This window comes from Hordeum vulgare, chromosome 5H, assembly GCF_904849725.1.
Source record: "Hordeum vulgare subsp. vulgare chromosome 5H, MorexV3_pseudomolecules_assembly, whole genome shotgun sequence".
Taxonomy (NCBI): Eukaryota; Viridiplantae; Streptophyta; class Magnoliopsida; order Poales; family Poaceae; genus Hordeum; species Hordeum vulgare.
This window is the reverse complement of record NC_058522.1, coordinates 519,415,700-519,559,878: the sequence shown is the minus strand read 5'-3', so window position 1 is coordinate 519,559,878 and position 144,179 is coordinate 519,415,700. Positions and strand designations below refer to the sequence as shown.

Genomic DNA, 144,179 nt, shown 5'->3' with positions numbered 1-144,179 from the left:
TTGTAACACTGGCAAGAACCCTTTCTTGGACTGTTCCATTTTGAACCTCTTCAAAACTTTATCAAGGTATGTGCTTTGTGAAAGTCCTATCACGCGTTTTGATCTATCCCTATAGATCTTAATGCCTAGAATGTAAGCAGCTTCTCCTAGGTCCTTCATAGAGAAACTTTTATTCAAGTAACCTTTTATGCTCTCCAAAAGCTCTACGTTGTTTCCAATCAGTAATATGTCATCCACATACAATATTAGAAACGCCACAGAGCTCCCACTCACTTTCTTGTAAATACAAGATTCTCCAACCACTTGTATAAAACCAAATGCTTTGATCACCTCATCAAAGCGTTTGTTCCAACTCTGAGATGCTTGCACCAGTCCATAAATGGATCGCTGGAGCTTGCACACCTTGTCAGCATTTTTAGGATCGACAAAACCTTCGGGTTGCATCATATACAACTCTTCCTTAAGGAAACCGTTAAGGAACGCCGTTTTGACATCCATCTGCCAGATTTCATAATCGAAAAATGCAGCTATTGCTAACATGATTCTGACGGACTTAAGCATCGCTACGGGAGAGAAAGTCTCATCGTAGTCAATTCCTGGAACTTGTGAAAAACCCTTTGCCACAAGTCGAGCTTTATAAACGGTCACGTTACCGTCAGCGTCCGTCTTTTTCTTAAAGATCCATTTGTTCTGAATAGCCTTGCGGCCCTCAGGTAGTATCTCCAAAGTCCATACTTTGTTCTCATACATGGATCCTATCTCGGATTTCATGGCTTCTAGCCATTTGTTGGAATCTGGGCCCACCATTGCTTCTTCATAATTTGCAGGTTCATTGTTGTCTAACAACATGATTGTCAAGACGGGATTACCGTACCGCTCTGGAGGAGCGCGTGATCTCGTCGACCTGCGTGGTTCAACAGAAACTTGAACTGGAGTTTCATGATCATCATCATTAACTTCCTCCTCAACCGGCGTCGCAATCACAGGGGTTTCCCCTTGTCCTGCGCCACCATCCAGAGGGATGAGAGGTTCGACAACCTCGTCAAGTTCTATCTTCCTCCCACTCAATTCTCTCGAGAGAAACTCCTTCTCGAGAAAAGTTTCGTTCTTAGCAACAAACACTTTGCCCTCGGATTTGAGATAGAAGGTGTACCCAACTGTCTCTTTTGGGTAGCCTATGAAGACGCACTTTTCCGCTTTGGGTTCCAGCTTTTCAGGCTGAAGCTTTTTGACACAAGCATCACATCCCCAAACTTTAAGAAACGACAACTTTGGCCTTTTGCCATACCACAGTTCGTATGGTGTCGTCTCAACGGATTTCGATGGTGCCCTATTTAAAGTGAATGCAGCTGTTTCTAATGCATACCCCCAAAACGATAACGGCAAATCAGTAAGAGACATCATAGATCGCACCATTTCTAATAAAGTACGATTACGACGTTCGGACACACCATTACGCTGTGGTGTTCCAGGCGGTGTTAACTGCGAAACAATTCCACATTGTTTTAAGTGAGTACCAAACTCGAAACTCAGATATTCACCCCCCACGATCAGACCGTAGGAACTTGATCTTCTTGTTACGATGATTTTCTACTTCACTCTGAAATTGCTTGAACTTTTCAAATGTTTCAGACTTGTGCTTCATTAAGTAGACATAACCATATCTACTCAAATCGTCAGTGAAGGTGAGAAAATAACGATATCCGCCGCGTGCCTCCACGCTCATCGGACCACACACATCGGTATGTATGATTTCCAACAAGTCACTTGCACGCTCCATTGTTCCGGAGAACGGAGTTTTAGTCATCTTGCCCATGAGGCATGGTTCGCACGTGTCAAGTGAATCAAAGTCAAGTGACTCCAAAAGTCCATTAGCATGGAGTTTCTTCATGCGCTTTACACCAATATGACCCAAGCGGCAGTGCCACAAAAATATGGCGCTATCATTGTTTACTCTAACTCTTTTGGTCTCAATGTTATGTATATGCGTATCGCTATCGAGATTCAATATGAACAATCCTCTCACATTCGGTGCATGAACATAAAAGATGTTACTCATAGAAATAGAACAACCATTATTCTCAGACTTAAAAGAGTAACCGTCTCGCAATAAACAAGATCCAGATATAATGTTCATGCTCAACGCAGGCACTAAATAACAATGATTTAAGTTCATCACTAATCCCGATGGTAGTTGAAGTGACACAGTGCCGACGGCGATTGCATCAACCTTGGAATCGTTTCCTACGCGCATCGTCACTTCGTCTTTCGCCAGCCTCCGTCTATTCCGCAGTTCCTGTTTCGAGTTGCAAATGTGAGCAACAGAACCGGTATCGAATACCCAGGCACTACTACGAGAGCCGGTTAAGTACACATCAATAACATGTATATCAAATATACCTGATTTTTCTTTGCCCGCCTTCTTATCTGCCAGATACTTGGGGCAATTGCGCTTCCAGTGACCCATACCCTTGCAATAGAAGCACTCTGTTTCAGGATTAGGTCCAGCCTTGGGTTTCTTCGGCAGATTGGCAACAGGCTTGCCGCTCTTATTCGAATTGCCCTTCTTGCCTTTGCCGTTTCTCTTGAAACTAGTGGTCTTGCTCACCATCAACACTTGATGTTCTTTACGGAGTTCAGACTCTGCGACTTTCAGCATCGCAAACAACTCGCCGGGAGACTTGTTCATCCCTTGCATGTTGTAGTTCAACACGAAGCTTTTATAGCTTGGCGGCAGTGATTGGAGGATTCTGTCAGTGATAGCTTCTTGCGGGAGTTCAATCCCCAGTTCAGCTAGACGGTTTGAGTACCCAGACATTTTGAGCACATGTTCACTGACAGACGAGTTTTCCTCCATCTTGCAAGCATAGAATTTATCGGAGGTCTCATACCTCTCGATCCGGGCGTTCTTCTGAAAGATGAACTTCAACTCCTGGAACATCTCAAATGCTCCATGACGCTCAAAGCGACGTTGAAGACCCGGTTCTAAGCCATACAAGACTGCACATTGAACTATTGAGTAGTCCTCCTTACGCGCTAACCAAGCGTTCTTAACATCCTGATCAGCCGTAGCGGGTGGTTCATCTCCTAGCGCAGCATTAAGGACATAATCCTTCTTTCTAGCTTGTAAGATTAGCTTAAGATTACGAGCCCAGTCTACAAAGTTGCTTCCATCATCTTTCAACTTAGCTTTCTCTAGGAACGTATTAAAATTGAGGATGACACTTGCGTGAGCCATGATCTACAACACAAATATATTCAAAGTGGACTTAGACTATGTTCAAGATAATTAGAGTTCAACTTAATCAAATTACATGCTAAACTCCCACTCAAAAAGTACATCTCTCTAGTCATTTGAGTGGTTCATGATCCACCTACACTATCCCAAGTCCGATCATCACGTGAGTCGGGAGTAGTTTTAGTGGTAAGCATCCCTATGCTAATCATATCATCTATATGATTCATGATCGACCTTTCGGTCTCATGTGTTCCGAGGCCATGTCTGTACATGCTAGGCTCGTCAAGCTTAACCCGAGTGTTCCGCGTGCGCAACTGTTTTGCACCCGTTGTATGTGAACGTTGAGTCTATCACACCCGATCATCACGTGGTGTCTCGAAACGATGAACTGTAGCAACGGTGCACAGTCGGGGAGAACACAATTTCGTCTTGAAATTTTAGTGAGAGATCACCTCACAATGCTACCGTCGTTCTAAGCAAAATAAGGTGCATAAAAGGATTAACATCACATGCAATTCATAAGTGACATGATATGGCCATCGTCACGTGCTTCTTGATCTCCATCACCAAAGCACCGGCACGATCTTCTTGTCACCGGCGCCACACCATGATCTCCATCATCATGATCTCCATCAACGTGTCGCCATCGGGGTTGTCGTGCTACTTATGCTATCACTACTAAAGCTACATCCTAGCAAAATAGTAAACGCATCTGCAAGCACATATGTTAGTATAAAGACAACCCTATGGCTCCTGCCGGTTGCCGTACCATCGACGTGCAAGTCGATATTTCTATTACAACATGATGATCTCATACATCCAATATATCACATCACATCGTTGGCCACATCACATCACAATCATACCCTGCAAAAACAAGTTAGACGTCCTCTAATTTTGTTGTTGCATGTTTTACGTGGTGACCAAGGGTATCTAGTAGGATCGCATCTTACTTACGCAAACACCACAACGGAGATGTATGAGTTGCTATTTTAACCTCATCCAAGGACCTCCTCGGTCAAATCCGATTCAACTAAAGTTGGAGAAACCGTCACTTGCCAGTCATCTTTGAGCAAAGGGGGTTACTCGTAACGATGAAACCAGTCTCTCGTAAGCGTACGAGTAATGTCGGTCCAAGCCGCTTCAATCCAACAATACCGCGGAATCAAGAAAAGACTAAGGAGGGCAGCAAAACGCACATCACCGCCCACAAAACCTTTTGTGTTCTACTCGAGAAGACATCTACGCATGAACCTAGCTCATGATGCCACTGTTGGGGAACGTCGCATGGGAAACAAAAATTTTCCTACGCGCACGAAGACCTATCATGGTGATGTCCATCTACGAGAGGGGATGAGTGATCTACGTACCCTTGTAGATCGTACAGCAGAAGCGATTAGAGATCGCGGTTGATGTAGTGGAACGTCCTCACGTCCCTCGATCCGCCCCGCGAACAATCCCGCGATCAGTCCCACGATCTAGTACCGAACGGACGGCACCTCCGCGTTCAGCACACGTACAGCTCGACGATGATCTCGGCCTTCTTGATCCAGCAAGAGAGACGGAGAGGTAGAAGAGTTCTCCGGCAGCGTGACGGCGCTCCGGAGGTTGGTGATGATCTTGTCTCAGCAGGGCTCCGCCCGAGCTCCGCAGAAACACAATCTAGAGGAAAAACTATGGAGGTATGTGGTCGGGCAGCCGTGAGAAAGTCGTCTCAAATCTGCCCTAAAAGCCCCATATATATAGGAGGAGGGAGGGGGACCTTGCCTTGGGGTCCAAGGGATCCCCAAGGGGTCGGCCGAGCCAGGGGGGAGGACTCTCCCCCCCCCCAAACCGAGTCCTACTTGGTTTGGTGGGAGGGAGTCCTTCCCCTTTCCCACTTCTTCCTCCTTTTTTTTTCCTTCCTTTGATTTTTCTTCCTTGGCGCATAGGATTTGGTGGGCTGTCCCACCAGCCCACTAAGGGCTGGTGTGACCCCCACAAATACCTATGGGCTTCCCCGGAGTGGGTTGCCCCCCTCCGGTGAACTCCCGGAACCCATTCGTCATTCCCGGTACATTCCCGGCAACTCCAAAAACCTTCCGGTAATCAAATGAGGTCATCCTATATATCAATCTTCGTTTCCGGACCATTCCGGAAACCCTCGTGACGTCCGTGATCTCATCCGGGACTCCGAACAACATTCGGTAACCAACCATATAACTCAAATACGCATAAAACAACGTCGAACCTTAAGTGTGCAGACCCTGCGGGTTCGAGAACTATGTAGACATGACCCGAGAGACTCCTCGGTCAATATCCAACAGCGGGACCTGGATGCCCATATTGGATCCTACATATTCTACGAAGATCTTTATCGTTTGAACCTCAGTGCCAAGGATTCGTATAATCCCGTATGTTATTCCCTTTGTCCTTCGGTATGTTACTTGCCCGAGATTCGATCGTCAGTATCCGCATACCTATTTCAATCTCGTTTACCGGCAAGTCTCTTTACTCGTTCCGTAATACAAGATCCCGCAACTTACACTAAGTTACATTGCTTGCAAGGCTTATGTGTGATGTTGCATTACCGAGTGGGCCCCGACATACCTCTCCGTCACACGGAGTGACAAATCCCAGTCTTGATCCATACTAACTCAACTAACACCTTCGGAGATACCTGTAGAGCATCTTTATAGTCACCCAGTTACGTTGCGACGTTTGATACACACAAAGTATTCCTCCGGTGTCAGTGAGTTATATGATCTCATGGTCATAGGAATAAATACTTGACACGCAGAAAACAGTAGCAACAAAATAACACGATCAACATGCTACGTCTATTAGTTTGGGTCTAGTCCATCACGTGATTCTCCCAATGACGTGATCCAGTTATCAAGCAACAACACCTTGTTCATAATCAGAAGACACTGACTATCATCGATCAACTGGCTAGCCAACTAGAGGCATGCTAGGGACGGTGTTTTGTCTATGTATCCACACATGTAAATGAGTCTTCATTCAATACAATTATAGCATGGATAATAAACTATTATCTTGATACAGGAATTATAATAATAACTATACATTTATTATTGCCTCTAGGGCATAATTCCAACAGCTAACTCAACGGACACCTTCGGAGATACCTGTAGAGCACCTTTATAATAACCCAGTAACGTTGCGACGTTTGATACACACAAGGTATTCCTCCGGTGTCAGTGAGTTACATGATCTCATGGTCATAGGAATGAATACTTGACACGCAGAAAACAATAGCAACAAAATGACACGATCGCATGCTACGTTTATAATTTCGGTCTTGTCCATCACATCATTCTCCTAATGATGTGATCAAGTCATCATGTGACAACACTTGCATATGGTCAGAAAACCTTAACCATCCTTGATCAACTCGCTAGTCAACTAGAGGCTTACTAGGGACATTGTTTTGTCTATATATCCACACATGTATCTATGCTTTCATTCAATACAATTATAGCATGGATAATAAACGATTATCTTGAAACAAGAAATATAATAATAACTATTTTATCATTGCCTCTAGGGCATATTTCCAACATTCCACACATTGGGATCCCTGCAAGTTGAAGCATAAGAAGAGGACTTATTGTAAATCCACGTAGTGGGTCCTCTGGAATCCATGCAACCGACGAAAATCGGCAGTGATATACACGCTAGGACCTGAAAGTTAAAGAAGCATCACACTTGCTTGTAAAGTTCATGCATAATTCTTGTCACGAGTTCAAAATATGAAATAAAACCACGACAAGAATTATGGAAGGGACAGAGTATAGTTGTATTGTCCTCCCATCTATATCAACATCACATTTTTATATACAATATCACATTGTGCAAGTTATATGTGAACCAAGATCAAGATTCAAAAAGGTGTATGCTAGATTTGTAACAAGCCATTCACCTTTAATTATAATTTGGCAAATATATAGTTCATATGATTACCTTGCTTGAAGAAAAGTTTGCAAATTGAAGTCCTACTACTGCTATCCACTCTTTCTTCTCTTCACATAGACAAAATTCATTTCAGAAACATGAAATATCTTTAGTATCAAAAGCTTCCAAAACAAATTCTATAGAACTGTATTAATTTTATAGCGAACATATGCTACAACACAACACCGACAAATCTAAAGACTAATATTGGCATACAAGATGGGTTCAGCTCTCTAAAATTTTCAACGTGAACCTGTCAACAATTAAAATTATGATTGCTATGTTAAGGTGTATGCCCTATTTCTCATGCATTGTTTTACTCAGAATTTGTACTTATTCTTATTCACTGTCTTATTGAAGCAATATTTGTTAGGACATACCAATATTTCAATGAGCAGAGACGGTCGGTGTCAACACAACTCCGAGCGACGGGAGTCGTGAGGCGGGGGCGAGCGGCGGCGACGGCGACGGCTGCGCTAGACGGGGTGTGCGGAGCGAGTTCGTGAGCGTGGAGGCGGTTCCCGAGCGTGGATGTGGGGGTGGGTTTCGTTAGTGATGGAATTAGCGCGGTTGGTTCCGTTAGCGAGATAATCAAATTTCGCTAACGATGATTTTAAACTGTTGATGGTGTAATTATACGGCTGATGAGATAGTAAGTTGGATCTGCCCTTTCTTTTGTTTATAGGGGTAGTAGATTAAATTTTGTGGTTCCGTTTTGGCTACATAGCAGTTGGGAGGGAGGGGAGGAAGGGAGGAGGGAAGGAGATGCGCGTGGTACGTGGGTGGCGGGAGCGACCAAGCGGGCGGGCGCAGCTGGTCCCCCAGTCCAATGATGCTGCCCCCCGGGCGGTTACTAGAGTAGAAGTGAATTCTTCGCGCCGCTAAATTCACCACACACTCGAAAAACTGGTTGTTTGGTGACAGAAAGAAAACCCGCTGCTCCAAGTGTTTACGCTAAACGGGTAATCATCATCATCAAGTTACGAAAATAAGTACGATTAAACCGCACGCGCGCGGCATACGCGTGCGCTGTGCGCATGCAGGCGCCAGTACCAGGAGCGATCGACTGCCTTGTTCCGCTCGCTCCATGGCGAGGCCGTGCAACACCCTGCGCGCGTGACTGCATGCATGCCGCTGTACCGCTTGCTAGCTGGCATTTACCACGCTCTTTTTTTACTTCTTTTGAAACGGCATTTACCACACCCCACTCCACCACCGCTGCTTGTGCTTGCAACAGGGGAAGGGAAAGCCGGTCTACTTTTGCCGCCGCGGTCGCCCCACCCCCAAAAACTCCTTCGCGCCCGCCGCGCTGGCTCGCCGACAGCCGTGCCCCACCGACGACCCTCCCGCGGCGCAAGGCCCTCACCACCTCCGGGCCCCGCACGCCAGCCACCGTCGCCGTGCCCCCCTCGCTAGGTCAGCGCCGCGACGGCGCTGGGCGGCCGTTCCGTCCGCCACAGTGTCCTCCTGGCAATCGCTCTCTCTCTCTCTCTCTCCTCCGAGCGAATCTCTCTCCCCCCACCCTGCCACAAGTCACACGCACAGACGTCCTCCTCCTCTCTCTCTTTCTCTCTCTATCTCTATCTCTCTACGTAGCAAGGTCGCGCACGCACTCTCCCCATCTCCCTCCTCCCTGTATTTAACCGCGGCCACCGGAGACCGATCGGGACGGCCCAGTTCGTCGCCAGCCCGCCCCACTGATTTATTCTAATTATCCTTCCTCCCCCACCAAATCTCGCCGCATTCCGGACCCATATATCCCCTCCCCTCGCCGCCGATCCGCCACGCGCGCGCGCCTCCTCGACCAAGCATCACCATCCGTGGCGGCGCGGTCGACGGTGAGTCGCGTACGTTCGTCTCCGAGGTTTTTATTCGAAGCGCGCCGCACGCGTGCGTGCGTGCGTGGGTTCCTCCCGTGTTCGTCCGCGAATCCGCTGTTTCTTTCTCTCTGCTGCTAGATCCGTTCCGCCATCCTCGTGCGCAGAGTCGGTCTGTGGTTTTCAAAAGCGCCGAGGTGGTTTTTTTTCCCCTGTGGTCTCTTGCGTGTTTCGGTCGTCGGAGGCCTGTCGCCTGCGAGAGCATGGCGCAGCAGCGGCGGGGATCGGTTCGTACCGCGCTGGGCGATGCCATGGCAGGCCTAAAGCAGCTTTGATCTGCCTGCAAAAGCGTCTGGTTTGTTCTTGGTTTTCCTCCTTGCTTCCATCTCGGTTGGGTTTTTCCGCTGCTTTTCGACGCCCTCTCCCTTCTTTTCCGCTTTCATTCACAGCGGCGCCGCGGCAGCGGCAGCAGCAAGGTACTGCTCCGAGTACTACGATCTATCCGTCACATGCGCCGCTGCTGCTCGACGCAATGCCTTCATCGCTCGAGCGTTCGGTTCGCCGATCGTTTGCCCCGTCTTTCGAATTGTTGACCCCCTCGTGCTTTGGGACATCTACCCGATTTTTCAGCATGCGTTTTTGTTTGGTCGGTAATGGCCGCAAGGATTCAACTAGGGTTTTAGTTCCGCAGATTTTTTTCTCTCCCTTTCGTCTCGTTCCAACTCCCAATACCATGTGGTTCCTGTTAATTCTTCGACGATGGACAAGCTTTCGCAGTTTTATTCGCGTGCCCTGATTTGCTACTGCATTCGTCACGCGATTGATCCGACGGATGGTTGGTTAATTCGTGCGCTTTTGTTTGTTCTTGCGGCAGACAAGGCTCTGACGCGGAGAGGCAGATGGACGCAGAGGCGGTGAGGACCCCTCCCCCGGGCGCGGCTCAGACGCAGGACTCCCCCATGGTACGTGCGTGCGTGCCTGCCTACCTACGTACCTCAAGATCACCAGCTTTTCTTTTGCCAGTTCGGCTTGCTTTTGCACTTTTCTTCATCCGGCCGGGCCAATCTGTTGGATCTGTCTACTTTTTAGTCTACTCTGTGTGTGTGTGTGTGTGTGTGTGTGTGTGTGTGTGTGTGTGTGTGTTAACGTGCGACGGTGTATGTAGTGTCAGTTTGTTACATCAGCAGCGAAGTAGTGGATGGGATCACTAGTTGGCCAGTTCCGTGTTAATGCGTTCACGCATAATTAATTTACATAATTTATGTGCGTTTTGCCAAAGTAGAATCGGAGACAGAAGTGCATTTCGGTTGGAAAGATAGAAATCCTACTGGTGCATGTTACTAGATCCGGAGCCCCATGCTAATTAAAACGGAATGTGATCTGCAAATTAAATGAACAGAATTCTGTTGAAAAAAATTAATGCTGCAAACTGGAGTTGTAGGGTTAGTTGCTAAAGATGCTCCTGTTTGGTGTTATGGTGAAGTCTCATGCCATTATGATGGTTTCTGTTGATGATGCATGCACCAGTGCATTTTTGGGTGCAGCTGGTCCTTGAGCAGCTGACACCTGTGAAGTGCAGTGCTGAAAATCTGCTTTACAGTACACTGAGAAAACAAAGTCTGAAAGTAGCTTGCTCAGCCACCACTTTCAGCTACTTTTTGTTGATTTTGCTGAATCCATTAGTTATTGGTGCAATTAGAAATGAATTTTCCCAATTTGTCCCGAATAATAAAGTCAGGGATGATTGAATGGTTGATTCTGGTAATGTAGTTCGATTTCAGTTGTCTGGAGTCTGAAAATGTGTCGATGCTAAATATGAAGTATACGATTTTTCGACCGCGCTGAGAATTAGTAATGGAGAAATACACACAAACCCCAAATATGGACCAGAAGAGACTAGCCAATCCAGTAGACGATAGCCACTATCTGCAATTTGATACTGTAGATTATATCCAACAAGAACAGGAAACAAACTATTCTGAAGGTACAGTGTGGTATATATATATGTGGTGTTGAAATGTGTTTCTCTTTCACAAGACTGGGCACATGCACGGCACGTCCACCCCCCAAAGCATTTCCATTTCAGTCCCACTGTTCTCCTTGATTCTCTTTATTTACACAAATCATGCATCTGCCTCACCTCTTCTGGCTGTACAACCTTTCGCAGAGGCCACAGGTGCCCAGGTTCTACTACAAGAAGAGGACTACAGGCCACGTCAGAAATGGCAACAATGATAGCAGCCCCAAGATCCAACCGCCCAGCTCGCCAGTGAGCCTGTCAACCTCTGCCATCCCCACCTATCATGCTGGTGAGCAGTGCTGGTCTCGGACACGGAACGTTTGTGCAATCCTCCATTCCTGTTCATGCCAAGTTGTTGAAATTGGTTTTCACCTGGTGATTTGGTCCTGTCAGCAGGAGGGTTCTACGAGATCGACCACGACATGCTGCCCCCCAAATCTCCAATCCATCTCAAGTCCATACGCGTGGTTAAGGTTAAAATTTCGTCTTCTCTTCTGTCACTTTTCACCGTGCAACGCAGGTGGCTCTAGAGTGTGCCTCACTGTCACTGTTTCTTGGACTTCAAAGTGTTTGATCTGGCTTGTTTCTGATGTGATCTCCGGCTGTGTGTGCAGGTGAGCGAGTACACGAGCCACGACATCACTGTGAGCTTCCCGTCCCTCCAGGCGCTTCGGAGCTTCTTCTCCTCGTTGCGGGTGCCCAGCGCCGGGCCAGAACTTGACGAGCGCTTCGTCATGAGCAGCAACCACGCCGCGCGCATCCTGCGGCGCCGCGTGGCCGAGCAGGAGCTCGAGGGCGAGATGCACCAGGACAGCTTCTGGCTTGTCAACCCCTGCGTCTTTGACTTCAGCGCGTCGTCTGGCCCAGCAACGGCACCGGACGCGCTGTCATCGCCTGAAGCTCCACCGGCTCCGCCCAAGGTGCCGGCGATCAGCTCCTGCCTCCTCGCCACCCTGAAGTGCGATGGCGCCGGGTGGGGCGTGCGGCGCCGCGTCAGGTACATTGGCCGACATCGCGATGTTGCCAAGGAGGCCAGCATCGGCGGCTACGAAACAGAGGCCAGCGTTCGGGAGCTGCCGCGCCCGGAGCAGGAAGATGAGAGGAGGAGCTCAATCAGAGCCAAGAGGAAGCGGGACGAGGCAGAGGGAAGCAAGGACAAGCCCAGCAACCCGGCGAAGAAGAAGAAAAGCAAGACCTACAAGAGCCCCAAGAAGCAGAAGAAGCGCCACGTCGAGTCCAAAGACGGCGACCCTCGGCGCGGCAAGGACCGGTGGTCGGCCGAGCGGTACGCAGCGGCTGAGAAGAGCCTGCTCGAGATCATGCGCTCCAGCGGCGCCTCCCTGGGCGCCCCGGTGATGCGGCAGGCGCTGCGGGAGCAGGCCCGGAAGCGCATCGGCGACACCGGCCTCCTGGACCACCTGCTCAAGCACATGGCCGGGAGGGTGCCGGACGGCAGCACGGACCGGTTCCGTCGCCGGCACAACGCGGATGGCGCCATGGAGTACTGGCTGGAGCCAGCCGAGCTGGCGGAGGTGCGCCGGCAGGCCGGCGTGTCTGATCCGTACTGGGTGCCGCCACCCGGGTGGAAGCCCGGTGATGACGTGTCCACAGGCGCCGGTGATCTCCTGGTTAAGAGGCAGACGGAGGAGCTCGCTGAGGAGCTCAATGATGTTAAAAGGTACCCATTTTCTCTGACTGCCCATCCCAGTTTCCTCTTCATGCGTTCGCCTGCAATAGAGCAAATTATTTGATTTCCAACATTGTTCCCCTTCATTGGGATTTCAAGGAACATGGAGCAGCTGAGTTCTAACATGGTGGAACTGGGCAAGGAAGCGAAATCTGAGGCAGAAAGGGCTTACAGTTCATGGAAGGTAACCCCTCTGTTCTCCCTTCTTTTTAATATCCTATCGATTTCCCCTCTGTTCTTTTTTTCTCTACTTCTGAGGAAAGGTGGTTTCAAACAGACAAAGTTTTATTGCTGCATCAAACACACAAAGTTAACAACATGATTTACCCCCCATCCCCCAACCCCACAAAGAAGGAAGTTTGCAGTTTCTTCAGTTGATCAGATGTTTTTACGCAGTGCTAGCCTAGATTCTGTGTTTTCTGATGTTTCTTGTGGGTACATTTATAATAATGGCAACTTAGAACCTGTACATACATCCCCTCTTTACTTCTTTCTGAGTCTATGAAGGTGCATATATGTGAAGAGAATGCCTACATTGTGAGGGGGGAAATCATTCTTGAACATAACCCTTATGGAAGTGCACTTCTGATAATCTTTAATCTGGTCTCCCAACTAACAATGTGTTAAGCACATAGTTTTTAATTAAGAATTTGGTTTCATTGTTCTGGTTACTCTTTACTATATCTAAGCCACTCCTTTGCTTGTTTTGTTTCTCAGGAGAAGTACCAGAAGGTGGTTAAGGCAAATGAAAAGCTAGAGAAGCAGCTGTCATCTTTGAAGGTAATTAAGTGCCTTCAGAAATTCTAACAGTTGATCACAGACTAAGCAAACTGTGCATGTTAGTGTTAGATTTTTTTCAGAGAGTTTAGCATTAGGTTATCACCATTTTGATCCCTTTTCACTATATGGTTATATATATGCACTTCATTATATTCAATCACTTGTTAGCTGCAAGTAAATACATGACCATGCATTGTTGAATTACAGGACACCTACGAGAATGTGGTTCAGAAACATAGTAAGTTAAAGAAGGAGGTGCGGTCACTGAAGGTACACTCATGTTGCTAACTGAATCTTCATACAACTATTGCATTCTGATATCTATCTATCTGACTAGGCCAGGAAGGTTCTTAAGAATGCCCTTCTTCAGTCAACATGTTATCTGCTTATTCTGTTCTGCAGTACATTCTGACAGTGGTAACTGAGATCAGCTGGGTTCTTCTTTTTCAGGATAAGTATGATTTTGTAGTTGAAAAGAATGATAAGCTGGAGGAGCAGATGGCTTCTCTCTCCAGCTCCTTCTTGTCTTTGAAGGTAAGGTGGCAGAGCTCCCCTTGCATTGCACAGAATTACTGCACTCTGACTAAGCTATATGCGTTGTTGCTGAAATACTAGGTGTTTTCCATTTTGGCTCCACAGGAACAATTTCTGCTGGCAGAGAAACTGAAGAGCATTGGAATAGATGAGGTTGGTGTAGCCCAGAATGAGGGGAGGCGGGCACTAGATTATGGTGGTGGTGAGCAGAGCCAGAGCCAGAGCCAGAGCAGGCAGCGAGCAGATGTCCAAGCCGGCGAGAAGAGGACGGCGAGGAAGAGCAGCTTCCGCATCTGCAAGCCACAGGGCACGTTCCTGTGGCCAAGCAGCACCGGCACGGACATGAGCGGGAGCGGGGGAGGCAGCAGCGGCATCAGCATGGAGCACCAGCTCCCCCGCAGCAGCCTCACTATGGGCCGTGCCACAGCAGTTGAGGTGGTGATCGCGGAGGAGGAGGCGATGATGGGGATGGGCGACTACTTCTCCACGCCGCCATCGGCGTCGTCCACCACCAACGCCGGCAAGCTGCTGGCCCTGCCCAGCCCCAAGTCTCCCCTCCAGCCACAGCCCCTCTTCACCGCAGGGTTCACCGTCCCGGCCTTGCACCACCCCTTCGCCGGCCTCACCTTGCGCCACATGGTAAGTACTCTTCGGTGACCACTTCCCTCTTCATCTCCTGGCCAAACCAAAGGCAGCAGGCTGATTGATCAATGCATCGCATGTTTGTTTGGCGCAGGATTCGCCGTCGTCGCCCTGCGGTGCTAGTCTGATGCAGGGGGGGATAAGGATGGCCATGCCCAACCTGGAGGCCGGAGGGATGAGCACCGTGGGCACGGACCTGGCCCTCGCCACTCCCTCCTACTGCTGAAGCTCAACTCCTTCCCTTCCCCTCTCCTCCCCTGCATATGAATGAGATACCACGATCGGTACGGTGATATCATCATAGGATAAGATAAAAACTGCACAAACACACAGAGAGGATAAGATAAAAAAAAAAAGATTAATGAAAGTGAGAAACAAGTTACTAGTACTACATGGTCTCGGCGGTTCTCGGTTACGGTCAGTCACACCTTGGTTACGGTCCAGTAGCAGCAGTTTGCAATTTATTCGTCGGTTTCTAGTTGGTGTCGACTGTCGAGGGTGGATGTATTGCCGGAAACGTGACTTTGGTTGGTGGCTTACCAATGCCTGTGGACTCCAGTATGTCCGTCAGTTGCTTCGTCCGACTGCCCTTTTTGTGACACGTTTCAATTGGAACGTGTGTTTTGTGGGCTCCATATATATATAGACTTCATAATATTTTTCTGATTTACCTTTCATTTCGTGCTGCACAGGCACAGCTATATTCTGGAATCTGAGACCGTGCAACCCTGGTCGATCACACATTCACACCTGGTACCGTCTAACAAGGCCGTTTGAATTCTCTGTGAAAACTCGCTGTTTGACCGCCTCTCCCTCCTCCATGTAGATCTTAAAATGAAATTCCCCTCTAAATATTAGAGTCAACTGCACGGTAGGTCCTCGTACTATTATTTTAGTAATCTCACATAAGTCCTCAAATTATGAAAATAGCAATCCAGGATCTCAAACTGCAATTAATGTGTCATCCAAGTTCAAACTTATCCCATCATGTGTTACCGCTTTGGTTTTTAGCATCTTGCCCATTCCCACTATAAAGGAAAAAGTCTAATTTCAACCTTGAATTTGTATTAGTCGGACGGAATAAACCCTAAACTCGAAATCCCGGTCAATTGCACCCTGAACTATGCAATTTCGGTCTAAATCAAACCCTCGCACCATGTCAACCGGGATACATTTTTTGGGCCGGCCTGTTTTAAGATCACGAACATATTTAATATTTTTAAAACATATTCCAAAACGGACAACACATTTCCAAACAAATATTTTGACGACACACAATGAACTCTATATAATATAAGTGAAAATAAACAGTAACAAAAAAATCAAAAAAAGTATAAAATATAAATTGAAACAGAAAATAAAAATAAAAATAAGAACAAAAGGAAAAAAAGAACTAGAAAACAAAAATATAAAAACAAATAACAAACGAAAACCGAAGCAAAACAATGCGTAGCACGCGTTGCCGTGAAAAGGGAGCTTCATTGTTCGAAACTAATGTGTCGGGAATGTACACGGTCATTAATTGATGACTGTAAAATAATGTTAGAGCCAACGACCTAGCGCTGAGGTTCAAAATATATTTCAAAATTATAAAAATATACATGTGTGTAATTTTAAAATTGTTGCATTTGGAAAATGTTCATACATTTCAAAAAGTGTTGGGGACAATTAAAAAAATGTATATGATGTTTTAATATTTTTAACATGTATTCTAAAAAAATGTTAATCATATGTTAAAAACCATTTTAAGGTTCTTCCTACGTACTATAAAATAACCTGTGGACTTCACAATGTTTTTGAAAATCCCTGAATTTTAATTTTGAAAATCCATTTACTTGTTTTCAAAATCGTTGAACTTTTTTTACATCCGTGGTTATTTCTTCAAAATTCGTGAACTTTTTTTCTCACTTTTTTTAATTCCGTAAATACTGTGATGTCCGATAGCGAGATGGGCCTGACTGGTCTGGCCCAGTCTTTTCCGCGCGTGCGCAGCCCAATTCCGGTCAAGTCAGCAATCCCAGTTTGCCAAACGAATCCAGGGTTCTTTTTAGACCAGGATTACATAGTTCAGGGTGCAATCGACACGGATTTCGAGTTGGAGGTTTATTTCGTCGAACCTCTACAAATTCAGGGTTCAAAATGGACATTTTCCCACTATAAAACACATCTATTTATATCACTTTCGTGCTTGCACATCTTTCAGAGTTTGCTACCGTGCTCGTCAAACACTTTTGGTTCACTTTGGTCGTGACACGTGAACACCGACGTTGCGATTGTGGCCCCACATCTCTGACTCTTCTGTGGCGTACTGGGGGTGTCTAGACGAATGAACTTGTTACGAAAAAGATAGTTGCTTGATCAAAACCCTCGGGAGGTGCATCCACACATGCAACTGAAGCATGTCGACAAGTGGCAGCAACACCCAAATTACTAGATGTTGCGCACCTTCGCAAGCTCTGAGGCATTTGCTTGCCTAGCAGTTCTGAATGAGGAAGTGTTGACGTTGCCCCAACTCTTCTCCTCGTACACCTTGGCATCCAAGCCATGGAGCACCAGATTGTGTGCCATGTAACGCTCCCATGACAAGCCAAACATTACGTGTGAACACAATGTTAGAGTTCACCCACCATAGGAACTCCATTCGAAAGTGCATATAGCCCATAAGTGTGGTTTTAGTAACTAATAACAATCTCTTGGGGCTAATGTTTTCACTAAAGGAATATTTTATTTTATATTATACACACACACACACATACACAACCATTTCCCTAAAAATATATATACACAACCATTATATTTGAAGGAATATTCCATAGATGGTGCTTTAAGGATTTTAGATGGATTCAAGGATGAATGCCATAAAGACGAAGATATGCTCTAAGATGCGGTATCGAATGACAATTCCTATGGAGCATCAAGTGGATTGTGTTTTATATGAAGAAATGTTCCACAACGATACATGAAGTATATTGGGGTTTGGGAAGGATTCCATCAAAAGCCTCACTGGAAGTCCTCACAGATCCTTCTATAAATACCTCGTGTCAGAGACCTCTTCTAACCCTGTGTACACGGGGTTGCATGTTGGACTCTCTAGATACCTTGTGCGCATGTCGGGTCTCCCCCCCCCCCACACACACACACTGTGCTCACGGGTTCCACTGTCTAGTTAGGTTACTAGTTGGTATTTGGAGATAACTATTGAATCCATGAAGATTGATTTCATTGTATAAACCAAATATGTTCAAGATATAGTTTGTTTGAGGATCTCAAATGTTGGCATATATGTGCTTATAAGGATCAAGGACTTGGGAGAACAATTCAACTTATGGTTTCAAGTCAAGATATTGGTGAGCTCATGTGTTGGGATTTGGTTGATCAAGTCTCGCAACAAGTAGAGTGGAAAATTCATTGTGCATCTCGAGAGATTGTGATGGAGCATTTACAAGAACAATCTAGTGATTAACAATGTGATATCAGTAGTGTATCTTGATATGGTCATGGAAGAGTCTTTGGTGATCAAGCCTTGAAGCAATTAAGTGAGCTGAAGAGTTCATTGTGGCTTTCAAGAAATTAAGATGGAGCATGGAGTAAAGATGCTTGTTGACCAAAATGAAGCTCGAAGATTGTATCTAGAAGTTCAACACACACACACACACACGGAAGTATTATCTCGTGTGGGATCAAGTGATCTAGTGGTGTGCTAAGTAATTATGAAATACGCTTTTGTGAACTAACCCGTGATATGTGTTAATTATCTCTTTGTTGTGGGTTAGGTGTTTCACTTAGGTTTTGCATCAAATTAAATATTTCAAGTAGATTATGTGCTAATGGCATTAAGTGGTGATACTCTCGGGTTTGAGAAGTGCAAGTTAAAGATATGCATATCAAGGTTATAAGCTTTGGAGCTCGATGTCCAAATTGTGATAATGTACATGTGAAGATGTGCTTATGGAAATGTTTCCATCGTTGCAATAAGATAATTAGTTCTGGAATCTTCACCAAGTGAATGTGGTCAAGAAAAGGATTCCAACTCGAGGAAAACTTTGAAAAAATCATCGTGCTCAAGTGGAATGCGCAAGTCAAAGGTATAACTTAGCTAGTTTTTCCTAGTTCCCCTAATTGATGGAGTCAAATCCAGCAGATCTTGGGTAGGCGGTTCTGAGTTGGTAGCCTTGGAGCGATGATAAAAGGGGACACGTGGATTTAGTGAGGTCCTGGCTCTCTCGAAGAGATAATACCCTACATCACGTGATGACCTAAAAGTATAGGGGATCAACCGTAGTCCTTTCGATAAGTAAGAGTGTCGAACCCAATAAGGAGCTGAAGGAATTGATAGGTGGTTTACAACAAGGTATTCTCTATAAGTGTTGTAAGATAGTTTGATAGCAAGATAATTGATAACAAGTGACTAATAACAAAAGTAGCAAGGAGCAACAAGGTGGCCAATAATGTCTCATAAGTATAGGGGGTCACAACAGTATTTGAGGGTAATATTTCACCCAAATTTAATGATTCGACACAATCGGAGTCAAAGAATATTTATAAGTCTTAGTGGTTGAGCTGTCAATTCTTATTTTGCTAATTAGTTGAGTTGTCAGTTCAATCACACCTGAGAAGTAAAATCCTTGCAACAATTTATTAATAGCACAGTGATATGATAATATTGATAGGAGTGGTAACAATAGTAGCAGTAATAATAGTAATAGTAACATTAGTTTTGTAGCAAGTGTAACAGTAGCAGTAGTAGTAACTTGAACAAATATAATATTATGATAATGTAGGCATGGAGTAGTGATGGATATTTGGATGAAATTAATCATGTAACAATCATAACTCAGAGCGGCACAAAAATAGATCTAATTCGTCAATCATATGTATGCATGTATTCTTTATATAGTCATACATGCTTGCAATAAGAACTTGCATGGCATATTTTGTCCTACCTTCCCATGGCAACAGGGTCGTGATGGAAACTACAAGTAACTAAGGCGCTCCTTTTAAGAGAAACAAAACAAAACATTAACATATAGTGAATACATGAACTCCTCAAATTACGGCCATCCTCCGGAGAGTATCCTAGTTATTGTCACCTTGGGGTATATGGTTCAGAACAATAATAGATGCATATAATTTACTAAATAGGATCTAGAACTCAAGTATATTCACGAAAACATAATATGTTTAGATCTGTAACCATGACACTCGGGTCCTAGTGACAAGCGTTAAGTATAACAAAGTCATAGCAACATAAATCTTAGAATATAGTGGATACTAGGGATCAAGCTCTAACAAATTGACTCGATCACATGACGAATCTCATCCATATTCATCTACCTCCGGTATGACTACAATGAGATTACTCGGAGTGGTGAGCATCATGAGTTTGTTGGTGAAGAAGGGTTGTTGATGACGAGGATGATGATTTGTCCTATCTAGAGCCCCGAACGGACTTCAAATCAGGCTTCCCTACGAAGAACAAGAGGTGGCGGCAGCGCCTTATTGTAAAACACGATGAAACTTTCTCTCGCAGTTGGTGGCCCCCTCTGGCAGGTCTTTGCACGAGTATTTTTTATATTCAATAAAAATCCATGTGAAGTTTCGTCCAATTCGGGAAACTATATTTCTGCAAAAAAGCTACATCAAGGTAGTTATGCTGAAAACATCATTTGTCTCGGTTAATTCCATTAAAAACATGCAAATTAGAGTATAAAACAAAGCATAAGTGTTTGAAAAATAGATACGATGAAGACGTATGAACTCAACTCCCCAAGGTTAACTCATTGCTTGTCCTCAAGCAATTCAGTTAATAGATTGAAACTGATAAATATCTTTTTACAAACTCATTGTTCTTGTTGCCATATAGGTTTACCGAGGGGATCAAGTTTTCGACAAAGATATGAACTAATCACATATATAATAACACTTAGGATCCATATTTACTCATGATAATACCATAATCAACCAGTGAGCGATAATACGATATTACGAATACCAAGATTTTGTTAAAATAATCATGATACAATATGATAAAGTGACATCTCGCTAGCCTTTTATGAGACCGCAAAATATAAATGCAGAGCATCTATGAAGTTCAAGCAACGACTAACTATTGTAATTCACGATAGAAAACATTTAGTCATGCTCATTCCCAACATTAATTAGACTAAATGCATGTTATACTTAGAATGACAATAGCGCTTAAAGATTGGGACACGACGTTTTGGCTCCCGGACTCATATGAGCCCGGGCGTGAATAGTACGGCGGTTTGGAGTATAAAAAATGTTTAAAAAATTCAATTTTTTGTGGTGCAAGATGCTTCTATGTGTGAACTCTTTGCAAAATTTTATGAAGTTTGAACTTTCAAGGAGCTCAAGAAAAAAAGACAAAAAATCGGATGTGTGAGAAACTTTTGAAAATCGCACTACGAGTTGTGTGGTGCAGTGGCTGTCTTATTTATGCATAAACGAGGTCTTTGGTTCGAATTGTACCACTTGCATAATACTTTTTGGGGTATTTTACACGCGGTCATTTGTTGCGAGTTTTACACAAATAAACCGGCCCACTCGGGAGTGTCCTCAATGAAGCTGCATTTTTTGGGCTGTGTATCGTGAGTGAGAAAACAAAACAAACGAGACAAACAAACAATACAACATATCCTTTAGTTAGATTTCCACGAAAAGTGTCATTCGTATATAAGATGATGTCACTTGTCACGTTAGTCTGGCACATCTAGATGAAACATAGTCAAACTCTTTTTATGCTACTTTTTTTTTGAACGAGGAAGGCCAGATTGGCCCTTATATTGCATGAGATAATATGGTTACATCATTAGCTAGGGTATCAATGAGGAAGCCAGGGGGCTCCTCCATCCACTTTATAGTTCTAGTGGGTTCGGCAAATCTAGCTAAGGTATGAGCAACCGTGTTTGCTCCCCTAGGACAGAAAACAAAATGGATAGAACTAAAATTCTTGGCAAAGAAAAAGCACTCTTCGTAAACAGCAGCCGCCGGTCCGAGGGAATTGTCATCTTGTATCATGGTGTCTATCACCTCCGTGCAGTCGGACTCGACTACCAGTTTCTGCACTCCCACCTCACTAGCCAGGATAAGTCCATCTCTGAGTGCTCCTGCTTCGGCCGAGCTGGCGTCTTCGGCAAATGCAATCCCACTACATGAGGCGGCGATGAAAGTACCTCTGTCTTTCCGCAACACAGCCCCTGTGCTGCCCGTCTCCGAATCGCTAGAAAATCCCGCGTCGACATTAAGCTTGTAAAGACCCTCAGGTGGCCGTTGCCATCAGTGAAGAACTACCCCCTTCTTCTTCTCCCTAGCCCTGGCAAAGTTCTTCGCAAGAGCTGATATCGCATGCGCTGATCTGGGAGCCTCAAAAATTTCCTCGCCATGGGTGAATTTCCTCCTTTCCCACCATACATACCAGACGGTAGTTGCAATTAGTTCACCACGACCGACATCCAATAGGTGTGAGCTAATTTTGCTCTTAGATAAGAGCAGTTCCGAAAGGATGGCACTCCCATCTCGCTCCATTGTACATGTCTGTTGCACAAGGCTGTAAAGCCCCAAGATTCTCCAGATATCTTGCACTCTTGGACATTGGAAGAAGACGTGTTTAATGCTCTCACAATCTGTTGTACACAACGGGCATTGGGAGCTAGCCATGATAGGATGATTGGCCAATACACCATAGCAGGGTATTGCTCCCAACAGAGATTTCCATAGATGGATTTTAATCTTTGCAGGTGTTAGAGCATATATCTCCATATGTGGTTTTGGTAATTGATGACAATTCCTATGGACTAATGGTTGCCTTAAGTTATAGTTATAGGATTTGTCCATAGGCACTTCTTGAAGTCCATCTGTTGGGTTCAAGGAGTTTATATGATGACCAAGATGGTATTCAAGGTATTATCCAAAGAATGGTCATAGAGACACTAGGTTGATCAAGATCTCAGACAAAGAGTAAATCAAGATGATCAACACACAAAGCGTATAAGATGTACCGAGAGGGATCAAGTGATCCCATGGTATGGTAAGCATTGTCCATTACGTGTTTGTGTACTAACCCATGGTCTTTGTGAGACTCCTATGTGGGGGTTAGGTGTGCTTCCATGGGCTTGCGTCAAAAGGAAGATCTCACACAACTCATGAAGGATGACGTCAAGTGGTGATCGTCATCAAGATTGTGGTGTGCAAGTTCAAGTGGATCAGCACGAATATATCATTGAAACTATTGTTAATGATCATGTGTTGATAAGGGCAAGCTCATGTGCTAACAAGGACAAGATCAAGATAAGCATTACTGAGCACTACATGCTTGATTCTTGTGGATGTTCACATGGTGGACTAATGAAGATGAATACATAAGCTAGGCTTTCCACATTGTGTATGGGAGAGCTGCTTGAAGACTTCATCATGTCTTGCTTTCAACTTGAGCCAAGAAGGAACAACAACATCAAGCTCAAGTGAAAGGGCTAACTCAAAGGTATCAGTTCCTTTGACGTTAGTGGTGCGGAGTGATGATCAGCGAATAAAAGTATACACTCAAGTATGGATCATCGGTACCCCTTTTATAATTCTTGAGTCTTTAGGGATCCCGCACTATTAAGAGGGGATCACAGGTTTTGTGATGAACTTGCTCAAACTAGATATCCACTATTCTGCTCTTACCACATCTCCACTGCTCTGCTGTTATCAGAAAACAGGACCAGTGCCTCGGACATCCGGCCTCCTCCGGACGTCCGAGGCCCGGAGATCCGGCCTCCTCCGGACGTCCGACCAGCTTCGGAAATCCGGAACTATGCACCAGAGAAACATGAGTTCTATAACTCGGATTTCCGGCTCCCTCCGGACATCCGAGCCCCTGACGTCCGACCAGCTTCGGAAATCCGGAGCCCTGCACCAGAAGAACATAAGCTCTATAACTCGGATTTCCGGCTCCCTCCGGACGTCCGAGGCCCGGACGTCCGTCCCCTTTCGGAAATCCAGAACCTCCCACCAGAAGAAGTTGAGTCGAATAACTCGGATTTCCGGCCTTCTCCGGACGTCCGGTCGCTGTTCAATTCATAGTATTTTCAATGATATCTACACGCCTCGGACGACCGACCCCTGTCGGACGTCCGACCCCTCGCGGATGCCCGGACTTCCGGAAACTGTCGGACGTCCGGACCCTGTGTGACTTAAAGTGTCCCCAACGGTTGTTTTTCTCTCCCCACTATAAATACCCCCTCCCACTTCGTGAGAGGGCTGCCCAACACGGCCTTATCCTCATAAGAACACACTTCTACCTCACACACATTTTCTCACACCAAATTTTAGATCCCAAGAGCATTTGTGAGCCCCTTTGAGAGTTGTTCCAATCAAAAGATAGATCGTCTCCCTCTCCTCCTCTCAACCCAAGCTATTTGAGATTTGAGCAAGTTTTGAGCATTCCCCGTGATCTTGTTACTCTTGGAGGTTGGAGACTCCTAGGCGGTAGGAGTTCTTCGGAGAGGAATCAATCCGTGTGATTACCCCCCGGAAAAGTTTGTGAGGGTTTGGAAGCCACCTCAAAGGCTTACCACTAGTGGTTGAGAAACGCCTTCGTGGTGTTACCTCAAAGGGAGAATAGGGTGAGCCTTCGTGGTGTTGGTGTGCCTTCGTGGTAACATCCACCTCTCTAACGGTGACTAGCTTCCCTCCAAGGAAGTGAACATCGGGATACATCTTCGTCTCAGTGACCTTGGTTATCCTTAACCCTAACTCCTTACTTGTGGTTTACTTGTGTTACTTGAGCATACATACATTGCATATTGTTTGTGCTCATTATATTGTGTTGGCTATTTCTTGTACAAGATTAATCATTCAAGCATACCCTCTATATCCACACGTTCATACTTGCAGCCTTTGATATATCGTGTGATATAGTGTGATCTAGTATCTTGTGTTGTTCACCTACTTGTCGTGTGATATAGCTCAAGTAAGTTTGTGCAACTTACTTGTGCTTGTTAGTAACTGTATTGTGTCCATCTTGGTAGATCGTGTTGTTGATACACGTTGCAGTGTCTAGTGCATTTAGGATTTGTGCTTGACTAGTACCCTCTTAGTTTATTTCTGCATTAGTTTCAAGCCAAATCCTAAGAAGTTTTTAAATAGCCTATTCACCCCCCTCTAGGCGTCATCGAGGTCTTTTCAGCAGGGATCCGCAGTTTCCATATGGTTCTCCAAATTGGACTATTACCTGAGGATTGGTTTGTGTTTGTTCTCCTCAACTTTCGCCCATGTTGGAATTCTCATTCTTCATGGTAAGCCGATCTAACAGAAAAGATCACGTGCTTGTCTGGGTGCCAAGAAACAAAATCAGACATCATTCCCAAAGCCAGTGGGATATTCATAATGTGTTGTGCATCTACCGGCCAGAATAGATCGTTGATGAGCTCCTCATCCCACGCTCTGCTATCTGCATCTATGAGTTCAGATACTTTAGTAAGAACTATATTGTTCCTTGGCGTCATTAGCTTCTTACTCGGGCTGCTCGGTATCCACGGATCTTCCCAGATGTTAATGGAAGAGCCATCACCCACCCGCCATATTATACCTTTCTTGAAAGTTTGCATGCCGCTCCATAGGCTATGCCATGTGTATGAACTTCCTTTCTTCAGAGAACAGTTCAGGAGATCACCGTCAGGGAAATATTTGGCTCGAAGCACTCTTGCACATAGTGATTCCGGGTAGCTCAGGAGTCTCCATGATTGCTTGGCTAGGAGGGCTAGGTTAAAGCAGTGGATGTCCCTAAAACCCATGCCTCCCTTTTCTTTCGGTACACACATTTTCCACCATGCAAACCAGTGCATATGTTTCTTGTGATCATCGTCCCCCCACCAGTATTTAGACATTGCCGAGGTGATATTATTACAGATTTCCTTCGGTAGTTTGAACACTGACATCGCATAAGAAGGAATGGCTTGTATAACAGCTTTGAGCAAGATTTCTCTTCCCCCCACAGAGAGAAGCTTTTCCTTCCAGCCTCTTATTTTGCTCAAGACTCTTTCAACCAGATGTTGGAAGCAATCAGATCTGTCTACCCCCACAATTGGTGGTAGCCCAAGGTATTTTTCGGAGAGGGCTTCGGCCATGATATTCAGGGTGGTGCAAACCTCCGCTCTAACATGGACATGTGTGCATGGGATGAAAAAGATTGCACACTTAGCCTCGCTGATTTGTTGACCCGAGGCCAAACAATATTCGTCCAGGGATTGCCGAATGCTTGCTGCATTTCCTTGATCAGCACGCATCAAAATGAGGGAATCATCAGCAAACAAAAGGTGGGATACTGAAGGAGCATCACGGCACACCTTTATCCCAGTGATATTGCCTGCCGCCTCTTCGAACGCTAATGAACTTGATAAACACTCTGCACAAAGGAGGAACATATAGGGAGAAAGCGGATCACCTTGACGGAGGCCCCTTGTTGGTGTGAAGGGGTCCGAGAGCTCGTTGTTAATGCAGACTTGATACTGCACCGATGATATACATTCCATGATTAGGGCCACCCATTCAACTGAAAACCCTAGTCTGGTCATCATCTTCTCGAGAAAAAACCACTCTACCCGGTCGTAAGCCTTGTGCATATCAAGCTTAACCGCACATGTTCCATAACCGGAGTTCTTCCTCTTAATTGCATGATATGATTCGAAAGCCACGAGGAAGTTATCCGTGATTAGCCGTCCAAGAACAAAGGCGCTCTGGTTCGGAGAGATGATGTCAGACAGAACAAACTTCAGTCTCCCTGCCACAACTTTGGAGACCACTTTGTATAGGACATTGCAGAGGCTAATTGGCCCGAACTGCGTTACATGTTCTGGATTCTCCACCTTGGGTATAAGGACAATGGTAGTGTTATTCCATCCCACCGGGATTTTCTTACTGTGTATAGCTTCTAACACCTCATCCACCAAGTCCTCACCAATGATGTGCCAAAACCTCTTGTAAAACACAGCGTGGAGTCCATCAGGTCCCGGGGCCTTGAGATCACCAATACTGTATATGGCTTTCTTCACTTCTTCCCTGGTGTAGGGTTTGTTTAAATCGACATTCATCTTTGCTGTAACCCTTGGAATCACCTTATGGATAAGGCCGACATCATTCCCTTGTATTTCAGAGGTAAAAAGCTGTGAGAAGTAGGACGAGATATTCTCATGTATGTCATCAAGGTTGTCCACACAGTCGCCATTAGAATCTCGGATTTTAACAATTAAGTTCCGCTTCTTCCTGCCATTAGCTGCCCGATGAAAAAACCCAGTGTTCTGGTCCCCTTTTGTAAGCCAGTCGGCTCTACCTCTTTGCATCCAATAGAGTTCTTCCTTCTCAAGCATCTCCTCGATCTCGATGTGAAGCTTGTGTTGTTTGATTATCGCCTTGTCGGTTAGAGGTCCTGATAGCACAGAGTTGAGTTCGTCTTGTAGCTTCCGTAGCTTTGCCCTTGGTCTCTTCAGAGTTTCCTTGTCCCAACGATGGAGATCAGCGTGCACCCCAGCAACAATTTCTGCCAATGGACCCAAGCCTTCGTCCTTCCTTTTGTTCCATGTCGTTTGGACGATAGTCTCCACATTTTCCTCTGCCAACCATCGTGCTTCGAACTTGCGGGTACAGGAACCCTCCTTTGCTGCACCATCAAGCTATATTCCGTATTAATAAGGATAGGGCGATGATCCGATTTGTCGTACTCTTCGTTGGAGACACCATAATCAGGAACATATCCGCCCACTTCACGTTGCTCACTGCTCGATCCAGGCGCTCGCGAATAGTTCCACGATGCCAGGTGAATATGTCGCCCACAAAACCTAGATCATCTAGCCCGCAGTCCGTCAGTGCATCACTGAATCCATGGAGACACAGAAGCGGTCGTGGAGTACCTCCTTCCTTCTCGTTGTTGTGCAGAATTTCATTAAAATCACCCGCGACGAGCCAAGGGAGGCTTATCATTACATGTACTTGACGTAGATAATCCCAAGTAAGTTGCTTCCTTTCACCGCTGGGTTCGCCATATATCCCCATAAATCGCCAACCATCCGGGTTGTGCTCGTTGATCCGAATATCAATGAAGTTTGTATGCACTTTCGTCGACGTGACCCCCAAGTTATTATACCAGAGCATCACTAGCCCACTGCTTCGTCCATCACTCTCCGAAACAACCATTTGATCAAAGCCTAGTCTCCTCATCAACTTCCCTGCCTTAGCTTTATTAAGATGCGCTTCAGACAGGAAGAGCACATATGGTCTTGCTCGCCCGTGGATACCCACAAGCGCCCGCACTGCCGCAGGCTTTCGCAACCCACGGTAGTTCCAGCATAACAGTTTCATTGCGTCCGGTCGAGCTCCTTCTCGGAGCTCGTCGATATCTGATGACTAACATCCATGACAATATTACACCCCGTCTTTGATCTCTTTGAATCCTGCGATGACACATCGTCATCCTCATCCCCATCAGCACATTGATTCGGTCCAAGTTTCTCCATTGGTGTTGCTCCGACAGCCGCAACCTCCAAGAGAAGAGGTAGTTTTGAACTTGTTGTTCCTGTGGCCGGCTCGTCATACGTTAATCTCTTACGAGATTTCTCCCCTTCATGCTTGTTCCCATCGCCAGGTTTAAGAGTGCTACTTGCGTCATCCAGGAGTTCTTTCGCTGAGGCCTTCCCACTCTCACCTCTACCCTGGGGGTTAGGCTTTTGTCCCGCAGTAGAGTTCTGTCTAGGTCCATGAGGTTGAGCTCCCGACCGAGGAGCGAGAATCCAATCACCCCATGCCATAGATTCTTTGTCATGCTTCCCATTGCCATGCTCCAAGAACGTATGCCCCATATGTCCGCACACATAGCAGAACACCGACATCTTCTCGTATAGGAGTGAGTAATACACTTTCCTCTGATTTTTAGTTATAGAAACAAACCTCATCAGTGGTTCATTCACATCCAACTTGACCCGAACTCTGACGATCCTTCCATTACCCCATCTAGGGTTTAACATGACGTTCATTACCTCCCCAACTTTCCTGGTCAGGGATCGAACAACATGCTCCTTCCTATACATTAGAGGGAGATCAACAATCTGGATCCATACTGCCAACTTATCAAGAGCCACCTCATCGAACTTCGTGAAGCCATCACATGCTTCGATCAGGACCCCATGGTCCCGGAAGAGCCATGGACCTTCTTCAGTAATTCTCTTCCAGTCACCCAGACAATTGACGGTGATCGAGAAGAGGTTTTCGCCCAGCGCACTGAAAGTAGCCCCCTGTGCCAAGCTCCATGCCATGCGCATACTTTCGTAGAAGCCTCCCCGGGAGAAGGGTTTATCAGTATGAACTTTGGCGATTGCCATGAACTCCGCTTCCCCAATCTCATATGGGAATTCCTCATCAAAGTTGAGATCATCTTCCTCCCTATCTTGCAGATTTAGCTTCCCAATCAGATCGTCCACCCCCGTTGACTTGTCCGCCATGGTCGTGCTATTAGCTGATGATTTCGAGCCAGAGTTTGCCATAACCCGCGAAAGCAACCCTAGCGCGGGGATTCGTCTTGCCGATCCGGTGTTTATGTAGGCTCACCGCAATCCACACCTAGGAAGAGTTGTAATCGAACTCCAAAGATCAGGCAAACCCTAGACGTTGCCGCGTCCCAGCCACAAACTCTTTTTATGCTAGTACTTGTTCATCTACGGGTGCAACTCAGCTTGGGCTCCTCCTTTTCGTTGCTGCCAAGTTTCGTCGATTATAATAAACGTGATCGCCACCCCCCAAAATAAAATTAAAAAACGTGAGCGCCAAGTGAAAAGTCCAACCGGTATCTCCCTTTGCCCCTAAAGCTATCAGTATTTCCCGTCAAATTGCCACTGGGAGAAAATCGTTTCGGACCGCTGCTCCTCTCTTCCAGGGACAAAAGTTCCTTCGGCCCGACACGAGCGCTAGGGTTTCTCCCAGCCGCCGCCGCCGCCGCCGCCGCTCCCGTCCGGCCGCTCGTTCCCCCGCCGACTCCGTGTCATCTCCCGGCTAGCCGCTGCCCTGCCGCTGCCTGTCCGCTTGGACCAGCCTCCCTCCCCTACCCCACGCCAACCCGTCGCCGTCGCCGGCTTCCTTGCCGCCTCCACGCTCGACCTCCCACTGCGATGGCCGCGGCGGACCCCCGACGCGTCCGCAACACGTGCATCCTGGCGCACGTCGACCACGGGAAGACCACGCTGGCGGACCACCTCGTCGCCTCCTGCGGCGACGGCCTCCTCCACCCCAGGCTCGCCGGCCGCCTCCGCTTCATGGACTACCTCGACGAGGAGCAGCGCCGGGCCATCACCATGAAGTCCGCCGCCGTGCTCCTCCGCTACGGCGACGGCCCCTCCGCGCACCGGGTCAACCTCATCGACTCCCCGGGCCACATCGACTTCTGCTCCGAGGTCTCCTCCGCCGCGCGCCTCTCCGACTCGGCGCTCATCCTCGTCGACGCCGTCGAGGGCGTCCACATCCAGACCCACGCCGCGCTGCGCCAGGCCTTCCTCGAGCGCCTCCGCCCCTGCCTCGTCCTCAACAAGCTCGACCGCCTCGTCACCGAGCTCCACCTCACACCCGCCGAGGCATATACGCGCCTGCACCGCATCCTCGCAGACGTTAACTCCATCTACTCCGCGCTGCGGTCGCACTCCTACTTCTCCGTCCTCGCGTCCCTCGAGGACCAACCATCCTCCAGCTCGTCCGCCTCACAGGATGATCTCCCGGACGATGCTGATGACGACGAGGAGGACGCCTTCCAGCCCCAAAAGGGCAATGTCGTCTTCGCCTGCGCCCTCGATGGCTGGGGCTTCCGCATCCACCACTTCGCTGAGTTGTACGCCACCAAGCTTGGCGCCAGCGCCTCTGCTTTGCTGAGAGGATTTTGGGGGCCGCGGTACTTGGAAAAAAAGGTGGACAAGAAGGGTAAGAAGAATTTTATGATTGTGGGAAAGAAGGCGGTGGAGGGTACTGACCGGGAGCCCATGTTTGTGGAGTTCATTCTGAAGCCCCTATGGAAATTGTATGAGGGAGTGCTGGGGCAGGACGGAGAGATAGTTCAGAAGGTCATTAGCAACTTCAAATTGAACATTCCACAGCGGGAGCTGCAGAACAAGGACCCAAAGTTAGTTTTGCAGTCGGTGATGAGCCGGTGGCTGCCGCTGGCAGATGCAGTGATGGCAATGGTGGTCGAGTGCACTCCTGACCCTGTTGTTGCTCAAGGGGCCAGGGTTGCAAGGCTTATGCCAAAGAGGGAGCTTGCAACAGAGGATGCTGCTGGTTGCGCTGAGGTTGTCTTGGAGGCAGAGAGGGTGAGAAGGTGTGTGGAGACCTGTGACGCGGCTGCAGATTCACCGGTGGTGGTGTATGTGTCGAAGATGTTTGCTGTGCCATGTAAGATGTTACCACCGAAGGGGGCGCATGGTGAGTTGTTGACCCACCAGGATGCAAGTGAATCAGAGGAGTGTTTTATGGCATTTGCCAGAGTGTTCAGTGGAGTTCTTCGTGCAGGGCAGAAGATTTTTGTGCTGTCGGCATTATACGATCCACTGAAAGGGGATGCAGTGCAGAAGCATGTACAGGAGATCGAGCTGCAATACTTGTATGAAATGCTGGGACAGGGCTTGAGGCCAGTTACCAGTGTGAGTGCTGGGAACGTGGTTGCAATACAGGGCCTAGGGCAGCATATATTGAAGAGTGCCACATTGTCATCCACCAAGAATTGCTGGCCCTTCTCAAGTATGATGTTCCAGGTGTCTCCGATGCTTAGGGTTGCAATTGAGCCTGCCAACCCGACGGATCTGGGAGCTCTTATTAAAGGGATCAAGCTTCTTAACCGAGCAGACCCATTTGTTGAGTACACTGTCTCGCACAGGGGTGAACATATCCTTGCCGCAGCTGGGGAGGTTCATCTGGAGCGGTGCAAGAAGGATCTGGAGGAAAGGTTTGCAAAGGTTAAGTTGGTCGTTTCGGATCCCCTGGTCTCATTTAAAGAGACGGTCGAAGGAGAAGGTGCTGCCTTATTGGAAGGCTTGAAGGCTCCGCATGCATTTGTTGAGAGGACTACTCCGAACGGGAGATGCACTGTGAGAGTTCAGGTCCTAAGACTTCCCAATGCTCTGACTAAGGTCCTCCAAGAAAGTGATCAATTGCTTGGTCAAATAATGGAGGGAAAAAACAGGAATGTAATGTTAAACCCACAAATTTCTCAAGATGATTGCGATTCTGTTGCGATGCTTAGGCAGCGCATGGTCAGTGCCATAGACAGTGAATTGGAAGCCATTTCTGAGCAAGTGGATAAAGAAAAACTTCAGAAGTATAGAAAGACATGGCTTGGCTACCTCAAAAGGATCTGGTCCTTGGGTCCTTGGCAGGTTGGCCCAAACTTCCTTCTCTTGCCTGATGTTGAATCAAGTGATGGTGTGTTAACCATGGAAGATGGAAGGCAAGGTATTCTTGTGCGTGGTAGAGCAGATTTTTCTGAAAGATTGGGGTTTGTGAGTGGATCTGATGCTGAAGCTAACCATACTCCTGACAGCAGTAAATCATCAGCAGATACTCCTGAATCATTACATCTAGAATCTGTGGCACTAAGGAACAGCATTCTTTCAGGATTTCAGTTTGCCACGAACGCAGGGCCTTTATGTGATGAACCAATGTGGGGTCTGGCATTTATCATTGAGCCTTACATATTTGCTGACAACTCTGATGCTGCCCATCAATCTGATCAATACAACATCTTCAGTGGTCAAGTAATAACCGCAGTTAAAGAAGGATGCCGAGCAGCCGTTCTTCAGAACAACCCAAGGCTTGTCGAAGGCATGTATTTCTGTGAATTGACCACCCCGACTCAGCAACTAGGTTCAACATATGCAGTTCTTAGTAAGAGGCGAGCGAAGATTTTGAAAGAAGAGATGCAAGAAGGGACTTCAGTATTTACAGTGCATGCTTACTTGCCTGTTGCCGAGAGCATTGGATTTTCTAATCAGCTCAGGACCTTAACATCAGGTGCAGCCAGTGCGCTGCTTGTTCTTAGCCACTGGGATGCTATTCAGGAGGACCCTTTTTTTATCCCAAAGTCACAGGAGGAGATTGAAGAATTTGGAGATGGGGCAAGCATAGGGCCAAACTTGGCTAAGAAACTTATGAATTCTGTGAGGCGGAGGAAAGGATTGCATGTTGAAGAGAAAGTTGTGGAGCATGGCACGAAACAGCGTACTCTCTCTAAGAAAGCATAGCTGTACTTTTTTGTTAGGTAGGGAAACTGTATCATTGTCCCCGGTTTTTGTGCTGGTAAACTGCAATACAAGACAATATCAAATATTGAATCTATCTTACCATATGGCTTTGATTATTTTTCATCTTTACTGGTATGTTTTGCCCGATGAATTATTACTGGATTGTTTTGTCACATGTGTGATACTCCCTCCGTTCCTAAATATAAGACCTTTTAGAGATTTTACTATGGACTAGATACGGAACAAAATGAGTGAATCTACATCCTAAAATATGACTACATACATCCGTATGTTATTTATAGTGAAATCTCTAAAAGGTCTTTTATATAGGAATGGAGGGAGTATATTAGAGAATGTTTAGTGGTCAGTTATGGATTGCTGATATTCCTATCATGTGAACTACCCTGTTTTGGTCACATGCCATAGGTCATGCAGAAACACTCCAGATTTTTTTGTTCTGTATGTATAATATATCTGAACTCTTGTTTTTCTTTCTTTGATACTGGATCATTTTGTGTTGTTTCAGAAATCTTACTTTTCTGCTTAATTCCTTCTGTTTCTTTTAACTCTGAAATCTTTATTGCTTTTACCTCGAGTTCGCAGCAGTTGGCTATTCTTGATATAGATGTTAGAAATAGCTAATCGACTGAATGTGTCTTTTGAAATACATAGTACTCCGTATTAGATAACAACTAGATGATACGAGACTCACAATTTTTTTTCTCAAAAAAATTGGGCAGTTATGGGGAGCTTGTATGATATTTCTGAGAATGGTTTCTGTTTTATGCTATATATATTTTGTGTTATATTTTTTCTTGCTTCAACAAGCTGAAGACTTGCCTAACTGTATAATTGAGGTGCTTGCCGAAATCCCTCAAGTAAGCTGCTAGATTTACCCTCAGGGTTATCTTCTTTGAGATGTCTTGAAAGCCTTGATTTGTCAAACAACCCCCTATCACTTAAACTCGTTTCTATGCTCACACTAATCTTCAGGTGTACTCTGATCAGAATTTCTGCTTTCCACTTTAATTATTTGCTATGTTTTGATCATGGCGACATATTTCACATTGTCTTTGACAGTGTTGGTTCTGATCATATCATCCATGGCTCAGTTTATATATGTTATCTGCCGTTTTGGTGCTTATTCTATGGCATTCATTCACTTATGAAACCCAACATTCATTATTTGTCTCACCTAATTGATTAACTTGGAGAGAGATGGGTGTGTTACTAACCTTTGGAGAAACGCTTTCCTGGAAGATGCTTTCTTTGTACCAGGAAGGAAGGAATTACTGGTGTTGTATTATTTATTTACTTGTTCAGGGGCATGTGCAGCTGCTGCTCCTGGCTGTAGGTGAACATATGGCAAACTGATAATGCCAGACCCCATATTGGTTCATCACATAAGCCAGAACTGAATTCTATTAGGAGTATTTGTATAAACTGGTTGCATCGTGTGTTGTGTTGTCTGTGGTTGCAGGCATTATCAGATCAGGGTGGTCTTGTGTGGTGAGCGAACCATGTCCTTTGACGGCAACCGGATTGGCACTCTGGTCAAGACCCTACTAAGGTTACTGCAGTCATGACCATAATTGAGACTTCAGGTCTGCATTGCTCCCTGCTCGATACATGTTTATAGTTTATTCATTGCCTCCTCTGTAAGCCGTAGGGGCTTCAGTGGGAGTGCTACGTGCTGCAAGTATATTAACAAAGATCTCCCTGAGATCATTGAATTCCATGTAAAGTATGTTGCGCTTGGTCAAGGTTTTGATGGATTGACCTCCTTTTCCTCTTTCAGTGCCCCAGATAATAGCTAATTCAGTTCTGTGCTCCGTGTCGGATTGCAGGATAAAAGTCCCTGTGGTCGAGAGCATCCCGTTTTCAAACAAAAGTGCTACCGCAACGGGTGCCTAGGTTAAGACTGTCATTGAGTTTACTTCGTCAGGACATCTTCAAATAGGAGGTGGGACCCACATGTTGTATTTCCCCCTGATTTTTCCCTTTTTGGCGCCTAGACTGCAGGGTAGTCAGTTTGCCATCACCATGATTAAGCTTTGCCCTTCACAATGGTTGTGGCATTCATCTTGCCCCTGTTCAAGGAAATTTACTTCAGCAGGCAGGCATCTGGTTTAATATATGTTGACTAAACTGTTGTTTTACGTGTTGATTACAGTCGACACTCACCACAATAGTTACATCATCTATGTGCAAAGCAGATGGAAAGAATCACCGGCCTGAACCCTTGCGCGTCGAGCCCTCCTTGCAGGAAACTGTCTCCTTGTATCACCAGGGAAGCACACAAGTGGACATGCCATTCTGTTGTCTAAAATACCTCAAAGTGACTAATGGTAAGCTGCTAGATTTACCCTCAGGGTTATCTTCTTTGAGATGTCTTGAAAGTCTTAACTTGTCAAACAGCTGGCTGACATCCCTTGGATTGGTTAGACTCGTTTCTATGCTTACACTAATCTTCAGGTGTACTCTGATCAGAATTTCTGCTGGTTTTAGTTCAAATTTGAACTGGTTTTAGTTCAAATACTAAAACCGCAACACTTATTTTGGAATGAAGGGAGGGTTTGCTATGTTGTGATGATGGCGACATAGTATTTCACATTGTCTTGTGTTGGTTCTGATCATATCATCCATGGCTCAGTCTATATATTTGTTATCTGTCATCTTGGTGCTTATTGTATGGCATTCATTCACTTATGAAACCAAACATTTCAGTAGTGATTAAACCTTTGGAGCAACGTCCCATGGTCTGTCATATTTGTACCAGGAAGGCATTACTGGTGTTGTACTATTTTACTTCTTCAGGGGAATGCATGTGCATATGCAGCTGCAGCTCCTTGCTCTAGTTGAACCTATGATTAGCTGAGTAACTGACAATGAAAAATGGACATTTTATATCAAAATAATCATGAAGGATATTGGTCATACTCAGAAAATGCCGAGAAATATGAGTTTGTCAGAGCAACTATTTAGTTGGAAGAAAATATAGATTGAAGATGGACATATCAGATGTGCCTGCTTGATAGGTTGCTTATTAGTTATGCAGATGCAGTGTTGCTTACATGCTTCTTGCTTGTGTCACGCTATGTTGGTAGACTTTAGAGAGAAATTTGACTTTGAACAAGACTACCGGTGAAGCACCAGGGCACTACAGTTCAAGATAATTTGATTTAATTCTAATATGTCAAGCTTCCGAAAGTTCACTATGTATTATATATTAACTAGAGCCTTTATATTTTGTAGAAGCATGTTATGTTCATCAATTTATTTGTAAAACTGAAGTCAGAGAGAAGTCATTTAGTAGTTAGGAGAAATTAGCGATAAGAAATAAAGTATTGCAACTTCTTTCAATTATATTATGCTTTGATAACTTGCAAAAAATATATTATGCTTTGATAAATAAATTTTTAGCAATTTGGTTTCTACTAGAGCAAGTATGGTTTCGGCAAGGAAATCGTGGAGCACCCAAGCAAGTTCTGATTTGTACTGGATCTGACTAATTAAATGCCGTCAGTTGTTTACACTCTATTCATGGAATGAGAATTTGTTAATACTGATGTTCATAATATAATGTAAGAATATTGTCCCTCAAGTGTCGATGCTTTTTCAATTTTTGTTTATTCCTGTGGCCTTGCAATATTCTTGTGATAAATGTGTGGAGTTGTTGTCTGGAGATGTCAATTCTTCATATGACAGTGTACAGATCATGCTGGCTTAGAACAACTCCTGATGGAAAGTTCTTATTCTTCCTTACCTATATTGGCCTAGAACAACTCTTGATAGGCAGGTGAATTTCTTATCGTGAAAGCTTTGTTCTATTTAGTAGCATATGGTGTTCAAAACAAATGTGAACTTGACAAGGTACAATTTTTATTTCTTCTTTTTGGATGAGCGGCACACAAGTATGTCTACCTTTTGCATGCTTCACGAAATGTTCCCACTCCATTGTAACCCTGAGAATTATAAGGTTATTGATGATCTAAATTAGTTTGCTTAAATCTGCTTGTATGTTTAGGCTCTTTTGATTGCCTAATAATGCACCTGGAACTCAGCTTAAAAAATAGAATGCATATGAAATTTCTCTCTATCAGCTAGCCATTTGGTTCTTTAATCCATCCATAGTTATATTTTTAATTCATTTTTATGCTTTAGCTATATTACTGAATTTTCTTATTTCCTGAATACAAGTCTTGTTACTTTTAGGACCTCTGACACATGAGTTTGAGCCATTTTATTGTACTGCTATCAATTTTGTGTCACTATATCCTTTTTTACACTCTTGGTGGCAAAGATGTTTTTTTTTAATTTCCCTTCTGGAGGTTTTTGCACTCTTATCAATATTTTTTCATATTAGAATCACTTTAGCAGTACCATATCGAATACAATATGTAGCAGACGTAGAGTTTTGCATTTTATAGAGATTACAATAATAAATTGGTGAAATTAGTTTGTTCTTTGATGTATATTAGCTTAAGTTGCTAAGCCACATAGTCCTATTTTTAGTACTAGAAGGAGAAATTAGATTAATCTATGCCATCCAGTGAGTTGAGGTAGGTTCTCTGTTGTGTTGGAGCAAGCTAAACCAAAGCGAGCAGCCACTCAAGGGAAGGAGCAGTGCTCCTATTCCCTCATGGTTGAGGTAGGTTCAGGTTAAATTATATGTGTTGATTCCCATCGCTTGCGCATGTGCAGGTCTTTGTGCCTGATCAAGTTGTTCTTTGTGAAGTATTATCTTTGGTGCACCATCTTGTCATCTGCTATCACGTACAAATGATTCATGCCACCCCGGTCAGTTATTAGGACCTCACCCCGTCATATCTGATTGGTTGATTTTGTTGCTGATTTTGTGGCTTCCAAAGTTTCAAATTCTAGGATGGGAAAAAGATATAGTGACTGAAGTTAACCGCTCAGTCCAGTCTGGTGCTACATTTTGATTTGACTATGGTTTGGTCAACTCGAATTCGAGACTGAGCATGAACCTATTAGATTTGGTTTCCTTTTCTAAAAGGAGATGTTATCTATGCCATATTTGCTGGTATTGGCTGAATTTTTACCTCAGTTGTACAAAAAGGATCTGTTGCATGTGCAAATGAAATGACCGTGTTTATCTAAGGACAAATGCAAAATCGAATATGCATAAGTGTTTTGAGAACACTACATAGAAAACAATACATGTCTCCTCAAAAAATAATGGATCGATTTTGCACTTGAAGGTTGCGAATCATTATGCAGGGCACTCCATACGTGCTATAGAGGCTACCATTATGATGACTCTACCAGAGTTGTTTTAATTTTGTTGTTCCGTGGCAACGCACGGGCATTCAACTAGTATATACTAAAAGCATAACCCCCCAAAAAAGAAGCACGTAAAAACCATCCAAACTAAGGAGAATATCATGATCCACCTCAGCACCAAACATAGCCCAATTAAAATTTGCAGCTCTCAGCTCTATAAATGTCCTTTTCGAAAGAAAAAATAATAATAAATATCTCAAGCACGTCGCCTTCTAAGGACTGTTTCAAAAACAATCTCTCTTTCAATATCGCCTTGCAAGGAAGTTGCAATGTGCGACCACCTATCGGTCCAAATACTAGCCACTAATTCATTGATGACCATGTCAATTTCCATATCACTAGAAGGAAAAGTAGAACATAAAAGGTTATTGTAAAATAAAACATAAAAACATTTTTTACAGCAGCTGGAAAAGAATGAGTTATAAATTGATCTTCCATATACCATATCTATTTATAACCTCTTAGACCATGTACAATGCAAGATGCTGAGTGAGATGCTTGTTAAGACAAACCTTTTTTTGTTTGAAGCATCTATGCATAAGAAAAAACAAATTCATTTTCATAAGCACATTCTAAGCATATTGCATCATACGTTGCCTAATGTGCCTATTGTATCTTATTTTACGATGTAAACAAGCCTCGAGAGCGCTCATGCTTCATGCATCCCTAACCCGGCCCACCCAAGCTTGATTGATTACCAGCAACAAGTTCTACACTCATGTTCCTCACTAGTTTCATCTCACATACCCTTCCACTTTTCATGCCCACTCGGCAAACTCTTCTCTCCTTGTTACTATGATGTACGCTACAACCACTTCTATCACCCTTGTTAAACCTTGGTTTCATTGTATGTTCCTTTTCATGGAGAGGAACTGTTACTTGGCATCTACATGGCCCTTGTTCAAACCTACAATCATGAAAACATTATTGCTAATAGTCGGGTAGTTAGATCTTATGTTCCTTTAGATCCATTGAGAAAAACAAAAATCTTCTTCTTCTCTCGTTTGTCAAGTGATAGTTAGAGCAACTCTAGCAGACTCCGTGAATCGGAAATCTCCATTATAGTTTTGGAGTCTCATCCACCAATTGTGACATTTTTAGAGTGCGCTATCTTTTGGACACCCTAGAATGCTCACCATGTATTTCTTTTATCATGTGTAGTCCATTCATCAATGGGAAGGTGAAGGGTGTCACAAACAAGGTGTGTGCGTCCATTTACAGTCATGGCGACACCAACATCCATGGGAAGGTGAAGGAGAACGTGATCCTGAGGCGGTGATGGCGCATAAAATCCCGGGAACGAGTTAACACCCGATAACCCGGACGAGGGCACCAACGTCGTCGATGGACCACTATAGGGCGCCCCGTAGGAGGAGGACGCGCCGTGAGGAGGCGCGGTTGCCGCTGTCGTCGAGTAGGGCGCGTAAGCCGAACGGGCAGAGGTGTCGTAGGGTGTTGGCGGCAGCGCGGCTGAAGCACCGTAGGGCACAGGCGGCGTGGGTGGATACCCCGGCCAGGGGTTAGCCGCGGGAGCCGCATAGGTTGGTGATGGGGCCGGGGCGTAGCCAGGAGGCGGGAACGGAGGCACGGTGTCGAAGGAGACCGACGACGGCGGGCGATGCAGGGAGGCGACGGCATGTGCGGCGGCAGGCGGGGCGGCGACACCAGCCATGGAGGCCAGGGGTCGTGACACAAAAACGGAGAGGCACCACGGGCCTTAGTACCATGGGCCAAAGCAGCAGGTGGGACGGCGGCGGCCGGAGCGGCATCGACCGGGGCAGATGGGATCTGGGCAGAGCCGGCGGCGAAAGACATGTCCGTAACCTAATTTGATACCATGTAAAAGATACTCCCTCCGTTCCATAATATAAGTCTTTTTAGCGATTTCATTAGAGAAATACATACGGATGTATATAGACATGCTTTAGAGTGTAGATTCATTCATTTTGTTTCGTATGTAGTCCCTTAGTGAAATCGCTTAAAAGACTTATATTTAGGAACGGAGGGAGTACGATTTATGGGAAACTACACCATACCCTAATACGGGTATGGCTCTTTATATATATCTATAGGGGTACACAACGCGTACAATTACAATTGCAATTATGTACATAAACTCTATGTAAATATACAGTCTAACAAGCTGGTGCCCTGTCCCCTACCTAGCATCATGGAACAGAGTGAGATAGGTTTACCCACGCTGAACTTGGCAGCATCCTCGACTTGAACCACCAGTAGCATGGTGCTAATTTTGTGTCTCTGACACCTAACCTCGGTTTCGGCTTGCTCGTTATCATGGTTTGATCAAGGGTGCAAACTCACACAACCGATGCTGTTATTGGTATGGTTTTTTTCTTTTTTTTTTGTCATGAGAGGCTATACTCACTTCAGGCGGCTGGCTCCTGGAGCCGTGCGCCACGAGTTTCTTCAGAATGCCCTTCCTAGTTCCTTCCTGGAGTTCACCATGAAGCTGATGGTCTTCACCCTACATATTCTGTTTGAATGACGCCCCTTCAGCGAAATCATCAGTTCCCTGACCATCCAAACAATGGCATTCGGACAGCCCAATGCCAATGTCAGTTTCTGGAGAACTGAAGAGAGTCTAGAGAGACGGACAGGATTGCGTACTTCACTTGGGTCTGAAGTTTCTCTTCCTTTCTGTACTGTTTGTTGTTGGTTGGGTGCCCGACCAAACGTGCCCTCTCTACACCCTCGTCGAAAGCTTCTGATCTCCCTCCACCGTGCCGTCGCTGGTTAGCTGGCCGGTCCGGCAGAGGCACGTTACGCGCCATGCTCTCTGCACTGGCCGCTAGGGTTGGGCGATCCAGAGCAGAGGCAGGCAGCAACCCGACGTGCGATGGACGTCGTCAGTTATTATTATTGGGTGCATGCACTGCACTGCACTGCACTGCAAGGGGGGCACGATCGACGCCGGCTTCCCTTTCGCGATCCGGCAAACGGTTTTGGTACGGTTTGGTTTGGCCGCGCGCGCCGTCCGGTACGAGTGCTCTTATCTTTTCCGGCCGCTGGCTGCTGGATTGATGGCTACTTCTCCCTTTACCATTTTTCCCTGATCCTTTTGCCACTTTAGCCGGACAAAATTTGCGCTTCGGCAGGCTCTTTCGTCCATGGGAGAATTCGGAGAGGAAGAAGCGGGAGTCCAACGGGAAAGCGGAGAGCCGAATCACCGTTAAAAAAAAACAAAAAGAGTGGAGAGCCTAATCAATAGCCCAACGGGCCTGGATTCTTCGGTTAGCTTGCAGCTTGCTTGGTGAAGCAAGCATGAGTACCAAAAAAAAAAAAGGCACGCTGCAAAGAGAGAAAGAAAGACCCAACCCAACGTGACCGACCAACCGTTTGCCTCCAAGCTCCCGTCTGCCGGTCAATTAACAACGCCAAAAGAAGCATCCCAGAAGAAGAGAGATGGCTTCTCTTCTTCTTCTTCTTTTTGCGGCATGAAAGAGAGAGACAGATGGCTTCGCTTCGGTGGGAATGTCTGTGCGTTGCCGGGCACGTGGAAACCTGTACTGCTTGACCATGGACCGCGTTTGAAGAATACCAGCAGTTCTTAGGATATATAGAACGGGGGAGCCAGTAGTAGCAGTCTAGCAGATATTAAAACATGCCACAAACAACTCCGTGTGATTTCTCACGTAGGATGGAGTAGACTTTACCGGCCGGGTGATCTGTCGACTGACCAGAACCAACTGCTATACCTTGCTCCTGAAAAGAAAAGAAGAAAAAGAGCGGGCAGGGGTACCCGACAGAATTTTATGCTGAATGTTCCCAAAGAAAGCGATAGAAACGCACGTAACGTACGTACTACATCATGGGCGTCGGAACGGAAACGGAAATGCGCCGTGGGTTACCATCACACATCACAAGTTGAGAACCATGCTACTAGCTTCTTCGGGGCTGTGTCCAATCATGGTAATGCAAATCCATTCAAAGTACTACTAGCAGCATCGATCGTACATGCATGCATGGTCCCGTTCGTGCTCGCCGTGCGACGTCGCTACACAAGAACAGAAGGGCCGACCATGACAAATACTCCCTCCGTTTTTAAATATAAGACTTTTTAGAAATTACACTATAAACTACATACGGATGTATGTAGACATATTTTAGAATGTACATTCATTTATTTTGGTCCGTATGTAGTCTCCTAATGAAATCTCTAAAATGTTTTATATTTTAGAACGGAGGGAGTATATATTCCGACCGGCCGAGATAAGCTCGAGGACACGGCGATCACCATCACTGGTACGTCTCTCTCTATATATCGATCTCAAGTGAATCTGATCTCCCAATACCCCAACGTGCAGGGCTCGACTCGACGGCAGTACTACGTGAGAATTCGATATGAAAGTAGCCGTAATAACCTGACAGCTGCCGTTGATCTTTATGCACCCCTGTAGCAAGCTGTTGGACTTGGCCTTGATCTTTATGCTTCCGGAGTCCGAAGAGGAGATTCGGTCAGACCATGCCTTCGTTGATCGCTGTCCCTGTTAACTGCCTGATTAATATCCATGTTGAAACGGTAGCAGGATTAAATCCCGCGCAATTAATCTGGAAACCGTTGAATGAGCACAGATTTCTTTTTATATACTCTGTCGGGAAGACAGTTTTTTTCTTAAGAATACCGAGAGAGGGGCAGGGGGTTCCTGCATTTCAATGTGTGTGTGGTGGTGGTGGTGGTGGTGGTGGGGGGGGGGGGGGGGAGAGTTGATCCATTTCATAAAAAAAGGGATCCAAAAACCTAACATTCTTGCCTAATCAGGAAAACCGAACGAAAGCCTAAAATAAAAAGGAAAAAGAAGACAAGAAAGAGAGGCACTAGAACTTTGGGGGGAAGACAGTAGATGTGTAAGTTAGTAGTGTGTAGTAATAGCACTATCTAAAGTCGTACTAAGGCAGTGACAAGTAATACGGATTGCAAAGAGTTAGTTCATTAGATCAACAGTGCTGCCAGACCTTCATTTTCCAGTATGTGTTTCATATGCTGGCTGGCAAGAGTATGTTTGCATAATCTGTTTCATAGGGAGAAACACGTAGATATCGGTTTACCATGCAACGATCAATGTTTTGGTATCGATGAAGTTAGCTGAAAGGTTGTTGTACAAACATAGTCGTGCAGTAGTTTAGCTGAAAGGTTGTTGTACAAACATAGTTGCGCAATAGTTTGCGTCCTTGTTTGACTACTGTCGGGCCATAGATATCAAATACTCCCTCCGTTTTTAAATATAAGTCTTTTAAGAGATTTCATTAGAAGTCTACATACAAAGTAAAATAAGTGAATCTACACTTTAAATTATGTCTATATACATCCGTATGTAGTCTACTAGTGAAATCTCTATAAAGACTTATATTTAGGAACAGAGGGAGTAGGAAGGATATATTTATACACAGTTCACACGTCTTAGAGCAAGTTTAGTAGAGCCCTCAAACCCCCAAACCCTTAAAAATAACCGCTTTTTTTTACAGTTTTTGTCCGAAAAACGGCGTAGACTAGAACCCTTAAACCCTTAAACCCGTAAATATTTTTAGAGGTCCAACCCTCAAACTAGTTTTGAGCCTGTAGAAGTGAGGGTTGGGAGGAGAAACTCCTCCCAACCCGCACTCATTTTCATCTCCAGCGCGGGATCGGGATCCCGTCTCCAACCGTCGTCGTCCTCGCGCCCAGGTCGCCACCATGGAGCCCCCCGCCGCCGCCGCGCCCGCCCCGGCCGCCCCCGCGTCCGCCCCTGCCGGCCCCGTCCCCGCCCCGGCCGCGGCTGCGCCCGCCCCGGCCCCGGCCGCGCCCGCCCCGGCCAAGCGGCGGCCCTCGCCCGCCCCTGCGCCCGCCGCCGCGCCCGCGCCAGCCGCCCTCGGCCCCGCCACGGCCGCCCCAGCGCCAGCCCCGGCCGCCCCCGCCACCGTCGGGGCCAAGCGGCGGCGGGCAGGCCTGCCACCGCCTCCTTCCGCGCCAGCCCCGGCCGCCGCTCACGCCCCTGCCGCCGCCCCGGCTTCCGCCCCCGACGCCGCTCCGGCCCTCAAGAAGAGCCGGCCGAAGGCGGCCTCCCGTGGGCCGCGAGGGGCTGCCTCCAAGGTCGCCGGCGAGTCCTCCGCCATGGCCAAGCCGCGGAAGAAGCTCGCGACGCGGAAGAAGCCCGCTGCCACGCCCGCCGAACCTCCTCCCGTCGCGCACGAGGTGTTCGAGGAAATGGCAACCCCATCCTCGTTCATGAACCTCCTCCAAGACGCGGAGGTGGACCACGGGGCTCCGCCTCTAGAACCCTTTAGGGTTGGTGATGACTTGGAGGAAGATGAGGAGGATGAAGGGGATGACGAGGAGGAGGTGGCCGAGATAGGGGAGGAGGCATTCACCGCCGCTTCCCGCCCACACGCGCGGTCGACAAACTACGGCGAGGCGGAAGATATCCTCTTGGTTCGTGCTTGGGCAGCTGTGGGGATGGATGCAACCACCGGCACCGACCAAACCGGTAAACGGTATTGGCAAAGGATCGAGGACAACTATTGTAGGATCAAGCCGAAGAATAGTGGGTTCATCTCTCGCACTTACCGGTCGCTTCAAGGCCGGTGGGAGTTGATGAAGCCCGCTTGTGCTCGTTGGAGTGCGGCCATGGACCAAGTGAGGGATGCACCACCTAGTGGAACCGTGGAGAGTGACTATGTGAGTACATATCTCTTCACTATTTTGATTATGTGATTATGTGTGGCTATTGTTGTGTTCTTATGTGATTATGTGTGGTTGTTAGGAGACAATTGCCGGCATGAGGTACAAGGAGATGGCCGCTTCCAAGGGCAAGCCATTCCCATTTAAGCATGCTTGGGCAATTCTTCAAACCTTTGACAAGTGGAAGTTGAGGGATCAAGAGACCGCACCCAAGAAGTCGGCAATGCTTAGGATGGATGATAGTGAAGATGAGGAGGGGGAGAGGAACTTGGGCAAGCCCGAGGGAACCAAGAAGGGCAAGGTAAGGGTGAAGATGGAAGGAGAGGCGTCAAGCCTAAGGGAGAAGATGGAGCAAATGATGAAGGCAAGAGAGGAATTGACAACGAAGACATTGGAGACGAAGCTTCTTATCACCGAGAAGAAGAAAGAGGTCAAGCTTGCACAAGTGGAAGCAAAGCGTGAAGAAGCAAAGCGCAAGGCCGACTTGAAGGAGAGGATGATCAAGGTGAAAGAGGCAAAGGTATGGAAAGAACTCATGGTGGAAGAGAAGGAGCACATGATGATGTCCAAGAAGGACATGGATCAAGAACAATTGCAATGGTGGAAGGACTACAAGGAGGACATCGCGGAGAGGAAGAGGATATTCCGTGGTGCGTCCTCTACTCTTCGAGGTGACACTCCGATGAGTTGTGGTGGCAATGGCGGTGTGGAAGACTCCACCACCGGCGACAATGGAGGTGCTTGATGGACGTGGAAGTGGTCTAGGAAATGGCGCCAAGTGTAATTTTTTGGTGATAGTGCCGATGAGAGGGGGAAGATGATGATTGTGTGATGTAAAAACTATTAAACCATGCATCAATGATCTTTATTTCCGTGTTTGTTTGGAGGTTTATTATGTTTTTCTAGTGAAAATTATGCAATGCCAAATGACAGTTTTAAGGGTTGGGGTTGGGGCAAAGAGTAGAACCCTCAAACCCAACCCTTATAACGGAATTCCGTTATAAGGGTTGGGTTTGAGGGTTCTACTCTTTGCCCCTGTTTTTCAACCCTTAAAAGTGTCAAAATTGGGCAATTCTCAACCCTTAAAACTGGTTTTACATTTAAGGATTTGAGGGTTCTACTAGAGATGCTCTTAATATGTTTAGTAGCGATGTAATTCTTACCTTTATGTAGCTTATATACTAAAAGCATAACCCAAAAAAAGAAACACGTAAAAACCGTCCAAACCAAGGAGAATATCATGATCCACCTCATCACCAAACATAGCCCAATTAAAATTTGCAGCTCTCAACATCCATAAATATCCTTTTTGAAAGAAATTTTTTTCCATAAATATCTCAGTAACATCGCCTTCTAAGGACTGTTTCAAAAATAACCTCTCTTTCAATGTGGCCTTCCAAGGAAGTTGTAATGTGCGACCACCTATGGGTCCCAATACTATCCACTAATTCATTGATGACCATGTCAATTTCCGTATCACTAGAAGGAAAAGTAAAACATAAAAGGTTATTGTAAAATAAAACACAAAAGTATTTTTTACAGTAGCTGGAAAAGAGAGAGTTATAAACTAATCTTCCATATACCATATATATTTCTAACCTCTTAGACCATGTACAATGCAAGATGCTGAGTGAGATGCTTGTTAAGACAAACCTTTTTTTTTTGTTTGAAGCATATATTGTTAAGAAAAAAACAATTCTTTTTCATAAGCACATTCTAAGCATATTGAATCGTACATTGCCTAATGTGCCTATTGTATCTTATTTTACGATGTAAACAAGCCTCGAGAGTGCTCATGCTTCATGCATCCCTAACCCGGCCCACCCAAGCTTGATTGATTACCAGCAACAAGTTCTACACTCATGTTCCTCATTATTTTCATCTCACATACCCTTCCACTTTTCATGCCCACTCAGCAAACTTTTCTCTTCTTGTTACTATGATGTACGCTACGACCACTTTTCTATCACCCTTGTTAAACCTTGGTTTCATTGTATGTTCCTTTACATGGAGAGGAACTATTACTTGGCATCTACATGGCCCTTGTTCAAACCTACAATCATGAAAACATTATTGCTAATAGTCGGGTAGTTAGATCTTATGTTCCTTTAGATCCATTGAGAAAAACAAAAATCTTCTTCTTCTCTCGTTTGTCAAGTGATGGTTAGAGCAACTCTAGCAGACTCCGTGAATAGGAAATCTCTATTATAGTTTTGGAGTCTCATCCACCAATTGTGACGTTTTTAGAGTGCACTATCTTTTGGACACCCTAGAATGCTAACCATGTATTTCTTTTATCATGTGGAGTCCATTCATCAATGGGAAGGTGAAGGGTGTCACAAAGAAGGGTGTGTGCGTCCATTTAATTACAATCATGGCTCAACGACACCAACACCGTCTTTGGTGGTGGTGACCACACATGAAGCGGGGCTGCTTTGGCATGACATTATGAGTGGGAAGTGTCGAGAGGTCATGGGGAGGATGAGAAGGGGTCTCGAAAGGTTGTCCAACTCCATTCATGTAGTGGAAGCGGGAAAGCAAAGCAACTGTGACTCGAATGGCAACCCAGGTAGGTAGGCACGCCTTGGTCCTCGTAGTGGTCTTCCCGCCAACTCGGTTGCACGTGGGTTGTAGCAGTTGGAGGATGGGTCCATTTTTATGGAGGGGGTGGGTGAATGGGTGTCATTTTAGGGAGGGAGTGAATGGGCGGCAAAAGAAAGGTGTGGAAGCCCATTAACCGTCGCGGCGACGCCCTCGTGACCACACATGTGTTCCCCAAATCCCCGTGTCTAGTCGTCACCGTCATGTAGGACGACGGTTCCCAATTGGTTTCGGCTATGGCAGTGCTGCTCCTCGTCGTTTACGATGGTTCGGTGTCGACGCTCCATGAAGAGAAAGCTAGACGAGGAGAAGAGGAGCGATGGTGGCAACACCGGTATCATCTTTAACGGTGGTGACTACATAGGAGTCGGGACTGCGATGGGATAACATTGTGTGCGGGAAGTGGCGAGAGGTCGTGGGGAGCACGGGCATGGGGTGTTGGGTGTTGGAATTATGCCCTAGAGGCAATAATAAATGTATAGTTATTATTATAATTCATGTATCAAGATAATAGTTTATTGTCCATGCTATAATTGTATTGAATGAAGACTCATTTACATGTGTGGATACATAGACAAAACACCGTCCCTAGCATGCCTCTAGTTGGCTAGCCAGTTGATCGATGATAGTCAGTGTCTTCTGATTATGAACAAGGTGTTGTTGCTTGATAACTGGATCACGTCATTGGGAGAATCACGTGATGGACTAGACCCAAACTAATAGACGTAGCATGTTGATCGTGTCATTTTGTTGCTACTGTTTTCTGCGTGTCAAGTATTTATTCCTATGACCATGAGATCATATAACTCACTGACACCGGAGGAATGCTTTGTGTGTATCAAACGTCGCAACGTAACTGGGTGACTATAAAGATGCTCTACAGGTATCTCCGAAGGTGTTAGTTGAGTTAGTATGGATCAAGACTGGGATTTGTCACTCCGTATGACGGAGAGGTATCTCGGGGCCCACTCGGTAATACAACATCACACACAAGCCTTGCAAGCAATGTAACTTAGTGTAAGTTGCGGGATCTTGTATTACGGAACGAGTAAAGAGACTTGCCGGTAAACGAGGTTGAAATAGGTATACGGATACTGACGATCGAATCTCGGGCAAGTAACATACCGAAGGACAAAGGGAATAACATACGGGATTATACGAATCCTTGGCACTGAGGTTCAAACGATAAGATCTTCGTAGAATATGTAGGATCCAATATGGGCATCTAGGTCCCGCTATTGGATATTGACCGAGGAGTCTCTCGGGTCATGTCTACATAGTTCTCGAACCCGCAGGGTCTGCACACTTAAGGTTCGACGTTGTTTTATGCGTATTTGAGTTATATGGTTGGTTACCGAATGTTGTTCGGAGTCCCGGATGAGATCACGGACGTCACGAGGGTTTCCGGAATGGTCCGGAAACGAAGATTGATATATAGGATGACCTCATTTGATTACCGGAAGGTTTTCGGAGTTGCCGGGAATGACGAATGGGTTCCGGGAGTTCACCGGAAGGGGGCAACCCACTCCGGGGAAGCCCATAGGCATTTGGGGGGGTCACACCAGCCCTTAGTGGGATGGTGGGACAGCCCACCAATCCCCTATGCGCCAAGAGAGAAAAATCAAAGGAAAGAAAAAAAGAGAGGAAGAAGTGGGAAGGGGGAAGGACTCCCTCCCACCAAACCAAGTAGGACTCGGTTTGGGGGGGAGAGTCCTCCCCCCTGGCTCGGCCGACCCCTTGGGGATACCTTGGACCCCAAGGCAAGGTCCCCTCCCTCCTCCTATATATATGGGGCTTTTAGGGCAGATTTGAGACGACTTTCTCACGGCTGCCCGACCACATACCTCCATAGTTTTTCCTCTAGATCGCGTTTCTGCGGAGCTCGGGCGGAGCCCTGCTGAGACAAGATCATCACCAACCTCCGGAGCGCCGTCACGCTGCCGGAGAACTCTTCTACCTCTCCGTCTCTCTTGCTGGATCAAGAAGGCCGAGATTATCGTCGAGCTGTACGTGTGCTGAACGCGGAGGTGCCGTCCGTTCGGTACTAGATCGTGGGACTGATCGTGGGATTGTTCGCGGGGCGGATCGAGGGACGTGAGGACGTTCCACTACATCAACCGCGTTCTCTAACGCTTCTGCTGTGCGATCTACAAGGGTACGTAGATCACTCATCCCCTCTCGTAGATGGACATCACCATGATAGGTCTTCGTGCGCGTAGGAAAATTTTTGTTTCCCATGCGACGTTCCCCAACAGTGGCATCATGAGCTAGGTTCATGCGTAGATGTCTTCTCGAGTAGAACACAAAAGGTTTTGTGGGCGGTGATGTGCGTTTTGCTGCCCTCCTTAGTCTTTTCTTGATTCCGCGGTATTGTTGGATTGAAGCGGCTTGGACCGACATTACTCGTACGCTTACGAGAGACTGGTTTCATCGTTACGAGTAACCCCCTTTGCTCAAAGATGACTGGCAAGTGACGGTTTCTCCAACTTTAGTTGAATCGGATTTGACCGAGGAGGTCCTTGGATGAGGTTAAATAGCAACTCATATATCTCCGTTGTGGTGTTTGCGTAAGTAAGATGCGATCCTACTAGATACCCTTGGTCACCACGTAAAACATGCAACAACAAAATTAGAGGACGTCTAACTTGTTTTTGCAGGGTATGATTGTGATGTGATATGGCCAACGATGTGATGTGATATATTGGATGTATGAGATGATCATGTTGTAATAGAAATATCGACTTGCACGTCGATGGTACGGCAACCGGCAGGAGCCATAGGGTTGTCTTTATACTAACATATGTGCTTGCAGATGCGTTTACTATTTTGCTAGGATGTAGCTTTAGTAGTAATAGCATAAGTAGCACGACAACCCCGATGGCAACACGTTGATGGATGATCATGGTGTGGCGCCGGTGACAAGAAGATCGTGCCGGTGCTTTGGTGATGGAGATCAAGAAGCACGTGATGATGGCCATATCATGTCACTTATGAATTGCATGTGATGTTAATCCTTTTTTTGCACCTTATTTTGCTTAGAACGACGGTAGCATTATGAGGTGATCTCTCACTAAAATTTCAAGACGAAATTGTGTTCTCCCCGACTGTGCACCGTTGCTACAGTTCGTCATTTCGAGACACCACGTGATGATCGGGTGTGATAGACTCAACGTTCACATACAACGGGTGCAAAACAGTTGCGCACGCGGAACACTCGGGTTAAGCTTGACGAGCCTAGCATGTGCAGACATGGCCTCGGAACACATGAGACCGAAAGGTCGATCATGAATCATATAGTTGATATGATTAGCATAGGGATGCTTACCACTGAAACTACTCTCGACTCACGTGATGATCGGACTTGGGATAGTGTAAGTGGATCATGAACCACTCAAATGACTAGAGAGATGTACTTTTTGAGTGGGAGTTTAGCATATAATTTGATTAAGTTGAACTCTAATTATCTTGAACATAGTCTAAGTCCACTTTGAATATATTTGTGTTGTAGATCATGGCTCACGCAAGTGTCATCCTGAATTTTAATACGTTCCTAGAGAAAGCTAAGTTGAAAGATGATGGAAGCAACTTTGTAGACTGGGCTCGTAATCTTAAGCTAATCTTACAAGCTGGAAAGAAGGATTATGTCCTTAATGCTGCGCTAGGAGATGAACCACCCGCTACGGCTGATCAGGATGTTAAGAACGCTTGGTTAGCGCGTAAGGAGGACTACTCAATAGTTCAATGTGCAGTCTTGTATGGCTTAGAACCGGGACTTCAACGTCGCTTTGAGCGTCATGGAGCATTTGAGATGTTCCAGGAGTTGAAGTTTATCTTTCAGAAGAACGCCCGGATCGAGAGGTATGAGACCTCCGATAAATTCTATGCTTGCAAGATGGAGGAAAACTCGTCTGTCAGTGAACATGTGCTCAAAATGTCTGGGTACTCAAACCGTTTGGCTGAACTGGGGATTGAACTCCCGCAAGAAGCTATCACTGACAGAATCCTTCAATCACTGCCGCCAAGCTACAAAGGCTTTGTGTTGAACTACAACATGCAAGGGATGAACAAGTCTCCCGGCGAGTTGTTTGCGATGCTGAAAGTCGCAGAGTCTGAACTCCGTAAAGAGCATCAAGTGTTGATGGTGAGCAAGACCACTAGTTTCAAGAGAAACGGCAAAGGCAAGAAGGGCAATTCGAAGAAGAGCAGCAAGCCTGTTGCCAATCCGCCGAAGAAACCCAAGGCTGGACCTAAGCCTGAAACAGAGTGCTTCTATTGCAAGGGTATGGGTCACTGAAAGCGCAATTGCCCCAAGTATCTGGCAGATAAGAAGGCGGGCAAAGAAAAATCAGGTATATTTGATATACATGTTATTGATGTGTACTTAACTGGCTCTCGTAGTAGTGCCTGGGTATTTGATACCGGTTCTGTTGCTCATATTTGCAACTCGAAACAGGAACTGCGGAATAGACGAAGGCTGGCGAAAGACGAAGTGACGATGCGCGTAGCAAACGGTTCCAAGGTTGATGCAATCGCCGTCGGCACAGTGTCACTTCAACTACCATCGGGATTAGTGATGAACTTAAATCATTGTTATTTAGTGCCTGCGTTGAGCATGAACATTATATCTGGATCTTGTTTATTGCGAGACGGTTACTCTTTTAAGTCTGAGAATAATGGTTGTTCTATTTCTATGAGTAACATCTTTTATGGTCATGCACCGAATGTGAGAGGATTGTTCATATTGAATCTTGATAGAGATACGCATATACATAACATTGAGACCAAAAGAGTTAGAGTAAACAATGATAGCGCCATATTTTTGTGGCACTGCCGCTTGGGTCATATTGGTGTAAAGCGCATGAAGAAACTCCATGCTGATGGACTTTTGGAGTCACTTGACTTTGATTCACTTGACACGTGCGAACCATGCCTCATGGGCAGGATGACTAAGACTCCGTTCTCCGGAACAATGGAGCGTGCAAGTGACTTGTTGGAAATCATACATACCGATGTGTGTGGTTCAATGAGCGTGGAGGCACGCGGCGGATATCGTTATTTTCTCACCTTCACTGACGATCTAAGTAGATATGGTTATGTCTACTTGATGAAGCACAAGTCTGAAACATTTGAAAAGTTCAAGCAATTTCAGAGTGAAGTGGAAAATCATCGTAACAAGAAGATCAAGTTCCTACGGTCTGATCGTGGGGGTGAGTATCTGAGTTTCGAGTTTGGTACTCACTTAAGACAATGTGGAATTGTTTCGCAGTTAACACCGCCTGGAACACCACAGCGTAATGGTGTGTCCGAACGTCGTAATCGTACTTTATTAGAAATGGTGCGATCTATGATGTCTCTTACTGATTTGCCGTTATTGTTTTGGGGTTATGCATTAGAAACAGCTGCATTCACTTTAAATAGGGCACCATCGAAATCCGTTGAGACAACACCATACGAACTGTGGTATGGCAAAAGGCCAAAGTTGTCGTTTCTTAAAGTTTGGGGATGTGATGCTTATGTCAAAAAGCTTCAGCCTGAAAAGCTGGAACCCAAAGCGGAAAGGTGCGTCTTCATAGGTTACCCAAAAGAGACAGTTGGGTACACCTTCTATCTCAAATCCGAGGGCAAAGTGTTTGTTGCTAAGAACGGAACTTTTCTCGAGAAGGAGTTTCTCTCGAGAGAATTGAGTGGGAGGAAGATAGAACTTGACGAGGTTGTCGAACCTCTCATCCCTCTGGATGGTGGCGCAGGGCAAGGGGAAACCTCTGTCATTGCGACGCCGGTTGAGGAGGAAGTTAATGATGATGATCATGAAACTCCAGTTCAAGTTTCTGTTGAACCACGCAGGTCGACGAGATCACGCGCTGCTCCAGAGTGGTACGGTAATCCCGTCTTATCAATCATGTTGTTAGACAACAATGAACCTGCAAATTATGAAGAAGCAATGGTGGGCCCAGATTCCAACAAATGGCTAGAAGCCATGAAATCCGAGATAGGATCCATGTATGAGAACAAAGTGTGGACTTTGGAGATGCTGCCTGAGGGCCACAAGGCTATTCAGAACAAATGGATCTTTAAGAAGAAGACGGACGCTGACGGTAATGTGACCGTTTATAAAGCTCGACTTGTGGCAAAGGGTTTTTCACAAGTTCCAGGAATTGACTACGATGAGACTTTCTCTCCCGTAGCGATGCTTAAGTCCGTCAGAATCATGTTAGCAATAGCTGCATTTTTCGATTATGAAATCTGGCAGATGGATGTCAAAACGGCGTTCCTTAACGGTTTCCTTAAGGAAGAGTTGTATATGATGCAACCCGAAGGTTTTGTCGATCCTAAAAATGCTGACAAGGTGTGCAAACTCCAGCGATCCATTTATGGACAGGTGCAAGCATCTCGGAGTTGGAACAAATGCTTTGATGAGGTGATCAAAGCATTTGGGTTTATACAAGTGGTTGGAGAATCTTGTATTTACAAGAAAGTGAGTGGGAGCTCTGTGGCGTTTCTAATATTATATGTGGATGACATATTACTGATTGGAAACAACGTAGAGCTTTTGGAGAGCATAAAAGGTTACTTGAATAAAAGTTTCTCTATGAAGGACCTAGGAGAAGCTGCTTACATTCTAGGCATTAAGATCTATAGGGATAGATCAAAACGCCTGATAGGACTTTCACAAAGCACATACCTTGATAAAGTTTTGAAGAGGTTCAAAATGGAACAGTCCAAGAAAGGGTTCTTGCCAGTGTTACAAGGTACGAGATTGAGTAAGACTCAGTGCCCAGCAACTGATGAAGATAGAGAGCATATGCGCTCCGTCCCCTATGCTTCAGCCATAGGCTCTATCATGTATGCAATGCTGTGCACTAGACCGGATGTTAGCCTGGCCATAAGTATGGCAGGTAGGTTCCAGAGTAATCCAGGAGTGGATCACTGGACGGCGGTCAAGAATATCCTGAAGTACCTGAAAAGGACTAAGGAGATGTTTCTCGTGTATGGAGGTGACGAAGAGCTCGCCGTAAAAGGTTACGTCGATGCAAGCTTTGACACAGATCCGGACGACTCTAAGTCGCAAACCGGATACGTATTTATTCTTAATGGGGGTGCAGTAAGCTGGTGCAGTTCCAAGCAAAGCATCGTAGCAGATTCTACATGTGAAGCAGAGTACATGGCTGCCTCGGAGGCGGCTAAGGAGGGTGTCTGGATGAAGCAGTTCATGACGGATCTTGGAGTAGTGCCGAGTGCACTGGATCCAATAACCTTGTTCTGTGACAACACTGGTGCCATTGCCTTAGCAAAGGAACCAAGGTTTCACAAGAAGACCAGACACATCAAACGACGCTTCAACCTCATCCGCGACTACGTCGAGGAGGAGGACGTAAATATATGCAAAGTGCACACGGATCTGAATGTAGCAGACCCGCTGACTAAACCTCTTCCACGGCCAAAACATGATCGACACCAGAACTGTATGGGTGTTAGATTTATTACAATGTAATTCACATGGTGATGTGAGGGCTGGATTATTGACTCTAGTGCAAGTGGGAGACTGTTGGAATTATGCCCTAGAGGCAATAATAAATGTATAGTTATTATTATAATTCCTGTATCAAGATAATAGTTTATTCTCCATGCTATAATTGTATTGAATGAAAACTCATTTACATGTGTGGATACATAGACAAAACACCGTCCCTAGCATGCCTCTAGTTGGCTAGCCAGTTGATCGATGATAGTCAGTGTCTTCTGATTATGAACAAGGTGTTGTTGCTTGATAACTGGATCACGTCATTGGGAGAATCACGTGATGGACTAGACCCAAACTAATAGACGTAGCATGTTGATCGTGTCATTTTGTTGCTACTGTTTTCTGCGTGTCAAGTATTTATTCCTATGACCATGAGATCATATAACTCACTGACACCGGAGGAATGCTTTGTGTGTATCAAACGTCGCAACGTAACTGGGTGACTATAAAGATGCTCTACAGGTATCTCCGAAGGTGTTAGTTGAGTTAGTATGGATCAAGACTGGGATTTGTCACTCCGTATGACGGAGAGGTATCTCGGGGCCCACTCGGTAATACAACATCACACACAAGCCTTGCAAGCAATGTAACTTAGTGTAAGTTGCGGGATCTTGTATTACGGAACGAGTAAAGAGACTTGCCGGTAAACGAGGTTGAAATAGGTATACGGATACTGACGATCGAATCTCGGGCAAGTAACATACCGAAGGACAAAGGGAATAACATACGGGATTATACGAATCCTTGGCACTGAGGTTCAAACGATAAGATCTTCGTAGAATATGTAGGATCCAATATGGGCATCCAGGTCCCGCTATTGGATATTGACCGAGGAGTCTCTCGGGTCATGTCTACATAGTTCTCGAACCCGCAGGGTCTGCACACTTAAGATTCGACGTTGTTTTATGCGTATTTGAGTTATATGGTTGGTTACCGAATGTTGTTCGGAGTCCCGGATGAGATCACGAACGTCACGAGGGTTTCCGTAATGGTCCGGAAACGAAGATTGATATATAGGATGACCTCATTTGATTACCGGAAGGTTTTCGGAGTTGCCGGGAATGTACCGGGAATGACGAATGGGTTCCGGGAGTTCACCGGAAGGGGGCAACCCACTCCGGGGAAGCCCATAGGCATTTGGGGGGGGTCACACCAGCCCTTAGTGGGCTGGTGGGACAGCCCACCAATCCCCTATGCGCCAAGAGAGAAAAATCAAAGGAAAGAAAAAAAAAGAGAAAGAAGTGGGAAGGGGGAAGGACTCCCTCCCACCAAACCAAGTAGGACTCGGTTTGGGGGGGGGGGGGGGAGAGTCCTCCCCCCTGGCTCGGCCGACCCCTTGGGGATCCCTTGGACCCCAAGGCAAGGTCCCCCTCCCTCCTCCTATATATATGGGGCTTTTAGGGCAGATTTGAGACGACTTTCTCACGGCTGCCCGACCACATACCTCCATAGTTTTTCCTCTAGATCGCGTTTCTGCGGAGCTCGGGCGGAGCCCTGCTGAGACGAGATCATCACCAACCTCCGGAGCGCCGTCACGCTGCCGGAGAACTCTTCTACCTCTCCGTCTCTCTTGCTGGATCAAGAAGGCCGAGATTATCGTCGAGCTGTACGTGTGCTGAACGCGGAGGTGCCGTCCGTTCGGTACTAGATCGTGGGACTGATCGCGGGATTGTTCGCGGGGCGGATCGAGGGACATGAGGACGTTCCACTACATCAACCGCGTTCTCTAACGCTTCTGCTGTGCGATCTACAAGGGTACGTAGATCACTCATCCCCTCTCGTAGATGGACATCACCATGATAGGTCTTCGTGCGCGTAGGAAAATTTTTGTTTCCCATGCGACGTTCCCCAACATTGGGGAGGTCACTCACCTCCCCGGGTCCATTTACAGTCATGGCGGCACCAACATCTTCTTTGGTGGTGGTGACCACACATGAAGCAGGACTGCTTTGGCATGACATTATGAATGGGAAGCGTTGAGAGGTCATGGGGAGGACGAGAAGGGGTCTTGGGAGGTTATCCAACTCCATTCGTGTAGTGGAAGCGGGAAAGCAGAGCAACTACGACTCGAATGATAACCTAGGTAGGTAGGTACGCCTTGGTCCTGCTTGTCGTTCCCTTGGTCCTTGTAGTGGTCTTCCCGCCAACTCGGTTGCACGTGGGTTGTAGCAGTTGGAGGGTGGGTCCATTTTTATGGAGGGGGTGGGTGAATGGGTGTCATTTTAGGGAGGGGGTGGATGGACGCCAAAAGAAAGGTGTGGGAGCCCATTAACCGTTGCGGCGACGCCCTCGTGATCACCGGTGTTCCCCAAATCCCCGTGCCTGGTCATCATCGTCATGTAGGACGACGGTTCCCAATTGGTTTCGGCTATGGCAGTGCTGCTCCTCATCGTTTGCGATGGTTCGGTGTCGACGCTCCGTGAAGCGAAAGCTAGATGAGGAGAAGAGGGGCGATGGTGGTAACACCAGTATCATCTTTAAGAGTGATGACTACATAGGAGCCGGGACTGCGATGGGATAACATTGTGTGCAGGAAGTGGCGAGAGGTCGTGAAGAGCACGGGCATGGGGTGTTGGGAGGTCACTCGCCTCCCCGGGCCCCGCGACAAGCTTCCCGCCAACCCGGTTGCACGTGGGTGGTGGCGATTGGTGAACTGGTGTTGTTATACGGAGGGAAGGTGAATGGACGCCGAAAAAGAGGCACGTGAGCCCATTAACGTTTGTGATAAAGCAAACATTTGTCTCCCGTGGTGATGACGACAAAGAATACAGGATGATGTTGCGAGCAAGAATCGACGGGAGGTCCTGAAGAGGACGGGAAGCGATCGTGGGAGGTCGGCCAACTGCATTCTTATAGCGACATCGATGAGTGGCGGGAAGTGGCACATGTGTGACACACATGCCCACATATAGAGTGTACTAAAAGTGGGTTAAACCTGTATAATACAGTTTTAGAACGCTAGGAGATTGAGTTTTAGCCTTCTATAGGTCTTATTATTACAAGACGAACAATTCTTGGTGCCGAAGAAATCGTTGTTGTTCCATTTGGCAAGTCCAAAGCAGTACATTTTCTTTTTAAACAAAGTCCAAAGTAGCTACTAAGACAAGACGGATATTCACCTGATAGTTCTCCCCAAGAAAAAAAGGGCCATTCACCTGCGGCATTCTTTTTTTTCGAATAAAATAATAAAAAAAAGATGTGAAGAGCATTACCAAGTCCAAATAATCCTCTGTGGTCGCAGTCCTCTTCCGTTGTCTCGTGCTGGAGCCCCACAAAAAAAAAGCACACGAAACGCCACCGCGCACCACCAAACGCACCATCGCCGATTCCCCCAATCGAAAATCCAAATACACAAATCCATAGAGAAGAGAAGAAGAGAGGACTCCGATTTGCTCCCCCCGCCCCCCAAACCCTCGCGCTCGCCGCCGTCATGGAGGACGAAGACCACGACCACGACCACGACCACGACACCGACTCGTCCCCGCGCCCGTGCTGCTCCTCGCCGTCCGCGGCGGTCCGGTGGCGGCGCTCCGTGAAGCGGAGGCTGGACGGGGAGAAGAGGGGCGGGGAAGGTGAGGGGGAGGGGGCTGCGGCGCGGGTGGAGGCGGAGGAGGAGACCGCGGCGCTGCGGGAGGCGCTGGCGGCGGCGCAGGACACCGCGGCGGCGCTGCGGGTCGAGGTGGAGGAGGAGCGCCTCGCCGCGGCCAGCGCCGCCAGCGAGGCCATGGCCATGATGCTGCGCCTGCAGCGGGAGAAGGCCGAGGTGCAGATGGAGCTGCGCCAGTTCCGCCGCTTCGCCGACGAGAAGATGGCCCTCGACGCCGCCGAGATCGACCACCTCCGCGCCCTCGTCGCCCGCCGCGCGCGCCACCTCGCGCGCGCCCGCTCCAGGCTCCACGCCTACCAGCAGACCTGCCTCCGCCTCGGCATCCCGCTCCCCGACGCCGACGACTCCGAGGGGCAGGGCCACGAGGACGGTTTCCTCGAGGGCGACTACGAGGACGCCGACTACTACCCGGAGCTCCGCTGCTACAACGGGGAGTACTACTACGACGACGGCCAGGAGGGGAGCGAGGAGGACGCTGTGGGCGTGGATCTGGAGCGCCGGATCTGCCTCCTCGAGCACGACCAGGATGGGGATGGAGTAGGTCAACTGTCCCTGGAGGAAGACGAGGGCGCCCACCTGTATGCAGATGAGGCATTGCTGGAGCCGGCTGGGCAGGAAACAAGCGGATTCTCTGCGGACGAGGTGTTACATGAAGAGACCGTGGAACAAAGGAGCCACCCCTGTGATGATGATGAGTTGCCAGAGTCTCCCATTGCTGAATATGGCGTACAAGAAGGGGGGAGCGACGACGATGGTTCTGGCAGCGGCAGTGGCAGCGACAGGGTGTACATGATCGACAAGGTGCATCAAGGCGCGTCGGCTCCTACAGCCAGGGTCCTGGAGAAATACGAAGATGAGGCGCTTGAGCCAGACATCAAGACACTATACATGAGACTGGAGGCGCTGGAGGCTGACCGGGAATCGATGCGTCAGGCTCTGATGGGAATGCGCACTGAGAAGGCTCAGCTTATGCTTCTTCGGGAGATAGCGCAACAGCTAGCCAAAGACGCTGCTCCGGTTGGCACTGGGGTTGGGTTTGTTCCAGCTGTGCACCATTTGCCCAGAAAGCAAGCCGTGGGGGTTGCAGATACAAGGGTCGGGGAAGACAAGAAGACAGCACCCGGCGGGACATTCTCGAAGCCCGTGTTGTTTAAGGTATGGTGATCTTTTATGCTGATATGACACTTAAGCATTGAATGCATGTCTCAGTTGTTACCTTCACAATTTGGCTTTGCTTTAGTCTGATAGGTTGTATTAGAAAATCTATGAAACTGAAGCATTGGTGGTTCGTTAAATATTTGATGTGGAGCATCTGTGCAGATTCGTTGATCTTGCAAGATTCAAACATAAAAAACAATATATCATTAACCTTGCATGGGTTTTGCCCTAGAAGTTTGGAATGATGCTGAATGTTTGCCACACAATTTGTTTCTATTAACGTCCTGTCCCAGCCTTCGTTAATATATCATTAACCTTGCATGGGTTTTGCCCTAGAAGTTTGGAATGATGCTGAATGTTTGCCACACAATTTGTTTCTATTAACGTCCTGTCCCAGCCTTCGTTCAAGCTGGTTTTGGTACTGTCCTGTATAAGACCTAGTTCTAATTAATATAGGAGACTGAAAATATAGCAAATGCAGAGTTTTGGCAATTGATTAATTCCACCCACTGGTCCTAGTTAGTTTTGTGCAGCTCTTTTCAAACTTCCAAATTAGGACGAAGCCAAAATTCGATATAGGAGTATATAACCTTTGTGTTAGCGAGTACGTGCCTGTGGAACTAAGACTTTTTTGTATCTCCTATTTTCAAGCTTTGGGGGAACACTAAGAGGCTGTTTGGATGGTAGCCAGGAGTTACCCCACCAAAATTTTGGCATTGACCAGTAGAATTTTGGCCCACTTGGATGGAGGCCAAATCTTCGTCGCCACGCCAATATTTTGGTCTGCAGTTCAGATTTCACATCCGCTTGCTGGTGAAACGGAGGCGGTGGATTCTCTCGCCAAAATATTGGCTCACCCTGTTTTTGTAGGGCCAGCCCAGGCGGAATCCAAACAGCCCCTAACCTACAGATCTATCTCCTGTATGTTTGCTGGCTCCCCTGCTTGCTCTCTGCTGTCCTAGCATCTGTCAAATTCGGCAGGTAGGCGGTGGTGTGATGAGATAGGCCTGCCAGGGATGGTAGATTGGTGGTGGTGGTCACTCAGAAAGCCATAAGACCACCCTGGTTGTGTCATGGGCATTGTCATCCAATCTGCCGTGTGAACGCTTCACCTTCCCCTGTGCCATCAGCAATGGCCAATGCACGTACGCACGTATTTAATGAGGCATCCGTGGTGGTGGTGTGCCGCACGGAAAGGGGGGGGGGACTGGGCAGCAACATCTGTTTCTGCCCCGTGTGAGTCCTACCTGTTTCTGATGTCCTTTCTAAGATCTGGTTCTACTTATTTAAAAATGAGATAAAATTTTAGCAAAATCACGCTGTTGGTAATGATTAAATCTGATAACTTCTGAACACTTGGGTGCAATTAACATCAGTACGAAGCCAAAATAGGATTGTAAGGTTGTTATATAAGGATTATTTTTGGTGTTCCGTCGCAGCAGCAATGTGCGTGCCTTCTAACTTCACCCAGTGTGGTTGTTTTCTGCTTTATTATATTGCCCTGTTGGACCTTGAGATGAATGGCCCTTGTTGAAACCACCATATGCTTGCACTTTATTTGCACTATTCTTGAGGACAATAAAGCTTCTTGCCTTAGCTTACTGTTTGCCATCATCATCTTTTGCAGTGGGCCATTGCATTATTTTGCTCTCGAAAAAAGAAGCCATCACAAAGCAGGTATGAGAGCCTTCCACGGGAATTTAGCTCATGATACATGTTTATTCTATCAATAAAGTGTCCTGATATTGACTTCTCATCTACTTTGTGGATAGGTATACATTTGGATTATCAAGTAACAATGTGGGTTTGCTCATACTCCTGGACAAGTGCCCTCGGATTCAGAAGACTCTCATGAGAAGAAAGTAAAGCCTGTCTGAAGAAGCTGCTGCTGCTGCCTAATGTAAATAACATAGCCGTTGGTTGGGAAGTCTGCATCAAATCGCGTTTTATTATTCGAAGGTTGGGCGGAGATGGTGTTGTTTTAATTCTTTTAGTTGTTGATTCCTCTTTGGCCCCAAGGGCGGGATGGGGATCCTTGTGCCATGATCCAGAAATTGTCAATGTGGGTTTTTTGGGGGGTCACTTTTGCTTATATTTCTCGCCAGCAAAGGCTATATGCTTGTATAGTGCGCGTGTGGACGTGCGGTGCTTGCTGGTTGTTTTTGCTTGCGTCCAGATTGATGAATGATGAGCTGATGTCAAGGAAATTAGCTGCACATTTGTGCAAACTGTATCTGATGTGTCTTCTTTGCTATGTACTTCCTCCGTTCCTAAATACTCCCTCCGTCCCAAAATTCTTGTCTTAAATTTGTTTAGATATGAATGTATTTAGTCAAGTTTTATTATTTAGATATATCCATTTCTAGACAAAGCTAAGACAAGAATTTTGGGACGGAGTGAGTATAAGTTTTTTTTAGAGATTTCACTATACATACGGATGCATATAGACATACTTTAGAATTTATATTTACTCATTTTATATCGTATGTAGTCCATAGTGGAATTTTTAGAAAGACTTCTATTTAGGAACGGATGGAGTAGTCCATAATCTGCTGGCGTGGTTGATTGGGTGAATTTTGTTTTGTCCTACAATTGTTGTGTATGCATGTGTGGTGCTATCATGTCATCTTGGGAGAAAAGCATGATTTGGCGATTTATGTATTTTCGCCAAGAAAGCTTTGCTCCTGCACAGGACTTCAGGCTCTAGGAACGTCTGCAGAGCAGAATTTTGATACTGCATGCTTTGGTGTCATGTCAAACATTCAAAAGACCCGAGCGATCCGCGGCAGACCTGTTTCAAATCGCACAAGTTGGCATGACACGTCGAAATCAACACAGGGACGTACTCAGCTAGCAAGGGATTGCGTCCAATTCCAGCTGTTTTCATTTGGGAATTTCGTGTTCAAAAGCAGAGAGCACAAAGTAGACAGGTAGGAAAAGATAGCTGAACTGAGCACAACCACTCCAAACTAAGTACAATCTCCTGAATAAACAAAGGAATTGGTTGGATCCGACGAGCTGGACAGCAACATCAGAAGCAAGGGAACATATGCTTCCCTGGAAGCTCTTCCCGGTTATGTCAGTCTCTGCTATCTTTGGGTACATCTCGCTTGCTTGGCTGGTAGTAATGCTCGGTAGCAGAGTAGCAGTCAATGGATCAAATCTGCTATCTTAGAGGAATCTTCACGCCGCTGGTGATAGTTATTGACGATCGATCGCCGATGTAAGCAAAGAATGGTGATGCTGGGGTGGTTCAGATGCCCATCGACAGCATGGCCTGGGACTCCCAGTATTCTTTGGATTGCTTCACCATCTCGGCCCGCTCCTCGCGTAGTCTGCATCTCCAGTAATCTTTGCACCTGGTCAAGCAGCAGACGCGGATCAGAGACAGAAAAAAGGCATGGTTTCTTATCTTCAGCTCTTGTAGCACAAGGGAGAGCTGGTTAAGTCTTAACAGTTTACCTTGTTTTGATGAGCAGGTCAAGTTCATTCATATGCACGGCATGAGCAAACACACCAACCTGAAGTATATGGAACAAAATTAGTCTCGAGTGTCAGGTAGCAATTACATTCATACTGGCGGCATGAGCAAATATACCTTTACCATGGAAATTAATGTAAGCAACACGGCATTCTTGTTTACGGTGCAGTTGCGATGATGCATAGGAGATGCAAAAATGATACATAAGAGCACATAGGGTTGCTCGCATACCTCTCGGCATACAGGGCACTTGGCCTCTGGAGGCGCGCTCCTGACACCCTGGAAGATATACACGGATGCAGCGCCACACGCACAGCCTTTGCAGAAGAGGTGACCGCAGCTTAGCGCGTATGGATTGAATATGGTGTCCTACGCAAGCGACAAAAACCATAGGTTAGAAAAATCATAACAAGAACATCTCCTATGGCCTAGCGAAGTAGAATATTATCATCCTGCAGACACAATGTACAGGAGTTTCCGAATTTGGGATGAGTATCCGTATCACGCTGTACAAAGGCTGTGCATGTGGTGCTACCAGTTTTTACTTCAAGTCGTTAATAAAGACATGATGTTCCAGTTGCCGTTTTCGTACTTAGGACCAAGATCAATAAAGTATAAGGAGATGAAGAAATATAGGAAAAAACCAAATCTCACCAAGCAAATTGGACAAGTTAGGCTGTAGTCATATTTCATAGTTTCAGAAATGGCCATTGTCATTACTGGCTGTGTTCCTGCCAAGTCACAGGAAAAGTTCTTGAAGAATCCGTTCTTGAAGAAGCCTACGGGTTCATCAATATCTGAACTATCACAGTTCAGATGGAAAGCACCCAGCTCAATCAGCCAAGGTGACTGCAGCAGTTCAGTATGCTCAGTTTGCATCTTGCTCCTGAAATCTCTACCGCTAACAGAACCATGCACCTGCCAAATCAACAGCATATTAGCAGGAAGATCCTGAAGATATATGTATAATGACAGTTGAGAGACAAACAAATTACTTTGTCATATTTCTTGAGAATTTTGCGAATAGCAATAGCATTCATAGTCACATAATTGATTAGCAGTCTGCCTTCTTGAACCATGATTTGTTGATCATCTATGAAGCATTGACGTACGCGCCATATATACCGTTGCAATCCTGAAGGAACATGAAGATTTAGAAGATGCTGTACTCTAGTGCTGAAATAGCCAGCTATATCCGAAGCCTCCTTGGTGAGTTCTGTAAAGAACATCTGATCACACACTGGACAAGAAGATAACACAAGTCAGGATACCAGTAGCACAAACAGTAGACTCGGTAGAAAAAAAAACGGAAATAGTGACCGTAGTATCAACCAAATCAAAGAAAGCAAAGATAGTTGTTCTGGCTGTAAAAGTAAATCACCAGTACTAAAACCTATAACACTTCACAGCTATCGAGTGGACCTGATAAACATGGAACCAAATATCCTACAAAGTGAAATTAGATTCCCCCTTTCACAGAAAGAAAGAATGGCAGAAAACCAGAGCACCAGATTAGACAGATGAAAATTAGACCATCTTAATCTTTGATGAAGGGGAAGATTGACTGTTGGTATCCTTTTGGGTGCTTCTAACTTGCAGAGTATACCAGATAGTGAGCTTAAACATCTTTTGGTGTATACAAAATACTTCTATTATTATCAGAAAGTATGACTGCCCTAAAATTTTCTGAGTTCTACATCAAATTTACATCCTGGTCAGGATTCTGTACAGAAGGGAAAGATGGGAGGGTAGCCACTAGAGGCTGAGCATACATGTGCAAGAATTGCAGTCGCAAGCATCTGAAGAATCGTCGCTTCTGTCCTCCTGCTGGTCACTGTTGGTGCCATCTGCTTGCAATGAGCGATCAAGTCGGCACCGCTTCAATACCTTCTTGAGACGTTTGTACTCTACATGGGAGCATTTAGCAAGATATTTGTCCTGCTCTGCCCTGAGGTATTCCTCATATATTGAACCGAACTTCATCTTGCCCACCGAAAAGCCTGAAAAAATAGGTAGAGCCAACCATTCTTGAGGGAACTATGTTTGGAAAGTTAAAGAGTTGAAGCACAGAGTAAGGCGACAGTAAATCAAGCACACTAATGTATACTCAGTATGGTTACAGTTCAATCAGGTTTTTTGTTAATAGTCGGAATTCTCGGTAAGTACAGTTAGTTGCAATCGGATTTTTGTTACCAGATGAAAATTCCAATTTGGAAAGAAGTTGTGTTGATAAAAAAAATGTCGTCAAACTCCATTTTGAAATTCCAAAATTCATTGGACATTTTTTTTGGCAATCCAGTAACATAAAGCCTGGTTGCAGTATCATCTCTGTAAACTAAGAAATGATGTGCTGGACGTACTCCTTACATGCAGTATATAACTATCTAATGTGAATATCGGTCTCGAATCAATTCATCCAAATTTTAGAAAACAGGCTTTTGCTTCGCTTATAGACAAAGCAGTCACTCTCAGATTATTCTACCCAAACTAACACATATTTGCACAAACGAAGTAACCAATCTAAACAAGGAATAACACTCTCTTCAGGAATAAAATACTTATGATAAAAAACAGACTTGCATGCATTCTTAACTGAGTGTCTGAGACAGATAGTGAGATGAGATCATGTATGTAAATTAAGGGTATCCAAAAGACAGACACAGCCTTTAGTTTTTTCTCTGTCTAGAAGTGGAATAGAATAACCCGGTTGAGTTGTTCAAAGAAAAAAGAAGAAGCAGACCAACTGTGCACCAAGTGGATCAGCTTACATAAGACGATAGCTGACTTCCAATATAAAATGAAAAATAACTGAACTCGTGTCACACCAGCCAGAATAAGACACCATCAGTATCTTTATTCTGAAAGAACGCCGTCCGTCCGGTACCCATCTCCCCAAGATTCAAATATTATACAGCATTAAGTTAATGACCGGATAACAGCAACAAGCCAGGGCATTTGACTTTATTCATTCAGGGGTTGAGTAGCTTAACCCACTCAGGTAACTTAAACCCCACCTCAGCTGAGAGAATCCGTAAACTGGGAGAGAATAATTCAGCAATGGATGTTTTATTCCTTGGCATTGCGAGGAATTAGTGTTTGAGACACAAGAGAGGACTGAAAAGCCATGGAAAGGTACAGAAAGAGGAGAAGCATACGCAGCCTACGACATTGACTAGGCGAATCTATTCGTCCAGGAATCAAAGTATGATAATAGCAAGATAAAAAAAATAGAAGACCATGGCCAGCGTTTACGCACGGAGAGATAGTGGATTTGGAGCGCACAAATCACAAGCCTCAAGAAAGAGGAAACGATTCTTGATTGCTCCTCAAAAGGAAATTGATACTGGGGGTAGTAAACGCATGTGCGGGGGAATTGTGATCGTGATCGCTATGGGCCGCACTCGATGGATATTCAGGGAAGCGAAGTTCTTGCAGGCCGGATCAATTGGCGAGTCCGTGGAACCGCGGGAGAATGGAGTAGCAGGCAAGAAGAAGAAGAAGGAGTCGTACCAGATGGACGGAGTAGACAATGGGGAGGAAGGTCGGCGGCGGTGTTAAATACCTGCATGGGTGGGCGAGGCCGGATGGGAGAGGCCGATGACCGACGGCAACAAGGCGGCGGCGGCGGCCTAAGCGTGGATGAGCGTGGGAGCGCAAGGGAGGAGGCGCGCAGGCAGAGGCGCCCGCCCGGGCTTTAATGGCGGGCGGGCGGGCGGCGGCGGGCACGCGTCGCGTGGGCAGCGCGGAGGCGGTCGGCTTCCTTCCTTCCTTCCTTGATGGTGGGTTGGGAGACTCAAATCGCACTCCGCCTTCCTCTCGTCCCGCTGTCGGTTCCGCGTGAACGGGCTCGACGTTTTCCCACCTGGGCGGGCCCACGGCCCAGCGCCTTCGGGTCTGTTGGATCGGATCGGATCGGATCGGATTGGCAGCTGCTGCTTCTCTTCACGTGCACGGCAGCGTGCCGGCCGGCCGGTTAACGGACGACCTCTGTCCGGTCCGGTGGCTGTCATCCGCCCATCAACCCCAAATCCGAATGAGTAGGACGGACGGACGTGGGTTGGTGCAATGCATGCGCAATCTTTTTCCCTTGGATTGATTTATTATCATCGTGACGACGACTACGACGTCTGTAGCTTAGCTAGTAGACTACTCCTACATACCTAGGACTTGTTATTAGCGCGGAGCACTTTGGACGGGTTAGCCGCGCCCTGGGCCCACTCCCCCTATGTCGCCGCCGGCGTGAAAGGAAAGGATTGGTCTTTTGTTTGGGCTCTACTATATCAGCGGCGGCGGCAGCGGCAGCAGTGGCCAAGCTGGTCATCAGAGCAAATACAATAAAGCTAAATCAGCTGGCTATAAGAAATAAACTAATATATTTTTGTTTAGTTAGAGAAAAGAGAAGAGGAGAGAGAAGGTAAGCGGGCTCTTAACTAAGAGCCAGCTCTAGCACGTGCTTCTAGGCATTATGTGAGTATGAAAGGTAGGTCATATAATAAAAAAGTAGTACGCATTTATAATAAACTATTGTACATATTGGCTATAAAATGAACTATAGATGACATGTCAATGTCTTATAGCCAGCAGCTGGCTATATTATTATACTTGTTCTCATCAGCGGCGAAGTAAAAGCAGCTCCCGTTGAAGATTGGGAAAGGCGACAAATCACAAATGCTGCTACGAAGAAAAGGAAGGCACAGTGGACAGTTGTTGTTTTAAAAGGTCGCACTCCCCCGGGAATTTCCTATCTACGTACTAGGATAGGACTGATGCATCCGATTTGTCAGTCATATCCGCATGCGAGCGATCACGTATGTGGATTCACATTTTCTCTTCCTTTCTTTCTTTCTCTCTCTCTACAAGACGTATCAATGGTCATGCGTATGAAAATAGCAGATCCATCCTCACCGGAAGATTATGTTTTAAGCCAATCTTTTTTTTTTCCTTTGGATTTATTATCATCGTGACTACGACCGCTGTAGATTAGAGCATCTCCATCCGTTTGGTCCCAGACGTCATTTTTCTTAAAATTTAGCTTTCGTTCTGCCAAAAAGACGTCACAAGTTCGGCAATCGTCATGCCACAAGACGGCAATCAGCATGCCATAGTTCGGCGATTAAAAGGAAAGGACATGAAACGAATCAAACGAACGGCTAGGCGCAGTGCGGCTCCTCTGCCGCGGGACTGGACGGGGTAGTGGGGCTCGTCGTCGGCGTGGTTTCTCTCGGGGCCTTCATCGTCATGGTCGTTAGTGCGGTCGTCGCCGACACCGGCATCTGGTTTAAGATCAGGCCGTGTGCCACGAAGTACCATGCCTTCACCCGCTCGTCCATCGCCGATGTGTCTGTCCCCATCAAGAACGCCAAGTCAGCGTTCCTCTTCTTCGGAGCGACGTTGGTCCTGAGAAGGTCGAGCTTGACGTACTGGTTCGCCATCAATGCCAACCACCGCGCCTTGGATTTTTCCTCCCTCGCGGCAGCGCTGCTCTTGGTGTCGGCGATGCATTGCTCGATCGAAGCTTGCAGCCGTTTGGCAGCGGGCGCCGCGTCCCTCGCCGCCCTGGCTTTTTTGGTGCCATTTGGGCGCCCTTCTGCCGCAGGCGGGGCAGGCGCATCCGGGTTGTACGTCTCCTTGGCCTTGTCGAGAGCAAGCCAAACTTCCCTCCAATTCTAGCACAACTCGATCCTGGAAAACACGTGAAGGAACTTGAACTCTTGGTCGTGGTTGTCGACGCAATACATGGCGAACATCCGAATTATCTGCACAACTGCGGTCAAAACATGTCCGCAAAGTACACGGCGATGCGAAGAACTAGGGTCGGCGAACTATGTCCATACCTCACCCTCGACATTGACGTCGCTTTCCGGGCGAGCAACGATCTCATCGACGACCCCATGCCACTTGTTGCAGGCCGTCTGGATCGTCGACCAGTGGTTCGACATGACCTTCTTGCCGCAGTCCATGTGGATGTTGGTGAAGTCGCGGTCGATCAGCTTGCGTTCGTTGAATATCTTTTTGATTCTCCCCCGGTACGTGTCGCTGTTCTGATTCGCGTCGGTGATCGGGTCAATGCTGACGGTCTTCCACGCTTTGGCAGGGCACTCGTCTTCCTTTGACGTCCACTTGACGCGTGGTTCGCTGGCTTGGGGTTTGTCGCCCGCTTTCTCTTCCCTCCACCAGCTCTTCGTCTTCCTCCTCGTCCTCGGCGTCGTCGAGCTCGTCGTCAATGTCATCGATGGTGTCCATTGTTTCATCCTGCAGGCCAAACTCCGGGTGCAATGCAGCGGCAACAAAGCCGCTCGTGATGATCTCGTCCATGTCGGTGTGAGTGTAGTTAAACTACAGCAACGAAGTGGGCGCAAATGGAAGGACACCACGACGCAAAGATGGCGTAGGTGAGGCTGCTGACGAATACGTTAGCGGCGAGTAGTTGTACTGGGTGTTGAGACCGGCGTTGAACGCGGGTGAGGGAGTATGCGGGTCATGGTCGAAGCCGGTGAGGGAGGAACGCTGAGGCGCGCATGCGGGAAGGTGATGTTGGGATTGAAGTCGCCATGTGTGTCACCGTCGAAGTAGCCTGGCGAGGGCACGTACCCCCAGGGCGACATTGGCGGCGAGAGGGTGGCCGGCGACGCAACGCCCTGGCGACCCCTCCATGCGGCCGGGCGAATCATCATCCCCGCGCGGGACGCCTCTTCTTGATCGACCGTCGTCGCTTCCTTGAACCTCTTGGCGTCGAGCCTTCTCCGCCGGTCGGTTGTGACCGCCTCCCAATGACTGACATGTGCCATCCATGCAGCGTCTGAAATGCCTGCCGGCCTAGCCATCGGCTTCCTATGCTTCGGCTGGCTGGAATCGACAGCGATGGCGGGGCGAGGGACGGTGTACTTCTTCGGTGGCATGGCGGCCGAATGGCGGGAGTGAGAGAAGAATGGCGGGAACGGCGGGGGAAAGAAGGGGGAAAGGGAGGGAAAGGGAGGAGAAAGGGGGAGAAAACGGCGGGAATAGGGCTGGCTGAAATCGACAGCGGTGGCGGGGCGAGGGACGGTGTACTTCTTCGGTGGCATGACGGCCGAATGGCGGGAGTGAGAGAAGAATGACGGGAGCGACGAGGAAAGAAGGGGGAAAGGGAGGGAAAGGGAGGAGAAATGGGGGGTGGTGGGAATAGAGCCGGCTGTCGCCGACAGCGCGGGTCCAGTCAGCTTTTCGCTTCGACCGGTGCTCCCAGGCACCCCCGAGGCGGTTGAGTTCGACTCGGGTTTGCCGAATGTTATTTTGATCCAAATCAACGATAAACGAGGAGTTAAGGGCTCGACTGGGTCGATTTTTTATCACAGACGTTAAAGAAGACGCGCGAGGGGCTATTGGGGGGAGGGGGGGGGGGGGATGTGGCGAGTGGAAATGCTCTTAGCTAGTTCCTTGGGCTTGTTATTACGGAGCACTTTGGACGGATTAGCCGCGCCCTGGGCCCACCCCGTCTGTGGCCGCCGGCGTGGAAGGAAAGGAATGGTTTTTTGTTTGGGCTCTACCATCAGCAGCAGCAGCAGTGGCCAACCTGGTCATCATCAGCGGCAGGAAAGATGAAGGAAAGCAGTGGCCGGCTGCGGATGTGAACACACACGTAGTACGTCCGAGATGATATGGCCTCGCTCGTTGGAGTTTGGGAAAGGCGACAAACGCTAGCAGGAAGAATAGGAAGGCTCGGCCGACATGTGTTTTCCAAAAGTCGCACTCGCCCCGCCCGGGAATTTTCTACTCCATGTAGAATAGAATAGGAATAGGAATGCATCACATTTGTCACTCAAATCCGGGTGTGATCACGTACTATATATGTGGATTTCTTCTCTCTACAGGAGATATCAGTAGTTCTGCGCAAGGAAATGGCAGATCAATCCTTCACCGGGCGAGCCTGGTCATAGTCCTCCTATATAATACAGTACATACAACCAAATGAGCGCTGACCACCGAGTAAAAAATAATGAGTATTGGACGTATCACACCGGGCAGCTTGTGGATATACATTCGTCGTAGAATCAAATATTTTATGTTAATAATAATAACTGGGTAAGAAGTCGAGTCAAGGCATTTGGCTTATCGGAGGTTGAGCGGCTAACCAGCAATTCTAAAAAGAAGACATTAAAGAAAAGTACTCCCTCCGTTTTTAAATATAATTCTTTTTAATGTTTTTGCCAGAAACTATATGATACCCTTCACTATAGCCAGCCTCATTTAACTCTTCATGCAAGTTCTGGATTAAAGGGTTTGGAGGATAATAAATGCTCATTAACTTGATTTTAGTCTCTTTAGTATTTGGATCCAAGCATGGGTGAGGCTAGCAAGTTTTAGTCTCATTACTTTTAGTCATGAGACTAAAACATATCCAAGCACCCTCTTAGCATGTTACTCATACTAGGAGTAACATAACGGATACCAAAGCAAGATGAGTCTATAAGTTAATAAATGAAAGACTCAATGTTACTACCTCTATGTTACCATCCACTATGGAGGTAGTAACTTAGACTATGTTACCATCCTCTATGTTACTCCCCATTGTGAGTAGTCTAAGGCACTGGATTTTCACTGCAATGCTAAGATGGGGTAATGAACCGAACCCCGCCCGCTACGGATTAGTACTAAGCAGTATCATATACTTGTAGCTAGCAAACATACTGATGTGACAGACAATTAATAAAAAGAGAGAGGGTTAGAATAACATAGGTAGATACCATAACATGTTAAATGCTACTTCATTATATTAGACTCATTTTGAGTCTAAGTGAGTTAAAGTGCTTTGAGTCTCACGCCATATTTAATTCATAGAGTTTAGAGAAAGGAGATGAATGGCTATGCATGCATCATTTTCTACATCCACCATGTAAGTTCAATGAAAGGAAGGATGCTACATTTATTGCCTTGGAAATTGAATATGTGAGAAATATTTAATTGGCTAGTTTAGACTAGTGTCATCCACTCACAATTCATCTTGGTTGATGAGATTTCAGATTTGAGCCCTATAAACCGAAAAGGAGGGAGTATGCTACTATGTGTCATGCATGTTAATAAATGAGGTCATCTATGATACTAGTTTATGATACTATGTATTATAAAGATAGTATCATACAATAATATTATATGCATGATACTACTATATGATACTCCCCACTATGGCTAGCCTAATATAGTATCATAAACTAGTATCATATATGACTTCATTTATTGACATGCATGACACATAGTAATATAGCATTTAACATGTTACGGTATCTACCTATGTTACTCTAATTATCTCTTTCTTCTTTAATTATCTGCCACATCAGCATGTTTGTTATTTCTAAGTATATGATACTACCTAGGTTACTCCCACTATGGACAACCTAAGTTACTCAACTTCTCTCTTTTCTCATTAATTAGTTGTCACATTATATTTCTTGCTTACGCGGCATCTATGTTACTACCTATGTTACTTTTATTGTGGGTAGTCTTAAAACACGACAGATAGACGACTGTAAAGCAACAACTACGGTCCACAGTACGTACTGTACCAGTAGCACAGAAGTGGACAAATCGAACTAAGACGTACGGGGGGGCATGTAGCGTGGTATGGGCTAGTGGTAAGCGAATCTCAATTTGTTCCTCGCCGTAATCGAACAAAACGAGGTTAACAAACATGGGACTGCACTTTAATTTGTCGTCGTCATGAGAAATACTGGTCATGTAACCCATGCGCGGCAACGCAATGGACATATGCCGCGAAATCTTACTACTTGAACTAGAATTATTTAGATACAGAAAAAATATGAAAGTAGTGTTCGTAGCGTCGCCTTCACCTTCTCCTTTGGATTTTCCTTCCCACACCTACCCATACGCTTTGGCCTTCTTTCTTAATAGTATAATCACAATAAATGCCGTGTAAAATAAAAATCAACATATCAAGACAATATTTCTCTTCCCACGCCTAGTCATACACTTTGGTTTTCTTTCTTAATAATCTCAATAAATGCCATGCAAAATACAGAATCAACATAAATATAGCGGCTTGAAATAATCAGAACAAAATCGGTAAGTTTCAAAATCACGCCATGCATTAACTCAATGAAATCAAATAGGACCAATTCTTATTAAAATCTCAACCCAATCAAGACTTTATTTGCTTTCTTCTACCCATTACCCAATCCAAATCAAATATTATCAAATTTTCAGGTGAACCAATACTTTTATTATCGTCTTTCCTCACCTGTAAACCAAATTAAATGTTATCAATCAAGATTAAAAATATAATGAGTGTAAGGTATACGTAGAAGATGGTTTTTCTCTTGTAAACACGTCGGAATAATTGATGTCGGGTCACTAAAATGTCTATGCTTTCGCACGGACAGATAGCTAGTCGTGTGCATAGATCGTAAACGCCGTCCGAAGAAGAGAGCATATATCTGCATATGACCCTGCGCAGAGATGCGGCCAGAAGACGCAACCAACCATGATGGCGACGGAGGGGATGCAGCGGTGGCAGGAATTAACACATACACGTACCTGCAAATGGGAGGCAATCAAGGCGCGGGATCGCGCGTCCAAGGCGGTGGTCGCCGGTGATGAGCCGGTGAGGAGGAAAGAAGGGGAGAGGAGCGGGGCGGAGAGGCGATGCCGCCGCTGCTACGACTCGGCTTTTAATGGGGGACGGGAGGGGGTGGGGAAAGGACGAAGCCAGACTTTTGCTCCCCCTGTCTTGTGTTGTGTTGTGTTGTGTCTCTCTCTCGCGCGGCGCTGTCCGTTGCGCGTCGAGTTTGTAGCTGCTCCAGCCGGGACGGGAGGGGGCCCAGCTGGGTCTGCTGCCGCGTTCCGTTCCGTTCCGTTGCGTTGCTCGCTTCCCGTTCCCTTTCCTTGATCCTTTCTCATTCACGCACGCGCAAAACGGGCGTAGCTCGATGACGTATGTGTATTCCGACCGATGTCCCGTCTGTCATCCGGTGATTCAGATCCGACGGCTGGCCGTCTCTCTTCTTTATTCTTCTCACGGAAAAGGGCGTTGGTGTCTACACTACACGAGCTAGTACTAGCAAGGAAAATGGGATTGACTGCTTCGGATGGCAAATGATAATGATTTGTGCAGCTAGCTAGGGCGGCTGCTGTCTGGCCTACACCGGTAGTACCAGTAGCAGAGCACTCTGGCCGGATTGGCGGCGGCTTCGGCCCACCTGGCTGGCTGCTGCTTTAGGGATTACTGGGAGTGGCCAACAAAATCATGGTTACCGCAGTAGGAGGAACGGGCGGCTGGAATGGAATGGAATGCCTTCCCTACCACCGACGCCCCGCGCACTCGCACCCGTCCATGCGCACGTGTCACAAATGCCCGTGCGTTTTCATGGGTTTTTAAAATATTTTGTTAAAGTTATACTTCCTCTGTTCAAAATTATTTGTCAAACAAATGAATAAAAGTGGATGCATCTATAATTAAATTACATCTAGATACAACCATTCATATGACAAGTATTTCCGGACCAAGGGGTATAAAATTAATGCATATTAGATTTTACAGTCACAACAAATATAATATTATCACAATTACATAATATAATTGAAGTCTTCACGTATGATAAAAAATAAATAGAAAATGATAATGTTTCTTTACTCTTAAAGGGGGAACTTGGTAGCTTTTTTGTCTCCACTTCCACGTCCTACATGTTGGAAATATGCCCTAGATGCAATAATAAAGTGGTTATTATTATATTTCCATGTTCATGATAATTGTTTGTTATTGATGCTACAATTGTATTAATCGAAAACCGTAATACATGTGTGAATACATAGACCACAACATGTTCCCAGTGAGCCTCTAGTTAGCTAGCTCGTTGATCAATGGAGTCATGGTTTCCTGATCATGAACATTGGATGTCATTGACAACGAGATCACATCATTAGGAGAATGATGTGATGGACAAGACCCAATCCTAAGCATATCACATGATCGTGTAGTCCGTCTGCTAGAGCTTTTATAATGTCAAGTATCATTTCCTTAGACCATGAGATTGTCCAACTCCCGGATACCGTAGAAATGCTTTGGGTGTATAAAACATCACAACATAACTAGGTGATTATAAATGTGCACTACAGGTATCTCCGAAAGTGTCTGTTGAGTTGGTACGAATCGAGACCGAGATTTTTCACTCCGTGTAACGGAGAGGTATCTCTGGGCCTACTCGGTAATACATCATCATAATGAGCTCAATGTGACTAAGGAGTTAGCCACGGGATCATGTGTTACGGAACGAGTAAAGAGACTTGCGGGTAACAAGATTGAACAAGGGATAGGATACCGACGATCGAATCTCGGGCAAGTATCATACCGATAGACAAAGGGAATTGCATGCGGGATTGAGTGAATCCTTGACATCATGGTTCATCCGATGAGATCATCGTGGAACATGTGGGAGCCAACATGGGTATCCAGATCCCGCCGTTGGTTATTGATCGCAGAGGTGTCTCGGTCACGTCTGCATGGTTTCCGAACCCGTAAGGTCTACACACTTAAAGCTCGATGACGCTAGAGTTGTAATGGGAATAGTATGAGGTTACCGAAAGTTGTTCGGAGTCCCGGATAAGATCCCGGACGTCACGAGGAGCTCCGGAATATTCCGGAGGTAAAGATTCATATATAGAAAGTGGAGATTTGATCACCGAAAATGTTTCGAGGATCACCGGTATTGTACCGGAACCATCGGAAGGGTTCCGGGGGTCCACCAGCCCCGGAAGGCCACAGGGGCCGAGCCAAGGTGGGAACCAGCCACCTAGGTGGGCTGGTTCGGACGACCAAGGCCTGATGGCCAATTGGGCTGGGAACCCTAGGGCAAAAGGTGGCCCACCTCCCAACTTGGGAGGCAAGCCACCTCCACCCTGGCCGCCGCTCCTCCCATATAGGGTGCGTCGCCCCTCCTAGGGTTTCCTAGGGTGGCCGGCCAACCCTTCCCCTCCTCCTATACATACCCAAGGGTTTTGGGGCTGCAACACACAAATTTTCTTCCTCTCTTGGCGCAACCCTGCTCTTCCTTCTCCTCCTCCGTAGCGCTTGGCGAAGCCGTGTCGGAGTACCACGCAGCTCCATTGTCACCACGCCGTCGTGTTGCCGGAGCTCTCCCTCAACTTCTCCTCTCTCCTTGCTGGATCAAGGTGAAGTAGACGTTACCGGGCTGCACGTGTGTTGAACGCGGAGGTGCCGTTGTTCGGCGCTTAGATCGAAATCTTCCACGATCTAAATCGCTATGAGTACGACTCCACCAACCGCGTTCATAGCAACGCTTCCGCTTAGCGATCTTCAAAGATATGAAGATGCTCTACCCCTTGCAAGTTGCTAGCATCTCCTACATGATCTTGGTGTGATGTAGGATTTTTTTTGAATTATTACTACGATCCCCAACACTACACACGTAATCCCCTCGCACTCCTAACTGAAAAACCGGCCAAAGGGAACTCCCACCTACGGAATGAGAAGAAAAATGGTCGGAAAAAAGCCGTTCGATGCCCCACATACGTAATGAGAAAAAAATTGGAAGGAGTGCGAGGGGATGCATCTCCCTCACCCATTTTTTATCAATCGCATGCGTCCGTCATCGGTTTTGTTTAGTACGCCAACCTCCTCCTTCGATTTTACTACTCCCTCTGTTCACTTTTATAAGACGTTTTAGACATTCAGACATTGCCTTAATCAGTGCAAAGCAAGATGTCTGAAACGTCTTATAAAAACGAACGGAGGGAGTAATCAACACTTTCCTTGTAATTAGCGAATTATCAAAAGATCAATACTCTTTCCTTCTAATCCACACTTTCCTTCTAATCAGCGAACACAATCAACCAAGCAACCGACCAAATATCAACAGTTTCCTTCTAATCAAGACTTTGCTGCTAATCAAAACTCTGTGTATGCACCAATCTCATCCACGAACATTTTGGGGAGCTTTTTCTTCGGTGGCCGCAATTTATGGCCACGGCATTTGGGTGTCTCGCTGATTTGGTGCGTAGATTTTTTGATCGTGTGGTAGGGTGGCTGGCGATTTGGATGTCGGAGATGTTGTTCGCAGAACGTCTGGACCCTGCATCGGGACGCGCTGAAGTTGGTGCGGGAGGTCAGGAGGCAGCGGCGGCCTCATGACACCGTCTAAGAAGTTCAGGAGCGACCACGTGCCGCATGCGTCGGTGTCGCTGCGTGTCGCAAATGGGAGCGCCTTCACAACCTCCGATGTGAACTACTAGTCCACAAACGCCAAGGAGGTCGCGGTATGCAGCAACGGCAGGTACTCCGTCACATGCCTCGCCCCGCCACTCGCCCACTGCACAGCCATGACTAAATCTGAGAATGGTTGGGTACCTGAACTGTACCTCAACCGAACCCACATGAGCTAGATTCAAACCTAAACCTAAACCAAACCCATATGAGCTAGCTTGACACCCAACCAAAACCAAACCTGCCCTCCGTCCGGAAATACTTGTCCTAGAGATGAATGTATCTAGACTTATTTTAGTTATAGATACATCCATTATATCCATTTCTGGGACAAGTATTTCCGGACGGAGGGAGTATTTTTCTTACCCAAATTGAACTAAACCAATCCTTTAACTATGGGTTGGAACTGTTTACAGAAATGGGTTAAGAACTATTTGATCTATGGTTGACACTGTTACTCTCTGAATCAGTCATGTAGTCGTCCAGCCGAGATGATATGCCCTTGCGCCGCTTTGCCGCCTCCTCCGCGCACCAGTGCGGCATTTCGTCGTGTACCTTGCCTCCAGACCCGGACCCTCCTCCATCCGGTCCGAGCTCCATCTCCGCTGGAGCATCTTGCTCCATAGGCTGCCAAGACCCTGACCCCAAGCTCGTGCACGTCCCCCGAACACCGGAGCCGTCGCCGGTGCCGCGAAAAGCGCTAACCTCGCCGCCGCCGCCACCCAACTCCCCACCATTCGGGGAAGCAACGACGGCAGCACCGGCGGAGAAACGAGGCCTCCTGTTCCTCTTCCCGCCGGCGCCAGAAGAAGCACCGACGCCGTGTGAAGAGGCCAGCGCGGGGGTATCCGGGCTGGCGGCGCCGGCCAGGCACAGGCTGCGGTGGGGCGCATCAATGGCAAGGGACTTGAGGGAGCCGTCGTCGGCGGTGGCGGCAGGGGAGCGAAGGCCGAGGAAGACGTAGGTCGACAGCGACGATGCCGGCGTGCTCAGCAGGCCGCACATCGCCACCGGCGGCGTATGCGGGGAGGGGGCGGGGGCGATGGTGGCCCTTGCGCGCGTGTGCCTGCGGCGCATCGGGTGAATGGGGTTGGGGTGGAGCCGTGCACCGGGGCAATAACCGGATTGCACCCACAATTTCTAGCCCAAAATAAACCAAACGGTTTAGGCCCAAAACCACCCATATCCAAACTGCTTTCTCTGTAAACCCAAACAAAACCAAACTGAAAAAGCGCGAGCCCAATATAACCTAAACCATTCAAAACCCAGTATAAAAACCAAACCATTTAAACCAGTTTTTCTAAAACCATTCTCAGATTTAGCCATGACCCTATGCCGGTACGACAACATGCCTGGACAACAGAACTATTGATCCATCGACGGTTACTCGGATCTATGCTCGTCAAGGGAGACGACGCTGCCAGGGAGAAGGCGCGGCCGCAACAGGCATGTGCGGATGCGCTAGGTCGAAGGAAGAGTACTCGGAATCTGCATAGCCTCCAAGGGTGGGTATGCATATGCTTACTCACATACTGGTCCAGTCTGAAGAGAAGTGAACTATGTGATTCCTAAGTCTCGTACGACATCCAAGCCATCAAGTTCAATCATGTCCCCGCTGAAGGCGATGTCAAATCCTCTCATGGTTAGATTTCTCTGCTGATTGATAAATTGATCTCATCTTTTCACTTCTTGCTTCATTCTTTGCCATTGCAAATGAGTGAATAGCATTTTTTTGCCTGAGATACACAACCATTTGTCTCTTGTGTGTAACATGAAGATAGATATGCCCGTGATAGATAATATTTGCACTTGCAATAGTCATTAAAATGAGCTTTTTTACGGTACCTTATACATGCGACTAAGAAGTACATATCTGATTCAGCCGTTGATTTCTTGAGGGAAGTTGAGACCATGCTGCTACACTTTTATTCGGATGTTAGGAAATCAAGGGACAATATTTCAACCCATGTGCTAGGACCTCGCACACAATTTTTCTTCTTTTCATCACCGCACTCACGCGCATATGCTAATTCCCCTGTCTCCCATCATCGACCTTGCCGCCATCTTCGCTGGTTTTACATCTCTCCTAATCTCGTAGCGCTCGTATCGTCCTCGTTATGGCTGCATGAAATGATTTTCCAGTACTTGAAAAATTGAATCGGGGTTAATGCAATCACTTGTTGCATCCTATTTGATTGGCCCTCCTATACAGAACCAATGGACACAAAGCGATGGATTAACCGATGAACTAATTGTTAGATGTGTATAATCCTTTTCATTATATAAGGGGTTTCTTACACTTTCATCACATGTATATGTAGTGGCATTTAACCCTTGTGAATGTGAGTTGCTCATTTCTCCAACATGGTATCAGATGCCTGGTTGTCTCTCCCGCACGCTGCAGCTCCCGCCGTTCCTAGCTCCGGCCGCCCCCTTGCCCAGCCTTGCTCGCCACCTGTCGCCCCTGCCCTCGCCGCCGGCCACCCCTCCCCCCGTTGCAGCCGCTGTTGCTTGCCGCCTTCTCCATATCGGCCTTCATCGGATCCATCGCCAGCAGGTCGTCTCCCGTTCGACAACCACTGGATCCGCCGCTGGATGGCCGCATCCAGCTCGGCCTCGCCCGGATCCATTGTCGGATGGTTGTCTCCCTCTCGGACCGCCCTACTTCATTGTCGGCCGGCCGTCTCGTGCCCTCGTTCGGTCGCAGCTATTGCCCGCCCTCCCCTGGCTTCGCGGGTCGGCCGCCCTCCTGCCTAGCCTCGACGCTGGCTAGCCCTCGTCCGACCGAGGCTTCCGCATCTAGTGCTCGTCTGGTAGCCATCGTCGCCCTGCCGCTCTCTGCTCGGGCTGATCCAGATCGGGATCAGTCTGGGTTAACTGTGTAAAAAAATAAAAGAAAAGAGAGAGAGATCAGCATGTCTTCTTGAAGCTATGTCGATGTTCCTAGGTGCTTGGTGATCTTCGACGACACCAATTATGCTGAGTTTGTGGGCTTTATGTATATCCACATGCGCGGTCTTCTGCCGTGGGGCGTTCTCTCTGGTGAGCTCCCCTGTCCGCCATGCCTCGTTGCTCCCGTGGCTCCTACCTCGCCTGTGCCGCCTGTTCTGGCTGCTGATGCTTCCGAGGTTGATCAGGGTGCAACCAAGGCTCTCGACGATGTTGCGGTCGATGCTTATAATCAATAGGCATCAGCTTATTTAGATGCTCTTTCTGTCTACCGAGATGATCTGTCTGCTTATACTGAGTGGTGCAGTGATGATGCTCGGGTTGCTGTTGTTCTCACTGCAAGTGTCCTCCCTCAGTTTGCCTCGGAGTTCATGGATCTTGGCATTGTTGCAGCAATGTGGTCCTATCTCTGTCACCGCTATCAGCCCTCTCGTGATGCTCTCTACTTATATGTGGTGCATCAGGAGCGTGCTCTTCAGCAAGGTGACTCTTCTATTGATGAATTCTACAAACAGAGTTCCGCCATCTGGCGCCAGCTTGACTCTCTCCGGACAGCTATTTGTGGAGCTTGCCGTTGTTGCCAGACTATGCGGTCCGACTCGGAGTTTCAGCGTGTACATGAGTTCTTAGCTCACCTCCGCTCCAATTTTGAGCCTCGGCATGCTCACTTGCTTTCTCGTGGCCGTGTTCCTATCACAGAGGTACTTGCTGAGCTTCCCACTGAGGAGATGCGCCTTCGTTCTGTTGGGTTCCTTGCGGTTCCTTCTGTGTTACAGCGCTGATGGGGTTATGGTCCTAGGGTAGGGTCATAGGCCTGCCCTATAGGTCCTACCCAAGGACTACCCTTCATAAGGGACAAGGCCCTTAGTCAGTTCCGACTGAATTAAGGACTTCCCATCATCCAGTCGGTGACGATTCCTCCATCATCCAGTCGGAGATGAGCATTCAGAGCGTATCAAACTTACCGACTGGATTCCACTCTGTACATCGTAACCCCCCTGGAGGGCAACGGTCATACGTTTTCATGTACCTTTATTAGCATTTAAGGCATACGTTACCTGTAACGTAGACATTTAATCGCCACTACTCCACCCCTGTGCACCGAACCGTTGTGAAGGGCAGCGCACTCTATATAAGTCGCCCTTCCCCACTGGTGCGGGGGTTAGCAATTCACTGTAATCCATATTCCACTCGACATCAAGCTCCTAAGAGCACTGAGACGTAGGGCTTTTACCTCCACCGTAGAGGGGCTTGAACTCATACAACCTCACCGTAGCTAAGGCTCTGCCCATCCTTTCGTACCCTACACATCTACTGTCGGGCTTATACCCATGACAGTTGGCGCCCACCGTGGGGCGGGCGTCTAAGCGACTTTCGGCGAGTTTGCGACTACATCTTTTCATCATGTCGTCCGGTGGAGATTTGTGCATGGGACATGAGATCCTTTTCGGCGCTCTCTCCTTCATCATCGACGATTCGACATGGCTTCGGGATGCTCCTCTCGACGTCGAGGCGCTCCCCAGTCGCGGGACTACGCACTTCCGTGCCGGCGCCCGCGGCATCCTTCTTCTCCAACAGTCGGCTCCAGTGTCGACCTTTGCCCCCGTCAGGCGCCGCAACAAGCGGTCTCGCTGTCCGCGGCTCCAGCGTTGGGTGCAACACGCCCAGGCGCGCCAGAGCGCATCTTCACAAGTGGCGGTCCTCGAGTCGGTTGTAGTTGCGCCGCCGTCCCAGCGCTCGGACTCAGTTCCGACTGAGTTTCCTTCCGAGTACTTGGGTCGCGGGCCTGCAGCCGAAGTGCACATGGCCAACTCCCATGAAAGTCCCCGCCAAACCGGCCGGAACGAGCACGAGGTCGGGAAACATCCGGCGCTCGCCGTCAGCCCCGCCGTTCTGCCAGTCGGCGCACTCGTCAGAGCAACGTGGAGGTGTTCCGCCCACCCGTCCTCAACCTGGCTGCCGCTGCCAAGATAGCCGATTCCCTCCAGCCGACTGATTCAGAGGCTGGCAGAGGGATCGAGCAGATCCATGCCCTGCTGCACACGGCGCATCAGCAAAATTCGGCGGTCTCCCAGTCGCATAACAGGATCCACAATAGTTCTGTTCGCGCGAACACGCATCGGTCAGTTCACAGCCCCGGTTCTCATGAGCGACACAAGGGAGGTAGCCGTTCCATGAATCCCAAAGATCGTCGCCGTTCACGCACCCCTCCGCGGGGTGGGCCCTACGGTCCCCGACATCATGATGATCGGCGTTCGGTCGGTGACACTTATGATCCAAGGCCCGACGCAAGAGGATATATCGCCCAGAGGAGGGTCCACAGGGGCCGGGCCCACCGCGATGGTCATGATATAGACCGTCCGAGTGGAAGCAGGACCATTGTCTCTGGCCCCGAGTGTTTCAGTCGAGCCATCCGTTCGGCTAACATCCCTCCCAACTTCCGATTGGCAACGGGAATCAACAAGTTTACAGGAGAATCCAAGCCAGAAACGTGGCTGGACGACTACCGAGTCGCAGTCCAGATCGGTGGTGGAGACGACCAGGTCGCCATGAATCATCTCCCCCTGATCCTCGACGGCTCGGCACGAGCGTGGCTGAACCAGTTGGCTCCTTCAAGCATCTACAGTTGGGTAGATCTGGCCCGAGTCTTCATCAGGACCTTCGAGGGGACGTGCAAACGCCCTGCCGGTCTCGTGGAGCTCCAGCACTGTGTCCAGAAGCAGAATGAGCCCCTGCGCGATTTCATCCAGCGTTGGACAACCCTCTACCACATGGTGGAGAACGTCACAGAGCACCAAGCAGTCTGCGCCTTCAAGGCAGGCGTGCGGTACAGAGATCTATACCTGAAGTTCGGTCGAACAGGCGACATCTCCATGAGCAAGATGATGGAGATAGCGGCACGCTATGCAAATGGCGAAGAAGAGGACTGCATTCGTAGCGGCAAGCACAAAGCAGTCGCCGACGGAGATGTGAACAACACTCGGAAGCAGAAGCAGAAAGCTCCGTCCACTCCGTAGGCATAGGCCGCAGCCGTTACCAATGCCAAGTTCAAGGGCAAGGGGAAGGCTCAGTTCACCCCCAAGAAGAAGCAGTTCAGAAACCACATCCTGGACCAGCCATGTCCAATCCACACGAAGATGGATGAAGAGGGCAACGCCATATTTCCGAAGCATACCACTCGGCAATGTCGCCTCCTGATCCAGGGGTTCGGCGAAGGGCAGCCGAGTGAAAAGGACAATGAACAGGATGAGGAGGACAAGGAGGATCCGTTCCCCCAAGTCCATGCCACACTGATGATTTTTGCTGACGTTGAAAGCAAGAGTCGACTGAAGTTGGTGAACAGGGAGGTGAACATGGCCACCCCGACCAATATCACGTTCCTCAAATGGTCTCAGACTGCAATCACCTTTGACCAGTCGGATCATCCAGCACACGTACCCACCCCAGGGAGGCAGGCCCTGGTCGTCAACCCGGTGGTGGAAGGAGTCCGACTGCGCAAAGTCCTCATGGACGGCGGCAGCGTTTTGAACATCATGTATGCTGACACTCTCAAGGGGATGGGTGTCACACCCACGATGCGACCCTATCCTCAATTTGGCACGAGTGCCTCGTCAGGGATAGAAGCGCATCTCGTCGTGTCGCAAGAATGGATATCGTTACAAGTACATGTACTAAAAAGAAGAGGTATATAATAGAATTGGCTTACACTCGCCACAAACTACATCAGAGTCACATCAGTACATTACATAAACATCAAGAGTAAGAGCAGGGTCCGACTACGGACGAAAACAAACGAGAAAAATAAGAACGACGTCCATCCTTGCTATCCCAGGCTGCCGGCCTGGAACCCATCCTAGATCGAAGAAGAGGAAGAAGAAGAAGCAACTCCAAATGAACATTCAACGCGCTCGCGTCAAGTAACCTTTACCTGTACCTGCAACTGGTGTTGTAGTAATCTGTGAGCCACAGGGGACTCAGCAATCTCATTTCCAAAGGTATCAAGACTAGCAAAGCTTAATGGGTAAGGTCTGGTTAAGTGGTGAGGTTGCAGCAGCGGCTAAGCATATATATGGTGGCTAACTTACGAGTACTAGAAATAAGAGGGGGAAGATCTACGCATAGCGGACGTGACTACTGATGATCAAATGAATGATCCTGAACACCTACCTACGTCAGACATAACCCCATCGTGTCCTCGATCGGAGAAGGAACTCATGAAAGAGACAGTCACGGTTACGCACACAGTTGGCATATTTTAATTAAGTTAATTTCAAGTTATCTAGAACCAGTGTTAAACAAAGCTTCCACGTTGCCACATAACCGCGTGCACGGCCTTCCGAAAGATTTAACCCTGCAGGGGTGCTCCAACTAGTCCATCACAAATTACCACAAGCCGCATAGAAATCCTCAATCACGAAGCTCGCGATCTCGTCGGATTCCCTAGTGGAAAACCTCAACTCTGAGATTACCCAAAGCATCACCGGAATCCCGATGCACAAGATATTCCGTCAAAGGTAAAACTAATCCAGCAAGGCCGCCCGACGTGTCGACTATCCCGATAGGAGTCGCGTACCTCGTTCTCGGGACACGGCGGATGAGCTAGACGTCGGGATCGCTAAACCTCCGGGTGACCAGAGGGGCGCCGGACATCGCTCAGGTGGGGCCAACACTCATGAGGAGCACTGGCCCGGGGGTTGATTAAATTATCCTCGGGGCCCGCGAAGTCCCTATGCAATTTTATTAGGTGATTAGGAAAATGTAGTACCAAAGTTGGACCTTGCCAGACCAGCTTTAATCTAAAACGAATTATCAAGGGGGTTCCCATAATAACCCCGATCGTGTTGGGAGCGCTCATTTATGGAACATAACACCGGTAGCCGAAACTAAGGGGGCAAAGGTGGAACAAAACACGAGGCTAGAAAGGCCGAGCCTTCCACCTTTTACCAAGTATATAGGTGCATTAAATTAAATAGCATTTAAATATGGTGATATAACAAGGAACCCATGCTTTCGCATGGAAGCATCTGCACCTGCAACTAGCAACGCTAACAACATGGATAAGCAAGCGGTAACATAGCCAATCAGTGGTTTGCTAGGTCGAACAGGTTGAAGGTTATCATGGCATTGTTGAGAGGCCGATATTTAACAAGTGGTAGGCATCGAGACATAATCGATAGCATCGAAATAACTAGCATCGCAATGATAGTAATGGTATCTCGGGAAATGATCATCTTGCCTGAGATCCCGCTCGGAAGAAGAATGCCTCCGTGAAACAGACGAACCGACGTAGTCGAACGGGTCCTCACAATCCAACACGCTTGCGGAACTCTAACGAGACGGGGAAAACCGGAAACAAGCATCAACACAGAGAATTCACCACACGATGCACAACACATATGATGCATGAGCATCTGAAAGCAAGCAAGTCACGACATGACAAATCACACAATCAATCGCTACACATTAAGTGAAGTTCAATATGCAACGGGTTGCATATTGACGAAACCCCACATAGGAATTATTTAGTTCACTCCCGGTTCGGTACACGACAATATTAAATGTGATTAAACATGACAAGAGGTGAAGCGTAATTAATCTACCTATCTAGGCATTTTAAATGAGGTCGGAAATGACATATAGCACCTCCGAGACGACCTCACATGTTAATTTACAATTCTGTCCAGATCTGAACTAACGCATTTAATTAGTTGTTAAACAGCAAAACAAATAGGTTCACGTGATTCTACACATCATGGCAAGCAATTTACACATAGAGATCATCTCCAACGGAGCTACGGATCAAAAGTTACAATCACCGCAAGATATGATGGTATGAATGCAATATGTGTGCAACGACGGCTACGAGCACTTCAAAACATACAAACAGCAAGAGAAAATGAAACTACACAAGACTCTAAGCAAGTTTCATGTAGGACACGATCAAATCGGAGCTACGGTTCAAAAACTACGAGCAAAACAAGAACTGACTACAATCTGCCAAAATCAGCCACATAGCACTTTCTACACCCCACAACTACGGCTACACAACTCCGATATGCTCAAGCAAGGCATGGCACGGAAGAGGGCAAGAAGCACTAATACAAACAACTAACAACAACTAGCATTGCAGCAAGGAGCACTAGGGAAAGAAGTCACAAAATGGCTTCCCACACACTATTTCAGACTTAGTGAAAATTACACCTCATGAAAGTGCAGTTTTCGATCTGAAGCTATATTGACAACAGCAAAACCTATAGCTACAGGACTCCAAATGGCATGAAACTTCATAGCATGCTAGATAAACACAAGGGCTACAACTTACTCCATCGGACCAACCTCAAAAGAGCTACAGACCACAAGATAGAAGCAAGACAAGACAGCAACAAAATAATACAGATTCCAGACTTAGAAATATTTCAGCACGTCCAAAACGGCACTATTTCTAGCAACTTGAGATCAAGCAAACAACACCTAAACATGCATTTCTATTGCAACCAAAAATGTCAGGGGCTAAACAAAACATTCAAGATCAACTCTCTAGTTCACAACTCCTTTAAACGAAGCACGGAATAAATCCTACGAATTAAACAAAAGGGCATCACGACAAAATATCTCGCGAACTAACTTACTCAAAAGCTAAAACTAATTGCACAGAAAAGTCCATGGGATTTTTCTACCCCGGAAACATATAAAATATGCGGGGTTGCAACAACAAAATAATCCCACACGTAAATGCGAGATAAGTATCTAAACGCGAAAAATAAACTAGCGGCAAATCACTACGCGCAAAAATACCAACGGCTACTCTAAAATACATGCAAAAATGATTCCCAAAACATGGGCATTTAATCTATGGCATACGAGCAATCCGGACTTGCACGAAAATTAAATACGGGGCGAAACGATATAGGACAGCACGTTAAACTAGGCGTTTGGCACGTAAACTACGTCAAATAAATATGCAAGTTGTGAAATTGTGATCTACTCGCAAAACTACATGAAAAACATATTTAATTCATCGCGATCCGACTAACGGTTTAAAAGATACGGTCATCTAAATATCGTCTAATTCCTGAAAATTAATATACTCTTAGGGACAAAATATTAAGCCAAATGGGCCTAACAGGGGGCACTCGATACTAACTAGCGCTGGGGCGGGAATAGAGGCTACCTTGGGGAGGGCCTCTTGGGCCGGCGGTTGGAGAAGGAGGCCGACTGGGCCGGATGCGGGGAGGAGGCGTGCTGGGCCGAGGCCGGTCCTGAGGCGGTGGAGGCGAGGTGGGCCGACGTGGCCAGCTGGGCCTGGGGCGTGGCCCAGCGCGGGGGAAGCTCTGTTGCGGTCGTCGTCGTTCTCGTGGTCACGAGCCTCTGGCAGCAGCGGAAGCGGCGGCCGGTGGTGATGGCGGCCAGCCACGGCGCGGAGGCGGCCGGGAGGCGAAGGATCTGGGCGGATCCGGGGCGGCCAGACCCGTTCCCGCCGGTGGCGGCTCGAGCCGGCGACCAGGCGAGCAACTCGGCGCGGGGAAGACGCGGCGAGGTTCCTGGCTCGGGCGGTGGCCGTGTCCGGCGGCCTGGAGCTGCCAGGAGGCGCGGCGAGCCTGGCACGGGGCTGCAGCGGCGAGGTCCACCCCGGGCAGGCGGCGGCCGCGGCTCAGGCGCGGGGCACGGGCGGCTGCCGGCGACGAGGGCACCCTGGCGAGGAGCAGAGGAGCTCGGGGAAAGAGAAGGGTTGGCATGGGGCGGATCTGGGCCGTTGGATCTTCAATCCGACGGTCCAGATCGCTCAGATCGGATCTGTGGGTTAGCTGGAGAATGTGGAGGCTAGGGTTTGCACGAATTTCGAGGAGAGAGGGGGTTGGCTGCCACAAAAATAGGAGGGGGTCTATTTATAACAAATGGGGGGGGGGCTCGGTTAACCGGAATCGCGTTCCGGATCCAACCGCGGGGTCGGATTCGGACGATTCCGCATGCGGGAATGGGTAAGCGGCCGTGTAGGGTGGTTTACCGGAGATGAGAGGGAAAACAGGCGGCGCGGCAACAATTTTTAAAACACCGATGACTGTCCGACGGTAGACCGAATACGGCACCGCTACGGTCGACCGTTCGGGTACCAGACGGTCACCGATTGCGACGAAACTTGACAGGCGGCCTACCTATATTAAAATAAAATCGCACGACAAATTCCAGCTCAATCGGAGAAAGTTTTATACACGCTTTAAAAACAGAGTTACGACGGTGCCGCGGGCGCGTGCGTGTGCGGTCGGACTCAGAACGAACAACGACGTTAACCCGCAACTAACAACGGATGCAAGTTTTGAAAACGGGCGGCAACGGAGACGCCGATGCAATGCAGATGATGCGCATGATGCGATGATGATGCGACAAATATAAATAGACACACGACGAAAACGGAAAGAGAGGGGAATCTTCTGGAACGTCGGCATCGGGCTGTCACAACTCTCCTACACTACAAGAGGATCTCGCCCCGAGATCCAAGAATGAAAGGGGAAGAGGATGAGGAAGAACAAGGGGTAGAACTTAGTCGCTTCTTTGACAAACGAGTGGAACCAACGATCCTTGAAGGTTGCAAAGAGATGAGAAATGATATGAGAAATAAGCAAGAATTCACGGAAAATTTCGGCAGCACTTCGGTAGGAAAATGGGACAAAAATTCGATAAGATGGAAGAAATAGAGAATATTCACAACAAACAAGAAAATAGAGCAAGGGAACACCACGATCTTGATAGAACAACATAATAGATCCGAAAGAGCAACATCACAATGCCTCCAGAACAATAGAATAGGAACTAGCTCATACGGAAGAAGAGAATGAAGAGAGAATGACAACTACTAACTCCAATGAACTTGACCAGCACCCTTGCGAGAAGAATTGAACAGAGTTGTTGGAAAAACAACAACGAAAAGAACAAGATAGTAGTGGGCTTACGAAAATCATCTCAACAAATATGAAGTGGCAACCAACCACAAAAGAAACAAGGATTGATTGGGAGAAACAAGATAAGAACAATTATTTACACCAAAAGGATACATTGAGAACTTGGATTAATGACAAACACCATGACAACAACCATCCATAGGAAAAGCTTTAGGTGAAATCCAAACCAAGATAGCTCAATGAAGAAATCATGGGTTGAAATATCTCATGATCATAGAATTGGTGGATTTAATTATCTCATACTTGAAATAAAATCTCTTCAAGACTCCTACACTAACAAGAATGCTATAATACCACCTCAAAGAATAAAGGAAGAACAATTGCACATATAAATGCAAGAGAAAGGATACTTGAGGTTCTCCAACAAGAATCTTGAAGAACACTTGAAAATGGATTGGAACCTTGATGAACCACCAAGAAGGACCTCCGTATACGAATGAATGATGCAAAGATATCAAGGTAGAAAAGAATAAGATTATGACCTTGCCAAGATTTAGATGAAGCCTCACAAAGAGATACTTAAAAGAACTTGGAACTCCAGAAAAGAAAGATAGTCACATGAGAAAAGAATTAAAACCATGAGCCACTCCGGAAGAAGAATTCAGATTACTTATGAACAAGAATAAGAATTATGTTATGCTTATCCTTCATCAAGTTTAATTGATGACAAGCAACGGATTAAACATACAACTTATTCCTCTTGAAAAGATTAAAGAGAGATAGATAAAGCATAAACTAGAAGAAATGTTGCAAGAAACACCGGTAAGAATTCACAATTGAATGGAACACCACGAATTAATGGAGATACATGAGAATGAAGAGAACATAAGCCACCTGAGAGAAAACTTGAACACGGCACCGGATAAACGAGAGACGAACGAAGAGACAACAATTGAGAAGAATCGAGGATGAAAGCTGAAAGCTGAGAACGAAGATTCTTCTAAAATGATGGCCTTCGGAGGAACGAGAAATAAAAATAACTCAGAAATGCACCGGATAAGAAGAAAGGGATTACTCATGATAGAAACAATTGAAGATGATAGCACCAATCTGAAATGATAATCTCCACGAGAATGAACCAATATTTGAGAGAAACACTCCTCCGAATTACACACTGAGAATGATGACGAGAAACAGCATGAAGGATAATGAGACACTCCGGAATAAAGAAAAATGCAATGTTGAGCCAAATATGAGAATTAATTCGAATAGACCTTGGAGAAGGGATATGACTGATGAAATTCATACTTACGTCATAGTTGAAAAGGATTAGAGATCTCCAGAAAAGATTAAAAGCGCCAAATAAGATCGTGGGAAAACCTGTGGGTTATGGGCCCACTGAAAAGAAACCACCGTCGAAAAGATTGCTGGAAAGATTGATATAGCACCGGTACAAATGAAGACTAGATGAGGTTAAGAACCTCGAAATAATGAAAGATCTGAAACAAGAAACTCTGAGATAACTTCAACGCTCCGGATAGAAAAGAGAGGAAATAAATAACAAGATAGGATGATAAGAACCTCCAACATAGGAAAGAATTACAAGGATAAATAGGATATGATGAACACGGACAACTGAATTAAATTCACCGGAAAAGATGACAAGAATGAACAAATATGACACGAATCTCTTGAGAATCTACACAATAAATCACCGGCTACGAAAGGAAGAAGAGATAGTGGAAGCACAATGAAATGAATGCGCTTGGATGAAATCCAATCACCGAAGAAAAAGGGCGGGAGGGCGGGGAAAAACAAAGACAACTTGAGACACATGAGATAACCCCGGAAAGAATTCAGAGAATGATCTAGCAAAATAGGAGAGGATGGAATGCACTTGAAGATAAACACACCGGTTGGAAAAGAATTAACATGATGACTCCGGTTGACAAGAATGATAAGACAATTGATTGAGCAAAAGGATTAGCACTCTCACATAAAAATATGAGAACACAGATTAGGAAAGATCTGAAATCACCACTTGACATCGAAGCAACACGAATTACCACATTCAACAATACAAAGGATGAGGCTTACAATTAGCCAGAACAAACTCATGAGAAAGATTTCGTCCGATATTTTCGTGGACAGGATCGCACGGGCTCGATTTTACAGTAGCCATCAAGTGCAAGGCAGTGCACCCGACATACGAAGCGTCGCCGAGTCATAGCAAGCTACAAGGACTCTTTAAGACACAACGTGTACCGCTGTAAGTCGACCGTGAACAAACGAATCCAATAGATGTCGAACCCCAACCTAACATCATGTATTTGTTGGAAGATTGTCCTATAAGCAACTACTTGAATTCCCACCTATGAATTCCCAAAATATCTGGTCATGCAATCTGGTACACGGATACAAGGAGTAATATCACACAACTCCTATACTAACCCGTCACCTGTATCACATCCGTCAACACACAACCAGAATCTCGGACCTTCATCTACAACAGACCCTCGTGATCACAACGATACAAAGTATGGCAGTACTCCCGAACAATCTGCACCAGTACTGGGGACATCGGGGTTATCTCGCCACTACTAGTATTGAAGCAATTACGAACATCCTTCGTTCTGAGATATTAAGAAATCTGAATGATAATGATGTGCTCAAGAATCCCCTGGAGCTCAACTCCCCTGAGACTTAAAGCAGATAGGAGGCACCAAGACAGAACTCCGTCACATCGGCATCATATAGATTCCAAGAATATCCGCGTGATCCTAAATTTTTTTTGAGTGATAAGAGGAGTAGAGTAAATTATTACGTCAAGATTCCTCACCAGAGCATAGAAGAGGAGAAAAAAGAATCCTACTCTCCATATATAACTAGACTCAACTCAGCCAAGTTCGATCAATCAAGGGGGCTCCTAGGTCGGTCCTTGCTCTGATACCAACTTGTCACGCCCACGATGCGACCCTATCCTCAATTTGGCACGAGGGCCTCGTCAGGGATAAAAGCGCATCTCGTCGTGTCGCAAGAATGGATATCGTTACAAGTACATGTACTGAAAAGAAGAGGTATATAATAGAATTGGTTTACACTCGCCACAATCTACATCAGAGTCACATCAGTACATTACATAAACATCAAGAGTAAGAGCAGGGTTCGACTATGGACGAAAACAAACGAGAAAAATAAGAACGACGTCCATCCTTGCTATCCGAGGCTGCCAGCCTGGAACCCATCCTAGATCGAAGAAGAGGAAGAAGAAGAAGCAACTCCAAATGAACATTCAACGCGCTCGCGTCAAGTAACCTTCACATGTACCTGCAACTGGTGTTGTAGTAATCTGTGAGCCACAGGGGACTCAGCAATCTCATTTCCAAAGGTATCAAGACTAGCAAAGCTTAATGGGTAAGGTCTAGTTAAGTGGTGAGGTTGCAGCAGCGGCTAAGCATATATATGGTGGCTAACTTACGAGTACCAGAAATAAGAGGGGGAAGATCTACGCATAGCGGACGTGACTACTGATGATCAAATGAATGATCCTGAACACCTACCTACGTCAGACATAACCCCACCGTGTCCTCGATCGGAGAAGGAACTCACGAAAGAGACAGTCACGATTACGCACACAGTTGGCATATTTTAATTAAGTTAACTTCAAGTTATCTAGAACCAGTGTTAAACAAAGCTTCCACGTTGCCACATAACCGCGGGCACGGCTTTCTGAAAGATTTAAACCTGCAGGGGTGCTCCAACTAGTCCATCACAAATTACCACAAGCCGCATAGAAATCCTCAATCACGAAGCTCGCGATCTCGTCGGATTCCCTAGTGGAAAACCTCAACTCTGAGATTACCCAAAGCATCACCGGAATCCCGATGCACAAGATATTCCATCAAAGGTAAAACTAATCCAGCAAGGCCGCCCGACGTGTCGACGATCCCGATAGGAGTCGCGTACCTCGTTCTCAGGACACGACGGATGAGCTAGACGTCGGGATCGCTAAACCTCCGGGTGACCAGAGGGGCGCCGGACATCGCTCAGGTGGGGCCAACACTCATGAGGAGCACTGGCCTGGGGGTTGATTAAATTATCCTCGGGGCCCGGGAAGTCCCTATGCAATTTTATTAGGTGATTAGGCAAATGTAGTACCAAAGTTGGACCTTGCCAGACCAGCTTTAATCTACAACGAATTATCAAGGGGGTCCCCATAACAACCCCGATCGTGTTGGGAGCGCTCATTTATGGAACATAACACCGGTAGCCAAAACTAAGGGGGCAAAGGTGGAACAAAACACGAGGCTAGAAAGGCCGAGCCTTCCACCTTTTACCAAGTATATAGGTGCATTAAATTAAATAGCATTTAAATATGGTGATATAACAAGGAACCCATGCTTTCGCATGGAAGCATCTGCACCTGCAACTAGCAACGCTAACAACATGGATAAGCAAGCGGTAACATAGCCAATCAGTGGTTTGCTAGGTCGAACAGGTTGAAGGTTATCATGACATTGTTGAGAGGCGAATATTTAACAAGTGGTAGGCAGCGAGACATAATCGATAGCATCGAAATAACTAGCATGGCAATGATAGTAATGGTATCTGGGGAAATGATCATCTTGCCTGAGACCCCGCTTGGAAGAAGAATGCCTCCGTGAAGCAGACGAACCGACGTAGTCGAACGGGTCCTCACAATCCGACACGCTTGCGGAACTCTAACGAGATGGGGAAAACCGGAAACAAGCATCAACACAGAGAATTCACCACACGATGCACAACACATATGATGCATGAGCAGCTGAAAGCAAGCAAGTCACGACATGACAAATCACACAATCAATCGCTACACATTAAGTGAAGTTCAATTTGCAACGGGTTGCATATTGACGAAACCCCACATAGGAATTATTTAGTTCACTCCCGGTTAGGTACATGGTAATATTAAATGTGATTAAACATGGCAAGAGGTGAAGTGTAATTAATCTACCTATCTAGGCATTTTAAATGAGGTCGGAAATGACATATAGCACCTCCGAGACGACCTCACATGTTAATTTACAATTCTGTCCAGATCTGAACTAACGCATTTAATTAGTTGTTAAACAGCAAAACAAATAGGTTCACGTGATTCTACGTGTCATGGCAAGCAATTTACACATAGAGATCATCTCCAACGGAGCTACGGATCAAAAGTTACCATCACCGCAAGATATGATGGCATGAATGCAATATGTGTGCAACGATGGCTACGAGCACTTCAAAACATACAAACAGCAAGAGAAAATGAAACTACACAAGACTCTAAGCAAGTTTCATGTAGGACACGATCAAATCGGAGCTACGGTTCAAAAACTACGAGCAAAACAAGAATTGACTACAATCTCCCAAAATCAGCCACATAGCACTTTCTACACCCCACAACTACGGCTACACAACTCCGATATGCTCAAGCAAGGCATGGCACGGAAGAGGGCAAGAAGCACTAATACAAAAAACTAACAACAACTAGCATGGCAGCAAGGAGCACTAGGGAAAGAAGTCACAAAATGGCTTCCCACACACTATTTCAGACTTAGTGAAAATTACACTAGCGCGGAGGCGGCCGGGAGGCGAAGGATCTGGGTGGATCCGGGGCGGCCAGACCCGTTCCCGCCGGTGGCGGCTCGAGCCGGCAACCGGGTGAGCAAATCGGCGCGGGGAAGACGCGGCGAGGTTCCTGGCTCGGGCGGTGGCCGTGTCCGGCGGCCTGGAGCTGCCAGGAGGCGCGGCGAGCCTGGCAGGGGGCTGCAGCGGCGAGGTCCACCCCGGGCAGGCGGCGGCCGTGGCTCAGGCGCGGGGCACGGGCGGCTGCCGGCGACGAGGGCACCCTCGCGAGGAGCAGAGGAGCTCGGGGAAAGAGAAGGGTTGGCATGGGGCGGATCTGGGCCGTTGGATCTTCGATCCGACGGCCCAGATCGCTCAGATCGGATCTGTGGGTTAGCTGGAGAATGTGGAGGCTAGGGTTTGCACGAATTTCGAGGAGAGAGGGGGTTGGCTGCCACAAAAATAGGAGGAGGTCTATTTATAACAAATGGGGGGGGGGCTCGGTTAACCGGAATCGCGTTCCGGATCCAACCGCGGGGTCGGATTCGGACGATTCCGCACGCGGGAATGGGTAAGCGGCCGTGTAGGGTGGTTTACCGAAGACGAGAGGGAAAACAGGCGGCGTGGCAACAATTTTTAAAACACCGATGACCGTCCGACGGTAGACCGAATACGGCACCGCTACGGTCGACCGTTCGTGTACCAGACGGTCACCGATTGCGACGAAACTTGACAGGCGGCCTACCTATATTAAAAAAAACCGCACGACAAATTCCAGCTCAATCGGAGAAAGTTTTATACACGCTTGAAAAACAGAGTTACGACGGTGCCGCGGGCGTGTGCGTGTGCGGTCGGACTCAGAACGAACAACGACGTTAACCGGCAACTAACAACGGATGCAAGTTTTGAAAACGGGCTGCAACGGAGACGCCGATGCAATGCAGATGATGCGCATGATGCGATGATGATGCGACAAATATAAATAGACACACGACGAAAACGGAAAGAGAGGGGAATCTTCTGGAACGTCGGCATCGGGCTATCACAATGGGCATTCCGATGTCCAAACTTAGCGAGAACAGCAGGCAGTTCCATGGAGTCGTCCCTGGACGAAAGGCCAAGTCACTCGGCCAGATCGCGTTGGACGTCGTCTTCGGCTCCGACAAGAACTTCCACAAGGAAAAACTGACGTTCGAAGTGGTGGACTTACAGAGTGCGTACCACGCGATTCTGGGCCGCCCGGCGTATGCGCGTTTCATGGCCCGTCCGTGTTACGTGTACCTGAAGCTGAAGATGCCAGGCCCAAAAGGTGTGATCACTATCACAGGCAATTGGCAGCGGGCCGAGGAGTGTCTACAGCAGGGATCAAGGATCGCCGATCAGCAGATGGCTGTCCTCGAGCTTGACGAGTACAAGAAGACAGTCGACCCCGCTGACTTGATGCGTTCGAAGAAGCCAGCTTCGGAATCTGCATTCCAGTCGGCGGGAGAAACGAAGAAGGTCAGCATCCACCCGACAGACGACGCCGCTGCCCCGACAAACATATCCACCACCCTCGATCCTAAATAGGAAGCCGAGCTCATCCAATTCCTCCGTGAGAACTAGGACATTTTCGCATGGAAGCCCGCTGACATGCCAGGTGTACCCAGGGAGTTGGCTGAGCACCGACTGCATGTGGATCCTGCTGCTCGGCCTGTCCGAGAACGCCTGCGTCGGTCCGCCGCGCACAAGAGGAAGGCAATCGGAGAAGAGGTGGCTAAGCTCTTGGCAGCCAACTTCATTCGCGAGGTACACCACTCCGAGTGGCTCGTCAATGTTGTCATGGTGCCCAAGAAGGACAAGTCTCTCCGAATGTGCATCGACTTCAAGCATCTCAATAAGGTCTGCCCGAAAGACCATTTCCCGCTCCCCCACATTTATCAAATTGTCGATTCGACTGCGGGTTGCGAGCGTTTGTCATTCCTTGATGCCTACTCGGGCTATCATCAGATCCGTCCGTATGGCCCCGATGAATTAAAAACAGCCTTCATCACCCCATTCGGGTGCTTCTGCTACATCACTATGCCATTTGGTTTGAAGAATGCAGGAGCAACCTTTATGCGCATGATCCAAAAATGCCTCCTGGACCAGATCGGTCGAAATGTGGAGGCATATATGGATGATATCGTAGTCAAGTCACGCAAAGGTTCCGACCTGCTGACTGACTTGGCAGAAACATTCGCCAACCTTCGCAGGTATGATAAAGCTCAACCCAGCCAAGTGTTCATTCGGTGTTCCCAGCGGAAAGTTACTCGGTTTCTTCGTTTCCGAACGAGGGATCGATGTCAACCCCGAAAAGATCGGGACTATCGTCCGAATGGAGCGGCCGGTCAGAATACACGATGTTCAAAGGCTCACAGGTTGCCTAGCGGCTTTGAGCAGGTTAATCAGTCGACTCGGCGAGAAGGCACTTCCTTTGTACCGACTCATGAAGAAATCAGATACTTTCAAGTGGACAGACGAAGCCCAAATCGCATTCGACGACCTCAAAGTCCTACTTTCCACCCAGCCGATTCTTACTGCTCCGCTCAGTAAAGAACCCCTTCTTGTGTACATCGCGGCTACAAATCAAGTCGTCAGCATTGTTCTCACAGTCGAACGCGAAGAAGAAGGCAAAGCATACAAGGTTCAGCGGACAGTGTATTATGTCTCCGAAGTCTTGACCCCTTCGAAGCAGAGGTATCCCCACTATCAAAAACTTATCTACGGGATTTACATGACTGCGAAGAAGGTGGCTCATATTTCCAAGACCACTTGGTGTATGTCGTTTCCGATGCTCCGTTGTCGGAAATCCTCCACAATCGAGACGCATCGGGCCGAGTGGCGAAGTGGGCAATGGAGATGTTATACTGCGACATCAAGTTCGAGGCCAAGAAAGCTATAAAGTCTCGAGCTCTGGCTGACTTCATAGCAGAATGGGTAGAACAACAGCAACCGACCCACATCTACTCGACTCATTGGACAATGTTCTTCGATGGGTCCAAGATGTTGAATGGCTCCGGCGCTGGCGTTGTGATCATATCGCCAAAGGGTGACAAACTCAAGTATGTGTTGCAGATACACTTCGATTCCTCCAACAAGGGGGCAGAGTATGAGGCTCTCCTTTATGGATTGCGCATGGCCATCGCACTCGGTGTCCGTCGCCTGATGGTCTACGGCGATTCCGATTTGGTAGTTAATCAAGTGATGAAGGAGTGGGACGTAAGGAACCCCACCATGACCACATACTGCAATGCAGTGAGGAAGCTCGAGAAAAAGTTTGAAGGTATGGAACTCCACCATGTTCCGCGACTGAAAAACCAAGCAGCTGATGAATTGACGAAACTTGGATCCACTCGGAGACCAGTCGTGAGTGACGTCTGCCTCGAGCACCTTCACCTTCCCTCAGTTAAAGAAGATCCTTTCACAGAGGAACCAGTACAACCAAAGAGCTCGACAGATCCGACTAAAGTCGAAGTCCCTGCTGTGGTTGATTTGATCATGGAGATTCTTGCTATCATCCCCGATTGGACTGTGCCGTTCATTGCATACATCTTGAGGCAAGAATTACCACAAGACGAAGTCCAAGCCAGACAGATCGTCCGCAGGTCAAAGTCGTTCACTGTCATTGATGGCCAGTTGTACAAGGAAAGCGTTTCAGGCGTCCTTCAACGATGCATCTCCCCTGAGGAGGGACAGTTAATCCTGGAAGAAATTCACTCGGGAACCTGCGGTCATCACGCCTCCTCAAGGGCAATCGTCGCCAAAGCATAGAGAGTTGGTTTCTTCTGGTTGCAGGCGAATGAAATGGCAAAGGATATGGTCGACCGATGCGAAGGTTGTCAGTTCTACTCTAACAAGTCCCACAAGCCAACATCTGTGTTGAAGACAATCCCTCTTGTTTGGCCGTTTGCAGTGTGGGGATTAGATACAATTGGTCCATTCAGGACAGGCCAAGGGGGATTCACACATCTGTTGGTGGCAGTCGACAAGTTCACAAAGTGGATTGAAGCCAAGCCCATCAAGAAGCTCGACGCCCTTACAACCATTAAGTTTGTCAGGGACATCATCTCCAGATTCGGGGTACCGCACAACATAATCACTGACAATGGCACGAACTTTGACTCGGACAGATTCAAAGGTTTCTGTATAGGCCAAGGTATCCGATTGGATTTTGCATCTGTGGCGCATCCCCAAACAAACGGGCAAGCAGAGCAGGCGAATGGACTTATTCTGCAAGGTTTGAAGCCTCGACTCCTGTGGAGAAGTGGGACATGCTGCCGACACATGGGTCACCGAGCTGCCTTCGGTGCTGTGGGGTCTCCGCACAACCCCAAATAGATCTACAGGGCGATCCCCGTTCTTCCTCGTTTACGGAGCAGAGGCAGTCCTTCCGAGTGACTTGCTTCACAACGCTCCATGAGTTGAACTCTTCTCCGAAGCTGAAGCAGAGCAAGCAAGGTAAGACGGAGTGGATCTTCTAGAGGAGGAGCGCGAGATGGCACTAACTCGCTCAACCATTTATCAACAAGATCTGCGGTGCTTTCACGCGCGACACGTCAGGAGTCGTACATTCCAAGCAGGCGACCTGGTGCTCCGAGTGGATCAGCAGAGACCTCACAAGTTGGCTCCCGCCTGGGAAGGACCCTTCATCATCTCCAAGGTGCTCAACAACGGAGCATATCGACTCTACAACCTCGACAGGGAAACGGACGAGCCGAGAGGATGGAACGGGGATCTCGTGAAGCGCTTCTACACGTGACCGTCGACTGAAGTAATGTAAAGAACAAGTATCGTTGAAGTAATACAAAGCAGATTGAGTTTTTGCAGATGCAAAGTTCTTCCGTGTTCGCAGACTCCGGTCTCAAAAAAAAACTTTCTCCGAGTGTGCACTAAACGTCGCACTCGGGGACTTAGCTGCGATCCAGAATCGCCTAAGTACAAACTTTCTCCGAGTGTGCACTAAACGTCGCACTCGGGGACTTAGCTGCGATCCACAATCGCCTAAGTACAAACTTTCTCCGAGTGTGCACTAAACGTCGCACTCGGGGACTTAGCTGCGATCCAGAATCGCCTAAGTACAAATTTTTTCCGAGCGTGCACTAAACGTCGCACTCGAGGACTTAGCTGCGATCCAGAATCGCCTAAGTACAAACTTTCTCCGAGTGTGCACTAAACGTCGCACTCGGGGACTTAGCTGCGATCCAGAATCGCCTAAGTACAAACTTTCTCCGAGTGTGCACTAAATGTCGCACTCGGGGGACTTATCTGCGATCAAGAATCGCTTAAGTACAAACTTTCTCCGAGTGTGCACTAAACGTCGCACTCGGGGACTTAGCTGCGATCAAGAATCGCCTAAGTACAAACTTTCTCCGAGTGTGCACTAACCGTCGCACTCGGGGACTTAGCTGCGATTAAGAATCGCCTAAGTACCAACTTTCTCCGAGTGTGCACTACACGTCGCACTCGGGGACTTAGCTGCGATCAAGAATCACCTAAGTACCAACTTTCTCCGAGTGTGCACTAACCGTCGCACTCGGGGACTTAGCTGCGATCAAGAATCGCCTAAGTACCAACTTTCTGTGAGTGTGCACTACACGTCGCACTCGGGGACTTAGCTGCGATCAACACTCGCCTAAGTACCAACTTTCTTCGAGTGTGCACTACACGTCGCACTCGGGGACTTAGCTGCGATCAAGAATCGCCTAAGTACCAACTTTCTCCGAGTGTGCACTACACGTCGCACTCGGGGACTTAGCTGCGATCCAGAATCGCCTAAACAACAACTTTCTCCGAATGCGCTCTAACCGTCACACTTGGGCAATTGTTTGCGATCAAGAATCGCCTAAGTAAAAAGCTTCCTTCGAGTGTATCTCAGAGATCCACTCGGAGGTTAGCAACTACCCTCATTGGGGCTCATGTAGATGTCAAGACAACTGACAATTACATGAGTAGCAGACCCTCATCGAAGCTCATGCAGATGTCAAGACAACTGACAAATACATGAGTAGCAACTCGCTCCGAGTACGACTTTACAGTCGCGCCCGAAGACTTAGCTGCGATCACGAATCGCCTAAGTAAACAATTGCCTTCGAGTGTATCCTAGAGATCCACTCGGAGACTTAGCAGACCCTCATTGAGGCTCATGCAGATGTCAAGACAACTGACAACTACATGCTCCGCATGTTTGCCAATGGCTTCACCAAGAAACGTCAAACAAAAACCACGAGCCAAAATCGTGTCAACAATTATTTGGCAAAGGAAGAGCAAAATATTCGGTTCCAATTCAAAGTTGGTTTAAAGATAGTCGGTTCGGTGTAGATCAAGCTTATCCACACCGAACCACGAATGTGACGGCCAACAGCAGTGGCCAAAGTTTGATACAACTACCACTCGGCATACCGAGGTAAAGTTTTTTCAAGCGTCGTCAGGACTGGCACTCGGACTGGCAGGCTCCATGAAAGTGTCGAGGTCGATCCCGTCGGCGATGCGAGTGGCGCTCTCAAGGAAGGTCTCCATGAAATCTTCGAATCGAAGCTTCTTGGTGTTGGCAACTTGCAACGCCTTCAGCTTCTCTTCGCGAACCTCCTTGCAGTGCACTCGGACCAGCGACAGCGCCACGTCCGCACCACAGCGAGAAGCAGACTTCTTCCACGCCTGCACTCTGTTCGGGACGTCCTCCAGCCGAGTCATCAACCCTTCCATCTCCCGCCGGGACTCGTCTTCAGGCCACAGCTCCTTGTCGATTCGGCCGACGACCTCTCTCAGGCGACCAACAAAAGGTCCCACTTTGCCAAGGCGAATGTGCGCTCGGAGCATGTCTCGATTGGCGTCCTCGCCGAGTGGAACGTTCGGAATAACCGACCGCTCAATGTCAGCTGCTTCAGCATCAGCGTCCATACAAAAATCTGCAAAGACAAGACGAGCAGACAGTAAGCGCATCATGAAATACAAAGTCAAAAAGCACTCGGAAAAACATAACTTACCACCGAGAAGCGCAATCATCTTCCTTGCCCAGTCACTGACGTACTTCTCGTGTGATATGCACCGCCTGTTCATCACCTTCATCTGTCCCATCAGCTCAGTTCTTTGTTTCCCCATTTTCTCCATTTCGGCCACCAATGCCTTGTTTGCCTCACGGGACTCCTCCAAGGACTTCTCTTGTTCAGCCAGAGCGCCCTTCACACCAGCGAAGTCATGAACAGCTGCCTCCAGTTCCGCAGCAAGCTGAATTTTTTCAGCCTTCAGAGCGTTGTACGCTGATCCCATCTCGCAAGTCTTCTGCAAATCAGCGCGAAGAGAAGATCAGACAAATTCAACAAGGAAAACAATAAAAGCTCGAAGATTCTTCAGACCCCTGCCGACGCAAGCAGTCGACAGCGGCCTCGGGGAGTACACCCAGTGGGTTCACTAAGAGTGACCCCACTGCCATGAAGCTCAAACAGGTCCGCCCTATTGAGCTAAATAACAAAAACAAGCCTATGAGGCTACTACTACCCGACCTGAGTAAAATTACTCTCGGGGACTACTTCCAGTAGGTGCACTAGGAGTGCCCCCACCGGTAACATTCGAACAAATTAGTTTTGATCTGATCAAGTTAAAGAAAATGTATATAAAGACAACTGCCGGTGCAAGCACTCGACAGAAGTCTCGGGGACTACACCCACTGGGTTCACTAAGAGCGAACCCACTGCAAAATAATCATACTGCATCCGAGTATATTGCTTAAACACCCAGTGGGTTACAAGAGGAAAGTAAATACTTACTAGCCCACTTACTCGGATATCGTCCCGGAGTTCCAAACTTCGCTTGTACACAGATGCGATGGAGTCGTACGCACTCTTGGCAGCACCCGCCATCAACTCCGCCTGCACCATGGCCCCCTTGGCAGCTCCCACCTGATCTTCCGGGAGGCGTTGGGCGTCGTACTGGACGGTCGACGGACCTGGCACCACAAGAGACTCCTTGGGCATCCCAAGTCCTGCTCCAGTCGGTTCAGCAGCGATGAGCGCCGTTTCAGTCGACGACATCGTCTCGGTTGGCGGCGCGTCCATGGCGGGAGTAGTAGTAGATGGAACAACCTCAAGGACAGGCACCGCGGCTTGCTCGGACCTCTTCTGGTCGTCCTCCTCCACATGAATCACCTCTAAAGGAAGCCCGACCGAACGACGTGAGACCACAGGAAAAAGGGCAAGATCAAAGACAGAATTCGCAAAACAATAATTTGAGCTCTCGGAGTCGTCACGACGTACCTTGCTGGGATGTGGCAACGTTGTCCGTATCCATGGGATCGTCTTCCTAGCATGGCGGAGAAGTGGCAGAGGTAGCAGCTCTGTCGAGTAAAATCCACTCGACCAATAAACATGAGTTCAATCAAATAGTGAAAGAAGATAGTAGAACAAGACACTTACGCTGAGGCAACGGGAACGGCGATCCTCATCCGAGGCAAAGCCTTCTGAGGCTTGGATCCACTCGGTTTAGCCACCTTGGGAGGTTGGCCCGCGGGCTCAGCAGCAGCGTCCCTAGTCCTCTTTGTGCTCCGAGCACTCGGAGCCACGGGAGTAGCTGGCAAGGCGCTCGGAGCCACGGGAGTAGCTGGCAAGGCGCTCGGAGCCACGGGAGTAGCTGGCAAGGCGCTCGGAGCCACGAGAGTAGCTGGCAAGGCGCCCGGAACCGCAGGAGGAGGTGGCGGGGCACTCGGAGCCGCTGGAGGAGCCGACGGAGTCACGGCGGCGCTTAGTTCGAGGCTCTGGTGGTGGCGGTGGCGAGCTGTGCTCCTCATCTTCCCCCTCCTCCTCTTCGGACTCCTCCTGCGTCTCCCCACTATCGGAGACGTACTCGGCGCTCTCCACGCTGCCCTCCTGGCTGCCTTCCTCTTCCTCAGCCGGATTCCCGTTCGAGACGGGAGAAAACCAGTTAGTCCACGCCTGCACGAGATACAGTCGACAACATCAGACGTCAGACAGTGATACAAGAAAAAGCGATAAATCTAAGACAATTGTGAGCACTCGACAAGTTATACTCACCTCATTCAGAGGAGGGTTGTCCGCGCGGAAGGGCTTCACTCGCCGGGCTCCTCTGGGGTTATCGCAGGTGCCTGTGATGCTGCGGACTCACGCCGTCACAACCTCCCCGGTAACGCACTCGGGGTGAGTCCGAGTGGAGTCCTCAGGCCCCGTGTAGTGCCACATGGCATGGTGTCGAGCTTGCAAAGGCTGGATACGCCGACCCAGGAAAATCTCCAGCAAATCTATGCCGGTGACTCCCTTGCGGACGACATCTACCAGCGCGTCGACCAGAGGCTGAATCTGGATCTTTTCCATCTCCGTGAGCGCAAACTGCCTAGGCGGAGCCGGTCGGTCTAGGTTAAAAGGTGGCAGTCCAGTTGCGGCATTCGGACAAGCGACGTCCTGGTAGTAGAACCAAGTCGACTGCCAGTTCCTAACGGATTCAGACAACTGAAGAGCGGAATAGCTACTTTTGCTTTTCTTCTGGAAGCCTAAGCCTCCGCAGAGCTGGAGGAGATGAGTTTTGTCGTCCGACTGGCTAAGTCTTTTGATGGTTTGGGATCTAACGGAGAAGATGTGCTTAAAGAGCCCCCAATGAGGAGGACAACCGATAAAACACTCGCAAAGCACAACGAAGGCACAGAGATGAGCTATTGCGTTGGGAGGAAAATGGTGGAGCTGCGCCCCGAAGTGGTTCATTATACCTGTGAAGAAGGGATGAGGAGGCAGAGAGAAGCCTCGGTACACGTGACTGAGCAGCAAGACGCGCTCCCCCTCCTGGGGCGCCGCCTCCGTCTCGCCCTCTGCCGGCAGCCTCCACGTCTTGTTCTCGATCAGGCCTTGCTCCACCAGCTCCAGCATGTCGCTCTTCGTCACCGTGGAGGGGAGGAAATCCCCCTGGATCCAACCCGCCGGCAGTGCCCGCTGTCGCCGTTGAGCGGGAGCCGCCGTCTTCTTCTTCTTCCGCACCTCGAGCTTGCTCGTCTGCTCCTTCGTCATGGTGGAGGCTGTAGATCCGCGGAGGAGGAGAGGAAGGAAGGAGCTTGGGGTGCGCAGGAAGCCACGGAAGAAGCAGGGCGAGTGCGAGTTATCAGGCGAGTGCAACGAGAAACCCTCGCTGAAGAGGTTTAAATAAGGTTCCGACTGGGTCACTAGCAGGTGGCCCCAAAATCTTATCCCCCGACCGGTTGCTGCGATATTAGTGGAGAAGATGAAGGCGCGGAAATCTAGGCGGCAGATACTACTCGACGACGATGTCGTCATCCCCGCTGAGCGCGCGGCAACCGAAATTTGAGGATCCCAGAAAATCCGCCGCTGTCAGTTGACCGATCACGTCAAAAGATTCCACGGAAGCACTCGGTCTCTGACGGTTCGTTTCACAGATATATCCACTCGGATCACTGGTCAAGAGGATAAAATGGATCGAGGCAAACAACGCCAAAGTCGCATCCATAGCAGTCGGACCCGTACTCCAAGCATCGCTTCGTCGTTCCAACACCGATCCATGCGGGGACTAATGATGGGGTTATAGTCCTAGGGTAGGGTCATAGGCCTGCCCTATAGGTCCTACCCAAGGACTACCCTTCATAAGTGGCAAGGCCCTTAGTCAGTTTCGACTGAATTAAGGACTTCCCATCATCCAGTCGGTGACGATTCCTCCATCATCCAGTCGGAGATGAGCATTCGGAGCGTATCAAACTTACCGACTGGATTCCACTCTGTACATCGTAACCCCCCTGGAGGGCAACGGTCATACGTTTTCATGTACCTTTATTAGCATTTAAGGCATACATTACCTGTAACATAGACATTTAATCGCCACAACTCCACCCCTGTGCACCGAACTGTTGTGAAGGGCAGCGCACTCTATATAAGTCGCCCTTCCCCACTGGTGCGGAGGTTAGCAATTCACTGTAATCCATATTCCACTCGACATCAAGCTCCTAAGAGCACTGAGACGTAGGGCTTTTACCTCCACCGTAGAGGGACCTGAACTCATACAACCTCGTCGTAGCTAAGGCTCTGCCGATCCTTTCGTACCCTACACATCTACTGTCAAGCTTATACCCACGACAAGCGTCGAGGCCCAAAAATCCTCGACATTGCTAATGCACACTAGAATATTCAAAATAGCGGGAGCTCATATGTGACGCTCTCTGCATCACAGAGTCAACCTTTCGAATAGGGCGCGACACACACAGGCGGTCCATTATGCAGTGCACTTCGTGAGGTAAAAAAACATCAAAAAATAGTTAACAACTTCAGCAGTCGATGAATCACCAATTCCATCAAGCCAGTTCTCTCTCCGAAGCTTTGTTTGTGATAACTTTTTTAAGATGAACGTACTGTAATTTACCTTTCTTGTCCGAAGCGAGGCCCAAAAATTCTCGACATTGTTAGTGCACATCAGAATTTTAAAAAATAGCGGGAGCTCTTGTGTGACGCTCTCTGCGTCATAGAGTTGACCTTTCGAATAGGGTGCGACACACATGGGCTTGTCCATTATGCAGTGCACTTCACGAGGTAAAAAAACATCAAAAAATAGCTAAACAGAACTGGTATTCGAACACGTGACTACTTTGATAGATATGCAACGTGGACATCGACAAAATCTAAATGACCAGATGCTAGTGAACTAAAATCGCTAGCCACTGTAACTCCAAGGAATTGGTAACTAAAATAGCAGCCAAATGCATATGAACTATAAGTCGCCACAAATTTTAGAAAAATTACAAATTTCGAACAACATTTTTTTGGGAAAAATATAAATACTTTTTGAACTGTGAATATTTTCAAATTTGAAAAAAAATTAAAAAACACAAACACTTCCTGAAACATTAAAACTTTTGAATTTCTCAAACATTTCTGGATAACTGAAAAAAATAGAAAATGAAAACAGTTTTTGAAATTACAAACACTCTTTCATGAAAATAGGAACAAAATATGAAACCACCGACAATTTTTAAAATTAAGAACAATTGTTTTCAAGATGCAAACATTGTTTTCAAAGCAAGGTCTTTTTTGAATTACAAACAATTTGTTCAATAATTTCTTCGAAAATTCAGAACACATGACCATTTTTTAAATATGTGAACAAAATTGGAAAAACTGGAACGTTTTTCGAATTTATAACAACATTTAGAAATGAGAAAAAAAATCATATTCCTCAAACATATTTTAATTTTGCAAACGAATTTTCAAAAACATGAACACATTTTAAAGTGAGATTTGTTTTAAAATTCCTAGTCATTTTGTGAATTTGTGAACAAAAATATAAAATGCAAATATTTTTAAAATTCTGAACATTTTTCTGAAAAGTCGTGGAAAATTGAACGAAAACATTCTGAACAAATTTGGAGTAACTGTAACATTTTCTTAAAATCCGGAACAATATTTCAAAGCGAACCATTTTTTGAACTTATGAACATATATTTAAAGGCGGGCTTTTTTTTCAAATATGAGCACATTTTCGAAAAATTAAGAAATGTTTCCGAATTTCTGAACAAAATTTGAAATAGGAACATTTTCTGAACTTACGGACATTTTTCAAAATATGCGCACATTTTTTAAATATCAAGATTTATTTATGAATTTCTGAAAAAAATTTAAAACTGGAACTGTTTTTGAACTTATGAACATTATTTTGAAAGGTGAACAATTTTTAATAATCACAATTGTTTTTGGAACTTCTGATTTAAAAACTGAAAAATATTGAACTTTGAAACATTTTTCGAAAATTTGAACAAATTATGAAATTCTGAAAAAAAAAAGTAAGAATAGAAATACAAGTGTAGAAGGAATTATGGAAGCAATAGAAAAAAAAGGAAAAAACAACAGAATTATAACAAAAGTAAAATAAAAATGAAACACAAAAACGAAAAACGACAAAAAACGAAAATAAAAACCTCAAACCACAAAAAACCGGTTCAGGAAGCTTCTAGAAACTTCTCAGAACCAATGAGGAACCTTGTGGAAGGTTCCAAAACTGAAAACTATAGCGCATGCGTTTTCTCTTAATTGGGCCAGCCCACCTTATTCACTAATATCTAAACTCTGCGAATCAGCTACACTTTGCCACAGAAAGCGGAAAGTACGGAAAGCTTTTGCATCAATTGGTAAGGAAATCAAACGTATCAAGTACGAATGCAATTAGTTAGGAAGCATTTCTTGGGCAGCCATCCAACAATCACTTTCACACACCGTCATTGACGCGTTTTCAACGGTCGCCATGTCTCGTGCTCTGTGCGCTTTTTTAGATTTTTTTGGCATGCATTTTTGGCTTTTTAAATTGGTTTTTCTCCGGTCTTTCTTAGCTTTTTAACAAAAAAAAAATTTGCATGAAAAAACACGTTTGCTATAAATATTTTTGCGAGATTTATGATTTTATTTTCGCGAGATGCACGGCTGTGCCTCTTGGAAACGAAAAAACGCGTTTTCTATTATCTTTTTTGCGAGAGGCACAATTTTGTTTTCGTAAGAGGCACGACCGTGTCTCTCACGAAAAAAATAGAAAACATATTTTTTTAGAGGCATGCTTTTGCTTTCGCGAGAGCCACGGTTTTATTTCCATGAGAGGCATGGCCGTGTCTTTTGAAACGAAAAAAATATGTTTTTTGTTTTTTGTCGCAAGAGGCACGGTTTTGTTTCGGCGAGAGGCATGGCCGTGTCTTTCTGAAAATGAAACAAAATGTGTTTTTTGTTTTTTTCATGAGAGGCATAATTTTGTTTCGGCAGGGGTACGGCTTTGCCTTCGCGAGAGGCACAAAAAAAAACATGTTTTCTGTTTTTTGTTCTATCGCGAGTGGCATGGATTTTTCTCTTTTTCGCGAAATTAAGTTTGTCAAAATTTATTAACTTGAGATCTAGTTTTTAAGACTTCGACGCGAAGAACCCAACAATCAAAACGGTTCGAGATTTAAACGCATAATTTAAAAGATAAATATTTTAAAAATATGGATCTAAAAAAAGAAAAAAAATTCAGGTTACGAAAAATAACACACATATAATGCATCATTTATCACAACCCAAAAAGATGGGAGTGATTTTTAAGAGAATACTCTTCGGTTAATGATTTCGACCAACTCCACAACGGTAACACGTGACGAGGCTCGCAGTCGCAGCACAGCAAACTGTGGGCGCGGCCCAGCCCCCAGGCGAGGCGGATCCATGAAGCCCAGCCAGAGCTCCAGCAAGCGACTCTAAATATCGCAGCCCTCATCACAGCCGTAGGGTGCAGATCGGACGGCGCGTACGACATGGGAGAGCGCCAGCAGTGGATAATCCAATCGGATCGCCTCTGGCCCAAATCCAAACCCCTCCTCTCTTTCAGCATCGCCGGCAACAACGACGGCCATGCTCTCCGCCGCCGCCTCGGCCATTCCCAGGCTCCGGTGGGCCGCGACGCCGGGGCGCGCTTCGCCGAGCACCCGGTGGTCTCTGCTGCGGCGGCGCCCACTCTCCTCCTCCCCGAGCGCAGCGCCCACTGCGGGGCCGGGGGCCCTGGAGCCGCCGGACCTTCCCCGCCTCGCCAACTCTGCCCGCATATCTCTCTCTCCGCAAGAGGTCAGCGCGCCACACTTTCTCTCCCCCTCGGTGTGAGCCCTCTCGAAACTTTCCATGCGCTGCTTATGAAGGCTGATGATTTGCTGCATGTTCGACCGCCAGGCTGAGGAGTTCGCGCCCAAGATTCAGCAGGTGGTGGACTGGTAATTTACGACCCCTCACCTGTTTTTATCACTCTGCACAATTCAAACCTTAGCATTTGCTACTCTGGTAGTTGGAATTGTTGGAGTCTCTGTAGCAATAAAATGTAGATTAGACTCGGACGGTGGTTAGAAGGAACATCGTGTGGTTCTTCATGGCAAATTGACGGTTCCTGGCTGTAATCCCAACAGAAGTGATTACCTCAAGCACTCATGGTTGACTTAGGCCCAGTAAGCTATGCTCCTTGTGGTGGTGGTCGTTTAGGCGGGCTGTGAGAAACCGTGCTTGATTCGGGCGACTGAACTTATGCTTATGTATCCCATCAGAAGCAGTTAGAAATCATCATTCTCTCTTTTCCTTGCAGGTTTGGGCAACTTCAGTCGGTTGATCTTGAATCCATTGAGCCTTCACTTCGGGCTGGTACTCATCCATGTAACTCTTCACATTGCCATGTAGGATGGTTGCTTTTCACTTATCAGTGTGCTAGTGCCCCTTAGTCCAAAGACATTTTCGAATGCTTATGATGATTCATGTGAATAACATACTCCCTCCGTCCCTAAATAAGTGTCTTAACCTTAGTACTCCCTCCGTTTCAAAATATAAGACCTTTTAGAGATTTCACTAGGAGACTACAAAATGAATGAATCTACGCTCTAAAATATGTCTAAGTACATCCATATGTAGTTTATAGTGCAATCTCTAAAAGGTCTTATATTTAGGAACGGAGGGAGTACAACTTTGTACTAGAGCTAGTACAAAGTTGAGACACTTATTTTGGGACGGAGGGAGTACTATACATGGATCATGTCATATGGTATAGCAAGATCCCTCAAAATAATCTCAATAGCTATGACAAAATATAGTACCTTTAGTGTTTAACTAACAAAATTACGCATTTGCTTCAGTATAGGCTCAGCTCTGTTTCATGCAGTTGTGCAATTCATAATATTATACCCATTTTTTATTAGACAAGTTCATTGTAACAGTATGCATGTGCACTTGAATCTTGATATGTATGTGTTCGCTAGTACCACACTTGACAATAGTCACAGTCCGTACTTTATACCCTTTTTTTTCTCTCTATGTACCCAGATTCTCTGACTGCAAGGCGACTTTTAAAGTTCTCTTGAATTAATGTATAATATAGGGAATACACATGAAATTGAAGGATTAGAGAAGAACAAAATGAATCTCATGAATTATTTATGTTTGTAACAACTAATTTTGAATATTAATATGCAGCAGAACAAGACAGTGAGCCATCTGAGTTGTGAGAGAAAATATCTTTTTGCTTTCCTCTTTGACTAATTTAATTCATTGTTTCTCATTGTATGCTTTCGTCCATGGTATGCGGTGCCAACGAAACCTTGTGAACACATGCAATAATTGATCCACCAACATGCTGTCCTCAGGCAGCCGAGATGCTGTTGTGCGGCGTCCTGTGCAAAATGGTAGTGGATGAAAGGAGGAGCAACACAGCATCCCGGCTGCATGGCGCACATACGCATTGGTGGATCAATTGTTGCACATGCTCAATGAAATATTGTTTTTCTACAAAATAAGTTCCTTTATCTACACACATTTATATTGCTTAAATGATTATACTATAATCTTGCTCCCTTGGGTTGAATTTGTTGTACAAACATACATTTTTTAAGCTATCAGAGTTCCTAGAAATTCTACTGAGCAATTATTCTGTCTTGGTCACAGATACTGCAGCTGGCAGTTCTTTGAGAGAAGACAAGGCGGAACCATTTGCTAACAGGTAACAAACAAGGCTCCATGTCTTTGATTGACCTGTTGTCAAGCTTTGCAGCAAATGCTGATTATCTTTTCTGTTTCCATCAATGCAGAGATGCCATAATAGAGGCCCTTCCAAGTTACGATGATCCATACATCAAAGTGCCAAATGCGCTGACTAAAGAATGACATGTGGGACTGCAAATCAAAATTATGATATTATTACCATTCTATTCCATTGTACAATGAGGCATGGTGAAACAATTGAACTTACAAAGCATCGAGCGAGCAATCAGCAAGCCTGAGTTAAGTTCGACATCCTTTCGGCTAGAACATCACGACTCAATAACTTGAGCGACGGATTTGAGTGTCTGCAACAGAAGATCCGGATGTGCCATTTTGCGTTTGGACCAAACACATGCCAGTTCCTTAATATGCTTTTATGTTTCTGGAATATGGGGGGCTTCTAGCCTTCTAGGGCTATGCGTCCCAAACAGCGATCGCGTCCATGTGATGCTATCAACTGGTAATTTGCCATTAGTCTGTTGATCATGTAAGTGTTCTGGGTTAGTGTTTATCCAGCTTCTAGGACTTATCTTGCTTTCTGTTTTGAGTTTTCTGCAGGTTATAGCTTTTTAATCCTGTAGTAAAATGTTCCGGGTTAGGTGGAAATAGGGATGCAAGCAGACGTCCCTCATATCCTGTATAAGTAGGGAAATGGTTCAAACTAAGATAAATCTGGGTGAGTAAGTTATAGTTAACGTGATCTATTTATACCATGAAGCAGGCGGATCCGATGCCACTCTTTAAATTTTGCATTGGCCAGATCATGTTCTCAGACTGTTGGACTGCAATCACTAGGATTGGTCATTCTCTCTCTAGTGCACACAAATGGGATGACAAAGAGCTGGATAGTGCAAACATTAAAAACAATGGTACCAAAGTGTGCAATCAAAGGGATGTCATGCCTTCTTCAAACCATCTGTCTGCTTTTTCGACTATATACATGCGAAATTTCGATGGCTGTTGCTTGGATGGAAAACTATCGTGTTGGCCAGAATTAATTCTCATTAAAGTTGCACAACCCCAGGCCTGAATTTTAAATTTTGATTATTTTTCTTTGCTGCATCTACTGTTTGGCTTTCAAACTCAAATGAGAGATTGGAGAAAAACGCTCGTTTGGTTAAAGAAGCTGGAAAGCATGACCGTCCCACAAATAGTGCCAAATGAACGCATTGTCGAATCAAACGGATGCCATACCTTCTTCAAATCCCCCTTGCAGCTTATATACACACACACACACTCATGATCGTTGCTTTCAGATGGAAAAATATCGCGTGGGCAACAACCTGCTCTTTTTTTAGGTTCTATGTTTCATTTTCTGTGTGCATTTAGTGTGTGGGCTTCAGACAAGTGAGGGATTGAAGAAAAACAAACGTGAATGTGTCTTGGTTAGTTGGATAAACTGATACATACCAAGCTGAAATAGCCTGAAATGTCGAAGGATGCACGACCTATTTGCTAGTGAGTTAGAACAAAGAGTAATCGTACTTCTGTTATCTCCCTGTTTTGCTAGAATAAGTTCGAAGAAACAAAGCCAGAAGGGAACATACATCAGGTGTCTTCTTTTTATAGATGCTTTTGAGAGGAGCCTAGGGGCTGAATGTAGAGGCGCTCCCTCATGATCTAGGAGTATTGTGTCACACGGCCTACAAGTTACCGCGCTGTTCCGGAGAGGGTGAAGGTGTGCAATCAAGGGGATGTCATGCCTTCTTCAAACCATCTGTCATGCTTTTTTTGACTATATACATGTGAAAGTTTGATGGCTGTTGCTCGGATGGAAAACTATCGTGTTCGCTAGAATTAGCTCACATTCAAGTTTCGCAACCCCAAGCCTAAACTTTATATTTAAAATATTTTTCTTTGGTGCATTTATTTTTTAGGCGTTCAAACTCAAAGACACATATGGTTAAAGATGCGGGAAAGGATGACCGTCACAAAAATAGTGCCAAATGAACGCATTGTGGAATCAAACGGATGTCTTACCTTCTTCAAATCCCTAGTCACGCTTTATTTCATCCTTGCAGCTTATATATACACACTCATGACCATTGCTCTCAGATGGCAAATTATCGTGTGGGCAACAACCTACTCTATTTTTAGGTTCTATGTTACATTTCGTTTGTGCATTTAGTGTGGGGGGCTTCGGGCAAGTGAGGGATTGGAGAAAAACAAGTGAATGTGTCTTGGTTAGTTGGATGGACAGATACATAGAAGGGTCGAAATAGCCCGAAATGTCAATGGATGCACGACGCATTTACTAGTGAGTTAGAACAAAGAGTAATCATACTATGTTCTCTGCCCGTTTTGCTAGAATAAGTTCAAAGAAGTAAAGTCAATAAGAGGGGAACATACATCAATGTTCTTGATTTTATACACGTTTTTTAGGGGAGCCTAGGGGCTGAATGTGGAGGCGGCCGTCCTCATGATCTATGAGTATTGTGTCACAAGGCCTACAAGTTACTGGCTTGTTTGTTTCATGGAAAATCATGTCAGATTTGTTATAGTTACGTTTTACTTTTTATGCCTCTCTCTCTATGAGAGAATGTTTTTCTTACAGTAATTTCTCTATTAGAGAATGTTAATCTCGCAGCATACGAAGCGCCGGTGCGCTAGTTGACAGACGTGGGAGAGGAAATGCCCGCTAGGGCAGGTTGTTGGGTTCGTTAAGTTGTTTTGAGGATGTGATGATATTTGTCGGCTGATGCCTGGAACTGGAGCCCTCGACAGTACCATGTTCCAGTAAATAAACTTGGTAATCAGCGTCTTCATTTTGAGTAATACTTCTCTAGTGCACACAAATCGGATGATAAGAAGCTGGATAGCGTGACCACAAAAAAAAGGTTACTGTTAGAATAAATCCGAGACACTTCGTCGATCATCCGAAGACCAAGCAATCACACGAGCACGACACCGAGATTTGTTAACGAGGTTCACCGATATGGCTACATCCCCGGGGCATGACTACGGGCGCTCCTCCCCGTGACACCGTCACAATACCGCACGCCAGCCGCCCGGGCACCGGCACACGTCGCCGGCTCCCCCGCGTGCCTCTGCTATTATGTTGGCATAGGTTACATCGTGTGTCTATCCCCGCTATATATGAGAGGCCTAGGATATAAGTGTCTTGTTTGGACACGACTCCATATCCTATCTAAACACAATACAACTACAAGTCCAACTGTAATCTACCTTGTACACAATATTCGGCACAACTCTAACAAACTCCACCTTGACGAATATTCTCCACCACCTTGAATTCGTCCATGCGTCAAACTTTCATATACATTGGACTTGAACTTGTCCCATGAGCACTCTGCTACTCCAAAGACTCCATGTGACTCCACCTGCAACTTGTAGTTCCTTCTTTTCCTGACCATAGTCAACGCTCGAATGAAATTAAGCTCCACATTACTCTAGTTGCGCTCCCAACTTCCAGAGTATCCAACACCATCACACACCGATCACTGACCTGCGTGAAAGTGAACAACTCATATTGGGTGTCGCACATAAGAGTTACCTGAACTCAACATCACCGCTCTTCCTTAACCGTCCGTCTGAAACTTGAAGGAATTTCACCATTGCTTGTAGTCATCCCGAGTTAAATTCGCAGTTATCTCACCACATGTATGACCACCAGAGCCCTGGCCCGTCTCCATGTCCCGTGCGTACCGCACGCCTCGCCGCTATTACCGCGTCGAACCTCTGCTGTCCCGGTCGAGTCTCAAGGATCACGAACCCACACCACTCAACCCTCACTGCAGAGAACCACCGATCATCACCGACCGATGCCGAGTATCATGTCTCCATCAGACCACTGGTACCCAGTCCAATCCACGTGTCTATCGATATCCCACTGAAATAGGCTACGATTTTCCGAATTCTTACGCCGTAGCCCCTCCATCAGCACAGAGTGAAGTCTTCCACCAGACTCCAGCTCCACCTTCAATAGGACTCCATGTAGCTGGCCATGCTACCCCGCGCCTCCTTGACTTCAAGCTCTCATGTGTATACCGTCTTGAATCAACCCCGCGACATAGTCTTGTCGAAGTCACACAAGCCCTCGGGCCTGCACCATGTGTTTCCACGCCCCAGAAGTCAGCCACCATCAGCATCACGCTCCTATGTCGTCTTCGTTGAAATCACCGCCTTCTTCTGCTTTGACCGACATCCCCGTCGATCCGTCAGACTGTTCAGTCCGACCCAACCGAAAAATTATCCGGCTGCAACCATGCTCCACCTCGCGTCATGTCCGCCCGCACACATGTGTGCACTGCTTGACGCCCTGTATATGCATGATCGTTGCCACGACGCACTATAGGCTCTCAAATTATCTTTCGCGAATCTTCATCCATTACACAATACTTTCATCTTAACTGTACTGGCTTCTGCAACACTTTCAAATGTCATTGCTATGCTAACCGAGCTACTCCACTCCTACCGTAAAATCCAATCAGGAAAATATCCTTATGGTCCTCACGTGGTTGTGCTTTTCTTGGCATATTCTCCTACGTTTGATATTTTCCTTCAGCCAACGTACTGCTACCAGATGCAAAGCTATATGTGTGATTTGTTTCCCTTCGCTGATTGGTTTGCTTCTAGCCTCCGCATACATGCCTTTTTCAGCAACAAATCCTACCTATGTATGCTCCACTCGCACGCGTGAACACAGCTAGGCCTCTGCAGCTCCTGATTAAACCATCCATCACAGGCCTCCAACCCCGTATGGGCCAGGCTTGATGCTCTCCAGGCCCCACATCATCTGCCACGTGCACCTGCGACTCCACCTCGTATTAGCCTAGCCCAACAGGACCCTAGCTTCCGAGCGATCGAGTCGCAGCCCTAAACCGCGGCGTTGCTCGTCCAAATCCGCGTGGATCGACCCGATCTCGCCGAGACTCCTGGTTTCTGCACGATTCGCCCGCCGCTGTTTCCGCGCGAGCTGCTGCCTTCCGATTCATCCGATCGCAACCAGACAACTTCGATGAACTAGCTTCTCTTCGATCAGCCTATTCCATATGTCGTCTTTACACCGAACGATTCAACCTCTAGATCAACACAACGCAGTCTCCGACCAACCTAGCTCATGATACCACTTGTTATGCAATCCCGGATCCGCTAACACCAGCGTTTCCGACCCACATGCGACAACAGGCCCAACCGAAGAGCAACACCGGCTTATGACACGCCTTGGGCCCTCTTCCCCCAAAAGACTAGCCTGTTAGGAGGGGACACCCTCACCCTTATAAGTCGTGTTATGTCTCTTCCCACAACCGATGTGTGACTAAACCCAACAATCTCCCCCTCACACATCGGTCACCCATGGGTCCGCTAACACCAGCGTTCCAGCCCACCTACCATGACCGACGACCCGTGAGTCCACCGAGATTTATTCCGGGCACCCGGGCTCTGATACCACTTGTTAGAATAAATCCGAGGCACTTCGTCGATCATCCGAGGACCAAGCAATCACACGAGCACGACACCGAGATTTGTTAACGAGGTTCACCGATATGGCTACATCCCCGAGGCATGACTACGGGCGCTCCTCCCCGTGACACCGTCACAATACCGCACGCCGGCCGCCCGGGCACCGGCACACGTCGACGGCTCCCCCGCGTGCCTCTGCTATTATGTTGGCATAGGTTACATCGTGTGTCTATCCCCGCTATATATGAGAGGGCTAGGATATAAGTGTCTTGTTTGGACACGACTCCATATCCTATCTAAACACAATACAACTGCAAGTCCAACTGTAATCTACCTTGTACACAATATTCGACACAACTCTAACAAACTCCACCTTGGCGAATATTCTCCACCACCTTGAATTCGTCCATGCGTCAAACTTTCATATACATTGGACTTGAACTTGTCCCATGAGCACTCTGCTACTCCAAAGACTCCATGTGACTCCACCTGCAACTTGTAGTTCCTTCTTTTCCTGACCATAGTCAACGCTCGAATGAAATTAAGCTCCACATTACTCTAGTTGCGCTCCCAACTTCCAGAGTATCCAACACCATCACACACCGATCACTGACCTGCGTGAAAGTGAACAACTCATATTGGGTGTCGCACATAAGAGTTACCTGAACTCAACATCACCGCTCTTCCTTAACCGTCCGTCTGAAACTTGAAGGAATTTCACCATTGCTTGTAGTCATCCCGAGTTAAATTCACAGTTATCTCACCACATGTATGACCACCAGAGCCCTGGCCCGTCTCCATGTCCAGTGCGTACCGCACGCCTCGCCGCTATTACCGCGTCGAACCTCTGCTGTCCCGGTCGAGTCTCAAGGATCACGAACCCACACCACTCAACCCTCACTGCAGAGAACCACCGATCATCACCGACCGATGCCGAGTATCATGTCTCCATCAGACCACTGGTACCCAGTCCAATCCACGTGTCTATCGATATCCCACTGAAATAGTCTACGATTTTCCGAATTCTTACGCCGTAGCCCCTCCATCAGCACAGAGTGAAGTCTTCCACCAGACTCCAGCTCCACCTTCAATAGGACTCCATGTAGCTGGCCATGCTACCCCGCGCCTCCTTGACTTCAAGCTCTCATGTGTATACCGTCTTGAATCAACCCCGCGACATAGTCTTGTCGAAGTCACACAAGCCCTCGGGCCTGCACCACGTGTTTCCACGCCCCAGAAGTCAGCCACCATCAGCATCACGCTCCTATGTCGTCTTCGTTGAAATCACCGCCTTCTTCTGCTTTGACCGACATCCCCGTCGATCCGTCAGACTGTTCAGTCCGACCCAACCGAAAAATTATCCGGCTGCAACCATGCTCCACCTCGCGTCATGTCCGCCCGCACACATGTGTGCACTGCTTGACGCCCTGTATATGCATGATCGTTGCCACGACGCACTATAGGCTCTCAAATTATCTTTCGCGAATCTTCATCCATTACACAATACTTTCATCTTAACTGTATTGGCTTCTGCAACACTTTCAAACGTCATTGCTATGCTAACCGAGCTACTCCACTCCTACCGTAAAATCCAATCAGGAAAATATCCTTATGGTCCTCACGTGGTTGTGCTTTTCTTGGCATATTCTCCTACGTTTGATATTTTCCTTCAGCCAACGTACTGCTACCAGATGCAAAGCTATCTGTGTGATTTGTTTCCCTTCGCTGATTGGTTTGCTTCTAGCCTCCGCATACATGCCTTTTTCAGCAACAAATCCTACCTATGTATGCTCCACTCGCACGCGTGAACACAGCTAGGCCTCTGCAGCTCCTGATTAAACCATCCATCACAGGCCTCCAACCCCGTATGTGCCAAGCTTGATGCTCTCCAGGCCCCACATCCTCTGCCACGTGCACCTGCGACTCCACCTCGTATTAGCCTAGCCCAACAGGACCCTAGCTTCCGAGCGATCGAGTCGCAGCCCTAAACCGCGGCGTTGCTCGTCCAAATCCGTGTGGATCGACCCGATCTCGCCGAGAGTCCTAGTTTTTGCACGATTCGCCCGCCGCTGTTTCCGCGCGAGCTGCTGCCTTCCGATTCATCCGATCGCAACCAGACAACTTCCATGAACTAGCTTCTCTTCGATCAGCCTATTCCTTATGTCGTCTTTACACCGAACGATTCAACCTCTAGATCAACACAACGCAGTCTCCGACCAACCTAGCTCATGATACCACTTGTTACGCAATCCCGGATCCGCTAACACCAGCGTTTCCGACCCACATGCGACAACATGCCCAACCGAAGAGCAACACCGACTTATGACACGCCTTGGGCCCTCTTCCCCCAAAAGACTAGCCTGTTAGGAGGGGACACCCTCACCCTTATAAGTCGTGTTATGTCTCTTCCCACAACTGATGTGTGACTAAACCCAACAATCTCCCCCTCACACATTGGTCACCCATGGGTCCGCTAACACCAGCGTTCCAGCCCACCTACCATGACCGACGACCCGTGAGTCCACCGAGATTTATTCCGGACACCCGCGCTCTGATACCACTTGTTAGAATAAATCCGAGGCACTTCGTCGATCATCCGAGGACCAAGCAATCACACGAGCACGACACCGAGATTTGTTAACGAGGTTGACCGATATGGCTACATCCCCGGGGCATGACTACTGGCGCTCCTCCCGTGACACCGTCACAATACCGCACGCCGGCCGTCCGGGCACCGGCACACGTCGCCGGCTCCCCCGCGTGTCTCTGCTATTATGTTGGCATAGGTTACATCGTGTGTCTATCCCCGCTATATATGAGAGGCCTAGGATATAAGTGTCTTGTTTGGACACGACTCCATATCCTATCTAAACACAATACAACCACAAGTCCAACTGTAACCTACCTTGTACACAATATTCGACACAACTCTAACAGTTACTACCAAATGAAGGCAGTGAGGAATCAAAGGGGTGTCATGACTTCTTCAAACCATCAGTCACGCTTTTCTCGATTATATACATGCGAAAGTTCGATGGCTGTTGCTTGGATGGAAAACTATCGTGTTGGCCAGAATTAATTCTCATTAAAGTTGCATAACCCCAAGCCTAAATTTTAAATTTTGATTATTTTTCTTTGGTGCATTTACTGTGTAGACTTCCGAACTTAAATGAGGGGTAGGAGAAAAACACACGTATGGCCAGAAATGTCAAACTGATTCAGAAACCTGGACCAAAAGATTAAAGAAGCTAGAAAGCATGACCGTCACAGAAATAGTGCCAGATGAACTCATTGTGGAATCAAACGGATGACATGCCGTCTTCAAATCCCCAGTGACACTTTCTTCAATTCTCGCAGCTTATATATACACTCATGGATGTGTCTCTCAGATGACAAATTATCCGGTTGGCCAGAACCTGCTTTGTTTTCAGGCTCCATGTTACATTTCGTTTGTGCATTTAGTGTGTGGGCGGTTCAGACTCAAATGAGGGATTGGGGGAAAACAAACGTGAATATGTCCTGTTAGTCGGATAGATACAAGGGTCAAAATAGTCAGAAATGTCAAAGGATGCACACGGAATGCAAATAGGGGTAGGAGCACCGACTCGTTTATGGAATGCAGTTTCTGGAACACCATCGCCATTGCTGTCATGGTTGGATTCTTGGTGCTACCCGAAAGGGAGGGAGCATCGGAGTAACTCGGAGAGAGGAGATATGAGTGCTGAGTTCGCGTCATGCCGCCCTTGTTGTTGGTATTTCCTTTAGACATGTCCTACGGCTGCAAGTTACTAGGCTTGTTTGATTGACAATCATATCAGATTTCTTCAAGATTACATTATAACTTATTGATCGTTTTGATTCCTTCACAATGTTAGTCTCGCACGGAGCATCTATATTGGGAAGCGCCACGACACTAGTAGACAATGCACTCCAGAGGAAAGCGGCCACCATACGGGACTTGTAATTTGATCTTTATCACATTAATGAGACATATATTATCATGCAAAAAATAAAAAGATGCCCACTAGGGCAGGTTGTTGGGTTCGTCAAGTCCTTTTGAGGAGGTGCATACGCGTGATGAAACCAATCAACTAATGTCTGGAGCACTTGACACTTCCATATTCAGTACTACTGGAGTACTCTACTCAAGATTAAACAAATGCCGTTGGTCAGTTGGTGTGTACTGGCTTTAATTCTCATTCAAGTTGCGCAACCCCAAGCCTAAAATTCAAATTTAAATTATTTTCCTTTGGCGCATTTTATTGTGTAGGCGTCCAAACTCAAATAAGGGGATTGGAGAAAAAACGCACGTATGGCCAGAAACGTCACACCGATTTCAGAAAGCAGGACCAAAACTAAAAAAGATGACCTCCATTGCCGGGATTTGAACCCGGGTCGCCTGGGTGAAAGCCAGGTATCCTAACCGGGCTGGACGACAATGGACTATGTCATCATTCCCTTGGCGTCGCCTATTAACGAGGAATCGATATTTGTTGCTGCAAAGGCAACGGACACCAAGCACTCGACTTCGACTCTGTGATGTTCAAGCACATTCATCGGCATCTTGAATGTTCTTCTCATGTGTTAGATAAATCTCGTTTGAACTCTGGTAATCTTTCCATTTTTCTTTCTGCTCCGGAGTGTATCCCGGAGACTCCATGTAATTTGTTTACTTAAATAATAAATGCTGACGTTTCTTTAAAAAATGCTGTTATCTTTGACATGCACACCCTGACCTCACCTGCTCCTCGGCGAAAGCAGGCCTATCACGGTTTGTACATAAATTTTGCAGTTTGCTCGAGAGGAAAAACAGGTTGCTGGGTTCGTCAAGTTCTTTTGAGGTGTACACGTCGGTGAATCCGTGATGATAACAGTTAACGTATGCCTGGAACTCCTGGAACTGGAGACCTTGACACTTCCATGTTTCAGTAGATAAGATTTCAGAAATACATTTAGGCACCTATATAAACTGAATAATCAGCGTCATCATTCTGGATAGTTCCTTATAATACTCTAAAATATACTTCATCCGTTTCTTTTATATGACAAATATACTCCGTTTATATTGTGTAGGCATCTCTAAAATATACTCCGGAATTACTTGTCACACAAATGAATAAAAGTGGATGTATCTAGAATTAAAATACATCTAGATACATCCATTCATATGACAAATATTTCCGGACGGAGGGAGTAGTCTGCATATAAGATTTGGTCAAAGTCAAGTGATACAAAGTTTGATCAAATATATATCAAAAGATATCAACATCTATAATACTAAACCTATATGCTATGAAAATTAATATCATGATGCATCTATTAATATTAATTTCATATTATAAATGTTGATATTTGTTTCTATAAATTTAGTCAAAGTTTACGAAGTTTGACTTTGATTAAATCTTATATGCGGACTAAAAAGAAACGGAGGGATTATTAGAGATTCTAATACGACTTTGTACTAACGTCATCATTTGAGTATGAGACATTTTAGAGATTCCAATATGAACCACATACGGAGCAAAATGAGTGAATCTACTCTAAAATACATCTATACATCCGTATTTGGTCTATATCGAAATATCTAAAAAGGCTTATATTTAAAAATGGAAGGAGTACTTTCAAGTCGTATACACATGCGGTGATGAAATCAGTCAACTGATGCATGGAACTGGAGCCCTTGACACTTCCATGTTCAGTACTAGTACTACATAAGATTGGACAAATGCAAGCAGGCACTAGTCAGTAGCTTCTGCACCTATACAAGTTGCACAATCAATGGCACATTTCTCGAAAACCACTCTGTCACCAAGATCTCCTCTACAAAGTCCACTATCCATCCACAATCTGAACCTAACCTCCAGATAAGCAAGAGATATGCTGCTCGATAGCTGCACTCACTTTGATATAGAATTGTGGCTAATCACTAATCCTGCAAAGTTTCCACAATAACAACAAAAGAAAAGTAATATCAGAAGGAGTCGTGGAACTCTGAACAATTGATTAAACAGAATATCAGTACGAACCTGCTGGCTCATGAGAATCTCAATGGCAACATTGGGATCTCCGTCCGCGGCAGCAAGAGCAACTTCAGCCTGAGTCTGCAGCAAGGAAACCAATCCATCCGTGAGATTCTTGCGATCCCCTCTACCTAAAACATGTCTGTCCTCTTAACATAAATATGGCTTTAGATTGGGTTGGTTTGTCCTCTGGTGCTTACTATAGTAACATCATCAAGCATGGCCGTCAATATATTTGCTTAAATCATCTAAGTCCAGTTTGTTTTACCCATTTTTTTGTACTTCAAATCTAGTATGGGTATCTTGCACACCAACGACATTATAAAACATGCACTAGCATGATAAGTGATAGTACAAAGTACAAACTGTAAGAAGGCTGTGAGCAAGTACCCTTTCAAAGCCCATTCCAACCAGCTTCTTAAGCTCTTCATCAAATGTATCAGTCTGCAGAGAATAAGTTGTGCAGTAACCATCACCAAGCCAATAGCAACAGCCAACAGAAAATCAAAGGATAAATAACACAACAGCAAACATCCGACGGGGAATCAAAGGGTACATGACACAATACCTGGTCAGCTGTTACTGTTGCATCAGCTCTGACAGTGTTTGCTGCTGCATGCCTGTTACAACAAAGGTCCAAAATTACAAACTAAATAAGTACTGCCTCTTTTTTCAGGTAAGATAGCCCTTGAAAAGCTAGATAGCGACTTATGTAAGCTTATGCCATTTCCTGGAGCGACATTAAGCAAAACCATTTCTCCTTGCTATTACATAAGACACTTCTGAAGTACTAACTATGACATTTTCTTTCAATATGAGAATGTAGCTAATTAAGTGTTAATTTCTTTATCAGAACAAGATCATCCTTTAAATGACGACCCCCTTGAGATGCATGAAGTTTTTTATTAAAAAATTATGCTTGTGATTATATCCTTCTAAAAGCTGCTGCTTTTCTGATCTCAATATACAAGTGACGACAACGTAAATGTGTAATACATTGACGAAGTGTCGAGTAGAAAATGCATTACTGTGAATTTGTTAGAAGGTCGCTTGGGGTTGAGTTATCCAACAACCTAGCATGCAAATTTGCACTGGCCTCCCTTGCAGTTGGTTCGGTTCCTGTAGAAGCAAGCGTCCGCCCTCTCCCTGGAAATCTCGGGTCTTCTTGTTCCTACGAGAGAATATTTGGCAAAGTCTTTAAGCTATGCATTACAGAGATAACCCATACTTCAGAGAGACTACATATCTTTCTAGTGTATGGATTACATGAAGATGAAGAACCTTGTAAGCTTAGGACAGCATCATCTTGATGGCTGCCAAAAATAAGTGCAATTTTTATACTTGAACTGAGCCACCATACGAGCTAACACATTTTCAACTAACTGAGTCAAGCAGGACCGGTTTCAACAAGGACCGGTCCAATGTACGGTACAATCTACGTATTAGTTTACAGTTCTGTATATAAATTTCACATACACTATCTTCCATGAACGCATATATTGCAGTAGCAACTGTAGCTTTTTGTTTTATCCACTATCTACATAATTGCTTGGAATAAGTTTATTTACACTCAAACAGCCACATTACAAAATATTAAAAGCAAAACTAACTATTACTAGTCATATACTCTATCTGTGGAATGATTCGATCTCAATAAAGTCTTTTAGAGCTCACAGAAGCTTCACAAGAAAGCTTCCAGGAAAAGCTCCATGGATCAATAGCCCTGCCTCCATATCACATGGTTATTTTTCCAGTAGATCCAGAACAATAATGTAAACCAAGTGCAGCTCTAGAAACTTCCAGTTCCAGTCTACAATAATGTTCAGATTATCTCTTCTTGATGGGTGAAAACCCGGTCAGATTGGTGAAGCCATATAGTTTTAGCACCATACATTACTACAATGATGACCTAATCGTAGTAGGCCATGAGATCAACAGCAGACATGAGTAGTAAACTGTGTTCTTACTTTTCATACCTGATTAGTAGACGTCTGAACAGTGGATGTACGCCTACTTGGCATCCATGACGAAATATTTCTCAAGAAATTTGCATTTATCAGAGAGCTGTAAATTCAAGAACTTGATTCATTACTTTCCTAGACAGCAAAACAATAAAAACAAATATGGAAACAATACCTGGGTGGAGTGGACATATTAGAATGTGTAGGAAGCTGGCCATATGTTGTTCCTCCAGTACAGAGAATAAAGCCAGGACGCCTAACACAAACAGACTGATATCCAACATCTCAGGTAAAACATATCAACAGAAAGAAATTTCTCCCAGAGAATGGAACTATGAAAGACAACATGATAAGGACAGGTCGATTCATTTGGAAAAGAAAACTTACTAGCATGGACAAGCCTTCAATAGAAGAGTAAAACGATGGTCCAGGCAGCAAGTAGTTGAACAGCCCATGAGTGTCTGAGGGAAGTACAGAAAAGCTCAATAAGGGTGATAAAATACCTAATCTAGCCCATAAAGACTAAAAAAAGGAAAAGGTCAAATGGGTACAAGGGACAAACATGCAAATCCAGACAAGATGCCAGAGAGGTGCCCCAGTAATGAAACATTACTAGCGAGAAACTGAAACAGTATCAGCAAAATCCATGCATACCTGAAAATCCACAAATATAAATATCGTTGTATAATTAAACATAGTAAACTGGATGGAAGAAATTCAACAGGTGCATAGAATGAATACCATTTTGCAGGGACATTGAAGAGACCGAAGACACTGGCAAATGAGAGAGGATGTTACTTCACATGCATTAAATGTCATAGAATAAAATAAAGTAATGGCTTCATTTAAAAATTTGGGTATCTGTGGACTTTCAAGAAGGGGCATTTTCTTTCTGAAAATGGAGAAAGTTTCAATTTAACTTCTTTAGATGCTTGGCTAATGAGTGATGATGCTCTTGCAATATCAAGGAAATATAAAAGCATTAATCAGAAAAAAACAAATGAGGATATGTAGAAAATTATAGTAGATCAAAATATCTAGTGAAAACTGAAAACATATATTTGCTTGCATTTGTGCAACCTTTCATCGTGGGCCCCTGGGTTAGTGGAGAACCTTCTATTTTTACACAACTTAATAAATGTTTTCTCAATAACCCCTCATATGCAGGAATGTTCTTTAGCCACACATTTGAGCCATCTATCCTTCATACAGAAGTCTATGTCTAGCATGCCTAATTGGGTTTAAATATGATTTTGCACTGGATATAACTCTATATAGCAGAGTGAGTTTTCCTCATTTATTAATTGGATGTAATAAATGAAATAATTAACACTATTCAATTATGTCCGTCAATTGACCATATCTATACTAGTCTGAAAGTATTACAAACTTATCATAACAGCATGATATCATGTTTCAAGATTTTGACAACAGTTTACAATCTTATATTCAGAATGCCAAGAAAGGGTACGACCTCAACAGATAATTTGAGTAAGCAAACATTTTTAACATTAGGCATATAATCAATTCGTCCCAATAAACTGAACCCTCATGCAAATCATAAAAGTGGGTGTAGCATTAACAACCAGAGAAGCAACGCACCTTCGATATTGCACTCCACTCAGGCTTGTCTCAATGACTATCATTGAGAATATAACTCCAGAAAAGCCAATCGAACATTCATCCACAAGATATGAGACATGGTATAAAGGATTGTAATCCACCAAGAAGGCAACGATGAGATGGAAAATTGCATTAGTCGTTGCAAGAAGGAACATCAGGAACAAGAGACGGACTGATCCCATAATTCTCTCCAACTCAGTCCCCAAGGGTACAAAGGTCAGCATGTTGAATAGCACATGAAGCAAAGAGCCATGAAACAGAACAGATGTGTAGAACCTGTACACTGAAAGAAAATAAGCACCACGTCAGGGTAGACGTACCAAAAGAAGATGAGAAGTACAACATAAATTTTACAAGTAGCCTTGAGCTTGTTCAGCATTTGGATCTGTAGTAGGGTGGATATCCAACTAGCATGAGTCTTTTGTCGTTTATTTAAATGATTACGAACATTCCAGCAGGTAGTATTAACAACTGGAAGAGATGAACATGTGTTTCATGAATTGATGGCATATTGGCATGTGTAAATAGCACTTCTCGTGTTATATGCATGAATGGAACTTGAATGTGCACCATCAGAAAATCACTGTGAATGAAACGTTTAAACCAGGTGATCTTTAACAGAATCTATATGCCCGACATAAATGATACATTTGCTCTTTCCAGAAAGAACTATGTTTCAGCATTTTCAGAGAAACTCGTATTTATGTTCGGCGAAAAGGAAAGGTGAATTAAACAGACCTTGAAAATGTGAGGCCACTGCAGAAGGCAAGAAGCATATCTCGGCATAGGAGTCATATCCAATCAACAAGCACACCAGATATATCGCCGCACATATTATGGTAACGCCGGAAGTAATGAACGGGGTGCTGCTCCACCACTGGTTCAACCTAGTTGAAATCCCAGCCTGCATCCACGAAAACATAAACATGTCAGAATAATAAAACGCCACATTTCCTGCTGTGCTACCCTCCATTCCAGTAAACGCACTGCATAAACACCGCTCTAAGCGCCATTACAGCAATCCCCTGCAAAACCTAACAGCGAAGCAGCAGGCTCGTCAAACCAGGGGAACCAAGCCCACTGCCCAGAAACATAACCCATTCATAATTTGGCTCAAAACCTGTAGGCCTCCTCTTTCTAGCTCAATTCAAGCAGCCAGTCCCCTGGGGGGAACCCCCGCACCAACCCGGCTCGATTCCTGTTGACAGAAACTATGGTTTCCCACGAGACCTTGGGAGCGCTTCACCGCGGAACCCCTGGGATTTAGCTCGTGTCGAGAGGAACACCGCGGCGATTTGGGGCTAGTTTCTATCAGATCCGAAGGAGCCCCGCGGAAATTCACCCGAAACCCGAAACAGGGGACAGGAACGCGCACCTCCGTGACGATGTTGGGGCGCATCTCGGGCGCGCCGCCGGTGCTGGTGGCTCCGCCGGGCCGGGATCGAGAGCTGGAGGTTGGGGTATCTGTGGAGGGGCGTGCAGAGTGGCGAGATCTCGAGGGTTTTGGGGGCGACGGCCACGACCTCGGGAAGAAGAAGAAATGTGCCGTTGCTGTAAAAGAAGAGCATTACTTGGGCTCGAAGGGGCCGATCCCAGTCCCAGGGTCCACGCACGCAGTGGTGATTTATGGGAAAACAAAAATAACCGTGAAATTAGAGCTAAATATTTATGGGAACAGCTAGGCCTTCACCGGGGGCATCCATACTAAACATCCGCCACCCGAATGACCGTTCGATGTACGCGCTCGTTGCAGTCCGATCTACCTGCTAGCACGCGACTCAGTCGTTTCCCACGATCAATTAATTCATGAAGCAACGGTCTAGTTGCAGAAACAACGGATGCGTTGCGGAAACAATTTCTAAAACAACGTCTCTGGTCGCGGTGGAGACCGCACTGCCGGGCACGGAGGCGGCACCTGAGGCCACTGGGGCGTAGCCCCTACTCAGCCGCATCGGATGGGGGGGGGGGGTCCTCGGAGGCTAAGGGATGGCCGGAGATGGCGGCAACGACGCCGGAGGTGGTGGACGGAGCTCGGCCAGGTCGGGCCCGTCGCTAGGGGCAACGAGGGGAGGAGCTGGAGGCAGCTACGGGCTCAGGGAAGTGCGGCCAATGCGATGAGGCTACTGCGACAAGCGGAGGAGCTCATGAGCTGGGAGCTCAGCGGCCATGGCCATGGCCGGAGCTCGGGGCTTGGCGACAAACGACGCCAGGAGAGGGAAACGACGACAGGGCTAGGAGAGTTGCAGGAAACTGTCCTAAAACAATAGGTGAGCTGCAGAAAAAACGAAAGTGGCTTCGCCAAACTATCCTGAAACAACAGGTGAGTTGCAAGAAACTGTCCTGAAACAATAGATGAGCTGCAGGAAAAAAGAAAGCGGCTTCGGCAAACTATCCTGAAACAACACGTGAGTTGCAGGAAACTGTCCTGAAACAATAGGTGAGCTGCAGGAAAAACGGAAGCGACTTCGGCAAACTATCCTGAAACAACACGTGAGTTGCAGGAAACTGTCCTGAAACAATAGGTGAGCTGCAGGAAAAATGTAAGCGGCTTCGACGAACGCGGGACGCTGTCGACTATGTGATCAACGCAAGATCGAACGGCCACGGAGCCGGCAGACGGGCGGGCGTGATCAGCCGACGCCTGCCAAAGAAAAAAGAAACGTGTTATGTGTCAGTCGGTGCATCTTTTTGAAATATCCGACGGGTTACGAGCTGTCATCCGCGTAACCTTGTGTTGTGGCTGAGCATCGTCTTCATTTTTACAACAGAGGTTGCGTTGTAGGTTTTCTTGTGCAACACAAGTCTTGTTACAAAAACATTTACAACAAAAATTGTGTTATAGATTTCCTTTCTTTGCAACATAGGTCTTGTAGCATTTTATTTTCTTTTTTACAACAGATGTCTTGTTGCAGTTTTTTTGTGTGCCTCCCTTTTTTCGCAACATAGATGTTGTTGCGGAAGGAACTTTGCAACATAGATGATGTTATGAATTTTAAAAAACAAAGATGTAGTTAGAATATTGCGGTGCGGTGCGGGTGCCACACACGGGACACGCGTCACGCATTCGAGGCGGCACACACCTTGTCGAATCAGGCGGTTGTTTTCAAGCTTTTCCCAAGAAAAAACTAGCTGAATATTTGCATTGTTAAAAAATACTTCGGGGTGGGGATTTGGATTATTTTTGGCTCTCGAAAATTATTTTTTCGTGTGTCTTCTTTTTTTATGCTCACTCATAGTTTTTAGACACTTTCCCCTCCTTGTTTGCAACTTGCAAAATAAGAGGAAAATCTATAAGTTTGGTGTCATAATGTGCAAAACATGAATGTTGATTGATAATTTATAGTAGAAATAGTGATGCATATTGAATGTATCAGCGGAGCAAAGAAAGAAAAAGGGGGAGCCTAAAGACGTCCACCCTATCGGGTAGGGGCATCGTGGCATAGGAGCTACCAGCGAGTATAAATATTCGATGATATCTAGTTGTTCCCTACGTGAGGATCTGGCTAATGGCCCGACGTGGGGCATACCATGGATTCCTTGGGAGTCCTGAGTGACGTGTGTCAAGCCAACTAGCTAGGTGGGCTTTAGGTAGTGTCCCGTAGGAACGCCCTCACATCTCGTCTTGAGTCACGGTGCCTGAGGCCCCTATTGTTAGGGGTTCAACTCTCTACCCCGCAAGGGGTACACCATGATGACCCTTTGTTGAGGTGTGCCCAAGCTGTTGGGGAACTTTGCATGAGAAACAAAAAAATTCCTACGCACACGAAGACCTATCATGGTGATGTCCATCTACGAGAGGAGATTTGGATCTACGTACCCTTGTAGATCGCACAGCAGGAAGCGTTAAGAAACACGGTTCATGTAGTGGAACGTCTTCACGTCCCTCGATCCGCCCCACGAACCGTCCCGTGATCCGTCCCACGATCCGTTTCGATCTAGCGTCGAACGGACGGCACCTCCGCGTTCAGCACACGTACAGCTTGACGATGATCTCAGCCTTGTTGATCCAGCAAGCAAGACGGAGAAGTAGATGAGTTCTACGGCAGCGTGACGGCGCGCCGGTGGTGGTGATGATCTACTCCTGCAGGGCTCCGCCCGAGCTCCGCAGAAATCCGATCTAGAGGTAAAACTATGTGGTCTAGGGTTGAGTTGCACGTGGCAAAAGTTGTCTCAAATCAGCCCTAAATAACCACTATATATAGGAGGGAGGGGGAGGAGGCTTGCCTTGAGGGTCAAGCCCTCAAGGGTGCGCCGACCAGGAGGAGAGGAGAAATCCTACTCCAATTAGGATTGGAAAATGGAGTCCTTCTCTTCCTTCCCACCTCCCCTTTTTTTCTTTCTCTTTGGTTTTTCTTCTCTTGGCGCCAAGGCCTTCTTGGGCTGTCCCACCAGCCCACTAAGGGCTGGTGCGCCACCCTAAAGCCATTGGGCTCCCTCCGGGTGGGTTGCCCCCTCCCGGTGAACTTCCGGAACCCATTCGTCACTCCCGGTACAATGACGGTAATGCCTGAAAACTTTCCGGTAACCAAATGAAACCATCCTATATATCAATCTTCGTTTCCCGACCATTCCGGAAACCCTCGTGACGTCCGTGATCTCATCCGGGACTCCGAACAACATTCGGTAACCACACATATAACTCAACTATACTAAAACATCATCGAACCTTAAGTGTGCAGACCCTGCGGGTTCGAGAACTATGTAGACATGCCCCGAGGCACTCCTCGGTCAATATCCAATAGCGGGACCTGGATGCCCATATTGGATCCTACATATTCTCCGAAGATCTTATCGGTTGAACCTCAGTGTCAAGGATTCATATAATCCCATATGTCATTCCCTTTGTCCTTCGGTATGTTACTTGCCCGAGATTTGATCGTCGGTATCCGCATACCTATTTCAATCTCGTTACCGGCAGGTCTCTTTACTCGTTCTGTAATACAAGATCCTGTGACTTACACTTAGTCACATTGCTTGCAAGGCTTGTGTGTGATGTTGTATTACCGAGTGGGCCCCGAGATACCTCTTCGTCACACGGAGTGACAAATCCCAGTCTTGATCCATACTAACTCAACGGACACCTTCGGAGATACCTGTAGAGCACCTTTATAGTCACCCAGTTACATTGCGACGTTTGATGCACACAAGGTATTCCTCCGGTGCTCGTGAGTTATATGATCTCATGGTCATAGGAACAAATACTTGACACGCAGAAAACAATAGCAATAAAACGACACGATCAATATGCTAAGTTCATAGTTTGGGTCTACTCCATCACATGATTCTCCTAATGATGTGATCCAGTTATCAAGTGACAACACTTGCACATAGCGAGAAAACCTTGACTATCATTGATCAACTGGCTAGCCAACTAGAGGCTTGCTAGGGACATTGTTTTGTCTATGTATCCACACATGTATCTATGTTTTCATTCAATACAATTATAGCATGGATAATAAATGATTATCTTTAAACAGGAAATATAATAATAACTATTTATCATTGCCTCTAGGGTATATTTCCAACAGTCTCCCACTTGCACTAGAGTCAATAATCTAGTCCTCACATCGCCATGCGATTTACATTGTAATAAATCGAACACCCATACAGTTCTGGTGTTGATCATGTTTTGCCCGTGGAAGAGGTTTAGTGAGCGGGTCTGCTACATTCAGATCCGTGTGCACTTTGCAAATATTCACGTCCTCTCCTTCGACGTAGTCGCAGATGAGGTTGAAGCGTCGTTTGATGTGTCTGGTCTTCTTGTGAAACCTTGGTTCCTTTGCTAAGGCAATGTCACTAGTGTTGTCACATAACAGAGTTAATGGATTTAGTACGCTCGGCACAACTCCAAGATCTGTCATGAACTGCTTCATCCAGACACCCTCCTTTGTTGCCTCTGAGGCAGCCATGTACTCCGCTTCACATGTAGAATCTGCTACGACACTCTGCTTGGAACTGCACCAGCTTACTGCACCCCCATTAAGAAAAAATACGTATCCGGTTTGCGACGTAGAGTCATCCGGATCGGTGTCAAAACTTGCATCGACGTAACCTTTTACGACGAGCTCTTTGTCACCACCATAAACGAGAAACATTTCCTTAGTCCTTTTCAAGTACTTCAGAATATTCTTGACCGCCGTCTAGTGATCCACTCCTGGATTACTCTGAAACCTGTCTGCCATACTTATGGCCAAGCTGACGTCTGGTCTAGTGCACAACATTGCATACATGATAGAACCTACGGCTGAAGCGTAGGGGACGGAACTCATTTGTTCTCTATCTTCCGCAGTTGATGGGCACTAAGTCTTACTCAATTTTATACCTTGTAATACTGGCAAGAACCCTTTCTTGGACCGATCCATTTCGAACTTCTTCAACACTTTATCAAGGTATGTGCTTTGTGAAAGTCCTATCAGGCGTCTCGATCTATCCCGATAGATCTTAATGCCTAGAATGTAAGCAGCTTCTCCTAGGTCCTTCATAGAGAAACTTTTATTCAAGTAATCCTTTACGCTCTCTAAAAGCTCTGCGTTGTTTCCAATCAGCAATATGTCATCCACATATAATATTAGAAATGCCACAGAGCTCCCACTCACTTTCTTGTAAATACAAGATTCTCCAACCACTTGTATAAATCCAAATGTTTTGATCACCTCATCAAAGCGCTTATTCCAACTCCGAGATGCTTGCACCAGTCCATAAATGGATCGTTGGAGCTTGCATACTTTGTTAGCATTCTTTGGATCGACAAAACCTTCGGGTTGCATCTGTTGAAATATGCCGTAGAGGCAATAATAAAATGGTTATTATCATATTTCCTTGTTCATGATAATCGTCTATTGTTCATGCTATAATTGTATTAACAGGAAACAGTAATACATGTGTGAATAAATAGATCACAAAGTGTCCCTAGCAAGCCTCTAGTTGGCTAGCTCGTTAGTCAATAGATGACCATGGTTTCTTGATCATGGGCATTAGATGTCATTGATAACGGGATCACATCATTGGGAGAATGATGTAATGGACAAGACCCAATCCTAAGCATAGCACTAGATCGTATTGTTCGTATGCTAAAGCTTTTCTAATGTCAAGTGTCTTTTCCTTCGACCGTGAGATGGTGCAACTCCCGGATGCCGTAGGAGTGCTTTGGGTGTATCAAACGTCACAACGTAACTGGGTGACTATAAAGGTGCACTACGGGTACCTCCGAAAGTGTCTGTTGGGTTGGTACGAATCGAGATCAGGATTTGTCACTCCGTGTGACGGAGAGGTATCTCTGGGCCCACTCGGTAGAACATCATCATGAGCTCAATGTGACTAAGGAGTTAGTCACACATTGACGTGCTACGGAACGATTAAAGAGACTTACCGGTAACGAGATTGAACAAGGTATAGGTATACCGACGATCGAATCTCGGGCAAGTTCTATACCGACAGACAAAGGGAATTGTATACGGGATTGATTGAATCCTTGACATCGTGGTTCATCTGATGAGATCATCGTGGAGCAAGTGGGAGCCACCATGGGTATCTAGACCCCGCTGATGGTTATTGGCCGGAGAGGTGTCTCGGTCATGTATGCCTGTCTTCCGAACCCGTAGGGTCTACACACTTAAGGTCCGATGACGCTAGGGTTATAGGGAATTGTTATATGAGGTTACCAAAAGTTGTTCGGAGTCCCGGATGAGATCATGGACGTCACGAGGAGCTCCGGAATGGTCCGGAGGTAAAGATTGATATATAGGACGGATGGTTTTGGACACCGAAAGTGTTTCGGGCGTCACCGGTAACGTACCGGGACCACCGGGACCACCGGAGGTGGTCCCGGGGGTCCACCGAAGGGGGGCAACGACCCCAAAAGGCTAGATGGGCCTAGTGTGGGAGGGAACCAGCCCCTAGGTGGGCTGGTGTGCCTCCCACACCCAGCCCAATGCGCAAGTGGTGGGGAGAGGGGGCAACCCTAGGCGCAGGTGGGCCTTAGGCCCACCAGGTGGTGCGCCACCCCCTCCCACCCTAGCCGCCGCCCCCATTTCCCATCTGGTGGCTGCCGCACCACCTAGGGGGGAACCCTAGGGGTGGCGCACCCCCTCCCCCTCCTCCTATAAATAGAGAGGGGTTTTGGCCCTTGGGGGACAGACTTCTCCCTCTCCCTCGGCGCAGCCCTGCCCTTCTTTCTCCTCCTCTCTGCCGGTGCTTGGCGAAGCCCTGCCGGGAGACCTCGTCTCTCCATCGACACCACGCCGTCGTGATGCTGGAGTTCTTCCCCAACCTCTCCCTCCTCCTTGCTGGATCAAGGTGCGGGAGACGTCACCGGGTTGCACGTGTGTTGAACGCGGAGGTGCCGTAGTTCGGCACTAGATCGGAATCACACCGCAATCTGAATCGCTGCGAGTACGACTCCATCAACCGCGTTCTAGTAACGCTTCCGCTTAGCTATCTTCAAAGGTATGAAGATGCTCTTACCCATCTCTCGTTGCTGGTATCTCCATAGGAAGATCTAAATATGGCGTAGGAAAATTTTGAATTTATGCTACGTTACCCAAGAGTGGCATCCGAGCCAGGTTTTCTATGCATAGATTCTATGCACGAGTAGAACACAAAAGTTGTGGGCGATGATTTGTCAATTTGCTTGCCGCTACTAGTCTTATTCTTTTCCGGCGGTATTGTGGGATGAAGCGGCCCGGACCGACTTTACACGTACGCTTACGTGAGACTGGTTCCACCGACAAACATGCACACCGTGCATAAAGGTGGCTAGCGGGTGTCTGTCTCTCCTACTCTAGTCGGATTGGATTTGATGAAAAGGGTCCTTATGAAGGGTAAATAGCTTTGGCATATCATCGTTGTGGCTGTCACGTAGGTAAGAAGGCGTTTTTGCTAGAAACCCAAATCAGCCACGTAAAACTTGCAACAATAATTAGAGGACGTCTAACTTGTTTTTGCAGGGTTTGACATGTGATGTGATAAGGCCAAAGTTGTGATGTTGCATGTATGATGTATGAGATGATCATGTTATTGTAATAGGTTTCACGACTTGCATGTCGATGAGTATGACAACCAGCAGGAGCCATAGGAGTTGTCTTAATTTATTGTATGAGATGCAACGCCATGTGCTTACTACTTTTACTTCATTGATAACGGTTAGCTATAGTAGTAGTGATAGTAGTAGTTGGCGTGACGACTTCACGGAGACACGATGATGGAGATCATGGTGTCACGTCGGTGACGATGATGATCATGCGATGCCTGAAGATGGAGATCGAAAGGGCAAAGATGATAATGGCCATATCATGTCACTATATGATTGCATTGTGATGTTTATCATGTTTTTCATGTTATTGCTTAGAACGACGGTAGCATACTAAGATGATCCCTCTTAAAATTTTGAGAACGTATTCCCCTAAGTGTGCATCGTTGCGAAGGTTCGTTGTCTCGAAGCACCACGTGATGATCGGGTGTGATAGATTCTAACGTTCTCATACAGCGGGTGTAAGCCAGATTTACACACGCGAAACACCTAGGTTGACTCGACGAGCTTAGCATGTACAAACATGACCTCGAATACAAGAGACCGAAAGGTCGAACATGAGTCGTATGGTTGAATCCGATCAGCATGAAGTTGCTCACCATGGTGACTAGTCCGTCTCACGTGATGATCGGACACGGGTTAGTCAACATGGATCATGTATCACTTAGATAACTAGAGGGATGTCGATTTAAGTGGGAGTTCATACTTAATTTGATTAAATGAACTTAATTGTCATGAACTTAGTCTAAAAGTTGTCTTTATAAATATTGTAGATGGCCAACGTCAACCTCAATTTCAACGCATTCCTAGAGAAAAACAAGCTGAAAGATGATGGTAGAAACTATGCGGACTAGGTTCGCAACTTGAAGCTCATCCTTGAAGCAGCTAAAAAGGCTTATGTCCTTGATGCGCCGCTAGGTGACCCTCCCGCTCCCGCAGCAGCCCAGGACATTCTGAACGTCTGGCAAACGCGGAGTGATGACTACTCTCTGGTTAGGTGTGGCATGTTATACAATTTAGAAACGGGGCTCCAAAGGCGTTTTGAGCAACACGGAGCATATGAGATGTTCCAGGGGCTGAAGCTAGTTTTTCAAGCTCATGCCCGTGTCGAGAGATATGAAGTCTCCGACAAGTTCTTTAGCTGTAAGATGGAGGAGAACAGTTTTGTCAGTGAGCACATACTCAAAATGTCTGGGTTACACGGTCGTCTGACTTCACTTGGAGTCGAACTTCCGGATGATGCTATAATTGACAGAATCCTCCAGTCTCTCCCACCAAGCTACAAAGGCTTTGTGCTTAACTACAACATGCAAGGGATGGAGAAGACCATTCCCGAGTTGTACTCGATGCTCAAGTCTGCAGAAGTAGAAATCAAGAAAGAGCATCAAGTGTTGATGGTCAACAAGACCACTAGTTTCAAGAAAGGCAAGGGTAAGAAGAACTTCAAGAAAGACGACAAAGTTGTTGCCGCGCCCGGTAAGCCAGATGCCGGGAAGAAGAAAAAGAATGGACCCAAGCCTGAGACTGAGTGCTTCTATTGCAAGGGAAAAGGTCACTGGAAGCGGAACTGCCCCAAATACTTAGCGGACAAGAAGGCCATCAACGTTAAAGGTATATGTGATATACATGTTATTGATGTGTACCTTACCAGCGCTCGTAGTAGCTCGTGGGTATTTGATACCGGTGCTGTTGCTCACATTTGCAACTCAAAGCAGGAACTTCGGAATAAGCGGAGACTGGCCAAGGACGAGGTGACGATGCGCGTGGGGAATGGTTCCAAGGTTGATGTGATCGCCGTCGGCACGCTACCTCTACATCTACCGTCGAGATTAGTTTTAAACCTTAATAATTGTTATTTAGTACCAGCTTTGAGCATGAATATGGTATCAGGGTCTTGCTTAATGCGAGACGGCTACTCATTTAAGTCAGAGAATAATGGTTGTTCTATTTATATGAGTGATATGTTTTATGGTCATGCTCCGCTGGTGAATGGTTTATTCTTGATGAATCTCGATCGTGATGTTACACATATTCATAGTGTGAGTACCAAAAGATGTAAAGTTGATAATGATAGTCCCACATACCTGTGGCACTGCCGCCTTGGTCATATCGACGTTAAGCGCATGAAGAAGCTCCATACTGATGGACTATTAGAGTCTCTTGACTTTGAATCATTTGACACATGCGAACCGTGCCTCATTGGCAAGATGACTAAGACTCCATTCTCAGGAATAATGGAGAGAGCAACCGACTTATTGGAAATAATACATACTGATGTGTGTGGTCCAATGAACGTTGAAGCTCGCGGTGGCTATCGTTATGTTCTCACTCTCACCGATGATTTGAGTAGGTATGGGTATATCTACTTGATGAAGCGCAAATCTGAGACATTTGAAAAGTTCAAGGAATTTCAGAGTGAAGTCGAGAATCAACGTGATAGAAAAATTAAGTGTCTACGATCTGATCGTGGAGGAGAATATTTGAGTCACGAGTTTGGCACACACCTAATAAAGTGTGGAATCGTTTCACAACTGACGCCGCCTGGCACACCGCAATGCAACGGAGTGTCTGAACGTCGTAATCGCACTTTATTAGATATGGTACGATCTATGATGTCTCTTACCGACCTATTGCTATCATTTTGGGGATACGCATTAGAAACTGCATCATTCACTTTAAATAGGGCACCGTCTAAATCCGTTGAGACGACACCGTATGAACTATGGTTTGGCAAGAAACCTAAGTTGTTGTTTCTTAAAGTTTGGGGCTGCGATGCTTATGTGAAGAAACTTCAACCAGAAAAGCTCGAACCAAAGCGGATAAATGCGTATTCATAGGATACCCTAAAGAAACTATTGGGTATACCTTCTATCTTAGATCCGAAGGTAAAACCTTTGTTGCCAAGAACGGATCCTTTCTAGAGAAAGAGTTTCTCTCGAAAGAAGTAAGTGGGAGGAAGGTAGAACTTGATGAGGTAATTACACCCCCTCTCGAACAAGATAGTAGCGCAGCGCGGGAAGTTGTTCCTGTGGCGCCTACACCAACTGAAGAGGAAGTTAATGATGATGGTCATGAAGCTTCAGATGAAGTTACTACTGAACAGCGAAGGTCCACAAGGGCACACTCCGCACCAGAGTGGTACGACAACCCTGTGATGGAAATCATGTTGTTAGACAACGGTGAACCTTCGAACTATGACGAAGCGATGGCGGGTCCGGATTCCAACAAATGGCTTGAAGCTATGAAATCCGAGATAGGATCCATGTATGAGAACAAAGTATGTACTTTGGTGGACTTGCCCGATGACCGGCGAGCCATAGAAAATAAATGGATCTTCAAGAAGAAGACTGATGCAAACGGTAATGTAACCGTTTACAAAGCTCGACTTGTCGCAAAGGGTTTTTGACAAATTCAAGGAGTTGACTATGAAGAGACTTTCTCTCCCGTAGCAAAGCTAAAATCAGTCCGAATCATGTTAGCAATTGCCGCCTTTTATGATTATGAAATTTGGCAAATGGACGTCAAAACAGCGTTCCTTAACGGGAACCTTAAGGAAGAGTTGTATATGATGCAACCAGAAAGTTTTGTCGACCCTAAGGGTGCTAACAAAGTGTGCAAGCTCCAGTGCTCCATCTATGGGCTGGTGCAAGCATCTCAGAGTTGGAACATTCGCTTTAATGAGGTGATTAAAGCGTTTGGGTTCATACAGGTTTACGGAGAAGCCTGTCTGTACAAGAAAGTGAGTGGGAGCTCTGTAGCTGTCCTCATACTGTATGTGGATGACATATTATTGATGGGGAACAATACATAAATGTTGGAGAGCATAAATGCCTATTTGAACAAGAGTTTTTCAATGAAGGACCTTGGAGAAGCTGCATACATATTAGGGATCAAGATCTATAGAGATAGATCAAGACGCCTCATAGGTCTTTCGCAAAGTACATACCTTGACAAGATATTGAAGAAGTTCAATATGGAAAACTCAAAGAAAGGGTTCTTGCCAGTTTTGCAAGGTATGAGATTGAGTAAGACTCATTCGCCGACCACGGCAGCAGAAAGAGAGAAGATGAGTTATGTCCCCTACGCTTCAGCCGTGGGCTCTCTAATGTATGCCATGCTGTGTACCAGACCTGATATAAACCTTGCCATAAGTTTGGTAGGGAGGTACCAAAGTGATCCCAGTATGGAACACTGGACAGCGGTCAAGAATATCCTTAAGTACCTGAAAAGGACTAAGGAAATGTTTCTCGTTTATGGAGGTGACGAAGAGCTCGTCGTAAAGGGTTACGTCGACGCTAGCTTCGACACAGGTCCGGATGACTCTAAGTCACAGACCGGATACGTATATGTGTTGAATGGTGGGGCGGTGAGCTGGTGCAGCAGCAAGCAAGAAGTCGTGGCAGCATCTACATGTGAAGCGGAGTACATAGCTGCTTCAGAAGCAGCTCGTGAAGGAGCTCATCACCGACCTTGGAGTGGTTCCAAGCGCATCGGGTCCAATGAAACTCTTCTGTGATAACACCGGGGCCATTGCCATAGCCAAGGAGCAAGGTTTCATCGGAAGACGAAGCACATCAAACGCCGCTACAACTCCATCCAGGACCATGTCCAGAGTGGAGTGATAGATATTTGTAAAGTACACACGGATCTGAATGTTGCAGACCCGTTGACTAAACCTCTTCCACGAACAAAACATGATCAACACCATAATGCTATGGGTGTTCGATACATCACAATGTAACTAGATTATTAACTCTAGTGCAAGTGGGAGACTGTTTGAAATATGCCCTAGAGGCAATAATAAAATGGTTATTATCATATTTCCTTGTTCATGATAATCGTCTATTGTTCATGCTATAATTGTATTAACAGGAAACAATAATACATGTGTGAATAAATAGATCACAAAGTGTCCCTAGCAAGCCTCTAGTTGGCTAGCTCGTTAGTCAATAGATGATCATGGTTTCCTGATCATGGGCATTAGATGTCATTGATAACGGGATCACATCATTGGAAGAATGATGTAATGGACAAGACCCAATCCTAAGCATAGCACTAGATCGTACTGTTCGTATGCTAAAGCTTTTCTAATGTCAAGTGTCTTTTCCTTCGACCGTGAGATTGTGCAACTCCCGGATGCCGTAGGAGTGCTTTGGGGGTATCAAACGTCAGAACATAACTGGGTGACTATAAAGGTGCACTACGGGTACCTCCGAAAGTGTCTGTTGGGTTGGTACGAATCGAGATCGGGATTTGTCACTCCGTGTGACGGAGAGGTATCTCTGGGCCCACTCGGTAGAACATTGTCACTCCCAAGATGCGACCCTATCTTCAATTTGGCACGAGGGCCTCGTCAGGGATAGAAGCGCATCTCGTCGTGTCGCAAGAATGGATATCGTTACAAGTACATGTACTGAAAAGAAGAGATATATAAAGAGTTGGCTTACACTCGCCACAAGCTACATCAGAGTCACATCAGTACATTACATAAACATCAAGAGTAAGAGCAGGGTCCGACTACGGACGAAAACAAACGACAAAAGAAGAACGACGTCCATCCTTGCTATCCTAGGCTGCCGGCCTGGAACCCATCCTAGATCGATGAAGAAGAAGAAGAAGAAGAGGCAACTCCAAATGAACAATCAACGCGCTCGCGTCAAGTAACCTTTACCTGTACCTGCAACTGGGGTTGTAGTGATCTGTGAGCCACAGGGGACTCAGCACTCTCATTTCCAAAGGTATCAAGACTAGCAAAGCTTAATGGGTAAGGTATGGTTAAGTGGTGAGGTTGCAGCAGCGGCTAAGCATATATATGGTGGCTAACTTACGAGTACCAGAAATAAGAGGGGGAAGATCTACGCATAACGGACGTGAACTACTGGTGACCAAATGAATGATCCTGAACACCTACCTACGTCAGACATAACCCCACCGTGTCCTCGATCGGAGAAGGAACTCACGAAAGAGACAATCACGGTTACGCACACAGTTGGCATATTTTAATTAAGTTAACTTCAAGTTATCTAGAACCAGTGTTAAACAAAGTTTCCACGTTGCCACATAACCGCGGGCACGGCTTTCCGAAAGATTTAACCCTGCAGGGGTGCTCCAACTAGTCCATCACAAATTACCACAAGCCGCATAGAAATCCTCAATCACGAAGCTCGCGATCTCGTCGGACTCCCTAATGGAAAACCTCAACTCTGAGATTACCCAAAGCATCACCGGAATCCCGATGCACAAGATATCTCGTCAAAGGTAAAACTAATCCAGCAAGGCCGCCCGACGTGTCGACGATCCCGATAGGAGTCGCGTACCTCGTTCTCAGGACACGACGGATGGGTCACACTAGGAGTACCAAACCTCGGGTTGCCCCGCGGTGGCCCCGTAGTCTGCCAATTTGGACCAACACTCATGAGGAGCACTGGCCCGGGGTTGATTAAAATAGTCCGCGGGTGCCGGCGGGTCCCTATGCAATTTTATTAGGTGATTAGGCAAATGCAGTACCAAAGTTGGGCCTTGCCAGACCAGCTTTAATCTAAAACGAATTATCAAGGGGGTCCTCATAACAACCCCGATCGTGTTAGGAGCGCTCATTTATGGAACATAACACCGGTAGCCGGTAACTAAAGGGGGCAAAGGTGGAACAAAACACCAGGCTAGAAAGGCCGAGCCTTCCACCTTTTACCAAGTATATAGGTCCATTAAATTAAATAGCATTAAAATTGTGATATAACAAGGAACCCATGTTATCACATGGAAGCATCTGCACCTGCAACTAGCAACGCTAAAACAGGGTTAAGCAAGCAGTAACATAGCCAATCAGTGGTTTGCTAGGTCGAACAGGTTGAAGGTAATCATGGCATTGTGGAGAGGCTGATATTTAACATGTGGTAGGCAACGTGACATAAACGATAGAAGCGATAAAACTAGCATGGCAATGATAGTAGTGGTATCTGGGGAAATGATCATCTTGCCTGAGATCCCGCTTGGAAGAAGAATGCCTCCGTGAAGCAGACGAACCGACGTAGTCGAACGGGTCCTCACAATCCGACACGCTTGCGGACTCTATCGAGACGAAGCAAACCGGAAACACAGATCATCACACGAAATTCACCACACGATGCATAACACATATGATGCATGAGCTACTGAATACATGCAAGTCATGGCATGACAAATCACCCAATCACACCTACACATTAAGTGAAGTTCAATATGCACGAGTTGCATATTGACGAAACTCCATGTTAATTATTTAATTCACTCCCGGTTATCTAAACGGCAATATTAATGTTGTCAAACATGCAAGAGGTGAAGCGGAAATTAAACTACCTATCTAGGCATTTTAAATGAGGTCGGAAATGACATATAGCATCTCCGAGACGACCTCACATGTTAATTAACGATTCTGTCCAGATCTGAATTAATGCATTTAATTGGTTATTAAACAGCAAAACAAATAGGTTCACGTGGTTCTACGCGTCAAGGCAAGCAACCTACACGTAAAGAACATCTCCAACGGAGCTACGGAACAAAAGATACAAGCACCGCAAGATATGATGGCATGAATGTAAAATGTGTGCAACAGCGGCTACGATCACATCAACACAAACAACCAGCAAGATAAAAAGAAACTACACAAGATTCTAAGCAAGTTACATGTAGGACCTGACCAAATCGGAGCTACGGTTCGGAAACTACGAGCAAAACAAGAAAACGCTACAATCTGCCAAAATCAGCCACATAGCATTTTCTATACCCCACAACTACGGCTACACAACTCCGATAAGCTCAAGCAAGGCATGACACGGAAGAGGGCAAGAAGCACTTCTATGAACAGCTAACAACAACTAGCATGGCATCTTGGAGCACTGGGAAAAGAAGACACAAAATGGCATCTCACACACTATTTCAGACTTAGTGAAAATTACACCTCCTGAAAGTGTAGTTTTCAGCCTGAAGCAATATTGACAGCAGCAAAACCCTAAGCTACAGGACTCCAAATGGCATGAAACTTAACAGCATGCTAGAGAAACATAATGGGAACAACTAACTCCATTGGGCCAACCTTAAAAGAGCTACATAACACAAGATACAAGCAAGACAAGACAGCAACAAAATAATAACAGATTCCAGACTTAGAAATATTTCAGCTCCTCTAAAACAGCACTATTCACGCAATTTGAGGGCAGTCAAACAACACCTAAACATGCATTTCTATTGCAACTGAAAATACCAGGGGCTAATCAAAACATCCGAGATCAACTCTCTAGTTGACAACTAATTCAAACGAGGCACGGAATAAATCCTACGAATTAAACAAAAGGGCACCACGGCAAAATATCTCGCGAACTAACTTACTCGAAAGCTAAAACTAATTGCACAGAAAAATCCATGGGATTTTTCTACCCCGGAAACATATATAATATGTGGGGTTTGCAACACAAAATAACGCTACACAATAAAGCGAGGTAATACCTCTAAACGGGAAAATAAACTACCGGCAAAACCCTACACGGAAAAAATACGAGTGACCGCTCTAAAAAACGTAGAAATATGGTCCCTAAAACATGGACATTAAATCTATGGCATACGGACAATCCGGATACGCACGAAAATTAACTACGGAATGGATCCTAGTTAAACAGCAC

General features: G+C 46.6%; 6 protein-coding genes, 1 long non-coding RNA gene and 1 other non-coding gene across 12 annotated transcripts; 5 read left to right on the top strand and 3 right to left on the bottom strand.

The window, feature by feature from the left end:
- Positions 1-8,843: 8,843 nt before the first annotated feature.
- On the top strand, positions 8,844-15,342 carry LOC123452080 (protein AMEIOTIC 1 homolog). Of its 2 annotated transcripts, none has more exons than XM_045128657.1 (11): positions 8,844-9,030; positions 9,884-9,971; positions 11,177-11,318; positions 11,426-11,502; positions 11,644-12,707; positions 12,816-12,900; positions 13,434-13,496; positions 13,704-13,766; positions 13,947-14,030; positions 14,136-14,669; positions 14,767-15,342. In XM_045128657.1, the coding sequence occupies exons 2-11, from the start codon at positions 9,909-9,911 to the stop codon at positions 14,896-14,898; spliced, it is 2,307 nt and encodes a 768-aa protein (XP_044984592.1). In that variant the 5' UTR covers positions 8,844-9,030; positions 9,884-9,908; the 3' UTR covers positions 14,899-15,342. The 2 variants fall into 2 exon arrangements, with proteins under 2 accessions (XP_044984592.1, XP_044984591.1); XM_045128656.1 differs by having other exon boundaries at positions 8,845-9,030; positions 11,423-11,502.
- Positions 15,343-29,562: 14,220 nt separating this feature from the next.
- LOC123452079 (elongation factor-like GTPase 1) lies at positions 29,563-33,054 on the top strand. The gene has a single exon (XM_045128655.1). It carries the CDS (start codon positions 29,828-29,830, stop codon positions 32,936-32,938), a length of 3,111 nt encoding a protein of 1,036 aa, XP_044984590.1. The 5' UTR covers positions 29,563-29,827; the 3' UTR covers positions 32,939-33,054.
- Positions 33,055-33,233: 179 nt separating this feature from the next.
- Positions 33,234-35,073, top strand: LOC123452077. The gene is made up of 2 exons (XR_006632565.1): positions 33,234-34,542; positions 34,786-35,073. It is a non-coding gene; the product is annotated as an uncharacterized LOC123452077 (long non-coding RNA).
- Positions 35,074-58,301: 23,228 nt separating this feature from the next.
- Positions 58,302-62,042, top strand: LOC123452075 (myosin-binding protein 7-like). The gene is made up of 3 exons (XM_045128652.1): positions 58,302-59,806; positions 61,437-61,486; positions 61,582-62,042. The coding sequence occupies exons 1-3, from the start codon at positions 58,475-58,477 to the stop codon at positions 61,673-61,675; spliced, it is 1,476 nt and encodes a 491-aa protein (XP_044984587.1). The 5' UTR covers positions 58,302-58,474; the 3' UTR covers positions 61,676-62,042.
- Positions 62,043-62,670: 628 nt separating this feature from the next.
- Positions 62,671-74,036, bottom strand: LOC123452076 (probable E3 ubiquitin-protein ligase BAH1-like 1). 2 transcript variants are annotated; one of them, XM_045128653.1, is made up of 7 exons: positions 73,818-74,036; positions 65,063-65,290; positions 64,286-64,530; positions 63,945-64,208; positions 63,522-63,659; positions 63,272-63,330; positions 62,671-63,168 (listed from the first exon to the last, which is right to left on the bottom strand). In XM_045128653.1, exons 2-7 carry the CDS (start codon positions 65,271-65,273, stop codon positions 63,063-63,065), a joined length of 1,023 nt encoding a protein of 340 aa, XP_044984588.1. In that variant the 5' UTR covers positions 65,274-65,290; positions 73,818-74,036; the 3' UTR covers positions 62,671-63,062. The 2 variants fall into 2 exon arrangements, with proteins under 2 accessions (XP_044984588.1, XP_044984589.1); XM_045128654.1 differs by lacking the exon at positions 73,818-74,036 and adding an exon at positions 66,853-67,059.
- Positions 74,037-109,274: 35,238 nt separating this feature from the next.
- On the top strand, positions 109,275-112,186 carry LOC123452074 (glutamyl-tRNA(Gln) amidotransferase subunit C, chloroplastic/mitochondrial). Of its 2 annotated transcripts, none has more exons than XM_045128651.1 (5): positions 109,275-109,522; positions 109,625-109,665; positions 110,028-110,083; positions 111,374-111,428; positions 111,517-112,186. In XM_045128651.1, the coding sequence occupies exons 1-5, from the start codon at positions 109,313-109,315 to the stop codon at positions 111,590-111,592; spliced, it is 438 nt and encodes a 145-aa protein (XP_044984586.1). In that variant the 5' UTR covers positions 109,275-109,312; the 3' UTR covers positions 111,593-112,186. The 2 variants fall into 2 exon arrangements, with proteins under 2 accessions (XP_044984586.1, XP_044984585.1); XM_045128650.1 differs by having other exon boundaries at positions 109,292-109,522; positions 110,028-110,095.
- A 9,076-nt stretch (positions 112,187-121,262) lies between these two features.
- On the bottom strand, positions 121,263-121,336 carry TRNAE-UUC. Its single transcript has one exon. It is a non-coding gene; the product is annotated as a tRNA-Glu (tRNA).
- Positions 121,337-122,474: 1,138 nt separating this feature from the next.
- LOC123452073 (rhomboid-like protein 15) lies at positions 122,475-128,097 on the bottom strand. 2 transcript variants are annotated; one of them, XM_045128648.1, is made up of 13 exons: positions 127,873-128,097; positions 127,236-127,401; positions 126,477-126,780; positions 125,616-125,648; positions 125,437-125,528; positions 125,262-125,335; positions 125,050-125,144; positions 124,890-124,977; positions 123,942-124,084; positions 123,482-123,533; positions 123,304-123,357; positions 122,920-122,994; positions 122,475-122,825 (listed from the first exon to the last, which is right to left on the bottom strand). In XM_045128648.1, exons 1-13 carry the CDS (start codon positions 127,894-127,896, stop codon positions 122,820-122,822), a joined length of 1,206 nt encoding a protein of 401 aa, XP_044984583.1. In that variant the 5' UTR covers positions 127,897-128,097; the 3' UTR covers positions 122,475-122,819. The 2 variants fall into 2 exon arrangements, with proteins under 2 accessions (XP_044984583.1, XP_044984584.1); XM_045128649.1 differs by having other exon boundaries at positions 123,987-124,084; positions 127,873-128,049.
- Positions 128,098-144,179: the final 16,082 nt, after the last annotated feature.

Bases quoted from the DNA above. Each gene is read 5' to 3' on its own strand.
- LOC123452080 (XM_045128656.1), top strand. From the start codon at position 9,909: ATGGACGCAGAGGCGGTGAGGACCCCTCCCCCGGGCGCGGCTCAGACG. The intron at 13,767-13,946 runs GTACACTCATGT...CTTCTTTTTCAG, and splicing joins AGGAGGTGCGGTCACTGAAG to GATAAGTATGATTTTGTAGT. The intron at 14,670-14,766 runs GTAAGTACTCTT...TGTTTGGCGCAG, and splicing joins GCCTCACCTTGCGCCACATG to GATTCGCCGTCGTCGCCCTG.
- LOC123452079 (XM_045128655.1), top strand. From the start codon at position 29,828: ATGGCCGCGGCGGACCCCCGACGCGTCCGCAACACGTGCATCCTGGCG.
- LOC123452075 (XM_045128652.1), top strand. From the start codon at position 58,475: ATGGAGGACGAAGACCACGACCACGACCACGACCACGACACCGACTCG. The intron at 59,807-61,436 runs GTATGGTGATCT...CATCTTTTGCAG, and splicing joins CGAAGCCCGTGTTGTTTAAG to TGGGCCATTGCATTATTTTG. The intron at 61,487-61,581 runs GTATGAGAGCCT...CTTTGTGGATAG, and splicing joins AAGAAGCCATCACAAAGCAG to GTATACATTTGGATTATCAA.
- LOC123452076 (XM_045128653.1), bottom strand. From the start codon at position 65,273: ATGAAGTTCGGTTCAATATATGAGGAATACCTCAGGGCAGAGCAGGAC. The intron at 63,660-63,944 runs GTGAGATTTGGT...TCGCTTGCGTAG, and splicing joins TAACTTGTCCAATTTGCTTG to GACACCATATTCAATCCATA. The intron at 63,169-63,271 runs GTAAACTGTTAA...CTGCTTGACCAG, and splicing joins GACCTGCTCATCAAAACAAG to GTGCAAAGATTACTGGAGAT.
- LOC123452074 (XM_045128650.1), top strand. From the start codon at position 109,313: ATGCTCTCCGCCGCCGCCTCGGCCATTCCCAGGCTCCGGTGGGCCGCG. The intron at 109,523-109,624 runs GTCAGCGCGCCA...TTCGACCGCCAG, and splicing joins TATCTCTCTCTCCGCAAGAG to GCTGAGGAGTTCGCGCCCAA. The intron at 110,096-111,373 runs GTAACTCTTCAC...TCTTGGTCACAG, and splicing joins TCGGGCTGGTACTCATCCAT to ATACTGCAGCTGGCAGTTCT.
- LOC123452073 (XM_045128648.1), bottom strand. From the start codon at position 127,896: ATGCGCCCCAACATCGTCACGGAG. The intron at 125,649-126,476 runs GTGCGTTGCTTC...CTCATTTGCCAG, and splicing joins AGTGGAGTGCAATATCGAAG to TGTCTTCGGTCTCTTCAATG. The intron at 123,358-123,481 runs GTATTGTGTCAT...TATTCTCTGCAG, and splicing joins CAACAGTAACAGCTGACCAG to ACTGATACATTTGATGAAGA.